The sequence below is a fragment of the Netta rufina genome, assembly GCF_964035555.1.
Source record: "Netta rufina genome assembly, chromosome: 6".
In the NCBI taxonomy this organism is placed as follows: Eukaryota; Metazoa; Chordata; class Aves; order Anseriformes; family Anatidae; genus Netta; species Netta rufina.
Window position 1 is genome coordinate 6,143,982 of NC_140129.1, and position 144,179 is coordinate 6,288,160.

General features: G+C 38.7%; 4 protein-coding genes across 4 annotated transcripts; 1 reads left to right on the forward strand and 3 right to left on the reverse strand.

The window, feature by feature from the left end:
* Positions 1-8,813: 8,813 nt before the first annotated feature.
* On the forward strand, positions 8,814-16,000 carry ZSWIM2 (zinc finger SWIM-type containing 2; the record flags this gene model as incomplete). Its single annotated transcript, XM_084289398.1, has 7 exons — positions 8,814-8,961; positions 10,956-11,172; positions 11,454-11,705; positions 11,961-12,045; positions 13,114-13,232; positions 14,373-14,526; positions 15,239-16,000. The coding sequence occupies 7 exons, from the start codon at positions 8,814-8,816 to the stop codon at positions 15,998-16,000; spliced, it is 1,737 nt and encodes a 578-aa protein (XP_084145524.1).
* Positions 16,001-23,389: 7,389 nt separating this feature from the next.
* On the reverse strand, positions 23,390-50,923 carry FAM171B (family with sequence similarity 171 member B). The gene is made up of 8 exons (XM_084288934.1): positions 50,844-50,923; positions 32,197-32,430; positions 31,409-31,501; positions 30,862-31,020; positions 28,886-29,053; positions 26,208-26,324; positions 25,269-25,392; positions 23,390-24,956 (listed from the first exon to the last, which is right to left on the reverse strand). The coding sequence occupies exons 2-8, from the start codon at positions 32,417-32,419 to the stop codon at positions 23,621-23,623; spliced, it is 2,220 nt and encodes a 739-aa protein (XP_084145060.1). The 5' UTR covers positions 32,420-32,430; positions 50,844-50,923; the 3' UTR covers positions 23,390-23,620.
* Positions 50,924-54,827: 3,904 nt separating this feature from the next.
* On the reverse strand, positions 54,828-99,526 carry ITGAV (integrin subunit alpha V). The gene is made up of 30 exons (XM_084289289.1): positions 99,285-99,526; positions 97,170-97,297; positions 85,113-85,204; positions 84,403-84,517; positions 82,898-82,959; positions 81,362-81,407; positions 79,775-79,900; positions 78,492-78,536; positions 78,245-78,288; positions 78,088-78,144; positions 77,623-77,675; positions 76,995-77,197; positions 74,396-74,587; positions 74,244-74,289; positions 73,528-73,629; positions 72,621-72,679; positions 71,511-71,665; positions 69,889-70,026; positions 69,131-69,198; positions 68,553-68,700; positions 67,950-68,042; positions 67,103-67,182; positions 65,692-65,772; positions 64,569-64,674; positions 63,548-63,706; positions 62,642-62,755; positions 61,496-61,609; positions 61,299-61,406; positions 60,180-60,302; positions 54,828-59,800 (listed from the first exon to the last, which is right to left on the reverse strand). The coding sequence occupies exons 1-30, from the start codon at positions 99,464-99,466 to the stop codon at positions 59,705-59,707; spliced, it is 3,135 nt and encodes a 1,044-aa protein (XP_084145415.1). The 5' UTR covers positions 99,467-99,526; the 3' UTR covers positions 54,828-59,704.
* Positions 99,527-107,906: 8,380 nt separating this feature from the next.
* On the reverse strand, positions 107,907-118,281 carry ZC3H15 (zinc finger CCCH-type containing 15). Its single transcript, XM_084289674.1, has 10 exons — positions 118,073-118,281; positions 116,860-116,961; positions 115,203-115,314; positions 114,165-114,317; positions 112,977-113,068; positions 112,111-112,293; positions 111,278-111,424; positions 110,991-111,095; positions 110,581-110,707; positions 107,907-109,853 (listed from the first exon to the last, which is right to left on the reverse strand). The coding sequence occupies exons 1-10, from the start codon at positions 118,148-118,150 to the stop codon at positions 109,660-109,662; spliced, it is 1,293 nt and encodes a 430-aa protein (XP_084145800.1). The 5' UTR covers positions 118,151-118,281; the 3' UTR covers positions 107,907-109,659.
* Positions 118,282-144,179: the final 25,898 nt, after the last annotated feature.

Consider the following 144,179-nt stretch of genomic DNA (forward strand, 5'->3'; position numbering starts at 1 on the left):
ATAAATACACATACAATTATGAGTCAGGGAAGAATCCCTTCAAATCGCTGTCTCCTTGTGAAATATACCATCTTCTGAAACAGAGTAGAACATCCTGTTTCTGTAATTATCAATAAAACATATTTAACCGGTTGAATTTCCAGACACGTTACTAACATGCTGGTAGTCTCAGAAGTGACGAAAGATAGTCCTACCCCAGATGTGTGAATTACTGGGCTGCTTCTTCTCAACACCCACCCACCTATCACAGAATCACAGAATTTCTAGGTTGGAAGAGACCTCAAGATCATCGAGTCCAACCTCTGACCTAATAGTACAAAGTACACCTGTATAGTACAAAGAAATAATTTAATCATGGTAACAATTGCATAGAGAGTAAACAGAACAAAAATAAAACATATGCTATTTAGTGGCTTTGGCATAGTTATCAAAGGAAAAAAATGAGATTCTTGGGAGCTGTTGACAAGTAGACTGTGATAATCCTTACATTGACTATCAGGATGAATTGTGCCCTTTGGAACTAATCTACCCTGAAGCTTTCTGAAACACCTGCTGTATAATACCAAAGAAACCCAGCATAAGTAAATGGTTTTCATTAAATGTTACTTCAATATAAAGATTTCAATCACTTCGCTCTAATCATAATTTCAATTTTGATTCCCTTCAAGATACATTTAAAAAAGCTTACATACAAGCACAACAGATCATCAAGCTGTTTCTAATTAAAGTCATAAATAATCAAAAAGATGCAATCTAAGGATGCCAAAAGTGTGTTCAAGAGAAAAAAAAACACCACCACTACAACAGAAATAATGATCTCAGATTTAAAAACATTACAGTTCACATCGTAATACTGTCCATAAAATTAAACAATGGAAAAATAATAGTAAAAAATAAGACCGGAAAGAAATATCCTAAATACCACACAGCATGTATCAAACGCCTATTGAAAATCCCAAGGACTGACACAGGGGCCAAGACTGATTAAGATCATCAGTGATAACCCAAAGGGCAGGACAAAGCACATCCTCAGTTAAGATTAAGGGATTGAAGCACCTGTCATATGAGTAGAGGCTGAGAAAGCTGGGACTGCACAAATGGATTTGAAGCTAAACAAATACCTGAGTGGGGATGGGAGGGAGACCTTGTCAGACTTTCCTTGGTGGTGCACACAAAAGGCAACAAGAACAGACTGAAATACAGGCAATCCCATTTAACCATAAGATTATTTTTTTTCTGTGAGAGTAGTCAAATAGGTTTCCCAGAGAGACTGTAGATGCTCCATCCTGAAAGATACTCAAAACCCAACTGGACAACCTCCTGGAGTCCACCCTGCTTTGAGCAAGGGAGTTGCCATAGATGATCTTCGATGCTCCTTCCAACCTCAACCACTCTCTGGTTCCGTGAAACTCACAAATACTCTGCCTTATGCACTGTACACTTACCAAATATTTCAACTATTTTGATGATATTTATGCCATAGTGGTTGACTACACCTATTTTAATGACAGCTTTATCACTTTCACAATATTAAGAAGAAAAACAAACAAACAAACAAACAAACAAAAACACTTGAAATCCTTAAAGCTCAACTAAAAATTGGCAGCCAGCAACATTTATATTGCCCTCTTATGCCCATCCCAAAATGGATAGTTAGGAAAATTCAGAGACATCAGATGTGTTTGGAAATCTTTTTTCTTCAGAGCATCTCCAATGCTTCCAATTTGCAGGTATATATAGTTAGGAGCTTCACTGTAGGTTACAGAGATAAGCAATTCAAACTTTTGAGGAGTACTGAATGATTGAAGTCTGCAGTAATGTTACAGACCATTATATCAATCCGTGTGAAATTGTTCAAGCACTATCACTCATTTCTGGAGTAAAACAGTAGAGACTGACAGGATACTGACTATGTAGATATGTAAGGAAGTGACTCTGAAGGGGAACAGCAATAGTTACTTGCCACTATGGACCATTTCTCATAGATGTTGAATGCAAAATCAAGCAAATACTGCTTATTACCTTTATTCTCCAGCCAAGGGCAGTGATCTAAGGGAATGTTTAAACCCAGTAGGCTTTAAGGACAGCCACTGACCCCAACTAGTGCTGTCCCTCAGGTTAAATGAAAAGTTTTACCATGGCCTCTAAACTTCAGTTGCTGCAAAACTAGTTTCCTGTTCTTGGTATCCTCTGCTTGACAGACTGGCAGAATAGGAATTCAGAAGTTTAGTTTTAAAGTCCTAACATAGTCTTATCTACTAATCCATCCCGTTTTCACAAGACTTTGATATCTGCTTACTTTGCAGATAGGATTCCAAAGTGCCAGCCCACAGGCACTGGGTGCTGTATCTGTGCTTCTGGATGGCTAGAGCTGAAGTGCTGGTTTCACATTTAAATTAATCTAGAGATCTCAGTAGATAACGTGGCCCTTTTAAGGCCCTTCTGAAAGTATAGTAAGCTCTAAGTGTCTCTACTGGAAGTGTGAAAACAAAGATATAACAAGTAGAGAGAGTGATGGGACATTGCAGTAGGACAGTTCACTGAGGAAGTACTGCACTCACTTTATTCTCCATTCCTCACTTTTTTCATGAAGGTGTGAGCAGTAGGCCTAGCTCTACTTCTGTAGCCCTCTCTTCCCACAGATATCCTTTGTAGCGTGTTATTTGTGGTGCAGCCTACAACTTCCAGGTAGCAGCTCTCCATTGCAGCAGAGCCTCAGCTAACTGGTCCTTGGAGACGGGAGTTGGAACTCAGTGTGCCTGCCCTGATTTGTTCTGTGCTGAGCAAAGGCCAGAGGATGGGAACTCACATAATGTGTTGGGAAGACTTTCCTGAAGCAGTAAACAATGTACCGGAAGCAGAAGACAAGCTGCGAATGGATCCAAATTTAGCACTAACAAACAGTTCCAAAATACTGCTTATCAGTGATAAAAATATAAAGTTCCTATTAAGCTGATTTAGTATTCCAAAGTTACAGAGGAATGGAAAACTCACTTTTACCAATACTAAAATGATGCCAGCACTGACAGTATTACATGATATGAGCTTGCTGACATATTGTGTACCATTTTCATCTTGATATGCAGCACACTGTATGTTAAATAAGAGAAATCTAGAACATTTTTTTTAGGCAAATAGCATCCTCTTTGTTAAGTGGCAACATCAAATTTTATCTGTTAAAATGAATTTTTGTGTTCCTTATCAACTAATCCCATTGCAGCTTTGCTTTTTACTGAATAACTATTCTTTTAACATTATGCCCCAACTCAGGATATGCCTCCTGTAAAAGGGTATAGATGGATACCTACACTTTGGCAGTAGTATTATAAAACTAATCAACAATAAGTAACCACCTTACCCTGATACTGAACCATACAGTATTGTTGGATTATAATATTATTAGCCAGATTCTACCTTAGCAGAGCTCCATCAGCTTTTAACTAACCTTATGTTCTTCCTGTATTTGTACTTTGTTGAACACAAGCAGGCTCACAGCTTCCTGTGTGATGGTGATAACATATGTCTGACTTTGTTGTTGGCAGCTGGACTGAAGAGGAAGACAATGCCCTTTGACCTGTGAAAAGTGGTATAAAGCTTATCAGATCCTCTCCAGATATCACTGAAGGAAATGGGCTGGAAGAGCTGTCCCCACATAGGAAATATATATAAAAACCTGTCAGTGCTAATTTTTTTGTAATGCCATAAAAAATGTACTTTTGCAAAAAAATAAAAAATAAAAAAGCTGCGGGACAATGTCATTTGTGCAAACTGATCTGAAGTAAAAGTGGAGAGGAAACATTATATCCCACACATTAAAATTAGGTTCGCATTACTTGAAATGACTCAGTTAGTAGTATCAAGACTACTTCACTTTACAGTGCCAAAATAAATTTCTCATAGTCATTATTTCTCTGCTCCAATTCTGAAATAGACCTTTAAAGGTCACATATTGTATCAAACATTATACACAACTTTTCCCACTAAACAGTTCATTCAGGGGTTTTGTTTATCTTCAAGGCCTTCTAAATTAACTGTAGTAAAGTACAATTATAACCAAATTCCTCCTTCTGAGGTACTCAGTCTGCAGATCTGACAGCACCAGTTAAACAGTCATTTTTCAATATTTCCACTGACATAACAGGGAACATTTCTAGTCATTTCAACAGGGGTTGGATGCAAGAAGAGAATAAGTAAATAAATAAATCTCATCCTTCATCCCCATGTTAGGTAACCACAAGAAAAACAAAACAAAAATAAAACAAACTCTGCAGTTGTCAGATGAGGTCTCAGCAACTTTAGCACAAAATTTTTCATGGATATAATTTCACTTTGCATTGGCTTTGTTACATTTACACCACCATTAATACCCAGCAGCATGTAATAAAGCTTTGTGTTCCACGCTCAGCACCCTAATCCTATTAAACAATGGTACGTTAAGAATAGTTAAATCATTTGGTAGTCAGGAAATCACACTGGGTATCATACCAATGGTGTCAATATTTAAGAATGTAAGTAAGAGTAAATATTATTCCCATAGTACTTAAAAAAAAGAGAGATTGTTGGCAAGCTGAACATGCAATGTTCCACTGCTAATCTGTCTCAGTTTATCAAGGCTGTGCTCCATTCCAGTATCTGTCAGAAACAAGCTTCATATTTCTGGTGGAGAGGAAGAGGGGAAGTAGGTTTTTCTGATTTGTGTCCCCCTCCCCTTCCCCTTACATTCATAGTTTCTGATATTTCTGCTATTATGTGGAAAGAATGCAGCTAGCTGAGCTGCCAGATATTGGTGCCTATGTTGGTTTACCCAGAATCTACTCTTTGGTGCCAGGAGATCACTGAAATCAGTGTTCTATTGAAAAAATCATTGCCTATGGTAATTAGGGAAGTAGAAACTAGCTGATCAGTACTCCACTGTGTCATTACCAGTATATAGTGAGAGAACTGAATAAACGCATCACTGACAATATTTAGTGAGATAACTTAATATAGAATGAGGTAACCGAACTCCCCCTTCCTATGAGGGAGAGTCATTCCAAATAGACAAGGGAGGGAAGGGAAGAGAAGAAAGGAAATGTTAATGATAGAAAACTGAGGCACAAAGAGGTTTTGCTCAATGTCACTCAGGAAATCTTCAAAAGAGCCAGGATTGTTAGATTCTCTTCAGTCGTGGTCTACCACAAGGTCACCCTACTTTTTGAGTCTTAAAATAGTTTTTTTTTGTTTTGTTTTGTCTTGCTTTACCACTAATTTAATATCTCTGACAGGAAACATCTGATTTCAGGATTTGCAGGATAGTTCATACATCTAATAACTCTCTTTGATTCCCAGAATCTTTGATCCCTTTTTTCCCATCAAGTTTTCATTCCTTCTGTTGATGCTGTTGTTGTTGCTGTTGTTTTGGTTTGGTTTTGGTGTTGTTTTTAAGCAAAGAGCTTTTTTTTTGAATAAAATTTCTTTCTGTCTTGCTTCACCGTATTTAGAGGTTCCTGGAATACAGCGATTGTAATACATGCTTCAGAAATAGATACAATTCATTCTTAGCCAAGGCAGGTAGTGGGATCATCTGTCACACAGGAAAAGAAATATCCATCTTGTGAATTTTATGGGCCTAAGCACAAGGTAGGCGTGCATTTATTGAACAGAACCAAGGCATATAAAAGTGAATACCTAACCCCTAGGCAGGCACAAAAACACTGTTCTCTTCAGAAATGAGAATGTCAGTACTTCACAGGGTGTTTCAGTGGAATGGAAGGGGAGTGGTGGAGGCATTCTCCATTCTTTGTGTCCAAGTGCTGCAGGTAGATGGAAAAGATGACAAAAATCTCCTTGGAAAAGAAAAAAATAAACCATTTAATTTGCGGTTAGGATGCTTACCTTAAATAAGAAATGTGTAAGGTCACATATCTTTCTTCCACTTATTTGTTGCTTGGTTAATGAGTATTTAATAAAAAGATTATATAAAGTTGTGAACTGTAAGTTACACAGATCAGTATGCCAACAAGCAAGATAAAAAGATACCCTCTTGCTCTCTGGCCCACTAAAGTCTTGACTTAAAACATCACAATTTCAACAAGACAGAGCAGAGCACCCTTTTCTTTTTGATTTCAGCTAGCTTCAATTCTGGATATCAGACACTTGCTATGCGTGTAGGAAAACCCAGATTTGACTTTCTAAAGAGATGAGAATTGAAATTGTCTTTAATTTTCCCTCAGCTTGGAGTTCAATTCAGAACTGGCCTCTAGCAGTATTCAAAACTGCATGACATTAAGGGGGAAATAAATCTCTATTGTCTGGACATATCTTGGTAACAGTTCGGAGAGATGAAGACGGATGATGCCACGCATTTGTACCTCTTATAAAGTCAACAAAACTCTCAAGAAACTTATGTAATGATGTGAGAGATGAAGCTCTCATTGCCTTAAAATACAATAAAACAAAATAAGAGGCACACACTGTCTCAAACAATATTAGAAAAAAATCCCTATTACACAACAGTTATTTCTAAAGACTATTCATACAGTTGGATCCTGCCACATAGCGTGAAGACTGTCACAGTATGAATATGCTATTCAAGATGCTAGGCATGCTGGCCAAGATCTGTACAAACTGATCTGCTTTGAAGATGAAGAAAACGGTGTCATTTTGCCTTTCGTAATGCTTCAAGGAGAAAAGGATTGAAAACACTTGACAGAACAAAAGGTGAATCAGTATCAGATGGGCTCTAGAACAGAAATAGTTCCAAAGACAATCACACCTTGTAAAATCAAAATGTCACACCTAGTGTGGTGACATGGGTTAGTTTGTATCTGCAGATAGAAAGGGTCTGTCACACTGTATATGTAATAACCAATTATAACAATATTCCTCATGTGCTAGAACTCCCTATATCATGACTTGTGAAACCTGTCCAATATACATATATTGTGTCTACCAATCTGTAATATTTACTATAACAGTTTCTTTTCTAAAGTTTGCTGTTTAAACAAGTTCAGCGCCCCCCCCAAAAAAAAAAAAGTCACATTTAGTCACACAAAAAATTTAGTCACACATATTTATATATAATATAAATATATATATATGAAATATTTAGTCACACAAAAATATGTGCATACATTATCACGTGAGTTAGTTACAGGGGTAAAGTTACTGAGAACACCAGTAGATCATGTACAGGCAGCAAAAGGCGTAGCAGGATCTTTAACTGCAACAAGAATTTAAAATTGTATAAACCACAAGACAACGCACTGGGCTTTGCCATTCTTAACATTCCTCTTTCCACAGGTAAGGTACAGCTGTTAATGGTATGACATCTTAAGGTTATTGAAAATGAAAAAAAAAAAAAAAAAAAAAAAGTTTGGTTGGTTGGTTGTTAATCTCCTACAATGTCATTCAGGAGAGATGATGTAAGGTAAGGATAAAGATAAAGAGATGATGGCAGGTAAGGATAAAGAAAAGATGTGAACAAGATGATCCAGAAGATTTCACAAGAAGTCTGTGACATCTGGCCAAAAAGTGCACGCAGGATTTACTAAGAAACACTACACCGTCTTCGTCACTTGACCTTCTTCCAGCTCCCTACCCTTGAACCCTGACATGCTGGTATAGGGGCTTGTGAATTAGTTAAAAGAATAAGGTCTGATGGTTATTTTACACATTTCTTAGTTCAATTGTGTGGTTTTGTGTTTGTTGTTGTTTATTTTTTAAAAGCAAGGTCTCAGCCTTTGATTTGGAGTTCTGACCACATGCACTTCCAGACCCCATTTCCTACTTACCCCTTCAGCCCTTCTGGTTTGACTTGTCCACTTGAGCTCACTCATCACTCTTTTGACCAACCTGAGTGGCTGCATCATGTCAGTACCCCAAGTCACCCTGTAGTCTTCCCTGTATCCTTCACACCACTCACACCAGTTCTTTCTGTACCAGGTTCCCTGGCTGCTTCCTTCTCCAAGCTAACATTCAATAAAGAAAAACAAAACACAACAAAACAACATTTCCTAAGCTTCTCACCTCTGCACTGATTTGGATCGGGGTCCTGCAGCTAGATGAGGTTTTCTTCATAGACACTTTCCTCCACCGCCTGGCGTGAGGGCAGGCTCTGTTCTGAGGTGGCGCAGCCTTCCCCTAACCTCGTATCGCCTCCATGGCCCCCCGCTGCCTCTGCCTGCCCTCCTGGGACCTCTCCAGGCCCTGCTGCTTCCCGGCGGGGCTTTAGTCACTTCTGAAATAAAAAGGCACTTCAGCAAAGCCTCCCACATGATAAAAGCATCCTCTGATGTCTTTACCAAACATCGAGTTGGTCCCCTGTTACTCCATGTGTTTTACATTCTGGGGAAAAACTATGCAATCGTTATCAAAAGAATTGTAACTATCAGCTGTTTGAAGAATTGATACAAATATTTAAAGGAAAGTGGAAACAAACAGAAGAGTGATTTTTTATTTATTTATTTATTTATTTTTGGAAAGCCTATAGGGACCGTGACACAACCGAAAAACCCGCCCCTTTCTGCGGTAAATGTTTTCGGAGCCATTCCCCCCTCACGAGAAGCACGTGAGATAAACCGGGGGGGATTCCAACCACGTCAAAACAGAACCGGCGAGTACCAAAAGACAGGATGCTGCTACCACTGACGGACAGCACGAAGAGCAGCCGGTACTGCAAGGAACGCCGCCGCTTCACAGCCCCAGCCCCGCGACACCTGCGGGCAGCCGGCGGCTCCGGGGTCGCCTCACGAAATGGCGGCCGAGCCGCCGCCGCCTGAGGGCCGTTGGCGGCGGTTGCGGCCGTTGTGGAGGCGCGCGGCGGCCGCGCGGCCATGGCGGGGCGGCGGCAGGAGGCGGGCGCGGCGCTGAGGCGGCGGCAGGAGCGGGCGCTGCGCGGCACCATGCGCGTCGTCAGGGAGCTGGGGCCCGCCGCCTTCCTGCTGCAGGAGGACGGCCGCCGCGGGCCGCCGCTGAGGGTGGGTGGGGGGGTTGTGGGGCGTGTGGGGACACACGCACGGCTTGGTCCGGGTGTGGGGTGAGGCGGCCGTGGCGGCTGCTGGGCGGTGTCCTTGCAGGTGCTGCTCGGAGCGCCGCACTCGTGCAGCTGCGGCACCGCCCGGGCGGGAGCGGGGCTCTGCGAGCACCTCTGCTGGTGAGGGGGCGCGGCCGGAGGGGAGGGGACGGGACGGGGCGGGGGGACAAAGATAAGGCTGGTATCAGCCACTGGCACATCCCAGAGATGGGGACCAGGAGGGGAGAGACGGGTCCTAAGCACCTCACAGCCCCAGGAAGGAATGGCAAAACAGCAAAGCAGGGAAGGGACAGGGATATATACTCAGAATGGGACTAACCCTTGTATTTTAAACATGGATTTCCACCAATTTATATGTATTTAGCTGAATTTGCCACAGCAAGATGACTCACTGTCTCACATCACACACACTACGTGCTCCGTGAAGCCCTGAGATTCTTACAAAGCTGCTCCAATTACATTCCAAAGCTGAACTAACAACTAACTTGATATTGATGTTCTTACGTAGCAGATACTTTGGTTATAAATTGCAGGATTCTTCTGAAAAAATACCGATTACCGAGAGATCATGAATGTAAGTATTTGCATCACTTTTATGGGTTGCAGGTAGAGTTTACTAATTTTAAATGGATGAAGCATTGTCCTCAAGTTTCAGTCTTGTTCTTCCTCCTCTCCCACCTCCACTTAAAAAAGAAAAAAAAAAATAGCACTCTTGCATATAGCACATTTTCCCATTTGTTTCCCTTTTCCCCGATACAGAAAACTTACATTACTTCACTGACTACAGCTGCAGGCTCAGGAAAAATAAAAATACAGAATAGCTAATCAGTTGCAACAATGTCAGAGAGAAGGAAGAAAGAACTTAGAAAAACACCTTGTATCAAAGTTAATCCAGTATTCTCCAGACACTCTTAGAGAGCAGCCACTGACATACTTGGTACTTTCCCTAGTCAGAAAGTAGCTACAGAAGTACAGCTCATCTTTTATACCAAAAAAGCTGTAACAACTTCTCTAGGTTACTCCACCATTTCTACTTTTGCAGCATCTAAACTGTAGTATTTGCTGCATGCTGTAAATGTCAAAAAGATTTTGTAATCCTTTACTCGTTTTGCTATTTATCGCTTTCTGTCACCCAAATCACAAAGCTTTCCAATACAGACAGTATAAACTGCATGTTAAGAAGCAGGTTCTCAAGTACTTTCTTAGACTTCCTTTTCTAGGACTTGAGTAACTCCAGTAACTTCAATATTCTACAAAATTATTGGTGTAAAGATCTCTTCTCATGTAGTAACCATAACAAAACAGCTAAATACAAACCAACTTTAAAGAATGGCCACTATTCCAAAAGATACTTTAAAAAATATATATATATTTATATATATACATATGAAATCAACCATCTCATACATAGTCAGAAACTGGTTTGTATATTTCTATCTGAACTATATTTGTTAGAAGATTTACTCTGAGGCATAGGCAACAATTTCAGTAGACAGTTGGATTTCATCTTAACTCAGAAAACTTCACACCTAGTTTCTGGCTGAGGAATTATAGTGGCATGTGGTATCAGAACTATATCCAGACTGTGTTTCAGAGAACAGAGTGATTTGCCAAAACTGCCTGTTTGCAGAGGAATGCCTTACCTTGTATCACTTCCCCCTCGCAAAAATAAGGAAACTTCAAGGAGAGAGCCCTTCAGTGTTTTACTGAAATGTCAGTATTTTGTTGAGATAAGCCTCTTGAATAAAATTGCATAGACAATATTGTAAACATTTTCTGTACAAGCTGTAAAAAAAAACAATTTAGATCATTTTGTAATATATACAATATGTTTCATCCCCCACAGAGAAGGTCCCCACTGCATTTTATAGATGGAAAACTATTAAAAGAGCTAAGTAGAGAGTTCTGTCAGAAAATCTAAAGCCGTGTTTACTTTTGCTAGATGCTTGTAAGTCGGGTCTTCTCGAAAGAGAAATTGAGGAGATACTTGAGCGATTGCATCAGAAACCAACACAAAATGCAAAACAAACTCTCCTCTCACAAACACCACATGAAGAGAATGACAGATGCATTCATCAGAAAGAAATTGACAAAGAGGATGTTTGTCCCATTTGTCAGGAGGAGTTACTAAAGAAAATGCTTCCCATCACTTACTGCAGGTTAAGTGCACCATTTATTCTTTGTCTTACTATATATATATATACATATATAATTATAGAAAAGGTGTTTCAAGATCTACTAATACTGTTACCATCAATACACAATTAAGAGTATCTGATTGTTTTTGTAGCCCTTTTCCAATCTTAAAAATTTAGCAATCATAGGAGTTGAACTGTGGGTAGAGAACGAGGAAGAGAAAAGGAAGAGTGCTTAGTATTGCTATGTGATTTTTCTAATATGCTTATAAAAGATGACAGAAATAGCTATTTGTTTTCTGCAGATACAGCTGTGGTAACAACGTACACATAAAATGCATGAAAATTTGGGCTGATCACCAAGATGAAACTGAGAAAGATTCTGTAGTGAAATGCCCACTCTGCAGGGAAAAATTTGCACCTCTAAAGCTCATTCTAGAAGAATTTAGAAACTCTAATCAACTTGTGACTGCAACAGAGAAAGCAAGACTGGATATGCACCTCGGAATCCCTTGCAATAACTGCAGAGTATTTCCAATTGTGGGAAAGTGCTACAAGTATGTACTTTTAAATCCAGATTTTGACAGTGTTTTGTCTTTGAGTATCTCTCTTAGCTCACTGCTTATTCCTCTGTCTTTATTATAAGAAGTGACTTCATCTACAGTGTAGAGAGCCCATCTCCAAGCAGTGCTGTATGTATTTGGGATTGGCCTTTTCCGAATCATAAATTTACCTACTACTTTATCAATGCGTTGACTGTTTGCTGTGCTAACTCCTTGTTCTGTTGATGTGGTTTTGTTTTTTCCTTTTAGGTGCACGGAGTGTGCTGACTATCACCTATGCCATGAATGTTTCATTAGTTTCTGCCATTCTCCACATGTTTTTCTTTTTAGACAGGTATCAAACAGGTTTTCTTTGTTGTATCCTATGCTGACCTTTGTAATATTAATTGATTTTGTTTCCCCTTATGCAAATCATGCAGACACTGCATTAAATTTACTTTGCTACAAGCTAAGTGGCTACAGAAAGATACTAAACTAAGAAGAAAAAAAAAAAAAACAAAAACAAAAACCACCTTAATCTATGAGCTTAGTTGCCCTCTGCCTGTAAACGTTGCATAATGGCACCCTTATATAGGCAGCTGCAAATGCATCCTAGCTCATTCAGCCTACCTTTCCAGTTCCTCTATGTAAATAACCCCTTACAGCTGCCAATGTAATGAAAAAAGAAAAAAAAGCCATAGGAACCAACGTTAAATGAGAAGATTTTGGAGAGGCTTTGAGCTCTGCTTGTCCAGGGCAGAAGCACAATGAATCAGCACTAGAGATCTCCCTAATTAAATTTAACTGTGCCTTATTAAATTCTCAGTTGTATTACCCACAACACCAGTCACCTTCTGTAAGAGGCATACCTGAGACAATTACAGGCTGGTGGCAGTTTGTCAGCATGTTTTCTCCAAATGAGTGCTACAAGATTGTTGCTCAGAGTCCAGGAATAGAACAAGAGTACAAAGCCCTCAAAAATAACTATCAGTGATAATGTATATATGCAGTTCTACAAATAGTGGATTTGGGGTATAGAAGAGGCAGCTATGTAGCATCAGAGCAGTGAAAAATTAGTCATATTACCAGAACAACCATAATTGGATATCCTCACACCTTAAAAGTCATTTTTGCTGCCAATTTGTCTTAGGTTTTCCAGAAAAAACAGTTCTTCAGGTTTGCCATTCACAAAAGACAAACATTAAGAATGTCTCCAAGTTCTAGCTGAAGTAAATCTTTTCTGTTCCAGCCTTTGCAAAGGTCTGAGTAAGAGGTTTCACTTAAGACAGCTAATTTTATTTGCCACACCAAAAATAGTTAGGGAACATATTTGTTGTACAACTTATTCTTAGCCGTTCTTTGTGTTGCTTATAGGTGTTTATATCTTGAGTTCAATTTGTCTCAATCCTTTTGCATGTTACAGAAGAGAAATAAGAAATGGAGAGCTCTTGAACAGCCTTCAGAATTATCAGCCCAAGGAGGAACATATAAAAGCTTTAACCCAGCAAATAATTCTGAAGAAAAGCTATTATATCTTCAGAAGTAAGAACTTGTCCTTTTCTCTGCTATTTAGTACGACAAACACAAAACATATTCAGTAACACTTTCTTTAACTGGATCTAAAACAATTTTAACAAGCAATAAATGTTTTAGTAAGAACATTCTTCTAATACTTCTAATGAAGCAACAAGTTGCTTTAGCATTGTTAAAATTATATACATGGTGAATGAAGTAATTCTTTTCATGTAGCTTAGAAAGTCACAGCACAATACTAACAAAAATTACATTCTAAAAGTGAAAATATCCCTTGTTCAATAGTATTTTTCAAAGTGCCTTCAATTTTTCACTCAACAAACTGGGATAACAAATACAATGAACAAAATTCAACTGACAGCTTTATCATACAAAAACAAAACATGATACAGAGAAACAAAAGTTTTTGGTTATCTCTGTATCTGTTATCTCAACGCACAAGACTCTCATTAGAAAAACAGCATAACCTGATGTAGGTACTGCATGCATAGAAGATTAACATTTTAAAAACTTGATAATTCTAGGATCATCTCAGAAATGAATCAGTATTACCCAAAGAAAACATTTCTGATATTCTGATATTATAAACAACTGTTCCAGGTAGTAGTAGTTCTACACCAAGTGTCACACCTTAGAAGATGATGTTCTTATCCTTATCTTATGCTTTTATCAAAAATATAGAAGTAAAAGCTACTGAAAAGGATTACCTGTTGAGATATTTATTCAGACATTATTTACTTCCCATTCAAAACTAGAACCACTACAGGATTAAGTTTAGAGCCTGATACCACAATTTCAAGCTGAATGTAGTTTTGCATAAGAATATTTGGGTTATGAATTCTGAGCTTAGATTTCAAAAGCTCGTAACTCATAGCTTTTGTTCAGGAAAATTGATGTAGAAATTGTTGCATGAAATCCAATGGTTTACATTATGCAACTACTCAGGCTAAGTGAACATACTAGTTGGTGTCCTGAGAGATCCAAGTGTCTGACTTGCACAGCAGCTCTGGTTTAGCACACTGGTTAGACTATCTTAATTATTAAAGGTATTATTACGGAGAAGCCTTTGTCAAAGCCAATTTATCATTCTGAAGTATTCACCTTTAGTAGCTATTTTTCTTAATTCACTGTTGTTTTGTTTTGTTTTAGGACTACTTGTACCCCAAAGAACATTGTGAAGTCTTTACCTGCTATTTTAGTTAGCAAACACAGTACTTTACTTGCCCCAGGTATTCAATGTAGACTCTGTTTGAAGAGCTTTCATCTTGGTCAGTATGTAAGACTCCTGCCATGTAATCACAAGGTAAGAGGTTAAAACAAGTGCCTTTAATATTAAGACCAAAATCTTCACATAACCTGTTAACTTGTAGCATGCCAGATTGTGCAGTTGACACTGATGTTATCCATAGCTACATAATTTGGAAGTATATAGGACCCAGCCAGCCTTTAAATTTCACTTTTGTTAGTTTGTACCAGCAGCCTTAAGCAAGCCCACAGAAGATAGCCCTTTTCAGATTTACCTTGTTCTAGTTTGCCTGATCAGAAGTATTTTCTTTCATTGATAACCAGATAGGAGTAATGTAAATCCAAACGTGCAGTCTCAGTAAGTACTACTGCCCTTTAGCCCAGACTTGACATGGAACACAGTCAAAAGGGGAATTAAAGAGAAAGCTACTAAGGATCAGTGCTGATTCCCCATTTTAATGAGCATGTGTAATCTTATTCTGTGACAGTAACTTCATTGTTGGAGCACCTTAAGAACTGTGATCTAAACACCCAGTTTGTAGCAGCCTGTAATTTTTTAATTAGCTTCCTTTAGCCTGATAGTGCCCCAAACTTAGAGTGCATTCATTCTGTATATCAGCAGCATAGCACCCAGTGAAGTTCCTCTTGGTTTGCATTCAGGGCACTTGAAGGAATGTCTTCTTAGAATCACTGCTACATTGATTAGCCCATATTTAGTTAATATGATATTATATATAATATTATGAAAGAGGTGACCTTTGTCTTTTAAGTTTCATAGGGAATGTATTGACTGTTGGCTACTACACCGAAAAAACACATGTCCTATTGATGAATACGTTATATACAATCCCCTCACTTGGAAGGATACACCAGCCAAACAGGAGAACTTCCCAGCAGGTTCTCATACAAGTGTTAAAAGACTTGTAAAAGAAGGGAAACTGGAAATGTGTGTCTCTGGAAGTCGATTTTATCTCAAGCAAGGATCATCTGCACATACATCAGGAAGTTCTGAAAGTAGCTTCAAAAAGCTTCCTAATACCAGTGTGCCAGAAACTCAAAAGGATTTAAGAAGTTTTAGCGACTTCCATCTAGGTAATTCTGATCCTAACAGCAGCAGAACTCTATGCAATTTTTCTAGGCACGGTAAGGATATTTCTCTAAGCTCTTGTGAAGCAGCATTTTCTGTGAAGTCCAGCACTATTAGGAAGGCTGACATTCATAATGCTTTCAGAAGCCCACACCTGATTGACTGCAGCAAAACAAGGAAAGTATTTCCTATTAGAAAAGATGACTGTGATAATTCCACAAATGAAAGATACCCCAGGGAGCTGAATTTGAAAATCAATTTGTGTGCAACAAGCCATTCTTCAAAAAAAGGTAGTAAAGATATTGGAAACACCATCCACCAACAAAGGCTCCTAACAAAGCGACTGCCTAAAGATAACCATCTTAACTTTAAACAAACAAAAACAGATTTATTATTGGAAGGAATTCCACTGCATGCCAGCTCACGATTTCCTTGTTTTAAATAACACAGCTGTATTTTTATTTCTATAATCCATACACAGGATTTCTTAGAGACCAAGACACAAGTTAATAAGTGAATAATCCCATGGCATGAACTGCAGATACTACAAAAACTAACCCACTGCTGTTGAGTGCTGCAAGAAATGTTTGCCTTAGATCACCTCAAACACAGGAACTCATCTGGCTGGTGTAGACACGTTTCAGAAAATAGCTACATACTTGTAAAATTGTCACCATTTCTTATTTGCAAGTTTTTAACCTTCAGTCAAGTAAATTACTCAAAAGAAATGTAAAATGTAGAGAGCTTTTATATTCTTAAAGACCAATTAGATCATTCTTAAAGACCAATTAGATCAAAGTTCCTATTTAGAGGTGTAACGAAGCCAGACTGATTTTAATATTATTGCTGAGTCATATCAAATCTGCTGTTTTCAGCGTGCAATAATAAAAGCAAGATGAGCAAGAAACTATATATGTGTCAGGTACATTCTGTATGATCTGCTGTCACTTACTAATAATTAATTCCTCAGAAGAGGAGCTAAGCCTTGAATTAGCATATAGGAACCACAGCTATTTTCAACTGTGTATAGGTGGCCAAGCCAAAGAACTACCAAGTATAACAATTATTTCACAAATGGCAATATAATAAATTTTAATTAACATGGCAGGAGAACCTTTGCAAAGTGCTTGCCTGTAGTCTTGTAGGGTTTCTGAACAATGATGAAATTCATGAAACATGGTTTTTGTGAAGTTTAGAAAAGAGTAAAGCTTGAGAAATACTATCATTAGATAAAATTAAAAACAGGACATTATACCCTGGAGTTCCACTTAAGCTCTTCTGTATCACAGAATCGTCCTGTTCTTCTACCTGGATTCTACTCAGATAATCTACTTTGAGATTTGTAGTTGGAATTGACATCTGTCTTCTGCGTTGTGCAGACATGCAGAAATCTTTTATTTTTCCCTCAGAGCCACACAAAATGTCTAAATGGAAGAGTGGAGAAGAAAGATTATGAGCAAGAGCAAAACCTGAAATAATATTCTTGTTCTCTGAGTACCCCTTTCCAATTAAGCAAAATCAATTTACACTGTAATCTTAATTGCACTATCCAAGGAACAGTAATCAGATTTAACATGGATATAGAAGCCTTTCTTAACTAGAAATGGGACAGAGAATATGACTGAATTAGAATTGGTAAACTTCTAAGGGCAATAACAGTCTTTTATCATTGGAATTATGGCGATGCGAAATACAGTCTTTTAGTGTTATTTAGAAAAGAAGTGTTACATGAGACAAATACATTCCTACACAATGTATTATTTCAAAGACATTCAAATCAGTGGTTTGCAGGGACAGGACGAGGAGTAATGGTCACAAGATAGAGCACAGGAAGTTCCGCACCAACACGCGAAAGCACTTCTTCACAGTGAGGGTGATGGAGCACTGGGACAGGCTGCCCAGGGAGGCTGTGGAGTCTCCTTCTCTGGAGATATTCAAGGCCCATCCGGACGCCTACCTGGGCAGCCTGCTCTAAGGAACCTGCTCTGGCAGAGGGGTTGGGCCCTATGATCTTTTGAGGTCCCTTCCAACCCCTTCAATTCTGTGATTCTGTGAAATGAAAGTTAAGGGACTGATGACTTTTTAAAACTATTTTATTATATTGCATAAACTATGACATTTTACAAATCTTAGTTACATTTTTAGCAACAGACACACTGATACCGTAACAGAGATGAAAATACACCTCTGACAAAATATAAAAAGGTAGAAATACTTAAAACCTGGATGCTGAATATCAAGAGTGTTTTAAATGAACTATTCCTGCTCTTGAGCGTTTCTGAAAAAGACCGCCACAGTAATGAAGTTTCTGTTGATTGTAAGGCTCCAACATGCAAGGTGGTGACCACAGCCGGTGTCATCAGCTCACCTACGTTTCAGCACCTCAGTAATGGTTTATGATCTCCATGCTCTAGTGTGCACGAAAAAGTTTTTACACAGTAGCAAGATGATGTAAAAACGGTATTGGACTGAAGTGCAACAAGTGCCTCAAAGGAACTGAATCAGTTAAATGGAAGAAAAAAGTACCACTGCACTTTTGGGGAGGCGCAAATATAGAAATGTAGATCAAAGAAATTGTAAATTGTAGATTGAAGAAATTATAGAAATAAACTGACAAAAAAAAGTTACGTTTGGTAAAATCACTTTTAAGCTGAGTGCTAATGCTAGAAATTATAAATACAGCTTTCACCCACCAGTCTTAAAATAATGTGAAGTCATTTTTTTTTTCTTTTAAATAAGCATAACACAAAAAGACTGCTTTTAAATTAAAACAAAGCTCAAATTAAAAATCTCTTAACCAACCTTTCATATGAATTCTTTATCAGAAATGTACCGGCTCACAATTAGAAGTGTGGCACCATTTAGTGAGAAGTCTATAAAAGAAGGCTCATTTTTAACTCTGTAGGCCTACCGTTGTGTTTTGCATATGTATGATTCCACCAAATCTTAAACAAAGAGAAGCTTGGGTTATGTACACAATACAAGTTACGCCCCAAAATGAGATACAAATTGGTTCTAGAAAACAAAAATTAAATACATAAGTCCGTATAGTTTCTGCTTCTACTGGCAACAATGGTTAGCAGCTAAAAAAGGATTTTTATTATAATAATAATTTGTACATATAAACATATATTAATTTCATTTCTGGAGTTAAAATTCCAGTCTCATACCTGTAAATCCAGTAACTTCAAGATGCTTACTCTTGACTTACGAAGTTGAATTGGATCCCATATGCGGATTTTTAAAAGATACTACTAATCAGATTGCTAAAGATATACTTCTTTAATTTCTTTTCAAACATAAAATACAAAAGAGACAGGGTGTACAATCATCATCATCATCATGCAGGAGTCAGTATTCCAACATAAAAACACTATATCTGCCTTTGAAAATACTATAAAAGCTACAGAATTGCAAGTATGAATTAGTTGGTTTTCATGGTTGGTTTTTTTTTGGCTAACAGAAAAAAAATTACCTGTGCTTTTCCAATAGTCAGGTGTTCCACTGATAAAATAAGTCTGATGAAAGACAAAGGCACTTCAGCAGCCTAACTTACCTTCAGATTTTCCTAATATGCAATGTTTCATATGCAGTAATAGGCAACGGATGTAGCTTACTGCGTTTTAATTCATACACTGTTATGAGTAATGTTGTTAACCTGTTTTGCATTTTAACTAATAACAAGAGTTTCAAATGCTGTCCAATCATTTCATCCTCTTTGGTACAAACTACTGCTCAAAAACAAAGCATACCACTAAACATTTTCATTCCTGCATATTGGATTATTTTTGTGCATCACCTCTAGCTCTGCATTGGTAAATAATGTTTCTAATCATCAAATCAGTTGTGCTTTCAGGTTTTTAAGATATCAAACTTATAAAACTGCCATTTTCTGGCAGTAGTATGAAGATTTTTCCTGTTAAACTAACGGAATTTTTAAGCATTCCCCCCCAAACTTTTTTTTTTTAATACCTGACATTTGATAACAATATGAAAATTACTATCAGTTACCTTATTCTAGGGAACATATCCAGTCTGACGCACATATATATTATTTCATCTGATCACCTGCATTATTATACATCGAAGTACAGATTTGTGCCACATAAATTAATCTGCAGAAGCAGGCCTTCGCTAACTCCATTAACCACCTCATTGAAAACAGGTGACACCTGGAACTGGTATACCCATGTGCAAGAAGAATCTCAACATCATGATAATGTTTTGTCTTTTCCACCTATGTGCGTATCTATGTACAGTATCTGGAATTAAAATTGTTTGGAACACAGTGTAGTCAAACTTCTTTTTTTTTTTTTTAAAAAAAAAAGGATGAGAAAAAAAGAATTCCAGTCACTAAGAGGTAATACAGGTTTCTAGTGCATAAATTCCAACATACAACTGGAACATGAAGACTCAGACAATATATTCTGTAAATACTGAATATAAATATGAAGAATTCTAAGTATTTTAGAATATATAGCATTTAAAATCCAAGATTTAATGCTCATGATAGGGCCAAGGAAGAACTCCCTGTCACTGTGTGCTTAGGGGCATTAGCGATTCTCACACATTTACCTTCCCATATACAGCTATGGGAATAATATCTCTACAGACTAGCTTCCCATATTCTGACACAGAAAACAAATTATATATTTATTTTGCATATAAAACTAGACTTTGGAAAAGCCTTCTAAAGTGTCACCAGCAGCATAAAACATTATGTGATAAATGCTAGCAAGTTACACACATAAAAGTCGGTACGTGGAATCTACAAAGCAAGGAAAGATAGCTGGTGCTTGCACGGCATGGATAGAAGCAACAGCTAAAAACAGCTTAGAAATGGTTTTATCAGAACTGCAGCATGTACACTCCAGAGAAAAATTTGAATACTCTACTAAAATAAACACTCATACTCTCATTAGCAAGAGAAGGGCAACAGTCTAGTAGAGATGGCAACCCACAAGGAAGATGTTAATAGGAGGTGTCCTACATGGGGGTGCTATGGCTACTCCACAGCCTCTAAGGACATGTATTTACATACAGCTAAATCATCTCTATTGAAGATGAGAATATACAGATCATTATTTCAGAAAGAAATTTGTCTTGCTTCCTACTACCAAAAAAGTCGAGCAGCAAGAAACTCTTTCAAGAACATGTTCACCTCTGACTTGCTTTGCTGCCTAGAAGCTGAAGTGCATCGCTTACACGTGGTCTCTGAAGAGGCCATTCTGTATGCCCATTATCTGTATGTCCAAGTTAAAACTGTGACTAGATCTAGACAACCAAAAAGCTCATTTAGACTTGATGGTTTAAAAACAAACTCCACTTTTCGCTCATGACCCACTGGCATAGCAGACAAGAACCTGCACCAAATCAGTACAACTTTTGGTACCGTTCTTTTAAAATCTCGTACTCATACATACTTGTGTTGATCTTTTCAACATTTCCAAGCCTTTTTCTTTGGTGCCCAGATACCTACTCTGATGCAGAACAGGAACGCTGGAGTGCAAAATTTAATTCCTCTGAACTCACATGAATAAAGCCATTTACTGTTGTCTTTATCTTTTGATGATTTTAGGTAAGTTTAAGGAATTGGGTGGTCTTCATATCTACAATGAAAAAATGCATTAAGAACAACAAAAAATCTGCTATATATTTAATTTACCAGAGTTGAACAAAGTTAAATATAGAGACATCTCATTTGAATTTCAACAACTTGAAATTAACAGAAGATCCCTGACAATGATTTCAACAGAATGTACGATGCTATCTCTTTGAAAAGGAACTCATCAGCACTGATGCAGCTCTAAGGAAGGTATTACTGAACCTTGAAAGCTAAAGCTTTCAAATCAAGTGTGCACCTATATGAAAATATAGATCTGAAGATATATAATGGATAATTAAAAGTATGTAAACAAAGGAAAGGATGAGAACATCACCACTTTGGGCTAGAAAGTTAGTCATACACCAAATCCAGTGAAACTGAATACAGGAGAATATGAATTGTAAAAAATTATTTGGTATAAGAAAGGTGAATTACAGTTACCTAGAGAAAGTACAAAAGGCATGCTAATATGGCAAGCAATCTTAACATCTAAAGTAGATGAATGGCACCATTAAACCTAAGTCTTCTGGCCAAACAAAATCACAGATACCAGAAAAAAGTTGGACTAATGTACGGCTATTACCTTTCTGGTTACCCTATGTATTCTTCTAAAAACAACACCAGACAACCAACAATCCCAAAAGAAGAGACACAGCTCACAGCACAGTTTCCTGAGTCAATGCTCCCAGAAGCCCAGCCACACAGGACAGTTCCTGACCCTGAGCATCACGCTGCCACATCCTGACTGCAAGGTTGGGATGGATCTTCATATGTACCACCACCTTTCACTCCCTGTTTTTCCTGTAGAAAGAAATCCTGAAGCACAGGCACAGGAAAAAAAATCAGGGTGTACTTCAGCAACAGTAACAGGTAACTGGCAGGGGAATCAGAACTACAAGACAGACAACTCAGTGCACCTCACCTCACAATTCACATACAGGCATAGTATGCTTGGGTCTCAGTATTGAACCTAAACGACTACAAACTAAGGGAAATATCGTTATAAAGCTTTTTTAGGATGATTTGTAATCAAACTGCCAAAGCCAAAATGCTGAAACTTATTTCATCAGGGAAGCATCTTGAAAGCCATGGAAAGACATCCTATACACCATACAAAGCACATTGAGTTGTTGTGTATGCTTTTCTGTTAGCCAAAGCTGAAACTATCACTTTGACAAAGATGAACATAAAAATAAAGAATATTCCAATGGCCTTTTCCTTCCTCTATACATATCATAGTTACATTTCATGCATTCATGACTTTTGGTACGTTTAACTCTAAGATGAGTCATAAGTAGTATTCATATTGCATTACAGACCAAATTTTAAAGTCTGCTTCTCATGCTCATAAAAACCCCAACTTTTGAAAGCCTGCTTAGCCCCTCTACGATGCACAACCTGGGACAAAAGTAGCTCAGACTAGCAGAATGTAGGCACATAAGCCTCCAATTATCATCTTTTTTTTTTTTTTTTTTTTTTTTTTTAAATCATAAAATAAAAAGCAACAGCTTTCCCATTAAAAGGAACTATTACAAAGGTATAACTTGTCCAAACTTACTTCCTTTTTCATTATGGGCCGAACTCTTAACATACACCTGCAGGAATTCAAGACAGTTTTGGAGCAAAACTGGTTCAACAGTAGGAAAGAAGAGATTTTAACTGATAAATGAAGCCAAAACAAGCCACTAGGATCAGCAGCTTCAAATGCTAACAGAACCAGTCCTGTTCTGCTGAGGTGGACGCTTCCTAGCAGATGCCAATCTTCAACATCCACAGCTTGTATCAAAAAGGACTATAACAGATGGGCAACATCTTAAGACAGCAGAGACCATGAACTGCAGTGGCCACACAGCTTGTACATGTCCCCCTGCTGGCACTGCTGTTTGGAATGGTAACATTTTGCACACAGATGGACACAGAGAAAGGGCAGTGATGCTATAGAGCTCCGGTGATAAATCCAACAGAGCTCTTGTGCTGGTGTCACGGGACTACATGATGAAGCGTTGAACATTATACAAAGTAGCAACAGATCCCTAGAAAAGTTCACATAGAAAATACTGTACAGATGGTCACATTTATTAGGAACAAGGCTGAGGAATGGCTTTAACCACTCTGCCAATGCATTAGCAACAAGTAAAAAACAAAAGTTGTGCCTACATTTCTCGCTGTGCATTCTGAGAGGTGCATCCAAGAATGACAGACTAATTAAAACGTGGGCCTTCCCTATACTGCCATCAAAATTAAGAACTGGAGAGCTTTAATTTGTCTTTCCCTGTAATCAATTCATATTGAATATCAATTGCCCAGTTGAAGTAACTCAAACTGTACATTAAAAAAAATTAACTTTTCTTGATACTAGAAAACAACATTTCCCTTGTAAACCCAACACTGCAGAATTACGCAAGCAGCCAAGAGGTCAACAACCAGCAGGGAGAGCAACAGCACAAAGCACGTTGTGTTCTAATTTATAGGAATAAGTGGCCTCTCCTCTCTTTTCTTCCAAATATTTGTTTTGCTATCTCTTTTGGTCATAGGTGGTCTCTCCCTTTTCTTAGGTGAAGGGATACTGGATTCCTGACTTCCTGACACAGTTTTTCTTCTTAGACCTTCTTCATCGTGATGTTCCATGACTGGCCCATTCCCGCCATCCAAAATGTGCCTCACAGCCTGGTCCTCTGGAGTGCACACAGTGGTCCCACTTTCACTGCTACTCAGATCCAGATCTTCCAAGTAAAGGATCTTTGAGTGTGGCATATTTTTAATGAAAGTTTTTTCTCTCTCCAGTTTCCTACTAGGATGATGCTCGTTCATGTCCACACCAGAGTCCAGACTGGTATCATTACTCTCTGTTTTTCTGCCCTTTTTCAGATCTATAAAGGAATGCCTCACTTGAGCTATTGGCTTTCCGTCCAGGGACACAAACCACGCTCGAGGGTGCGGAGATGGCTTTCCTTTAGAGAGCTCCAGTAATGTTTGTTCTGAGATGCCTTGAAGTTCAGATGAAAACGGAGTCATTACAACTGCTTCATTCAGTGTCCCAGGAACAGAGACAGATTCCAGTAAGCTGTTAGTGTACCGGCCCCAGCTTGACGTTTGAGAAGGTAAGCCTTGTTCACCATCTAACGTGCTTTTTTCATCTCTGCAGACAGAAGGCTGTGGATGAGAGTGCACTGGCATTTTCGGTAATGTCTGCATGTAACCGTCTCGATTCACGGGCTCCATCATGGGGTTATATACTAACTGCCCTTTCCTTGGCAAAGTTGCTGATTTAGCAGCATGCAATTGTTCTGGGGAATGGAAAAGGTCAGCAGTTTGAAGAATAGCAATAGGTTGATTGTAAATATGCATTAGATGTTCTGGGATATGGGAAAGCCCATACATCTCCTCTTGCAGTGTAAGATACCTGTTTTGGTCTTGAATGTCCCTGGGAGCCTGGGAAATAGCACTGTTGCTATGCTTTGGCTGCTGTAAGTGTCTGACTCCAGCGTTAGGCTCCAATGAATGGGATGAATTCATTGACTGACCAGTTTGACAGGCTGACTGATAAGAAGCATCCTCGTTGTAGATTTTAAAGTTGTCTCTTGATTTTCCATCTTCTGTGTCTATGGATATCCTTCTCTGAGGACTGTATGAAGAGATCTTCGGTGGATATAACTGAGACTTATCCTCTAACTTTAAAGATCCCTTGGTTGTATTGATGTGATTTATGTGAGTTGTTGATGTTGTCTGGTCTTTTTTCACAACATCCAGTTTCGTTGTATTTTTTTCCTTCTTTTGTGTCCGACCACATTTATCCCTAAGCAAAAGAAATGCAAAGTGACTGCAGAGCATGCTAGGAAATACTAACTTCACTGCCATAGTTGAACATTAGATGTTGGTTAAGAAGTTACTAGTCACAAACTTAAAATGAAGTTCTGTAATCACCAAAAAAAAAAAAAAAAAAGGCTATATATATATTCAACCTTAGTGTATAGAGCAAACAAATTGAAAAAACATTCCTAACTTATTTTAAGTTATGTTAAGAAAACCAGTCTCAATATCAGGAAACTGTTTATCAACTTTAAATTACATTCACACTGAACTTATTAAAGCCTCTCTTTTTGCTTACCTGCAGTAACAAAGAAGAACAGCAAAAAATCCAATGATAATGATAACAGTACCTCCCAATATGGCTGTAAGGAACACTGTGTGATAAGCTGTTATGTCCTTGGAAACCGCACTAATTATGGATTCTAGATTTTCAGACAGAAAACCAGACAAGAATTAGTCTTCAAAACCAAGTAATTCTGCTTGATAGGCAGAGCTGAAACTAACAGGTCACATTCTACTTCTCCAGTCATTTTGTGTTCCTATAGCACTATGTTCATCTCTTCTCTTCACCTTGCTATTCCAGCAGACTAGAAAATACATAAACAGTAGTTACAATATAATGGATCTTCTAAGATTCATTTCAAATACTATAGACTTACCATGACATCTACTCAATGCCAGCCAAATGACATTTGTATCCACACCAACTTAGAAACATCATTTACATTTTCCATTTAGTACTTCTGTTAGAAAGTGCTTTTTAGTGTTTTTTAATCTTGACATCACATTTCTCCTGTAAGAAGCTCTCAGTATCAATCCTCAAGATCCAGATGTGCAACAAGCCCACATAAAACAGGTTCCACTGGGACTTTCTACCTATGCCCAACTTTCTTGCATTTCTTTGTCATACATGATCTTCAACAGTAAGGGACATAAGCCCACTGATTTTTAAGTTGCCATACTCACAGTTCCCTTGAAGGGTTCTTCCAAGAGACAGCAATACTATAAACACCAACCTACTAATGCTGCTCTGGGAAAGTCCAGGATGTATTCAAAGTTCTAGGAAACACTTACATGCATGAAGGCTCACTATCAGACTTCAAACAAGCAAAAGTTATCCAACTGTTGAAATCTTATGTCATTTTCCCTTGCTACTGTTAAACAAAACAATCTGACATCCTGATGATACATTGGTACTGGGGTCATTCAGTACTTTCTTTTACAGTTGTTGCAATACCTCTTGTTCCAGGCAGTGGAGCTGCTATCCAATACCCTAATTGTTGAGCAGTGTATGTCCATACTAATTGACCATTTGTTTCCTTTACCATTCCTAGACCACGGCTTACCCAAGCACCTGAAAAAGACAAAATATTGCACATGCCATGCAGTATTCCTCTGGATCTAAAATCATCAGCAATCTAACTATGATCAAAAATAGAAGTTTACAGGAAAAATTAAGCTTCTGTCCTACGTACCATGTGTTAGACAGCTTTAGCTAAACATGCAAACTTTCTCTTGATATTTTCAATGAAAATATCCCTGTGTGAACACTGACTTTGAAACAAAAGTAGCAAAATCAATTACTTCAATTAATTTCATAATACATCTTTTAAATTAGTAAATGCTTTGCATAGATATGCCTGTAAATGATTTGGGGAAAAAAAATCCTATTATATGAGCTTAAGCACGTATTAAGGCCAAGCCCCAAAATGAACAGGCAGGTAATTTAAACATATGAACAGAAGTTTAACATTAGCTCATACCACTTAGTGGGAAAGCAACATAATCTAATAAGCTACAATGGGATAAACAATGCTTGTCGTGAATGTTCCCTTTCCTCCTTCCTCCCCCAAGACAAGAACAGTTTGATTAGACCAAGAAAGGTCTATTGTTAGGCCACAAATTCCACACCATCTGGGAGGCAATGCAAAACACAAGTCTTATGGTATGCCAGCTTCTATAGTTAATAAAGTATGTATGCAGTAGAAGAGACAGAATTAAACCATGTATTATTTGAATACATTTATTATGCACCACCTGACATGGAAGCACTGATTCTTTATGACAAATTACCCAAGGACTTCAGAGTTCAAAAGTACATCTCAACATTTGCTGAGGACATCTTGCATGCAAGATGCTCCATGCCAGAACCTATTATTCAGTGTGGTGGTACCTCTCCATGCAGCTCAAATGGGGCCCTACTGCTGCTCATGGGTGCTCTCCAGTGTGTGCTTGAGAGTGGAGGTATTCAGCTCCTTCAGTTACCAGAGCTCTGATTAAGGAATACCTTGTTAGTATTCAGTTATCTGAGAAATAAGTCATATTTTGTACGTCAGACCAAAGGTAAAATAAAGGTATTTTAAAACAAACATGCAGAACAATGAATGCAGTTTGCAAAACCCCACTGTAGAGGAGACATGAGGAAGCAGAATAAAGTGGTAGCTGAAGTTTTGCCTGAAAGATCTCTCTCCTTGCTCCCAGCCCTTCCTGTTCTTTCCTCACCAAGCAGCAGTGAGGTTCCATAAGAACATGACACTTTAGTCAGTGCCCATCACAAACAATTCACCTTTACAGAACCTCTACCAGAGAACAACCCCAAAGGTGAAAAGACAACTATTATTATTTTTTCTTCTTTTTGGGTTAGTACATTACACTCTTGCTCTACCCCCAAGGACAACATGCCCAAGCAGGCACATCAAGTAGGCTCCTCAACACCCACATATGCAACTTACACAGGTTTATTTCTCATCTACCCTGGTGCTGAAACACAACGCTTCATCAGCTGTTTGTTTTAATAGCACTGTTGACCTAGTTTTATTAGTTTTGTAAGTTAAAACAGCTCAGCATAGGTACAGATGACCACAGGAGCTGGAAAAGGTAGTTGCAGCAACAAGAAGAACAAGGAATTAAATCCCCTAATGCTATTTTACCATCACAGATTATGACTTACTTTGATAAAGAATGCTGTCTTTAATCACCACTTCCCTTTCTGAAGTCTTCTAGGTGTCTAGACAGATTTCATCTTTATGCCAAAACTTACTCAATATGTCATTTTTAATTAGCATGTTCTCATTTCAAATCAGTATTCTTTGGTTGTTCCTAATTAATATAATAATTTTATTTCTCAAATGTGTAAACAAGAATTCTTTACAGTAGGTATCCCTTTCTCTACTTCCAGTTATTAACAGCTTTTTACTTCGGTAAGGGGTAAGACTATCTTACTTCTTCACTCACATATTTCAAGATGAAAGTGCGATGGGAAGCATAAGGTGCAAGGTACATACATGAGTACACTAACACACATCTAACACAGGACATTGAAGTGAAATAAGTGTATGCAGCTTATTACTCTTGACTAAAATTAGACATGAAGGGATGACAAAAGAGGTTTACAATATCTAATCCCCAGCCTCCCATGCATACTTGAAGAACTTTCTGATAACCCTTTGATAACTCTTACCTCCCCACATCATTTCACTTTTTGAATTGTTTTTGTCAACATAAAAACTGGAAAAAATGTTAATTTTGAGAACTATACCCTAGAAAACAAAGCATTCGTGTATTCAGTTCTGTTTTGCTGTCCTTTAAAAAGGCACAGAAATTCCAGGCTTTAAGTTTGACACCTTACAAAATCTATGTTCCTTGAATGCTTAGTCTCCATGAAATCAAACATCAGTTACACTGTGGATTTGTTCAACAGGAATGCTAGTACATTTTACCAAGGCTTTTGGAACTAATGGAAGTGGGCCTGTCCCATTGAACAACTCAAGCTGGCCAATCAAACAAGCAACACAGACCCCCTAACAGAATTCACAACAGCTTACCACCACCACCCATACACTGGTGCAGTCAATGCTTCACAACAAAATAGCATGCACCCAGAACTATAAAAAAAGAAAAAAATAGCCTACTTACCACTTTTCATATCAAATGTCCATGCAGGTATAGCATCTCCTGATTTTACAGTATTTGTAGGAAGAGGAAGTGTAATCTGAATAGGACCATTTACTTTCAGCTCTTTCCCAGCCAAAAGAACATTTACACATATTGCAGCAAGAGGAGTCAATTCGATGCTTTTGAAACCTGAATTTGAGAAATATCTTGTCTGTAATTCTCTATTCACAGTGTACTTTTAAAAAAATACATTTAAAATTAAGAAACTATCCTTATACTGAGAGGCAAGCACTCATCTGCACCAAGCTACACAGTTCTGTCACTAACTTGGACAAGCAAAATGAGTATTTCTAGCATTTTATATCTTGTACACTCATTACTCTACCAAATCTGAGAAAGGAACATACTTCTGACAGAGATTCAGCACTGACTGTAAAACCAATGATTAGGCAAAACTTGGCTTGGGGTTGAAGAAAGAAACGTTTATCACGTACTTTGATTTCAAAGTAGCTAGTCAATATGAAAGTATATGATGAAAGACTAATTTTTTCATCATTGCAATATATGCAGCATTGAATCCAACTGAAGATATTTTGCAAACACATAACTGCTACATTTCTCCTCTTAATCAGTCCTCTTAATGAACTTTCCTGTAAGGATTAATTATAACTGCCAAATTAGAGAGTTAACTGAATAGTTAATCTTGAAGCTTGTCAAAGCACTCAAAGCCAACTGCATATACAAAGCTTACAGTGCAGCTTTTAAGTTTTTTCCTTTGTTTTCCTTGCATTTGCAATTATTTCAGAGTCCACAATATGACAAGATATTGAAAAAAAAAAAAACTGAATCAGTAAGTACTAGAATACCATTAAATCTGTGCAAGCTGTTAGAAGCTGCTTGTGAGAAAACTCCTGGCGCATCAGATATCAATTAGCTTCCACCTGCCCTAAAAGGAAGCCTATTCCTTTAGGAGCATATGAATAATTTAGAACACACGCCAGACAGACTGAAAGAAAAACCAATGAAGAGAAACACTGCTTATTCTCTTATGCTTTAAATTTTAAGAGGTGAAATATAGATGAGAACAGTTTTAAAATAGTCAAGTCGATATCAAGTATATGTGATGATTATAATTCAATGAAAATTACAGAAGAGTTGATTGAAATACATCCACTAGTAGCTTCCTCATGCATTGCAATTAAATTAAGAGCCTCATGGCTTCAGGCCCACTGGGAATAGAAAGAAAAGAACAAAAGAGACATGGAATTGTATACCATACAATCTGCCAGAGATTACTGTATTCATGTAAATAAGGAATAGCGAATAGAATGACAAATGCTGCAAGATCCAACTGCATCTCAGCGGAGTTACAATGACTAATGAAATCACTTACTGCTTCTCCTGTGAAACAGGAATCACAGAAAGCATTGCAGCTGTGCTCTGTATACATACAGACTACTTGGTCTCAGACAGGTTTACATAGATCAACTGTCTATGAGCCAAAATATAGCTTCCATGCCATCTATATGCTAGGAGTAAAGCTCCAACAGCAAAGCCATAGAGTTCTAGTCAAAATGCAGAAAAGCATTGCTGAAGTCAGCTGCTGCAGTTTGACTGACTTTTTTTAGGCTCCCTGAATTCACACACTGGCCATACCTGTATTTTAATGTGTTTATTAGACTAGTGATGCAGTCTCATGAAATCCTAAACTTCTTGAAATGAAAGTAATACAGAAGCCTAATTATTGTGCATTAGAACCCCACAGCTGTGCTTCAGCACTACGTAGAACTATGGATACATATATATATATATATATTTATATTTATTTATATATATATATATATTTATATATATAAAGCAGAATGAAGGAGTCTTTCTGTGTAGTCACATATTATACTCTCATACTACATGGAGCAAGTTAAAGGGTAAAATGACTTCTCAGATGCAATATATTAAAAAAAATGTATTTAAGAATTTAAATAACATATTTACTATACCTGATTTATTTAGAAGTATTCCTGTTGTATAGAGAAAACTGTCCACTTTCAAAAACTGCTCTGGCACTGTCAGATAAGCTGTAACATTTGTAACATGGTGATTTGTTGGAAGTTTTATTAAAGATTTTTGAAACTGAACACTTGGTTGAGATTTGGCATCTGCAAGAGAGTAATATTTTGTCTTAACAATGGCAAAAAACACAACCACTGTTTTTATTACTGCCTAGAAATCCAATCAGCACAGCTATCTGTTTTCCCCCACTTTCTCCAAGGTTGTGTATTTCTAGTCCAGCATCTGTCACAAACATACAGTTAAACAAGTAACTGAAATTTTGACCTTGCGTAGATGGGCAATATCTACCTCTTCTTGTGGAAAATAGTGCTCAAGTAGTTTCTGCCTAAGTGGCTTCTATTTCCACAGAAGATCAACAAACGTTGACAAATAACCCTTTACAGAGAATATGAAGATGCTGATTTTGTTTTGTGTTTTTAACAGATTGTTATCACACAAGGTAGACATTTTTTGGTCCATATACAATTAACTTACCAGACAATTTTCCAGTAATTAGAACAGTATCTTCAAACAGCCATATATTTGCTTGACTTTGTGGGAATAATGAAAGTGTCACAGACGAGTATACTGTGGAAAGTGATAATAACTGTTACACTGTGCAACTGAAAGAAAAATCCCATAAGCTCTCTGATTCTGAAAGAATAGGGAATAGAGCGGTTAAAAAAAAGAGTACATGAAGACTGGATAAATAAATGACTTCTGTTGTCCAGAGCAGAAATTTTGTTGGTTAGACCAGATGGCATATGCTGTATGTTTGCTAATGTTGTGCATTTTCTATGGCATACAAGTGGCTAGCGTTATTAAGAGACCACCTTTTTTTTGTTGTTGTTGTTATTTTCTTAACCTTTTTTAAGAAACTTTTAAAAAGGAAAACTTGTGAGGAAATGCTGCTTAAAAGAAGATGTAAGGACTCAAAGCATTAACACTCCAGGAATCAATGGAGAAAAGATGATTTTTGTCAGAAACAAAAATATATCATCAGCCCTTTGTTGAGTTTAAGTAAACAATTGCTCAGAATATACCTGCAAAATTGCAATATAACCTACTTAGAGTTAGCAAGGGCTATTTTCAGTTTTACAATAGTATGAATTATTGACAAACCTATCAGGTCATTCACCCTTACATCTGTATTGACAGGCATCACCTCCCTTGACTGGCTTCAGCCATTTTCAGTTGACACTAAGCACACAGACTGCTAAGAGAAAGAAATTTAATTACCAATAGACACAGTTTAATAATAGGACTATAAGAGGCTTACGTACTTGGCATCCTCCCAGTCTTCCAAGGCAAAGGTGTTAACATGTAGCCATCCTTGTATGATACGATAGTTAAGCTTAATCCTAATTTGTAGGGAACTTTTATTAATACTGCTCCGTTGTTTCCAGTAAGAGTAGAATTTGTCTTTGTGTAGTTAACAAACACTTCCACAACTGCTTGTCCCAGGTACTGGTGACTGATGATGTCATTTACTTGAACCTTTAGCATAAACACAGATCCTAGTAAAAAAAGGAAAAAGGAAGGTCATGACATATTGTAACTAAGTTCTCATTCCATTACTTATTGCAAATCACCGAAATTACTGGTTTTCAAACTTTGTCACGATCTGGTAATAAAACCTAACAAAACCGGGAAACACTAAAGACCTAGCTGATGCATTCTAATGCTGCAAACGTCAGACTGTTGGTTGCTTTATGCGTGAATAATTAAGTTAAGCTTTTCTTTGCAGAAGTGTGGTGAAAATAGTTTGGAGCCACCAAATGCCATGGACATCCCGCAGGCTTGCCTGCAAGGTGTCCTGGCAATAAACAGCTCTTGCCGATTCTCAGGGGTCGTGTGAGTGCTTCTTTTTGGGGGGAACGGGCTAAAGTTGCACCAGGGGAGGTTTAGGTGGGATGTTAGGAAGAACTTCTTTACTGAAAGGGTTGTGAGGCATTGGAACAGGCTGCCCAGGGAAGTGGTGGAGTCAACATCCCTGGAAGTCTTTAAAAGACGTTTAGATGTAGAGCTTAGGGATATGGTTTAGTGGAGGACTCGTTAGTGTTAGGGCAGAGGTTGGACGGGGTGATCTTGGAGGTCTCTTCCAACCTAGGTGATTCTGTGAAAACTTAGTTTTTTAAACAAATCCTTGAGTTCATGCCTTAGCTGTTCATGCAACATATGGTCAATCTGTCTCACTGTAGGATAAATTCTGGCCAAAGGAAGTTGTACTCATATGACCTTACCACAGAGAAGGAAGCAAAAAACCTCGAGATAGGGCATAAAGATGCTAGAGCATACTCAAGTTAGGAAATATATTACTTGAACATTTAATAACAATAAAATAAGTAAAACCTCCCTAAATCAAGAAGTCATTCTTCCCATTCTGATTTAAAATTTGAAAAATGTAAATGTGACAATATGAGATTGAACATGCCTTCAACACGCCCTGTGATCTCACTCTGACGCTACAGCTGGGCTTGTTACCTAAGTGTAAACCGCAGCTCGGGTCTCACCTTTAGGGATGTACTTTTTCGAAAAGGGATGTACTAATTTGAAAAAAAAAAACAAAACCCACAGAACCTGAAATTTACAGACATAATAGTGGAATAACATATTTCTTTTTACACATGTAAAATGATCATACAATAACCAAATGCATTCATACACTACAACCGTGTTTTAATCCATCTCCCACTGGATTTACCCTTCTCGTCTTGCTTTTGCCTTTCTGTACTGCAGCTCCTAGACAGCACTTCCCTCTTGCTAATTAGTTGGTCTGACATTCCTTTAGGGTACTTTGTGTTTTACAGAGACGATAATTACAGCAAGAGAGCAGTATGCTGAAAACATTAGTCCACTTGGATGATGTTCTTTAGATACACTGAACTACAGTCAATTTCTCTCCCACCTAGATAGGAACTAAACCATTAGGGAAGCTTTTCCCACCAAGCAGGTGCATTAAAGCAAACCAAACTAAGAAGCAATTCTACTGCACTTCCAGGGTGAAATAAAGTTCTTAGCATAAATCAAAGTATTTACAGACCCCTATTAAAATAGGCTATGCCACAAAATATCATCAATTTCCCAATATTTTGATTACGGGCTTCCTACTGTTCAGTACCACTGCGCTGCTACTACACAAATATTTTCATGAGCATTAATTATGAATATGCATTTCTATTTAGGTCAAACGCCAAGCTATGTTTGCTTGAAATTTCTCTGCCTAAAAACACAGTTCAGTTTCACTACGTTGCCTTCCCTGTCACCAGGATTGACACCACATCAAAAATTACTACCACTGACTTTGATTTACATCAGAAGACCTTGAAAAGCTGGCTGTACTCTATCAAAACAGGATGCATGTACAGAAGACATCCAAGTGAGGCCTCTTTGAAATGAGTATTTGCTTATATCTATTGCATGCATGGAGCATGCCATATATTCAAACAAAATGACCTGCACACAGAAGCTACCTTGGCCTCAGTTTATTACTATTTATCACACGTAGCAAAACTCGAACAGCTTGGCCAGCCTGATCCTCTGCAGCACGATAAACTACATCTTCCTGTGCAAGTTAATAGCTGCTTGCAAAGAAAGAAAACTAACGTATTCAAGCATATTTGACAGAATTAAACAAAGATTATAATTTTTCTAAATCTTTTTTAGTCTTGTTTTTCTCATGCAGTGTTTCAAAAAGAAAATTGTTCTTAATCTGTTGTTGATAATGGATTTTTAAATCATCTAATTATTAGAAACATCATCATGTAAGCAAACTATGATTACTCAACAGATTTTTCAAGCCGAAGGCTATTTACAGATATACTAGCAAGATTTCAGGGGTCTCTGAGGCTTAGAAGACAGTTCATTTGCCCTTGTTAATGACTGCTGAAAAGGCCACTAAGTAGGGAAAACAGGCTGTGTACAATGTCCTCATCTTGCTGCCAGGAGCCTTTTGCCACATGGTGCTTAGAAAGAAAAATCAGTAGTATATAATTCATCCTCATACCAGTAGGAATGGATTTTGTTTGCCTGGAATAAACTGGTATTTTTAACAGCTGGATTCAAGTCAGGAAATAAAGATCCTAGAATTAACAGCTGAACTAAGCCACAAAACAGAAAGCCTAGAACACACTCAAAATTCTGGCACTGTCTTTTAATCATTTCGCTCAATGCTTATTTTTCCATTTTCTGCTAATACCCCCCCCCTAAAAAAAGAAAAAAAAAAAAATCAATGAAAACTAAGCTGTGGGGGAATCCCTACATTCTTTCTGCAGCCATTAGCACATGCAAAAATGGTTTCATGAAAGAACATTTCTTTTTCCTCACCTCCTTTGGTGCACTCAAAATGAAAACCCATTTTTCTAGAAGCTTGCGGTTTAAAAAAAAAAAAAAAAAAAAAAAAGGAATGCAGAATCTCTTGGTACCCACAAGTCTTCCTCCTCCCTCAGCCACCTTTCCAGGTTGTTCTGATGGCACCCTCCAGCAGGCCAACTCTAGCAGCCTAGCACAAAGCCAAGCGCCCCTCTGGTCCCAAGGGCTCAGGCTGTGTGCGCTGCTGATGTGACACCGTGATTGAGGTCCACCTTTCCCAACCTGACACCCCTTGACCAACTCCCTTCTCCAGTCAGCTCCCTCAAATGCCTTGCATTTAGCGTGCAAATTTATCAGGCACATTTAATGCCACCGAGTTACTAATGATGCTATTTTAACACTGATGATCTCAGTTCCAAAGAAAATTCTGGTTTGGCATTGGTTCCTCCCCTCCATAAAGATCTTCATGTACACAACCTTGAGGATACTTCTGAGCCTCAAATAAATCCTACCACAGTCCCCATTATATATTTTTAATCTGATAGAACATACTGAACCAAGTACTGCAGACCAAAAAAGGAACTGCTGCTTAACTGTTTCACAAAACCAAAGCTCATAAATTAAATAATTTCCAAAACTCCTGCTGTTTTCTGGTCACTACCACTTGCCACACACAAGTGGGTCAGCTATATCTCTGTATTAAACCGATTTGACAGAATCCCTGCAGTTAAAAAAAAGAGCTCAGCCTGAGCTAATTTGGTTTGTGCTGCCTCCAAGGAATAGAGATTTGTTTCTTGGCAAGAGCACAGGAGGTGCCAGCTTACAAGACATTTAAACGTTTGCTGATAAGTGTTCACACAAACGTAGCTGTTACTTATCTAAAAGGAAACAATGCCTTCTACCCCACTGAACGTGTTTCTGAAATGCCCCAGCCAATAAAGTAACACCTCACTTCCAGCAACATCATCCAGTGCCTGGAGTTTGGCTTCCCATCTCTGTCCTAATTCCGAAACCGTATCACAGCACGGAGCCGAGGAGCTGCTTGGAACTGAAAGCTGGGTACAAAATAAAGCAGTGCAAAAAAAAAAAAAGAAAATCTGTCTTAATGATTTAATGATATTCCTGATGTACCATGTTGTTAACTCCTTACCTGCAGATGTTACCTGGTCACTGGATTTATCCGTGGGGCTCAGCCACCCCAGTGCAGCCCCAGCCCTGCCGCCTTGGGCACGGAGTCAGTGCAGACCACAGCCAGAGACGAGACACAGCCGCTCCTCCACCCCTACACATTTTGAGACCCAGACAAATTGCCTTTTCCTATTTACCACCGATTTCCTACAGGGAGAGAGCTTCCTCACCTCACGGGAGGCCATTGCCCTCCTGGAGCAGCTATCCTCCACTGAAGCAATTACCTTACGGGTTGTAGGGAACAGCAATGGCAGGTAAATTATTCATTAGGTCCTTTCTTAGGAGGAGACTTCTCTTCTTTGCCTAGAGAATGTTTAAACTAACACCAACAAGTCCCCAAAAGGCATATGCTTAAATGTGTGTTATGGAAACTACCTACAGCCTCATGCTCTCAGCTAACCAGAGACGTAAAGTGTGTGATGTGCAATTTGCTTGGCCTTGAATTCCTCAACAGTCATTTTTTTCCCTCTTCTATTTGCATCCCCCCATACTTTTTGGCTTCAGGTAATTAGGGATATGAGAGGTGCACTGATCTGTAAAATTGCTATCACATGTCCTAAGAACATCAGCCTTGGCTATCCCTTGCAACACCACTGAAAAGACTCAGTGAAATAATGTCCACAGTCAACATTCACCTCTGGCTTTAGTAAAAAGGTTACATAAAAACATCCTTTCTGCCCCAAAGACAACTGATACTACTTAAAGTCTCCTTAAAAGCACAATAATGACAGTGGCAAACTACAGTGGCACAGCTATAGGAAGGAGAGGCCTGTTACAGCCTTCAAGCTCATTACAAACCCACACAGATGTTTCATGTGATCCTTAAGCAAAACAGCTGCACAATTCCTCGAATTGTAAAGCAAGCGCGGGCCGCTCCTTGAGAGAGGCTTTGGGAAAAGCAGCTACTGGCGTTTCACTGCCGTGCACCCGTGCTGCTCTACAGTGTTACACTGCAGGGACACACGCACACCGCTTCCAGGCGATGCGGAGACCTCAGTAAAAATAAATTATGAAGAAAAGTGGTGCCCTGAACTAATCAACATCTGCTCCGCTTGAACACGAGCAGCCAATGCCATGCAGGTAGCACCACATAACCTACACTGTGCGGTTCCATACTCCCTGAACAGGAAGATGTATATTGGGAAGAGCATCTTTGGCCAAAAAAAAAAAAAAAAAAAAAAAACGTATGCAGTGGTGCAGAAAACATGACTGATTTCCAAGGACAAAGCAGCAAAACGGGGGCTGGGAAAGTAGGACACCACAGTATTCACACTGCCCTATTTCTGGTCAACCAATTTCCACAGAAGCCATCAACAAAATCCCAATTATGAAGGAGCCAGGCCAGATCCTGAGGGGAACAGCAGTGCCTTTTACACAAAGAAAGGCATTTACATTCATTTTTACAGCAGATGGTTTAACCCATTCTAGTCAAATCTAGATGCTTTCAGCAAATACCGCATATTTAAGAGAGACAGAGAGAAACTAAAAAAAAAAATAATAATAGACTTATTTAAGTGGGGATTTGAAACCCTTAGACTACTTGGGTGAGCTTTTGCTAGTCAAGAAGAAAAATGTGCCGATTAAGGGGTTTTCAAACTTTCTTGTTCATGTCCTTTAAATAATGCTTTTATTTCAGATACAGAGAAATTCCCTGACATCTGCAAGACACGCTGTGATAGGCACATGCAGACCCCAGTGCCCAAGACCTTAAGCATCTGCAAAGCAGTAAGAACAAATGGAAGTTATTTCCTGCGAGTTCATTCATGTCCACACGTGCATTAGCTCAGTGCACACTACAGTATTTAGACATCGCTTCTTCCCACCTTACTAGAACAAGCCAAAAATGCTTCAGAAAACATCTGACTCGGTACCCTGACTTGTCAGGTCCACATGAAGCCCAGGTTGCACCTCCTAAAACTACTAGACAGGTTTGCTTTTAAGAGCTGTACAAGCCGGCAGTGTAGGAGAGCTGTAAATCCAACTGCAATCGCAAACACAACACCTAACCCTCGTCAACCATTCACTGTCCCTATTTCTCCCTGCCTTCCATACCACCCTTTTCTCTGAGGACCTTGGCTCAGTCTCTTTCATCCCATCCTGGGATGATCTCTGGGATGAATCCCCATAATATTTTAGTCCGCGAGAGCAATGATGATAAAAAAAATAATAATAATATATATATATATATATATATATATATATATTGTTACTTCTCTTAAAATGAGTTTTTGCCCATTTCATCAGCTTTAAAAAAAAAATTGACAAACATATTGCATAAAGTCAGACGCATTGGATCAGGACTGCTAGGACTTCAAATGGAGACTACAAATCTCGCAAACTGAAAAACTACATTGCATCATCCAGGGCAAATCAGCCCATGACCTACAGCAAACTTCAAGGCACAAATAAATCAGTAGGTCAAAGAATAATTAGTCTAGTTCAAAACTGACCCAAAAACCAGTTTCATGTTACAATAAAGCTGTCAGACGGCATGGAAAAACTGACCAAATATCGAAATAGTGAAAAAAAAATTAAATACCTTACAGGTAAGAACAAGGCCCACTGCTCTTCTAAAGGGCATTTTACTAACAAAGAATTAAAAGCAACAATCACACCGCTTAAGGAACAGGCTGTTTTCCTCAGTTGTTCCTTCTTCTTTCCAGCAGATGTATTTATAGACTTCGCACCATATCTTCACAGGAGAATTAGCACTGAATTTCATCAATGCTTTTATAAAAAAGTAACTCAAAAAATTCAAGTTACTTTTACACCAACAATTTTGTTTCACTTAGGAATTGGATAATTATTTATTTTCCTTTCACACCAACACATTCCTGTTTTATATTTAGGATGTGCATGTGTATGCATAAACACGAGTCCTGGGCAAACTAAGTGAAAAGAGGCTTAGCTGCTGTTTGGAGGTAGGAGTGTACTTTGTGCGTGTGTTTGGTTTTTCAAAGCAGGAGGGTAAAAAAAATACCATAGCTTTCCAAAGGGAAATGTTGTCCTCAAATACCACTTCAAATTCATGCCTCATTAGTACTTCGCCACTCATTTCCTAAGAGCCTAACAGTCATTAGGTCAGCGCAAATCAATGCTGATTTCCCTACAGCTTTTGGAATCGGTTCCTCCAAATTCAGAAGTAACTAAAAATAAAATGTAAATTTAATCAGGACTAAATCAGATCAGCACTCAACGCTGGCAAACTTGAGCTATCATGTTTTGATAGAGAATATACTTGCCTAGTGTGAGCTAATTCCTCAGAGAACTCGGTTTAGAAATTCCTAGTGATTTATCAAAATGGACATTACATAGCGTCCCAGACATCTACTTGTGTTGAACATGTACAGGTACAGATTGCAGCACAACTGTGAGTTCATATTTAAAAAAAAAAAAAAAAAAAAAAACAACTTACTTCTAACATGCAAGCTTTTAGTGCTTGTAGTAATTTTATTGGAGTTTTTATATATAGTGCAATGGTTTATATAATAGTCAATGACACATGTAATGTTTCTTACTTGATGAAACCCAGTATTTTATTGATTTAAACATCCACGAGCAGACACTGCAAAGAAGCTGTCTGCAATTTGTAAACAAAAAAGTAAGGCATAATAGTAAAATCTTAGAAATAATACCCAAATAAATTTTACCATAATACTGCGCAGCTGTGTTTCAGAAGGTTAACTATTTCAAAATCATGGTCTGGACAGCATTAGTGTTAGAAATCTGTTCTGTTGTGTATATACATTAGTGAAGTCACAGAATCATTTTCAAGATCTATTGAATATATGGACTTTTTTAATCATGAGAAAAAGGAAAACCTCACAGCAGCTGAGTAATACTGCTTTAACTGGCTACCCTTCCAACCAACCTCTCAGACCAAACACGTAAGCATAATATTCATGCCATGGTTGTTGACAAGAACCAAGTATTGATGAAACCAAGGCCCTGGAAAAACTAGAAAATAAAACAGATCATTACAGGCTGCATCTTTTTTGATTACTACTGCATAATCAATAACCACCTTCCCAGAATGATCATGCTTATGAAAACTAGGCAAGAATGTCATCAGGCTAATCCATAAAGCTGCTAACAACTCACTCATTTCTCCAGTGGGAATATATCCCCAAACACTTTCAAGCACACCCATTAAGATATACATTAAATGGAAGAAAAACGAGCATTTTGCTTGATATATTTTTATGGGCTACATGAGCAAGAGCTTGGAAATTCAGACATAAAAGCAGCCACAAAATTTAAATGTGATTTTTTTCCCCTGTATTCATTAAATGCTGTGCTGTACACAGAAGTCAATAAAAAAGCAGTTGTTTTACATGCGTATCATGCACTGCTGTAAGGTACTCATTTGGTAAGTAGCTGAATTTTATTTCCCCCTCCCCCAGCAGATGCCTTCTTCACTCAACTTCCACATAAGAATCCGAATGTTTCACCAGCCAAGACGGCACATTTAAACTCACAGGATACGCAGAGCCAGAATTTTCATATGGCATTTGTTCATACGTTTTGCCATATCAGCACATTGCCATAAAGAACAATAATTTCCATACAGCTCCAAAGTGACACGTGCTAATGATGCTGTGACAATTACAGTTACCGTAGCAGCTCTGCACTTTGATGTGCTGCTGTGCCATTGCATCAGCCAGCCACCCAGCCCCCTTCTCCCTGCTGGGGGCTCACCTTCCTGGAGCAACAGAGATGGGCAATGCTGGGGTCTGCAGGGCTCCACTTGGTTAGGATTCCTTTCTTTATTATAACCAACTAATTCTGCAATCTTAAATAACTGAATTAAATGATTAATGTTCCAATATCAAAATTAAATAAAGCCTACTTTAAATAAAGATAAATTTGTGAGCAGAGGAGATTTAAATGAACAAGCAAATGCTGCTAGTAACTCCCCAAGCATTCACATCAGCACACCTTTGCACATGTACTTCAGAGGCTGCTCTAAGATTTTTCCTCGCAGTTTACTTGGTTGCTAATAGTGAACCTGTAATGCTGTTCTTTCATCTGTAAAGGCTGCCCATGCCATTCCGCCTTGCAGCAGCTGAGGGAGTGAAAAAAAATTGGTATCGAAAATGTACACTTCGTTACACAACATTGGGAAGAAGATACAGAAGGGAAACATCAAAATCTACATAATAACCCACTTCAAATATGCTAACTTGAATACCCAGACTACATTATACACAGTAAAAAATAAAAATCAGCAAGTGCCTACCATGCAACATGAGAACTCTGTGCATTTCCCACTCATGAAATTTGTAATCAACCCTTTGTTATGTAAGAACAGAAAATTAGTCAGCATCATCTCCTTCATGAAATGACATCATGTCTCATCAAGAATTTCTAAGGGTTTGTCAGTCCTACCTCCTGATCTACGCACTTGGACAGAGGAAGAATATTCCAGCAATCCTAGCACGAAACATCAGATTTTAACCGGATGGGTCAGGGACCAGATCCAACCGGTGTAATTTTCAGCGGCTGTTAGTGAGAATTACCTGGTAAAAAAATCTCTGCAAGTTCAAGCATACCATTCATTTGGCAGAAAATGGAAAAAAAAATCAGAGGAAAAAAAAAAAAAAAAAAAAAGCAGTGCCCTCTTCAGACACGTCATTTAATGCCCTAAAGGTTTTAACCTTAAGAGATATGCCTATACCCATAGTGGAATGACATCATCTACAAGCTAATAATTCAAACATCAAAGCATCTTAGTCACCAGTTACCAAGGAAAACTGCTGATGCATTCAATGACATGATTCAGTAACATACTAGTCACTATTTGTTGCTGAAAAAACTTTGCTTCCCCACTAGCTGCAAAATCTAATAGTACTGCTTGAGGAGAAGATATTTTACCTCTGTTATACAAGATATTTAAGCTCTGTTTATCTTTTTCTTCAGGAAAACATCCTTGGTAGGAGCCCCGTGTGTAAAGGCATATATGGAGAAAATGTGGAGTTGGCAGATGAACATTTCCTAAGTGGCTCTAGTCCTGCACAAGTGGGAGAGGAATTCATTAAGGCACTGGTTAGGAGCTGCGTACTGCAGCAACCAAACAAGAGCAGCCAACAAGCCACTCCTTCATATACAAGTTTATAATAAGGCTGAGTTTCATAAAGTGAATTATAAAAACCAATGAATATGATACTAACTTTTAGAAAAATGACTGCAGACCCCACTAAGTCAACTTGAAGATTGCCGATTAGCAACAGCTGTTGGAGATGCACATGCAGTTATCTGCCCAAAGCTGCGACACGAACACCAAGAGTCAAACAAGTTCTCCCATCACAGCACGCGGCCAAATTCCAGTAGGGAGTAATCAGAAAAAACCTCGGCACCATGGAAACCTTCCTAAGATGACAGAAAGATTTTTATTGACACAGAGACTAAAAACTGGGGATTAAACATCGTTTTCTCCCCCAAAACACTCAGACTGATCCAGCACCTGTGATATCGTGCCGGCTTTTGAAAGGCTGACAAAGCTCCAGCTGGACCAGGGGAATAAGAATCCACTTCAGTCTTTCTGTTACATGAAATATTGGGGAGGGGGAAAATAGAGACAGAATCGTACAGGGCTAGATTTCCCACACCGTGCTTATAAAAAGGAACTGGACAAGCGAGAAGAGGCAAACAGACACGACCATCTTCTGCCCAATACCGCACAAAAACCGCGTGGCACTTCACAAGGGCTTTGCTGGGTCTCTGTTTCAGTCCACCTAATTACACAATTTTCTGCATGCCAGTAGTTCATAATCCAAAGAAATTCTCTCCTTCAGCCTAGCGAGACCATAATTTTTCTTCCCTGCTCTCACAAACAAGGGAATAAGCTCCGGTGATATTTATCACAGGGTATTATTTGTGTCATTAGCAGCTCCCATTGTTCCCTACGCATGCTTTACTGCTGTTCAGCATTTACCCAGCATAAAACTACTGATTTACCCTGTTCAGTCACTTAACGAAAAGCTTCAGAAAGAAAAATATTTTCCAGAACAACATTAAAAAGCTTTTTGTAATTCCATTAATGTCCATAACAGTACGAGGGGGCAAGCATCTCCTTCCTCATGTCAGCAAAGTGACCTATATTTTCAAATACCTTGGCAACATTGACTTTTTTTTCCTAGTTTAGCTCACATTAGTGCAAGCAAATCATCACAGGCAAATTATCAACCAGCTTTGCTACCTGATAGAAAAATAATTTAAATGGGAATACTCTAATTAGCCTCATTTGGGAACCTTGCCCATATCAGTCAATAATAACTAATAATTTATCAATTTGGTGTCTTGCCAGATTTTATAACCAAAGAAATATTCATCAAGAGGAAGTAAGCCCGTATTGCATGCTAGTAGTCATTTCAACAGAAGAAAAAAAAAAAAAAAAAAAACAAGCCCCCAGTCAAAAAATCAAGCCAGGAGGTCAGACCACAGAGCTCCCGATAGCCCTACCCGAACACTTCATGATTTCACATCCTCACGGTTAGTTCTAAGGCACAGAAAACACCGAAAGAAAAAAACCCAAACACACACAAAAATAAAGTGGGTGACCCACATTTCAGCTCCTACCCTAGCAGGCTCTGCACGTCTGCCTGAGTGCCTCAGGAGCACGGCATCACCTGACAGGTCGGGGCTCAGGGCTGAACACAAATCCTACGCTTCAGGAAATGGGATGAAAACAACGCATACATTGTGTCAGCTTACTCTAACTCACCCTCAGCAAACAACTGAAGGCTTTTGCTTTCAGCACCATCGGTGTCTCTGCTTGACGAATGACAAGGTTGATGAGACCTGCAAATAAAATATACTACAACACAAAACCCAAAAGCTACATGCACACTCCAGTGGGAAAACTCAACAGCTGCATGCAGGCTAAGAACCAAACAAAAACAGATGACAGAGAAGCAAAGGATTTGTTGACCATAGGAAAATACTTAAGAGGAGGCAGATGAACTATTAATGACCATCTAGAAACCTAAAAAGCTAAATCCCATTCTTTCCTCCCAACTGGGCTGGGTGATAACGGGTCAGTGCCCCAGTTCGCCTGGCTGTGACTCCGCTGTTTTCAGTCAGAGCACTCAGGCGAGCACAGAACCACAGCTCTTACAGCTCTTTTGGGGTGCAGCGGTCACATCAATAGTGCATTTCATCGGGAGCACGCTGGGGAGGTGTTGAAGCATTTCTAGATTCCTCATCGAGCACACAGCTCAATACCTGCCCCACACTCGTACCCTATAACCACTGCACCAGGTTTGATATCGAATAATCGCCCCCCTCCACAGCTACCAAGACACTACTTGCAGATTAACCCACTACAGCTGCCAGGAGCTCAGGTAAAGCCCACATCAAAACCGTCCAAACCTATCAAAAAGGACAAGAAAAAAAAATCAGATGGCAGAGGGCCAACATTTCTTTTTTACCTCCTCCCCCCCAGAGCCACAATTTATTTCCACGTGATCTCAATGCGAGGCCACCACTTGCCTCTTCCACTGGCAGGATCACAACACCTTGGGTACCCAACACTACCAAGGGTAGGTGCAGGATGCTGAAATTAGGAGGGTCACAGGGAAAGCCCAGCAGCAAGATCTGACCCTGTAACCCGTCACCTTCTGATGTCTCATTTTCACACTGAAAAGGGTAAAAATTGTGCCTTGAAGTCTGACTGTTTCTGTCTTTTAGTGAGTGGAAGCTCTTCTCAAGCCCACCTGGTAAAGCTCAATCACAGCCTAGAGGGAAGAGAAAGAAGGACACGAAAGCAAGGGGGGGAGGAATAGGGATAACAAGGGAACCTGACAGGCTCCGTGTCTGCACTTGGCGTGCCTCAGGGGCTGGAGCAGCACAGACAGCAAGGAGCCATGCTCCTGGCCCCGTCAGCCCTAGCAGTCAGCAGGATGGCTCCCAGCAGCCACGTCAGGCAAGAACACGCCTGCATCGCCAGGGTCACGCCACCTGCACGTACAATAAATGGCAGAGCAGCCAGCATTTTCTTTACAAGAACGCCTCGTGCTTACACTCAAAGGACAGCAGAATCGTTTGGAAACCACCAGGTAAAGCAGCTGCCCCAAGTGAGATGGGATGAGGAGGGTTTGTTGGTATCGTCTGCAGATACAGCTGCTGGCACAACTCATGGCACATGGCAGTTTGCTGCTTTCAGACCTCACCTTTCCTCTAAAGCAATTACTGCCTGAAAAGCAAAGCACAAAGTGCAATAACTGCTTCCCAGCCTGCTAGATACAGCTTCTCGTAGACGTGTGGAAGGCGCTGTTTAGGAGCAGCCATTACGTGTGCTGAAATACAGCGGGCAAACCAGGATGCGGTAGGAAGAGCTCCATCGGGTGGTTTCATCCTCGGAGTACGTTAACCTCTGCAGGACAATGGAAACTGCTGATCAAGGCATCTGGGTGCTCTTATGGTACAGCAGACTGCCAGGCCTCTGAATTAGGAATTAAACACCAAGTCAAGATTAACACAGAAGACTCATCTGCTCTCTCACAGCATGCCTCGAATCTCCCATTCATTACAGCACGGTACAGTGAAAATAAAATCATGCAGCTCTCAAGATGACAAAGTAACTCACTTTTTTTTTAATATGCCAAACATTAGGCTTATTCTGAATAAGCTTTGCTCTCAGATCTTCGCCTCAGTCTTCAAACACTTCATCCACTCAGCTAGTTCACAGATAAATCATACCGCGGGTCCCCGGTGACACAGATCGCAGTTGTATTCCAGATTCGTAAACAGCTTTTTTTCAGCCTAACAGCAACTCCATGAATGGTTTTTACACATCAATTGGTCTTTGATGTGTTGTGCGCCAACAGATTATGAGAAGTAATGAAAAACTTGAGCAAAACAAAGAAGTGCAATAACTGCTACCATGCGGTATACAGCTTCCCACCATCACTGGTTGCTCTCACTTTCTGCCACTTCTGCTAGGTGTAACTGCGGGCCCCATTTCTGGGGAATGCAAATCACATTCCTGCCCTTGTTTCTCTTGACTCTCTATAACAAAAGCACCAATCAATCCAAGTTCCTTGAAGTTGGGTTTTCTGAGCTACAGAACACGATGTAACACACTGCAGGTTTTGTTAGCAGCTTGCAACAGAGGAGAGCTGCCTACCTGTTTGGAGCCCCTCAGTACCTTTCTGCTTATATGGCCTCACTTCATTAAAGTTACAAAACGACTTATTTTTTCCATTTGTGCTTGACCATGGAAAACCCCAAACTCCTATTTTTCTTATTTTAGTCACTGAGTGAACTAAGCCATGGAATACATGGACAGAAAAGTGAAATTATCTCTTTTCATGACTCCTTTCTGTCTCAAACGGCAGATGCTTAATCACCTCCCAGTGACCTAACGCCCTTCCTTGTATTTTGTTGCACTACTAAGCTTTAGAGCAGCACAGAAAGCTAAGTCAATTAAGACCATCAGCTCTAATAAATCAGGACAAGTCTTAAGATTCTTTCTCTGCTTTCTCACCTAGCTGAGAAGCCATGATTACAGAGCTCCAAAGCTGAGCAAACTGAAGAGCAAATAAAAAGGCGCTTTCCAAGCTTACTTCAAGGAGGTGCAGTTAGTTGTTGACATTTTACTTGTTGCTTACACAAAACCTTTTTGTTGGGGTGCGCACGTAATAATTCTGTAGTTCCATTTGATGGTGAATTAATCTCCACCAGACCAAAACTTGGCTTAAGTTTCACAAAGGTTCTTTATATAAGCAATACACGTTGATTCCCTGCAAAAGTTTACATTTGATTTATAAGAACTAGTAACGAAACTTACATTTTAAGGATTGTAAACGATCTCCTCCAAGCCCAAATAGAAGACAATTACTGTAAGTTAACCCATATGCCTTGACAAGTTAAAAATAGATCTCACTGACACCAATTACATTCAAATTACCTATCGGATAAGAAAACCACATTGCTGGTTGTATAAAACAACTAAACGCAGTGCTGATCAGAACCGCCTATTTCAGCAGCCTGGACTTTTTGAACAGAAACAGCATCTTATGCAATCAGTCATTAAAGCTGCCCGATTTCCTTCTGTCTAAGAAGGCTACACAAACTCCCATACAACCCTTATCACCTCACCTATTTTATTCGGGTCTCTTTTAGACTGCAGCAAAAACTCTAAAACAGAACTGGGGTTATTCCTGCCTTACGAGTGACTTCAGTGGCAGGACACCCTAGCGTTGTTCCACCAAGCAACAAACCCTTCACACAGCACTACATCATTTAAAGACAACAAACAAACAAACCAAACAGCTGACTGTCACTGATTCAAACCCAGCCTGACAGAACAAGCTATCAAAACCAAATGCTGCTCTGAATACCTAAATACCAGCTACACGTCAACATTTGTCATCAGGAAGAATATTTCGCAGCTAGAAACACTGACAACAAAAGATTACAAAAGCACTAAGACACACACAAGGCTGTGTCAGAAATATTTCTGCTTCAGTATCTCAAATAAAAGGAGGCACAAGAAAGATCTGTCCTCTTTGAATGATCAGAAAGAATAAGACAATATACAAAAGAGCTCAGAAAAACCTGGACTAGAATTCTCTTGTCTAGAACACTGCCTCAAATTCAATAGCAACTCATTATCAGGTGCAGATAATATAGAGAAATGGGCACAGAATCAAGTTGCACAGACAGCATCCAGACACGGTATTCATCTTCGACAGGTACAGCAGCAACCTCTTATTTTCTTCAGGTATCAATCAAAGTAGATTGGCAAAGATCTGTAACAAATACGATGGCAAAGTCTTTTCCTATTTGTGCTGGCACCTCAAAAGTTATGGCAAGCACCCACAGTGCAGATCGTGCAGTTGCCATATCACTAAGTTTCTGTCATATACTTACTATGAAACTTACTTCCAATCTAATTTCAGGTCTCAACATGGAAACAAATGTCCGTCACTAAGACGATGGATGGCATCCTACATGCAGCCTATGCACAGGGCGATAGCATCTACTCGCACAGCGGCTGCTTTTCCAGAGCATTGTTCATTCAGCACACAGCAGACCAGCTATGGAACAGATGCAGTGAGCTATCACTCATGCAATTAGTGGTCTCTCCTCTGTTTATTGCACAGCATCTGCACTATGAAGAGAAGAACAATGAACCACGTCCACAGTATCCTGTGCATCCCAAACATTAACAAATACAACTCCACACTCCTGCAAAGGATGCATGTTGATAAGCATAAGCAAAAAGGAGAAAGGAAAAAAATAAACAAAAGGATCTGCCTGGATGAAAGCCAGCAGTATAATTTAGTGGCTCCTGGAGACCTCAAAGCTGAGTATTTGAAGCTCCCGCTGACTTCGCTTTGATCACTTCTGCACACCAGAGTCCAGATTTCTAAGCTGCCACACAGAAAACAGAAAAATTCAGAAGAAATAATGAGGAACTAAGACAGGTTCTCCACTTTGGCAATCAGCACCTTATCCACAGAGACCTGGCTTTCTCTTCCAGAGTATTTTTTTTCTGAAATTCATAAAAATAGCTACATTCATAAAATAACATGGGTCACCTCCTTGAACTGAGTCCCGCTAGGGCATGTTTTTGCTGCCTCGTCTTTACTATGTTCTTATTTCTCCTGGCAGTGGTAGGCTTGCTGTTGCTTTTAAGACCGAAGAAGCCCAAGATAAACAAAAAAAAAGCTATTAAATGATGTGCAACTACCTTTTCCCTGCTACATTTTCATGTTAGTAGTACAGCCTGCACCCCGAAACAGTTGTACACAGCTGCACAGACTCGAGCTTCTCTTAAATGTTACAGTCATTACACTGGCAGAAGCCTGTTAAGCCAGAAGGGAATTGATCTGTAAAACTGCATAATTAGCTTCGACAGAACACGGACATCGATACATGAATGTCAGATGAGAAAAGGTTGCGAACTCCAATCTCAGCTGTGCACCTTCCCTCTATTAGGAGGTTGAGGTTCCTTCCCCCTTCTACACTGGGGTCACCAACAGCATAAATCCAAATTCAGTCAGCTTCCTCCTCCTCTCCAGGAGCTGCTGCCTGCCTGGAAATTCCCAGCACAGGGCCTGCAGCTGCGGCAGGAGCGGCCTCTTCAGAGCATTCCCCTCAGGGACTGCTCTGCTGCCAGTCTTCTGCTGGAAATGCAACAGCCATTTATCCTGCCTGCCCCTCGGCAGTAAGCCATCAAAAGATCATTTCATGAAAAAAAAACATCATAAATATCTGATAAATACATACCTGGAGTCAGGTCCTTACTTTTTAAGATTTCAAAAGCACCGAGACAACAACAATTACCAATGGCACTTGACTGAAAAGAAATACCACGTGAAATACAGTGGTGTTTAGCAGTTCCTCCGGAATAATGAGTTTCATGATGGTGATTAGTAGGTCTTTTCTGAAGATTAATCAACGTAGGCTTCTTTCAATTTCATATTGAAATTATCAAGATCATTCAGAGAGCCAGCCCACAACCGAAAAACAGCTCCAACCATGTTTAAACCCAACAAACAAATGCTGAGGCTTGGCACAAATGACCATTTTTAACATCCATAAACTAGGACCGATCACGAAAGCTGCGTGCTACACAGCAGCTTCAGGACTTGCATGCAACAAAACCCGTGAAGGATGATAGGAAAATAAGGCAAAGCAACAGGGGCTGGGCACATGGAGCTGCAACAGCAAGCACCAACCGTGCACCAGCAGCGGCCGCGTCGCCTTTGGTACCAACAAGGATTTGGGCAACACTGAACGTGACAAGGTGGCAGAGCTCCTTGAGGCAAAATCAATAGCAAGAAAGACTAAAGAGGATCAATGAATGATAAAAGCTGTTATCTTTTTTGGCCTTTTTTATCTATTTATGAGCAAAGGTTGTGTTCACTGCACAGGTTCGAGGTGCTGACAGTGCTGTTACCGGGGGCTGCTGGTGATTGCTGGTGTGCTCCTCCGAAAACAGGGCAAGAACCAGGAGGAGGAAAAAAACATCAGTTCAACAGGGAAAACTAGAACCAAGCTGCCCATCACATCGCCTTCTTTCAAGTCGTATAGTTAAGACTTTTTGGAAAAAAAAAAAAACACAAGAAAGAAATCAAAAAAATCAATCCAAGGCATTTTTAAGAGGGTCTTGGGGAAATGTAAGCGTGTTTATATTCAACCAGATCCAGCTGCGTGCTTTACGTGTTTAAGAACGCGTAAGTAAAGATGACAATTTACCTCTTTAAGAATTGATTAATTTTTAAATAATGATTTCAGCACAATTCCTGCCCTCACCCCTCGCGCCGCCGGCGCTCCCCCCAAGATGGAGCCCGCTCCCCGCTCCCCGCTGCAGGTGAGGCCCCGGCTCCCCCCGGCACCCCTTTTACCGCCCCCCCCCCCCCACCGTGGCCGCCTCCTCCGCCGAGGCTGCCCCGAATTTGGGAATTTGGGGGCTCGTTACCTGCGGCCGCCGCGGCGGGGGCGCTCCCCGGCAGCGCCGCCCGCTGCTGCAGCTGAGGGCGGGTGGCGGCGGCCAGCAGCAGCAGCAGCAGCAGGGAGCAGGAGGAGGAGGAGGAGAGGTGCCCGCGGGCCCGCGGCATGGCGGCCGGCCCGGGGGCAGCGGAGGCACATCGCGGGGCGAGGCCGAGCCGGCGGCGGAGGCTCCGGCAGCCGGGGCTGAGGCGCCCGCCCCCGCCTCTGCCTCTCTGCGTGCCGGGGAGGGGCTGCTGCGACAGCCTGGGCTGGGCTGGGCTGGGCTGGGCTGGGCTGGGGGCGGCCCTCACGGGGAAGCGGAGGGCTGTGGGGGGCTTTCAAACCCACAATGTGTGATTGCCAGGCTCAGCAGGCGGCCATCTGCATGGGGGTGCTGTGAGGAGCGGCTGAGGGAGCTGGGGGTGCTTGGGCTGCAGAGGAGTCTCCAGGGAGAGCTCAGTGCTCTCTAGAGCCTCCTGATGGGAAGGGGTGGGGAGCTGGGGTTCAGCCTCTTCTCACAGGTAACTGGTGATAGGACCGGAGGGAATGGCCTCAAGTTGTGCCAGGGGTGGTTTAGGTTGGAATTTAGGAGACATTTCCTCTCAAAAAGAACAGCCAGGCACTGGGACGGGTTGCCCAGGGAGGTGGTGGAGTCACCATCCTGGGGGTGTTCAAGGAGAGGTTGGATGTGGTGCTTGGGGACATGGTCTCGTGGGTGACGTTGGTGGTAGGGTGATGGTTGGACCAGGTGAGCTTGGAGGGCTTTTCCAACCTTAATAAGTCTTTGAAATACATCAGGACCACCTAACACTGAATTTCATGCCTGAGGTGTTGAGCAGCCCATGTAATCATGTAATAATGTTGGACAGGACCAAGTCTCCTTCAGCATAAGGGCTTTCAAACCGGCTGATGTTTTCAATGTACTGCTTCAACAGTGAATGTAAAGCCCTTTGAAATGTATAAATCTGCTTTGAGATTAACTTCCCTTTTAATAAAATAAAAATTAGCCAAATAAAATCAATAAAATCTTAATTTTACATAACACCTTAGGCTAAACTGTTGTTTTCAGATCTCAGAAGATTTTTATGCAATGGAAAAAGGAGTGGAACACAATTACAAACTGTTAAAGAGCAAAATTCTTCGTATATTCAAAGGAGTAGCTGTCAGGTTACAGTGCATATTTAACATGGATTTCATAGCAAAACTAAAAAAAATGTATTTTCCTTATCATTTAATGCCATTCTGTACAAGTAGTTAATTCATTAGGATAACAGTGATGTCACATAAATTTGGGATTGTCACTGAAAATACAATTTTGTCGCAGTTGCTGACAGTTTGTTGGAACCTTTGGGGACCGCTGAAAAATGACTGACTTCACCCACTCATGTTTGTTAGGGACAACAGCTGCCATGGGAATTGTGCTGCACTGGGAGACGTACACCTGCCTCAGCTTTAGGTAGGTACTCTTTGCTACTTTTCTTTAGAATAGCTGAATAAGTTGGTCTCCCTTTTCTTCTTCAACACCAAAAAATGCATCCCACAGAAACTTGAATTCTTTTGAACGAATCTTGATTTCAAGTAAACAAGAGGGCACAAAAAGCAGACAAATAAAGCCATCATTTGTCAGATTTGTAACTTTCCTCTAACGACTCACAAGGAGAGATTCTCTCTTGCATTTAGAAAACATTTTTTCAGTGCCTGTTTGCCTAGGCAATATCCTTTCAAACAGCTTCCCATTTCAACCTTTTATCAGGGCTCTGCAAAGAAAAAGGAGCTGCTTCTGAACATCTTCTGTTACAGTTCAGATCAGTTTGGAATCCCCATTATCTTGGGTGTTCAGAAGGAGAAAAGGGATGCAGACAAAGCTAGCAAAATACTTTAAGCAATATACTTCCCTGGTTAATAAATCTCTCTGATGAATAGGCATGTGGTATTGGGAAGCGTAGATCATGTACATGTTCATTTCTAAATGTTTGTTGATATGAGGGGCTCTTAAAAAATATATTGAGTTTATTTGGGGAAAAATGGTTTAGCACATTTGCAGCTACAACATTGTAAGTGAACGATGATGTGAATATGCACAATTACTCGTTTTTAAAATGCTGAACTAAATCTGTTAAATGTGTGTTAAAACGTGTTATTGAAAATGGTTCACAAAAGTAAAGTATGGAAATTAGGCGTTTGCCCTGAATTTAGGTAAATTACTGAGAAGGGACTGCATATCTTAAAGAGTACAAACAATTAACACCCATTTAAGGAAAAAAACAAACAAAAAAAAAATGAAAAACTGTAATCAGGGTTATGTTTTCTTAGCCAAATTTTATTTGAAAAGAGATGAAAACTGATGATGAATGATTTACTTCACCTACCTGAGTATTGATTTGAGGTATATGTCCAGCAGTAACTCTTATCTTTAGAAGTAGCTCAAACACTTTTCAAATTTTGAACAGATTATAGAATACGTGCACATCATTAACCACTGAAGCAATGTAATAAGGCATTTGATAAAATTTCCTCAGGGAAAGGAAAGCTGGTAGAGATGAAATTGGTAATGTAGATATGCAGTTAATACATAAGCATGGTCTGCATGTGATGTTGTAAGAACTTGTGACATCTTTTTTGCTTCTCACATTGGGAAGGCCTGTGTTACTAATGCACTTGGGTCCTGCAAGTTTAGTCTTGGTGTGCTGTACGTGTCTGTGAAGGGGAGTTAATGGTTCAGCACTGAATTGGTAGCTTTGTCAGAAAGATACAATAAAACACAGCTTCTGAAATACCCAGTGTGACTAGAGGCTTCTGCCAGCACTAAACGGAACTCTTTATCTGTTTGAGACAATATTTGAGAAGAGGTTCACATAATTTTTTTTAATCAAGTCTCAGTTTCCACCATGTTCTTAAATTACTTGAACTGGTAATTTAAAAATACAGTCATGTACTAATATTTATTAATGTATTGTCAGTTAGAAACCCAGACAACAAAAGAAAGCATAACTCAAATGGAGGTAACGAAGCTCCATTGATATAAATGACCTTAAGACATGGACCATCCTCTTCTTTAAGGGGGTTATGGCAAGGGGACTTGGAAAAAACTGTTCCCTTGTTGCTGTAATGATACAGCTGTTGTCAGTAATTTCTCAGTAGTGTATTAGTCTGGAACTGCTGAACGGATTTAACAATCACTGTGTTGATAACCAACTGAAGCTATACAAAACTAGACCAGGGTTGGCTGCATTGCATATTGAACAAACACTGAGAATTGTGCTTTGACTACTGCTGTGATGTTTTGTACACAAATTAGGCGTAGCTACTGTAAAGTCACTGGAAGCAGTGAAATAAAAGAAATACCAGATTTTCATGTTCTCAGTGTACCTTCTTTTGTCATTTCCCTTAAGTCAGCAAGTCCTCTACTAGCAATCCAGGAAACTCAGTAGTTTGGAGTTTTTCCACAAGGTTTCACAAACGCAAACATTTTTATTTAAACAAATCAATGCGCAATGGATGGAAAAGGATTGTATGCCTGTATTGTGATGCAAAGTATATACTGTCACCTCACTCACAAAGATGGGTATGACTGTAAAGTAGACTGCAATTCTGAGATAAAATCAGTTGAATAACAGAAGAAAATAAACACCGCTTTGAGAATTTCCCTAACCAAAAGGTAAGTATTGGCCATATTCTACAGTGATGCGGCAGCTATAAAATCCAAACTAATTGCTCAGGGGACATGGAAATTTCTGTAGGAAAGCCATTTTCTTGTGACAAGAGAGAATTTGTGACTAGATTCTCTTTTTTTGTGTGTGTGATTATGAATTCTTTTGACTTGAGGTTAATAGATACTGTTTCAGCTGAGTAGAGCTGTATAGATACGACTGTGAGTAGATAACCATGGTTGCAAATATATATAATGAAACAGTTATAGGCAAGTTGAATATATTTTAAAAAATCTAGGGGGGAAAAAAAGAAGGAAGTCATGTTAGTGAAGAGATGTTTTATTCCAAAATCTAAACATCAAAATCAACTTAATACTTAAAATACATTTTTCAGACAGTTTATCCAATCATAGTATTTTGAAATTGAATACATATGTAGAAAAATTCAACCTAAAAAAAATCAAATTTGAAGTAGGATGAAAAGAATGCATTGAAAAGTAAACCATAGCTCAATAGCTATTTTTTATATCAGTACAAAATTACTGTGCTATAATACCCACACTTTTTGCAAGATTTATAATTTAATAAAAATAAGGTGACTTCAAATGTATATTGCTCTCTTTAAATGTACCTAGGACCTTGGAAATAAGTTCATAGTTATTGAAAACATTCCCATTTGTTACAAATATTTACTACTTAACTAAGAAACCCAAAATGCAGCAGTCTTGTTAGTACGTTAATTTTCTGCTTGTGCAAACAATGTTATACTGATTTAATGCACGAGCAAAAAATCAATGCAAAAAAACTCTAATAGGATGAAATAAAACTTTACATTTTGAACTTACGTGCATCATAGCAAATACCAGTTGCCTGAAAAGATATTTTTTTTAAGGCTTAAATGCTACATTAAATCATTTACTTTGCAAAAGCCAAAGATCAAGTTATTCAATCTTAATGCAGCATATTTGCCGAAGGTCATTGCATGTAATGCTAGATTTCCTGGGTCATCATTTAAAAAAAAATTACAGACTGGTAAGAAGTAGACCAAAATTCTAAATATCATAATCACATGAAACAGTAGTAGCACTACAGACTCAAATCCATTATTGTATAGTCTCTAGTCATGTTTTCCACAGAGAACTTAATCTTGTACCAATTCTCAATAATTCAAGAGTTAGTAATGGATACACTTTAGAATATACATCATGTTTCACCCAATGTGGGTGATCAAAAACTTTCTACGCGCCATTCATTTACCGTGTCATTTTAACACCTTGGTTTTGTTAATGTCCTTAAAAACATTGACCACTGCAAGTCAACAAATGCTACATGGCTTCCTAGACAAACAAAAACAGACGACTTGGCAGTGGACCAGTTCTGATCATGTCTTATTGCACTTGGGCACTAGGAGATAGAGATTCAGTACCAAAGAGTTCAGAGCCCACTCACATCAGTGAGTCAGGAGAGCTCAGCATGTAATCACGCTCCAACATGTGGCACTTATTTGTGGTAGAAGGCCATTGCCAACACTTACAGGTTCTTCCCATCACAGAATTAGGCAAACAAAGAAAAAAACAAACCTCTTTGCTGCAACGCTCAACTGTTAGGCCAACTACTTTTTAGTATGCATTTCTATTTTCCTTTTATAAAATCTTTCTTTTTTTCTTCCTCAGAAACAGTCAGCTGCGTTGAACACAAAGGGTGCAATTCAAAACCAGTTGCAGTGAATGTCAGGTTTGCTGTGATTTCATTAGACTGTGGAATAGGTCTTACTCTAGACCAAAGAGAAAAACAGTAGATTCTCAGCATGGTAGTGCTGCTCCATTACTGTTTGGGAGGGTGTAGGAAAAGTACTGCAGGGCCTATGGATTACCATCAGCAGATCTTAACATTGCAAAAATTTAAGTGCAATACGAATCCTTCAAAGCACCAAGAACATGCTGATTATAGCTGAAATATTTTTAAAACAGCTGTGAGAGTTTAGCTCAGTGACTAATTAGCCATGGACACAAATTTAGGAACATCTAAAAGTCTTTGCTTCGAACATTGCATAAAGGACGGACATATGTAATAAACTTTCTTAAAGTTTCAAAAGCATTATGTGAATCAAAGATCCACGTATGAATCAGAATTTAAATCAGAAAAATGGGACCAGTAAAACAATAAGCTTGATACTAACATTTGACTTTCCAGTAATGTTTAAACCAAAGCCATCTCTATAATTTGGTAGTGTTTCACGAAAGCAATGTAAACCTATAAATTAGGATTCTCTTTATATTTTCTAAATATTGACAAATATAGAACTAGATAATATGCATTTTGTAATATAAATCACCTTTTAATATGCAACATGAGATGCTGCAATAATTGCAAACTGGAAAAGTTATAGAATTTCATATTTCATTATAAAAGATATAGCACTTATAAAATATTTTCATTGGCTAAACAATTACCTAGTTGCTGACTTTATACATATAAAACTATGCTTCTGAAACATAACTCTCAAGAGGACTAAGTCAATTATCTGTTACTGTATTTGTTTTCTGTTGTTTTTTTTTAAACACATGTGGTGTGTATCATATGGCCATCAGTTGACTCAAGGACGTTAAATACGTATTTTTGGAATGAAATTAAAGTTCCTTTAAAAGTTTTAATATCCCTCTGAACTATTTGCTGTAAGAATACATCAACACTTGTAAGCCACTATGAAACTTATAGTGATGCAAGCGTGTACATATATGTTTTCTGTATGCTTCCAGCCAAATCTAGAATGCAAAATGAAAGGTTTCTTGTACCCTCCTTTGGGAGAGCATTCTGTTCAATCTCCCTGAAACACAAGTGTTGCTCTAAACTGAATTTGGGGTGTTTTCTATTTATATTCATTACAGTAACCTGTATACTCCATTTACATATGTTACTTCTCTTTTTTAAAGAAACTGGAAACTAGTGGACATGAGACAAGCTACTATTTGTTTTTATTCTCTAGTAGAATGTAAGACAATAAAAATCACTTAAATAAGAATTCTGTGACTTCAATAAATGGAAGAAACTTTCCATAGCTACAGTAGATGTACCAATAAAATGTACCTCTTTATCCTGAAAAACAGCAAAATGAGTTTCCAGTTGCCACAGAAAAACAAGATGTAGTTAGCACTGACATTAAGAGGGCTACACTATCCCTTCCACGTCAGCTGAAGAAATCTTGACCATGATTTTTTTTTTTAAACTCATCTCCTTATAATGCCTAGACATGCAAGTAGTCTAATAAATTTCAAGTCAACATGGTGTGTACATGTAAGGAAGACACACACATAAGAATTAGAGCTACTGACCTGTCTGGCAGTTTCTTAAACCTCTTAACCTACTGAGATTAAGACTGAGTAGAAGCAATCTTCTTGCACATAGATAATAAATTGACAAGGTGTGAGAACTAGAAGCCTCTGTAAGTGACAAAGTGTGTTTTATACAGTCACATTTTGGGGCCAGGATAAAAGTGTCTCCTGATTCCTTACAGTATTACTAGTAATAATACTAGAAGTAAAGGCAAAAGTAAAACCTGGGCCACACCAAAGACCTTGAAAATTTAGTGAAACCAGAATTTTGCCCTACACTTTTCTCAAACTAATTAAATCTAAACAACTTGTCTAAAATAAAGACATGTAAATGGATAAATATGCAAGCCTAGATCTGATATACAAACTGGTCTCCACAGCCTTTCTGCTGTCTCCCTTAACGACTCAAATACCATCACGGTTCAGTAAGTAAGAATGGACTTAACAGCGAAAGCTATTTGTGAGTTGAACATCTCAGAAAGAATGCAGAAATGAGAGTTGAATCAGACCATTCATTTCAGATAATTCTGGGTTTACTGGGCATTGCAGTATCTATCGGTGAGACGCATCTCAAAAAACACAACACAGGAAACAAAAACAAAACCAAAAGTTTTCATCCTTCTAAGAGCTTGTTTACATAGAAAACCCATTGGAATAGTTATAGCAGGAACCCTTCTTTCTGTATCTGGCTGCATGCAGGGAGTCTATTCTTTTTTGGAGAAGAGGGTAAACAAATCCAATATAAGGCCTCTCTGTACGAGTTTAACTAAGTCCACTCTGAGATGTGTGCAACACAGCGTGGTCGCAAGCCAAATAACCTCCTAATTTACAGTTACATGGCTACTGAAATGCATATAGACAACGTTCTTGTGTGCTCTCGTAAGTACACATAGCTTCATTTTACCCAACCGATACTGAGGGAAGTAAGCTAACAATAATGTAAACCTATGGCTTGAACCCACTCAAGTTTGGTATGTTTATAAACAAGCAATGAAATTAAATACTTAGTGTCTCTACCAGTAATGAAATGTATTGAGCATAATGAAATGTCTTTTGTGCTAGGAAATAAAGACTGAATGAATGAAACGAACCAAGCCAACTCAACCTTCTCTCTTCAAGCTCTTCCACATTGCCAGCTATACTTTGCTTCGTTAGACAAGCTCACTGTTCTCTCAGGGCACGCAAGAGTGGGGCTAAAGTACTGATGCAATCTAGATTGCATCTAGATATATTTGGCTTGATGATAGTATAGTTCAAACAGTCTGTTTTGCTCTATTTTGCAATTGGAGGTGGTCAACCATGAGATGCCAGAATGATTAACAGTTTCTCCAGGATGTATCAGATAACCTGTCACACAGTATTACCTCCATTGTTTTGCCAAAAACTGAAATTCAGCCCAAATAATACACAGACTCAACTTCAAACCCTGTGGAGGTTTGACCTGCGTATACAAGCTATGCTCATTTTTTGTGCTACCAGCTTTCCAGAGCAAGGAAATGAAGTGTAGTGTACTAAAACTCAAATCAACTGAAGCAAAATGTGATCTTGAAGCCAACAGCTTCCCTAGATAGTTGCAACAAATGGAGTCTGTGTAGCAGTTCACGTGAAGTTGGTCTGTGAAACACCCCAGTAAGCAAAATCATAGGACTACGTTTTTCTTAAGGTTTTTCACAAAAAAATCAGTGCAGACATGTTAGATTAATACAAAAAGGAGGATTTAAGTATATTGCTCTTCTTTTGTATGTGCTGATAGCTTGAGACCAGCAGCTTTGCAGTCACGAGTGTTTCTTCCTTAAGGGGAAACCAGTATTTGTAACTAAGATGTAGGCATTTTAAAGTTTCAGAATGTCTCACAGATAAAACTCTGCTTATGCTTCTGATGTTCCTTCCCCGTTCTCATGTGGTTGCAGTTGTTCTCTTTCTTGTTCTTCTTGAGGTGGTCTCACACGTTTGAAAAAGCCCATCTATAATTCAGAGAAAAATGAAGAAATTGCAGTGTGACGGTCAAAATATACACACATCCTTTCTTTTTCTCTCTGCTTCTTGATCAGATTTTAACAACCCATACTTTTTTCTCCTCCCACTTGCTTTTTCCATATTTTTGACCTCCGTAATCAGCAAGTACTAGCTGAAAAAATTAAGCCAAGTATTTCAGCACAACTGCAGACATCATTTTTTATTCAACTTCTTCCTGACAAAGCTGAAATGTTTTCACAGCTATTTAAAAGGTTCACAGATTCAGCTCATTAAGGAAACGGTGTATTTCTGCAAGCTGCTGGTACCGTTTGAAGTAATACAGACTACGAGGGAAACCAACACAAGAATGAACAATGCAGTACTTACCCTGTACATAACAAGCACTAGGACAGCCAAGAGCAATAATCCTGCTAGGACAGCCAAAATTATAACCCACACTGGTACAGGCATAGGCTGCGGTTGAATGCCCCATGTAATATTTGTAGTAACCTAATGGGGAAAAAAGCAATTAAAGACATTTTGCACAGCAGCAGGATGGTAAATTCATTCATGCATTTTAAGTGGTGCTTATCTGGATTCTATAATATTTAAAATCTGTGATTTAAAAGAATTAGAAAGTTTAAATAGTGACATAGAAGCTTCATTGTCCCTAATTTATTAGGATTTTCAGTTGTTTTTTTCTCCAGTCAGTGATACCATAGCAACATGTATTCTATAACGCTTGGTGATTTTCAGTACAACAGTAGGATTTCAGAAGTGTTCGAGAATTAGAGAAAAAATAATAAAAAGTGTTTTTGCTTTTCCTTTCTTTTCACCCTAAATGGGGGAGAGGGAGATTTTTTTTCACCTTCCTCTGGGAAGAAGGATTCAACTCCACAAGGTTTAAGAGATAAAAAAGCAGTTCCTAACAGGCACTGGAAACCATATTCAAAAATGAATAATCATAATCCTTTTTCAGCGTGTTCCCCCCCTTTTCTTTTTTAAAGATCTGTTATACTATACTGCCTACCAAAAACTTAATCTGGCAGCCAAATGGAGTGACCCACACGTTCCCTTCTGTTTCTACCCCGTCTCCTTTCTCTTCAAACCTCTCTAGAGCACAGATGGTCTTTTACTTCCACACACAGCGTATTTGATATAATATAATCAAGGTCCATTATTCAGACTAATGCAGTAGAGTGCAATTTTCAAGTCACATATTTCTCTAGCAACACTGACATTACCAAGAACACTAGGCCTGTTCACCATCACTTCCTTTTTTCATTTTTCAGTTAAATCTTTAAAGCTACAAATATTGTGAACGCTAAAGTGCAAAAAATATTTTTTGTACTTGATTGTGTGCACAACAGTAATTAATTTATGAATAGAGTATCAGATGAAATAAGCATTAAATCAAACCATAAACAGCTATTGAGCAATCTTTCTTTTTTCATTAATTTTGAAATAGTTATTTATGTTAACTCACAATGGATGTAAATGACTTACCACCGTAGAATTGTGGATATCTTCAAAGGAAAGATTCTTATAAGGGAACTCTATAACATTGAATGAAGCAGATGATTTGAGAGAATAGGAGTGATTCTGATTTTCTTTCTGGATAAGAAAAACAAAGTTAGTGTTGTATGTGGATATAAAATCACTTATGTTTCAGAGACAGGGCCATACTACACACAGTCACTCACATTCATGAAAGTTTGGGTCCAAAGGCGTGACTTCAAATACAATATTGCACTCTTTCCCCTCTCCAGGTGGCCAACTTGGCAGACTATCTTTAAACAATCAGCATTCCCGCAGCCCTGCGCGTAAAAATAAGGAAGGATATTGGAAAATATTTGAAAATTTAATGGCCTTACTGGATTCATACGTGTACTTTATTATTCTATTAACTAGGCAAAGCAACATAAGCTATTTAAGTACGCTAAATAAAACCCAATATTAAATAACTACTTGAAATATTCCATTAGTCTGCATTCAGAGAAGTGCTATGTAAGCCATTTCTAGGTTTTTGGAGCCCAAAGATGAAACTACTGGCAGTAGCTTTATCTATGTAGATATTAAAAAAATATCTGTAGCGTGGAGGACAGTTTCTGATCAATTCGTGTTATCACCCTCCACATGTTTTTGATGGGAAAACTCATGGGAATTAATGCATCTAACAAAATACACGTTGTTGGATTCAACAGAAGACTTCAAACATGACTGACTGACCTAACCTATAAGCAATATTTAGAACGTCAGAAGTTTAGGCAGCATTTCTCGATCACATTTCCATTAAAATCCGTAAGATAACATTGATGCAACCCCATCAGTATTTCAAGAAGAAAGCAGAGCTAAATAAGGCTTCGTTTCATAACCGTGATTTTAGCTACGCTACAGCTTAAATCTCTGCGTAGTTTAAGTACATCTGCTAACTACAACTCTTAACAGCAAAGATGATGCAGCACTCACCCGCATCTGTTTTATCAATGCTATAAGCATTGATTTCCAAATTGAGGGAACAGAGCTATATAGAAGACTAACACTGAATGAAGTCTAACACTGAATGAAGTGGTCAATTTGACCTTGGTTTTTAAGGACATAAAACTTAGCAGCACAAAACTGCAGGCACATGCCTCATTGGATGACTACCCTGAGGAAAACATATGCATTGGGGAGGGGGGGGGAAAAAAACAACACCCAAACAACAGCTCCAGAGCATGATTTTTTGTCTCTTACCCTTTACAGAACAAGCTCTAACCCATTTTCTGAAATGATTCTGTGTCTCGTGGATCTATACCTCTCCCTTAAAAACCCAGCATCCTATGGACATACCAATGTTGAAAGCTTACCAAAGTGTGCACATCCCCTTCAATGGCAGTTACGTCCCTTCGACCGATGCGGTGATCACGATTATCTTCCCTGCTAAGCGTTTCATTCTTGTCATCATCCTTAGAAGTCGAAATCTAGGATACATCAAGGAAACACAAATAAGTCATTTTTAACTTTGAAGTTCACAGATTTCTCTAGGTAAGTTACAAGGGTCAAGAAAACATAGAACTTCAGAGGTTTCCCTCTTTCTATCCTAGTTAAGATCTGCAGTTCTTCAGACTCTGGTTTCAACCACAGCTGTAATTAAAACATTACTCCTGCCCTTTTCTTGATCACTGGTGCAAATTTCTACTAAGAACTATCACAGAGCCTCAAGTATCTTAATTTCTCTTCAACTCAAAACTTTTTCTTGTTTAGATAGAACATAAAAGTACTCTTAGATTGCAGTGAAAAATCTGATATTGCAATATTTTAAGTATTTTACCTCAACGCTTCAGATTTTTAACTCTGAGAAACTGGTGGGACTTTTGGCCTAGGATAATTAAGTTCGTAACAGAAAAAAATAAAGCAATGTTCTTGCAGGCAATAAAAACCTAGGAAATTCACATCAACAGCCCTGATGTTTTTAGAATGTTTTTAAAACCACGTTCAACATAATTCCATTGCTTTGGACTTAAAACTCATGGTTTTCAAGAATAAACAGAAAAAAAAAGTATACATTTGGGTTGACAATCTGTTGTCTACCTTTTATTTCACTTCTATACATTGACAAGTACCACCAAACAGTGGAGTCTTGCTCCTCAGCAACAGATGAAAACCTAACTCGGCATGTCAAAAGTTCTCAGAGATTTGGGTGTTTTTAAGAGTTTTTCCAAACAAACAAACGTACTTCATTCCACTCAAGCAAAAAGAAAAGCCCCACTTACCTTAATTTTCAGTGGATTGATCTCCATATCAGAAGTGCAGTTCATGGGACCATCAATTTCATACTGAACAATATACAACAGTGTGTAGTTTTTATATTTGTAAGGCCACTGCAGAGTCATCATCACCTTGCTGAAAGCGCTTGGGCCATTATTTCTCAGCTGATTATGAAAATAAAACACATGTAATAAACCTTCTTGGTTAATGCACACACAGCAGTTAGTTTATACTTAATTCATAAATAATACTGACATGAAGACCCTTACCCTCAACAGCTTGACATGAAAACGCTAACTAAACTGCAGTCCCCCAGCAGGCAAAACTTAAAATTATTTCTGTAATTTGATAAAAAATTCTTCCAAGAAAAGCTCTATGGCACGATTTATTTTTTTTTTTTTTGGCCCTGATGAAATGTAGTTTTTGTTGCCTGTTACATGAATCACAGCCACTGTGCACATTTCATCCGAGACACTCTGAGTGCAGATACTCATGCCCATCAGTTTCTTCAGATAAATGGTCTCTTATAAGTTATAGAGCAACTTCAAATAGTTATTCACACAGCTCTCAGTTTTGTTTAATTAAACAAGCTAGATTAAAGCTGTGATCATTATTTAAGGAAGTTTTAAATACTTAAAATTTTTCACGGCAGAAGTCTTTCACCATAATGATTCAGAACAATTGGAATACTAATAGGGATACTGAATAATTTACAACCATCAGTCATTTTCTGAGTTCAAGGTACTTCATATATTTTAGCTAGATTTCAAAGGGCTAAAAAAATCTTACAGACAGTAAAATGTGTAATCATGTATAAAAAAAAAGTCTTGTACTTGTCCACTGCTGTTACACTAATTGCAGGCATTCTGACCCTTCTTACACATATCAATTATTGACCCAGCATAATAAGGTCTTTATTTTGTTCTTGCATAGAAACAAAGAATTTATTCTAGCAAAAAGAGACACCAAAGAGTTCTTTCTCTTTATCACCGAACTGTGTCCCTGAAATCAGTAGTAATGGCATACCTCATAGATATGCTGAACGAGAGGCCCTATATCATCTTCTGTTTCTGGATTCTCCTTGGGCTGCCAATTTGCAATAGGAAGGAATATGTGATCAGGAGACGACACACTAAACAGTGGAGCAAACAAGTAGTTACAATCAAGTGTGAAACATTAAATGAATTTCTCTATAACATCTCAAAAAATTCAGGTGCCTAAAACCTGCAATTTTTCATTCTCTGTATTTAAAATAAACTGAAAAAGCAGAGGATGAGTGGCTTGCATATTAAATGTTTGATTTTCTTCTCTATGTGAAAAAATGGAACGTGTAGTTAGTGTCATTTTTTCCTGTCCTAAACTTCAAATTCTCCCTACAACATTTAGTAAAGTATTAGAAGAATTAAGATCTATACATGTCACCAAGAAAACATGGTGTGAAATGTTCCACTAATGGAATACTGATGGATGTAGAGACTCATCAGTACTCATAAGAATAATTCAACATGCACTGAAAAGAGTGAAGCTAGCAATAATGCTTTTCAGTGATTCTCCACCTCTGCTCCCCCAAATACTAATAAAATTAGCCCACAATAATGAATATAATGAAAATTTAATAACGTGATGACTCGGAAAGCTGAGTTAACTGGCTAAGCAAGAGGACTGTATAGCTTTTAGTTATGAATTATGTATTTATATTAAGTAGGCAATGGAGGTAATGAAGTCATTACAATATTAATATTATGCTTAAGACTGAAGAAGGTGAAGCAAGCTTATCTTTATAGAAAGCTTCTGAACCTTGGTTTTAGAAAAGCTTTGTGGAAGAAGGAAGTGATCTAGAGAAATGTCTAACCGTAAAAATGAGGTGTGATCCCCCCTTTCCCCAAAATAAACTGAGAAAACTTATTTTCCCAAAAATAACTGAGAAAAGAAGCCAAACACCCATTTTTTGGAATTCATTTTGTAATTATGTAAGGTTTGGAAGTCCAAAGAGTGGCTAGAAAACCATTCTTTTTTATGCTAAAACAATTATGTATGGCTTCCCGAAAACTAACATAGGCAGTCCTGGAAGTTTATTAAATTCTAAAGAAACAAACAGACAAAGCTTACTTGAGGTAAAAAAAAGATGTATTAAAGTATCAGTGCATACCCTCTAATTTCAACAGCTGCTGAAATGGCAAGATCAGCTTGGTAGAATGCTACTGGACTTAGGTTGTCATACAGATTGGAACTGAAAAAAGAAGTTAATTTCTTAAATGAAGTGAATTGAATATTCAAAAAATTTCAAACAATTGCATGCAACATCAGAACATGACTCACGAGTCACTGTAGAAAAAATATATGCTAAAAACTAAAAAGCACATTCCAGCGAGGTCTTTCTTTCACACACACCAGTCCCACACTCAGCACAGGGAGAAGTTAATAAAGGAAACAAAGCTTGCTCTGACTCTGCTCCTTAGCTGCCATGCCTAAGAAAATGCTGAGTAACATCAACTGTGTAGCCAGCAAAGCCTAAAGCTCCTCTTCAGGACACCTGCTTTGCCTAGAGACTTGGCCTTGACCTAGTCCCACAGCAGAAAAGTGTGCCCGAGCTACTTTTGCCTACCCCTCTGCCACCGGCACAGCTTACTAGATGATGGAGAAGAGGGAGAAAATCGAATAGACAGCTGTGTGAGATCAAAGAGATTGAATGCTGCCATGGCCTTTGATCAGTATGGCAAACCACTGTATCATTAAAATAGAATGTATCATTAAAATAGAATGCCAGGCTTACAGTTATTTAATTCTTGTAGATGAAAAATGCATGTGCATGAGAATAATTTATTTGCAACATAGGAAAAATGAAACCCTTAAATGGTGGAGGAAAAAGGTTTCAATCACATCTCCAAATCCTAAGTATTTCCAGTAAACACACACTCATATTTATATCTCACATTTATATGAAAGTTCTTATAATTAAAAGGACATTGCTGTTCTGTTCAATTTTTTTTAGACTCTCCTTATGCTGGCTACAGTACAGCACATAAAATGGTCCACTGCATATTGCATCTGCTAATGTCATGACATGAATTGCCTCTTCTAGAAGCCTTAGACCTCTCATTCTCAACATATGTAAAATTTGAAATTCTCTTTTTCCATCAGAAAGAATTTAGTGTCCAAACATTAGTTTTATAACAGGGCTAGAATCCAAAACAAAAATTATTCTGTGGCACCACACAACTACTAGGAGAGCACAACAGCATGCAGGTACAAAAACACAAGATCTGTCTTGAAACACTTTAAATGTTTTTGTTCCTCATTATTAAACCATCAATATGTCACCTGTGCCATTACATGTTTAAGAAGTAGCAAAAGAAACTACATTCAAATAGGAAACTGTTTTCCTACCTTGTCCCTAGATTTTAAAAGCATAAATCATAGAAGAATGTCTGTGTTTTTTAAAACATTACCAGGCAAAAAAACATAGATTTAATCCAGAGTGAACCTAGAGCTGCTCAGTTCAGTCTATATACCTCGCACACGATCTACCGGGTGACATGCATATTCACAGATTACCATACCTTCGTATTTGCAAGTCAAACTTCACGGAGGTGTCCATTTCAGACTGCTGGTGCACGCTGAAGCGCAGGCCAGCTAATAGCTTCAGAAAAAAAATCACCATGGTTCAGTGGAAGCACAATAAAATGCAAGATAAAAGCTTCTTAATACTTTTATATTACAGTGAAATTGCTTGAGGCATGTGGTCATCTGGAGTACACATACAGAATTGCCAAATAAAATTGGGTGGTTCATCACAGCAGTAAACGAACCCTTCTCTACAGATTACAGCTGATGCATCACTGCCATAAACTAGAACTATATAGTGTACATCATGCTTGCCCCCTTGCTTCAGCCATTTTTAGGTAAAACTGAGCCTCCATGTGTGTTGCAAAAATCACTGTAGTCTAAACAACAAGGCATAGTTTAACAGTTCAAAATTCACAAGTTCACAACATCTGTTGTAAGTCAGTGCACGACAGTTGCTTCAATGCTTTAGAAGTAGCATTTATTATTCATCTGCGAAGATGCCTCTTAGAATAAAACACTGTCAAAGTGTTTCTAGCTGTGACTGATTTTTACTCTATTTCCTCAGAAAACTAGACCTATTATGTGATATCTTAATATCTGCTAGGTCCCACTAAGTTTTTGATTTCATCTAGTTTCAGCTACACTTGATATAAGTGCAGAGGTTTCAGATAGACAAAACCCTCAAATTTCACAAAGCTAGACAGAAGCACTATTACTTTTCCATTAAGAGAAAGGTGTATTATGAACTAGCTCTTTATTATATACTTTAAAAAGTCAGTATCAGATAAATCTAAAGACAAACCCATGAGGGACTGAAACACCTGTTGGACCAAACCTTACCTTAGTTCCTGCTTTCATGGGATTTCCCAGGTCACAAACCACCATGCGAGTTTGATTCTCAGTTTTAAATGCACATGACAGTCTTGCTAAAGCCTGCAAAAAAAATAAGAAGAAATATTACCAAATGTCTTTCTTTACCTTTTGACATCAGCATGAAATTCTGGAGAAGAGCATTAGGTATGCCACATTAACTTTAATCCAACTTCTAAGTCCTAACATAATCACTAAACCAACTTAATAAAATCTGAATATTGAAGTCTGCATGGAGACATATTTCTGGTATGAGACATGTTCTTTCAAGGTTATCAAAGAAAAAATTCATCACTCTTATGTTGGGTAGCACTGATGATTTCTGTGACATAAAGCACTTGATTCTTTAAAACATACATCAAGAAGCACTGACAATCAGACAAGGGTTAAAACTCTCTTCAGGAAATATGGATCGCAGGGCCAAATAACATGAAGATTGACTAGCTTAGCTCCTCTGAGACCTCTTGTTGAGTATCAGATTTTGTGTACATCCACAAAGCAAGAGTCATTTCATAACTGATAAGCCACATTAGAAAGGTCTCGAGTGGCCGAGGCAAAAAGCAGCAATTTTACCTCATTGTTACGAACAACACCAATGAAGTCTGCCTGGGGAGGAACAATGACAAAGAGTTCTGCTTCATAGGCTCCTTCCCCTTGATTCTGAGCATTGACGATTAGTGTCAAGGGATTGTCATCACCAATATAGATCTTCTTCTGATCGCTGAAAAAAAAAACCGTTTAAAAATGAGTTCTGCATTCAGGTTGCTACGTATATTGCATTTAACTAACTCAAAGCAATGAGGCATTCAGAAATTGCGTGAAGGCATTAGAGAAATCCAGAGGCAGTACACATGCTTCAAGAATATCAAGAGAGCACTGCACTGTATTTAAAAAACATGACTATAATCACCAACAAAAAATGGAGCAAATACTACATATATGCTGTTTTATGAGATAATTTTTTAAATAAAATCTGCAATAAACCATAAAACCCAACACTTTTTTTTTTTTTTGACAGAGAGCAAACAATTAGTAACAACTATTATTTTAATTTTTATTAATTTAACAACAGCATTGCAAGCTCTCAAACTTTATAAATCAAGTGGGGACATTAGCTTTTCCTACGCCACTTTTCTCATATAATTAGTTACCTTTCTACTGAAACCTCCAGCTTCGGTTTGCAGATATTATCATCACCACAATCCAGCAGAATATGTGCCTACGCAAAAATCAAAAGCATCTTGGTTTAATAATTCCTGCATCTCTTCTACCACACATTTCCAATAATGTTGTTTCAACACTGAATCAAAAAGCCTGCCACAATCCTGAATGTTCCTGGCAGATCCAGGACTAATGCTAAGTGTCTTCATCCTCTTCCCTTACTTTGAATAATCTGTTTGTCTTGGGCTGTATCTCCATTATCCTCTTTCCAAAGAGGTGTAAAATCTTTATACAAAAGGGTAGAAACCCAAAAAACTGTCACCTTATGGGAGCTATAAACTGATAAAACACAGAGCAGCACAGTATGTGGAATGGATGAAATACTCCAACACTTCAAGGATAACATCTCCAGTACTGCTATTAACTTACGTTCTTTAGAATACTGTTACACTGTCTGGGTGAAAAAAGAAATCCAGTGCTAAAGAATAACACTGTCTGGGTAAAAAAAAAAAAAAAAAAAAAAAGTCCAATGCTAAGGTATAGTGTGTCAAAATTTGCCACAGAGAAAAGGAAAAAAAGAGAAAAGAAACATACAAGTCCAATCAGAAGTTCCACAACCCAGAGACTAAAGCCTATATGCGTATTTTTGTATCCTCATTTTTCAGAAGTGCTAGGATGAATGTAGTAAGTGTTGAATGCTGAAAATACATTCTGTGTTCTCACATCACAGATCGTGTCAGAAATGTACCTGTCTGCTCATGTTAGCAGGAGTGAATTGGTTGAGGATAGGATGCAATCCTGTTGCATCTGCAGCTGTCTTGTAATCCAGGCGATATTCCATAAAAATAGTAATGGGAGTTAGTTTGTCTCTAAATTCAGATTCATCCTGAGGAAACCAAAGATTTGAATTACAATTAAAGCATGTAAATAAAACAAAGTATCCCTAGTTAAGTCATCCCAGCAACAATATTGGCCAGTACTTTTGTTTATTGGTCTTACTTCCTTCTGCTAGGAAGGAAAAAGCCAAAGCATTAAAATATGTGAGCTCTGTTCAGACTAGAGAATCTCAGAGAACCTGCAATATTAACTCATTATATGGGCAATTTTGGTATTAACATGCCTGTTTTACAAGTGTAAAACTAGAGCATACAGAAGGATTAAGTCAAAGCTCAGCAGCAAGGGGCTTAGAGCCTGTACAATGCCACTCTTTTCTATCAGACAAAACATCTGAGGGATGTTTAGCAGCATACAAAGATATTCAGCTTCGGGCTTCGTAAAAATGTTCTTTTGCACACATTCTTTTTGGATTTGTTGATTTTCATACTTTGCAAATCATTCCATTTATTAAGTTCTGATCTGGTCTTTCAGAGTATTTACAAATTCTCTTCGTTTTACGTTAGCCGCCTATTTTATCAGTGTAAACTCTGCTTCATTATTGTTTCCAAAAATACTGAAAAGTACTGAACCTAGAACAGTTTATTACAGGACCTTACTTTAGAAGCTATCTTCTTTGGACAGAAGCCTAGTGATAACTCTTCCTCATGTTTTCCAATGACTTTTACATCAACGTGAAGGTCATCTTGTATCATCACATCTTGTTGCTTTCCATATGATAATGTCAGGCAGAGGAGTAATAAAGTTTGCCAACACTAAGACCTGTGATGTCTATTTCCACCCATTTCCCTGTCCTCAATGAATCCTTGATGATTACCACTATTTTTCTATTTATTTTTTGTTGTATTTGAGGGACAGAGAGTGTTAAGTATTGTTTACGCTTGATTTGTAAGTACTCAGTGGTAAATCTGGGCTGCATCTAATTTACATAGCTACACTTTCAGCTTTCTTTCCTTTTTTTTTTTTCCAGACTGTGTTTCTCCTACTGGGTCACACATTTTATTGATTTAGCACCCACAGAAATTTGTAGGGGCTGACTGACAAGGAGCCAAGAGTCTTTCAGCCTTCTCTGGTGCCTCTGTTATTTGCTGATCTTTGCTTTTTAGTTGCGGATCCATATTTTTCTTCATTTCTTTTACCTCCAAGATAGAAGCACAAACTCCGCTTATTGACTTCCATGCTTCTTGCAAATCATAAATAATTTTTTGCCTAGACGAGTTCTTCAAGAAGTCAATAACAAAGTTCAAAATTCAATTTCCAGTCCCCTTAAGTGACCAGGACCTTAATCACAACACTATCCATTGTTCATCCTCTGACAGCAGCTATAACCCAGGAGAGACAAATGGGTTTAATAATTCCAGGTTTATCCATCAGGCATAAAATTTCTCTAGCATTTTTCTAAACACGTTTAACACAAGGAATTTTAACAGACAGTGCACCAGAAATGATTTCACTAAAGCATAAATGGAAACTTACCCTCAGAAAAGCATCAAGTTCTTCACAATTCATTTTGCCCCCCTTTGTAATAGTCATATTCTTAGAGTGGCTCGGCTGTTTGCTGTGAAGGAAGAGAGCTCTCCTTATGGCTCCTTTCTGCTTAAGTTTATCCAACAGCAGCTCCACCTGGAAATCTGTCCAATCCAAAGCATTCAGATTAGGGATATTTTGTCCAATTAAACACAGAGCACGTTCACATTGAAATGGGCTTAAAAGCTAATTTCTGCCAGAATAAAACCTTAACACTTGAAGCTTTGTAAAACCTCCAATTGTTTGAATCTAAAACCTTCATTCTCAATACAGTAGCTAAAAAGCACTATTATGGTTTGAAACTGGACTCTGCTCATTCTTTCAAAACTGAAAATAAATTACTGTTTGAGCACCGATACATTTATAATTGCTTTGGAACTGCAAGAAAAAAGCTCATCCACCCCCAGTAAACACTGAAACAATCTTGCCCATAACATTTATATAAATTAACTTTATTGCTAATCTAACATTAGCAAATATTTTAAATATATAACAGCTATTTACATGATTTTTCCCACATCATACCTCCTTTATGGACATCGTACATTTACAGTCATAAGGCAAAATATGATTACAGCAGGCTATCTGCCACACTACAAAAATCTCAGACAACTTAACCTGTTTGAAACAATCTTTCTGATTCTGATCCAGAAAATTTAATCCCTAAATCAGTTACATCAATTAAAGGCTCACAATTTCAACAGAAATATGAAAAGTTTTGTGGCTTGTCTATATTTTTAAGGCCTAACAATGCATGTACTTGAACATTGTTATTTGAAACTCCTTTCTAAGTAAGGCTTGATCTCATTTTTGCAAAAATACAACGGACTTCAAGACTATTTCCACAAAATGTTGAAGCATATGCTTTAAGTCCTAAGTACACTAAAAATTACACTGATTTCAACCAACACAACTTCAGAAGAAAAAAATCTACTGAAGAAAATCCAGTAGATCTTTACGGTTACCAAACTGTTGGGATTGTGCTGTGAAAGAACGGTGATCAGTAATCATGTCTGCAGAGTATAAAAAATCTGAAGTTTTTAAACTAACAAAACTTACTGAGCGAATTAGGGAGCTTTCCTTTGCCATCTGCTTTTAGGCAGAACTTGACTTTGAAGCTGTTTTGGAGGAAAAAAGAACAGTTTATTTCAGTTTACTTCACACACTTGTGTCCCCTTATTTTCTTCTAGAACTCTTCACTTTTTCTCAGTTCAAATGTCTTATGTTTTGAGACTCTAGGTCACTCCCAAGTCGCATTTTCTATTGGTGGAAGAGAAACTGTAACTTATTAATATTAGTAGATAATATTAGTAGACAGCAATGTAAACAATGCAAAGCTTTGGATTCATGATTCATGTAGAAATAGTCACCCATGTAGCAGAGTGTTTACTCCTGCAATCAGAGGCGAGTCATAAACTCGTAAAGCTAAAAGGAACTGCCATACTGAGTTTAAAAGGAAGGCAGCACTAGAAAGGATAAGTGGGTTTGGATAATAGTACAGGAACAAGACACCACTGAACCAAAACCAGTCCACGCCGCAGACCATTCTGCATATGTCTTCCATACGCCCACTCTATTTTTCAACTAGAAAGCCTCCAGATGAAAACATTGCAAAAGTGGTGTAGTCTATTTCTACCTTGGGAAGATCTTACTCTATTCAACACAGACAAGTGGCAATCTCTGCAGGGAGGATGCAACTTCAGAGTCAGTCTAGTGTCTACTGAAGACAATATTGGTCCTCCCACTGTAGTTGAGGAGTTCTTATTTAGTATTGCTTGTTCTTTCAGAACAACAACAACAAAAAAAAACATTGGATTGCCTCCTACCTTTCTTTCCTTCCTTTTTTTTTTTTTTTTTTTTTAACTGGCTGGTTAGATTTCATGAGTCCTTTCAAAATTGGAAGACTATGAAAATAGAAGATGAGAAGTTCCCTCCCCTCAAAGGAAAATGGAGAAACATTGCTTACCAAGAAACTTTTACATCTGACAGCATACAGGCTTTGTTTTCTGGGTTTAGAATGGTTGGATTAACTTCCAGGGCAGCATTCACCCTAATAACTGGTCTGGCCCTACAAAGAAAATACCCTTTTCAACAGCATTCAGCACCACGGTAGACAATACCCTTCCATTGAACTATGAAGTACACACATACACACTTTTAAACATTTATTGGAACTTCAAGAAAAACAAATTATCTTGGAATTGATAAGGAAAAGCAAGAACCTTTGCTGTGCTCTTTTACTACCATTACAGTTTTAACATGGACAGCTAAGGCTAAGTGTTAATGCAAAGCCCTTCCTGTTTTCAGCACAGACAAATAAGGTGTTTTCCCCAAATGAGCAAGCCTTGATGAAGATATTGAGACTACACAATGTAATAGTTACCAACACCCTACACGTCAGAATCTAGAAAACTGTTAGTCAGAAAGCTTTAAACACAGCTTATTTAAATTTTCTCTTAACAACAGATATATTGAGAGGGATAAATAATTAATTGCAGACTGCAGATTTACACAGCGTAAAGAGCAGTGCAGCCTTTTTCCCTTGTTATTTCCAGTAGTCTGAAAGGTGGATCAGCAGAATTTCAGGACTTGCCTCTTATCTAGCTTGGTTTTGTAACTAACGGATGCCACTGAGCTTTCCTTCTGCATGCACTTATGTAAAAAGCATAGAGCAATACTCACCTGTACAAAACAGCTGTGTCAACACCAAAGGCTCCAACAATCAAGTCTGGGAAGAAAGGACAAAAACTTCATGTTAGAATTTATTTTTAAATCTATCTTGTTAGTCAGTGGAACTATTAAGTTCATCTAAAGTGATATGCAGAGCCAAGGACCTGGATATCCATTTTTGTCCACATCTGTGGCTCCTTTCAGCGAGTACCCAAAGCTGGGTGGCATAGTGCGAGCAGCCCACTGCCCTTCAAGAATTTGAGACGGGACTGCGTTCAAACCAGTTGCTCTTCCATTGTAGATATAGACAAGTCCTCTCTTGTCCTCTCCACCATACGGTGCAGCAACTGCAATATCTGCAAGCCAAAAGAACAACCTTCAACATCTCCCGACACAGACATAGGAACATATTTGTGCAATATTTATCTATAATTTCTAATATTACAGTTTCAATGCGTGTCAGTAAGGACAAAGCACGGTCAGACTTTAAAGTTCAAACTACTCATTTAAAATTAAATGCAAATATTCCCTAAAAACTATGAATGTTTAACAAGAACATGTCATAAATTTCTATGGAAAAGGAACAGTTCTGCGAACACTTCTGCACTTTTCTGATTTACAAACCATATGGATTTGGGATCCTTTTGAATTTATGAAACGCCCAGAATTAGTCAATGCTGGAGACAAATCACAGAACAAAGTGGGCCTGTCTGCCCATTTCATTAACACACTCATGCTCCTCGAAAGGGTGTGACATTTTAACATATGCAAAAGATTCTGAAATCAGCCTAAAGCAATGTTAAATATTGAATTCCAGCCTACCACGATCATGGCTTGGCAACACATTTTATGGAGAAGCTTCAGTTACTGCAATTATGCTATCTCTTCAGTTTAATAAATTAAAGAGCTCTTATCAATGAATAATAAACAGTAGTAAAAATGCTAAATTGGACTCTGTACAGGAAACACTACCTCTAAAGACAGCTTTAAAAGTGTACAGGTCATCTAAATTTAAGATATCCCCAGCAGGTTCAAAGACTTCCTTAACAACAAAGTGTTTAAATATTAAACAAGATACAGAAAGGTAATTAAATTATTCCCTCTTCTCTTAAGTTGGAAAAAGGTGCATGAAAAAAAAAAAAAAAACACTCAAAAAATTACCATTTTGTGTTTTGGCTCATCTTTACCATCTTTATGAAAACAGTAGAAATTTCAATCCATCTTACTGAGACAAAAAAGTACTTTCATTAACACTACCAAAATGAAACAGTCCAAGAAATTAAAAAGACTTAATGACAAAATAATTAATCTTACAAGGAAGATTTAGCTACAATTTTCTCACCTACATTATATTTCAGATTCAAATAGGATTGAATAAAAACATCATTTGGATAATCTGATCAAGTGACTAGAATTTTTGGCTACTCCTATAACCTTTCCAATATCTTCCATAAATAGGTGCCATGATATCTCATGTTCACACTAATTCTATATACAATTAGTAACTAAAAAAATAAATCTAAATATTAACCTCATCAGAACAAATGGCATAAAGCGTTTACAACTACAACATATACATCATATTCAAACCAGCACTTTACAAAAATAGGGTCTAGAAAAAGGGACTCTCAATTTATGATATTCACAGATGGCCCAAAATCAAATTTTACCTGTTAATGAGTAAGCCACTTATCCACTTAATATTGTTTAATGGATAAGTCACTGGAACAAATTATATTGCTTTATAGATCTTAAAGGGTTTTAAAGCATGACTATTTTACAGATAGAATGAGATATCTCCAAGACAACAAAAGAAAAGCGAAGATTAAGATAAAATGCCTGCGATTTCATTAAAAAAAATCAATTACAGCTACTAGGGAATTTATAATATTAACCTACTATAATTTTTGATCATTCAGAAGATGCTCAACTTACAATCAGAACGGAAAAAAATAAACTGTAAGGATTTTCTTGTGAAACTCAAATTCCCACCACTCTTCAAGAAACACTGGATTATGACTTGCAAAGCATGTTCTCCCTACAATTCCTTCAAGTCTCTGACCCAGAATTATACAATTCTTGGCTGTTACACTGCTGCCCATTCCTAAGTGAAAGGAACAAGAAGCAGTAGCCAAGGGCTTGGGAATCTACAGCTTCAGTTGCATCAGATTCAGACTTCTCATCCAAAGACTTACTCAAGAAGTTGGTATAGTTCACTATAGCTGTTACAAAACATTTTCAACAGACTTTTTTCAAAGTAGCAGTAATAAAAAAGAAATAACTAGTCTTTTCTCTGGAAAATCTCTTCTATCAGACTATTTTCACCAACTGTACTGTCAAAGCAAACAAATCTTTTTTAATCCTGGTCATCTTTGTGTTTCTAAAGAAGAAGATTGTCTTTAAACAACATAAACAGGAAAATTATTTTGAGGATATCAGTCCTCACAAGTCACAATGGAAAATCAGATATTTAATCAAGATGTCTACTGTACTTATCACATAGGAAGTAAAACACTGATTAAAATAACAGCTAAAATAATCCATGCTGTAGTTTAAATGGTATAGTCTCTGCTCGATGCATACATGTAACTCCTGTTAGCATTCTTGGGAGTAGCATACAAGCATCGAAAGGAGTCTAGACCTTCATGTCCAACATTCACTCATGGTTAGAACACTTAATGTTTGTTTGCAGAATCCACACTCCATGTGCTGTCTACATTTAGTCTATAAACTGAGAACATTGATCAATAATTGATATCCTACCATTGAAGCCATCCTGATCTAGATCACCCAGTGGGGCAATTGCACTGCTGAATCTTGCAAATATCTCAAACCCATTCAGCTTTGTGATCTGAAACCCTCCAGAGGCTCGCTGAAGACAAATGGAAACTTGGCCGACCTCCTGAAGTTTCCCATCAGAACCTCGATCCATAAAAAGAGGGGCTCCGATAAACAAATCTGTATAACTGGACCAGAGAAGGACAAGGTTCTTCAATAACCATATCGAAGTCTGGTTTCATTCTCTCAAATATCCATTAGCAGGACTAACTCAGCACTCAAGTCAATACTAAGGTAAAAGTTCCCCATCTTTAAATTGCAACAGAAGCTAAATATTTATGACAAAGAAAGCACAAATATAGCAGAACTTAATGCTTTTAAATGATGATTTTTTTTTTTATATGAATACACACATAGTTTCATGAGTAAATATCAGAAACCATCTACACTTGTTAAAATGTTACAGGCTAGCAAAGAAGTTGATTATACATGTTAAACATTATACATGTTTAACTAGATAAACAAAACAGAAATGTATATTAGAGGAAAGGTTTTTTTTTTTTTAATTGTTTTTCAATAAAATGGCAAGGGTGAGAAAAGGGATCCCACTTACTTGTCCCCATTGATATCTGTGGCAGCCACCGAATACCCAAAATAGGCAGCCATCTGAAAAACAAAATTCAAAACAAATTTATGAGTTGTATTGGTATAAACTCTTCAGTGAGTTTACACAAAACTGTACAAAAAAGATGTTAGGGAGAGAATGACATATACTGCAAAAACGGTTATTTTCATTTCTCTTCTTTACCCTATGAGAAGGTAAAAGGCTCAGATACCTTCTGCATTCTCCCTCCTCCTTCCCAGTTATCCACATGGGCAGCATTTACTCCATTCAAATAAAGTTGCTTTTCAAAGTAATACCATCAAACCAGAACTCACAGAGCTTATATTCTTTGGATTCCTATAAACTTGATTAACTTTTCCCATGTACTTCAGCTAATACGATACAGAACTTGACGCAGTCTACTACCCCAATATAACCTTCCTGCCACCTCCTGCACCACATGAAGGTACATACCTGCTCTCCAGTGAAGTTGTACATGGAAGACATGTTTTTCCCATTGTAGATGGACACCTGCATGTGAGAAAATACTCATTATAGCATACCAACAATGGTAATTGTGATTCTGTAATCTTTTCATTTATTACAAAGTCAAATGTTTCAAATTTCCTACCATGCCCAGTGTTCTTGCTGCTCTTGGGACTCCTGACACGAAGTCTGAAATACAAAGCAAGACACCCAGGTAACATCCAGGTTCCAGAGCAGAAAGTCTTTGCTTGGACAGGGTAGCTCAGTCCCAGTGCTTTATACATTTTCCTATGCACTTGATCATTTGTTCTGTACAATTTATTTGAAAGACCTGCCCAACCTATTACCATGATTTATTTATTTATTTATTTTAACTGAAACAAGGATCTTACCTTCTATTCCATCACCGCTGAAGTCTCCAACAGCCACCGAATAACCTGATCAACAGACAGAATTAGTAAATCACTTCAGGAACCTTTTAAAGCCTTTTATCTGTCTAAACTCTTCATAGGTCTCAGCCCTCTCATTTCATCTTAAAATCACACTAATTATCACAAAGCTTCTGTTTGAATTTCATGTTCCTTGTTCTCCAGCTACCACAGTAGTGAGTTGCTAGTCCACTTGAGATTCAGAAAAAATCTACAACTGATGTTACTCACTGAAAAAAAGGGTCTTTCAAAATAAAGAGCACCTCTGCTTCCAAGAGATTCAGCTTTTAGGAACAGGTTGTCTAGGGATTACACAAACAGCTTCCCAGCTGTGGTTAGCAATTGTGGGATGACAAACCAATTTGCATACAGCCATGCAAGTTTTAATTAGAAACACAATTAGGTTTTCTGTGTTTGGATACTCTTTCTACTTTCTGTCTGGAATGTGGAAGTGCCGTGACTTCTACATGCAGCAACAAAAGCATACATTTTACTTACTTGCTCTCTGCTAAATTTATTAACCACGTACATATCTAAATAGATTTTTTTGAAATAAAAACAGGGGCTTGTTCATCACTAAGCCCTGCAGTCAGAAACAATGCTTAGCTTAGAGCTAAAACAAGCTTAAAGTTTAGTGAGCAAGAAGCCACGTTAACCCTAGATTCCATGCTTTTCCATATGGTTAGTCCTGTTCTTGAAAATCTTAATCTACATACCTAACCATTGGTATCAAGAGAAATAATATTCACAGAAAATGAACTCTTTAAAATTATCTTAGGATTTTAGAGTAGGTTCTTAGAGTAGGTCCCTGGAAAATGTCATGGTCCACCCTTGCTTTTTTCTGAAACCACTGAGACAAGTATAAGGCTAAATGGCAATTTCCTAGCTGTCTAAGAAAGTCTTTTTATTAGTTTTACTCCCAATCATGATTATTTCCCATATTTATTTTGGTAGATGATTTAGAAACAGCTGCTTTTCTAAAATTAATAGCTATGTGAGTGATTTATCATGTAAAAATCATACCTGATGATTTATACTAGGCCTGAATTACAGAGAAAATTTTTTTGAAATATTCCCATTTCTTCTGTCATCATCTGGTTTTTGAATCAGGCTTACGGCAAGATAACTAAGCATTGGTCACACAAATTACTGCATTTTCAGCTCTTTAGTTATCTGTCAAACGTTAAAAATAGCAGAAGAGGGTTTTTCAAGTACAGACAGGTTTTCTTCCTTTTCAAGTTACGCACCCAGATAACTGTCATCAAAAGCAGCGCTAGCAGGTCTGGTTGCTAATTGGTCATCGTATTTTGTACTGTAGACTTTGGAGTCATATTTAGCCACAATTTCTGTCACTCGGTCAGAAATAAGTTGGCCTAAAGAGAAAGAAAACAGCTGAAGCAAACAGGAAAATGCACATGCACTCATTCAGTAAAAAAAGACATTTACAGAATGCTTGCCTCTAAAGCAACAACTTCATAATACTGACCAGAAAAGAACCAAAAGCAGCAGTACGAGAAAGGATAAAAGTGGCAGTTGGGATCCTGCTTCAGCAAAGTTTTATGCACATATCTAATCACAAGCACATGAACAGTTCTCACTGAAAATAGGCACGGCTCCTACATGGAAGCTGGGACTTGAATGGGACTGCTCGGTTAGGTAACAGTAAGCATAAGCTTATGCTGAGTCAATCCTTGTCTAAATATAATAATTTGAAAGCATAATAAAGCAGACAAGATAATAAGCACGGCATATTATATTCCTGCCTTCTCCCTGTTTTCATTTCACTAGCCACTAGATGGTGACTTCACGACATTATTTCTTTGAGTTTAAACCACAAAACGCGTTTTTTTCAAAAGAGCACTGAGTTCACATGCATATTCCCCAGACGCTTATGAAGCATAGGGGCAACAAGTCTAGCATACCACAATACAGAATAAAAGCTTGGGGTGAAAAATTAGTTTTTATACGTATGCTGTTACCATCTTCTATTCGGAGCTGAGATTTTTTTGTGTGTAGTAACAGAAGAGAATAAGTTTGTTTCAGCAGATGAGCTAGCACTTGTGCCCAAAAGTAGTAAAATCACTCTAAAACCAACCGATATTATCCTGTATTTCAGTTGATTTTCAATCATTCCATTTTGTTCAGAGTTTGAAACACACAATCTTTCATAAAGCATTGGTATTTACATGGAAAAAAAAAAAAACAAGCCAGGCAACAGAGCTTGGCAGCTGTTCTGGTTGTAGCAGCACCATCTCAACTGACAGGTATGGGTAAACATTGAATGATCCTGCAAACACACAGTGAAGTCCATGTTACCAAAATGTATAGGCAATGTTCTGTGGAAACAGAGCAGTGCAGTAAAAGGTAAGATGTGCGCCGTAGCACAAACAGATCAGTCAAACAAATGCAATACATCTTGGCCTTGAAATGAAAATAATAGTTTTCTTTGCAGGCTACGTTTCTCATTGAAAATACATACTTGATACGTGTATAAGAAAATACAAAAGTAGTAGGTTTAGAAAAAAGCAGCAAAGCATCCTAAAATAAATGTATCCAGCTAGTGCAAACGCAAATTCTGCGTTCTCAGGAAAATGCCTTTAAAATTGTCATGGAGCTATTTAAAAGGCAAAAGACATCTATACAGTTACTACTTCAGCTTTAATCTGTGGTTCCCATGATTCAGGAGATACTTTGACAGATGAGCAAAATCATTTTTGTTAGTTTTCTTACTAACAGAGTTGACAGTGTTTGGAGGAAAGTGAACACAAAGAAATAAAAAGATGAAGAGAATTAATGAGGTCAGCCTCCTCTGCAACACCAAGAATATATCTTACCTTGCCAGTAAAAACTTCCAGGTCCTCCAAGTAGCACTCTGTCTCCCTTGGGAGAAAGAAAAAAGGAAAAGGGGAATCTTCACATCAAGACATTATGTTTTTGAAGGAATGACTGAACCTAGTTAGAAATGTATCTTGTAAAATGCTAAGATAAGAAAAAATACCTCTTCTGTGACTTGCTTCTCTATGCCACCCATCTAAAATTATCAGCAGAATTTTGCTTTTATTTGAGTAGACCCTTCTACCCACATTATCTAAGACAACAGAAAACAGGAGGTAACATTAAGAATCCCACAAAACACTAACATGTTTTATGGTCAAGACACAAAACTAGTTTCATCTTTTGTCTTGCCTGTTTCTACAACTTATCGTTAGAAAGGCTTAATTCAGAAAAGCTGTGATGTAATTCCCCCAACTCCACATTCCTCGGTACAACTGCAATCCACAAACCCTTTTCTGAAACTCAAACCACATTAGCTACCCCAGTGCTGGGAACTGGCTCCATAAGGACTTACTCAATCCGGCGGCTGAAATCATAGGGTTTGCTGCATAATTAAGTCATTTATCCTGGTTTAATCTAAAAGCTCCCATATTCGTCACTCAGAACAATCTAGGTCAGAGATATGGAGATACCAGGCTTGCCCATTCGGCTAGGGAGTTGGATTAGAGCCCAGCATTTGTTTTAACACGAACTAGAGTCTGCACTGTAATCCTGAAGGGTTTTCAGGGGGTTCAGGAGAAATACCAAACACTTGCAGTCCTGTACTGCCCTTTCTACAGTTCTCCTGAGGAAAAGCAAGGGTGTCCTCAGGCAAAGAGTGGAGGGATATGACCCAATTATAAGGTGTGAAGAACCCGAAAGATTGCCACATCACAAATAGGTCTTAACATGCCCAGAAGATGCTGAACAAGTTCATTGTACAGTGTAAAAAACTATAGTTAGTTCTCAGAGTTATGCACTGTTTTATTCTGACTGGATTTTAAAAGTAATTGTGAATTTAAAAAAAACTATAAAAAGGAGGAAGAACATACACTAGAACAAACATAAAAACAACAAAGAAGAAAGTTAAATTCTCACATCAGATGAGAAAAACAAAGCCTTGTTCACAAGAGCATTGTTTCCTAATTCACTTTAGCAGTAAGTTATTTTTCCTGAGCAAATAAAATTAGCCATACACCAAACCTTTAAAAATAAGCTCTCGAAAAACCTGAACACTACAGTTTATTTCACTTCAGGACTAGCTGCAGCAGAGGCTTATGGCATAAGGCTGAAAAAGTAGATTATTTGCTTATGGCACGATTCCTACAAGAGGTAGAAGCACGCTGTTGTGAAGATGTAAAGAGAAACAGTTACACTACCAGCCTGTTTGCTTGGCTTTCTGTTTTTAAATTTAGAAGGAGTTTGTTCTGTATCCCCCAGGAATGGTGCTTTACATTAAGTTCCATAGCATCTGTGCATGTAAGTGTTCTGTGTCGGAGTGATTGGTAACCTGCAACTGTTTGCTGACTCACAGGAATTAAGTAACAATCACATACCTTTGTAAAGTCAATGCTAAATCCACCTTGACAAAATCCCTGTCCATCTGCATCGATAGTGGCTACAAAAGGATGAAAGAAGAACAAATCAGATAAATATTATCAGTAGTATATCAGATGGTTCTGGGGATTCTTTCCAATGTATCTTCCTACGGTAACTTCGCACTCTTGACCTTGAAATGTGTAGTTTTCCTTTCTCCTAAATCAGTATTTTCTCTGTATCAACAACTCACAAGCAAATACCTGAAGAACTTCAGGGCTGGCCTATTATATATTCTAACCTTAATGTAAGTTCCAGCCTATTACAGTCAAAGTAATCCTCAACTCTGTATTCCTTTGGGATTTAATCTTCAAATATCAGGGAAAAAGTATTTGAAACTTTTATCCAGGACATAAAGTATCAGTGGATAAGGTTTGCTCCTCTTATGGAATAAAATTGGAAACATACATAACCATAAGTTATTTGAAGTACTGCCTTAAAAAAAAAAAAAAAAAAAAGCATACCTGGACAAAAAATAAAAAACCACATCCATACATACTGAGACTTATCCCAGCAAGAATTTCCTAGGCTGAGTTAATCTCATGATTATACAGCTCCAAAACAGCAATGTTGAGACATCCTGATCTAGACACGTGACTAATTCATGTTCATACATTCTTATTAACCTCTTTTTATGTTGGACCACACTGGATTTCAGTCCTGCTGTTCACCAATGACTTGGGGCAAAATAAGGACAAACAGATCTTAGTACATCTTAGTTGATCTTAAGTTCAACCTTAAAACTTGCACATTTAATAATATAAGAAAAGGTTATAAGCCTACAAACAGTCTATGCCAATTACATGGTACGGATGCAAAGCATTTGGAAAATAAGACTCAAAGTTCAAAACCGAATATAATTAAGGCAATGTGTCACCATGTACATACGTATACATGGAAATCAGAACCTGCCTGTGCAGTATCTTATGTACGTGGCCTTTGTCTTGGAGCTACTTGAGCAACTGAGGATCTGAAGATTCTAGAGCTGCTCTTCAAAAACTTGACTTCCCATGTAGCTTTTCCAAGTGTCAGATATTTTGTACTAACATTACGCTATTCAGACAGCTCTGAAGAGCATCAACTAAAATATAGTAACAATTCCTGCTTACTGCACTTATTGAAGAGAAACACAGACATCTTGACATGTCCAAAAGAAAAAAAAAAAAGGCACAGTTTAGATGCATTATTCCTGAAGCAGTCAATAAAAAGGTTTGGGTCTTCAAGTTCCAGTGATACGGGGGTCAAAGATTATCCTCTAGCCTACAGTAGAGAAAACAAGGTCTGGACCCTGAACACCAACTTGAGGAGAACCAAGATGTCTCCATCTAGCCTGGTTTATTTGGAATGGCTATGAAGCTATACATGAAAGGGGGAAATACTTGTAAAACATCACACTTGAAATGTACACGAAATGTAACACGAGAGAAATTCCAAGCAGAAGCACAAGGAAGTGCTCTTCACTTACTTGACCTGCAGGGTGCATATTCCACAGATTTAGATCCATCAAACAAATAACAAGTCCCTACAGGCTCTCGCTCTTGTTTTGTTTCAGTTCTCCAGTGATACAATGGGGCACAGGCCTACGGAAGATGACGTGACAGTGAGAAAAACTCCTCTTCCAAATGCTGGGGGGTATGGACTAATACAATGGAATTGCAGTTTTTCTACAGAATAGTAACCAAAAAAGTTTTGACAGATATACAACGTGTTATCAGAGATTAATACCACCACCACCCAGGCAGAAGTGTTTGTATTTTTAGAAACAGCTGACTTAAGGCAAAAACCTTAGAAATAATATTTTCTTAAAGCACCATTTGTGGTGCTTTAAGAAAATATTAAGAATTTAATATTTAATTAACTCATTAATTAAATATTAATATTAAATATTTAACTTAATGAGTTAATTAAATATTAATAAATTAATATTTAATTAACTCATTAAGAATTTAAAAGACACTTAAACTTCAAACTAATTCTACTTTCCTCAAAAAAAAAAAAATACTACAACATTTGTTTATGAAAAGTTTAGGAGAAGGCTGGCCAATAAATTCTGAAAAAGGCAGATCAAGCTCATTTGTGAAGGATTGTTTAAATTCTGAGTTATCCAGATCTTTCCACTATTTGTTGGCTGCAACATACCAGTACTAAGGCATCTGAAAGGCATCAAAAACGTACCAGAATTTTGTCATTTTTGGATCTCACGGAGGCTCCAAACCACTGATGAGACTTAAATTCCAGCGGATCATCAGGAGCAAAATCTCTGTTGCCTAAAAATAAAATGAGAAAGCAGCATAATTTCATGGGAAACTGTACAGTAAGAATAAAAAAAGCTAAGTCATGGGTTTTGACGCACACAGAAAAGCAGAAAACAGCAACATTGAAGGACATCAGCCTTTTACAGAAACAGGCTTTAAAAGTGATTTATTGTTACTTATTTTTACATCTATGGCCAAAGGCAGCTATTTTTATACACGAAGCATTTTTACAACAGTGATTTGTTGCAAGAGCACAACATTTACAGCATCTTTGACAGGAACACAGTGAGTATCTCATACTTGAAATATTTGATTTTCAAGTCAGATTACAGCACAGCTCAAGAACCAGAGCCAAAACCAAGTGAGGCTAACGCTTCTAGAGGAAATATTGCCCTGATGAAGTTATGTGAATTTCACCATTGGCTGGAGTCAGGACAGAAATTCATCTGCTATTCTCTCAAGTGTTAACATTTCTCTTCTGAATGTTTCTGCAGCACACAAAGCATGGCAACTGGCACTCTTACAAGTTACGAGTAAAATTATAGGTTCTTCAGCAACAAAAAAGGGTCAAGAGTTGAAAGAGTTGGTCTGTATGTTAACCACTCCTCGATGATGTTTGGTAGAAGCAACTCCATGAGTGGTCCTTCGTGCAGTTGTCAATGTTAGAAGTCCCTAAATCATCGCATAATTCCTATGTGCTTTCATTGGAACAAAAGGAACTTGGCCATCCTCATGAGAAAATTAATGTAACGCTTGGGAAATTTGTTTACATGGTTCCTAAATTGCTGGTTTGCAGTGCCTAGAGCCAAAGGAGTTAATGAGGTCACCAACCACACATCACTTCCGCAGGCTGTGGGGGAATCCCAAAGCCCAACCTTGTTATCAATCAGCACTTCTGCTGCTCCAGACCTGCAAACACTTGAACCAACATTTCCTTCTTTGTCATGCACCTCATAAAACATGTCCCATCTCGAGAGACGGCGGTACTTCCATGAGGAAAATCCCACAAAAAGGGCACAAAAAAAGTGAGTCTAATCTTCAGTCAGCCAAAACAAGCGAGGATCTGGACTAGTCCCATTTTGCTCTAACAGGAGAGCTATGTAGAAGTCAAGGCCAAGTGCACAGCATCAGGGAACTATTGTGCTTTTTCTGATTTCAATGGCAATGATCATCTATTTAAAGAAAAAAAAAAGCCTTCCTCCTGTCATCCCCTCTGTCACTCTCTCACTGAACAGGTGCTCAGGACATGGAGGGCTGGATGACTGAGTATATCTGCACAGATTTATGTACATCGCATGCTGTCACCCTGTGCACAGCCAGAAACAGAGTTTGGAGGTCTGCATGCCACCTTCTTATAGAAAACCAAAGACAGAGTGAGATATTTTCAGATAGGGAGTGTCTCAAGCACATTTTTGCTGTGGCACTACCACCTTCAGGTCACATAGCCAGAACACAAACCCTCCAAAAAAAATAGGCAGCTCGATCAGGTACCAAGCCAGCTGACTGCAGAGGGAGGGGAGTGGTGCTGACCTGCTGGGGAGAAAGCAGGGACACATGGCCAGGGCTGAGAACTAAATCCCTTCTGGCAGCGCTGTGGACTTAAATTGGCTTTTTTTTTCTGATTATAACACCACACCCAAGGTTACACAGCCTAGAAAGACAGATTTGGCTTCTACCCTCTGTTTGTCCAGCTACTCTCGAATACAGTTTTACTTGCCAAACAAAGCTGTAACGCTTTGAACAATATAAATCTTACCAGGAGTAGTCACAGCGTGGCATTTTACATCCTTTTCTGCCATTGGATATGTATACAATGATATATATCTATGATTCAAATGGAGGGTGGCGTAGCAGTTTTATAGGGTAAAGCAGAATCCTGTCCTAAATCCCGTAGAAGCGTATGGTACATAGAGACTTGCAATTTATGTTTAAAACAGCAGCCAGCATGTAGAAGTAATGGTCTTGCTGGAATAACAGATAAGCAACCGTACAGCACTGCCAGCAATCTGACTTCATCACAGACATTAAGGAAATTATCTCCTTCAAGTTTCAGCCGAATGCATCAGCTGAGACAGCACAAGGTGATAAAAAAAGCCAGACTAATGCTTAATGGTGCCATCCATCCCTCGTCTATGCTGACTACACCGCAGAAGGGGGGAAGCAGTTGTCCAGCCAGCACACGCTGCCAGAACAGCCGCTCTGCCTCTTCCAGCACATTCCTGAGCTGCAGCAGCTCCAGGTGCTGCCCACATACAGGAACGCAGCAATGCCCAGGACGGCAGCTACAAAGACTTCTTCCTCTTCAGGCTTTCAGCGACAAAATCGTCCTTTCTACAGTTTTGGAGAAGTCCCAGTTCAGCACTGAATTAAGAATAATATTAGGAATCTGTCTTCAATTTTAATATGCAAGCATCTAGGCTTCAAGATCTAGTCAGAAGCTGCCATTTATCAAGCTAAAAGCCTTCAAACCAGAAAACAAACAAACATGACCCCAAGTTAATTAAGTTCCAAGTGTCATGACTTCATAAACTGGCATCGTGGTTTCTCAAAGCCTAAATAACAAACCTAAAATTTGCATGCTTAAAAACCAACAACAAGCGTAGTAAAACCTGCTCCATCACACGACTTCACTCATGTCAGTGCAGGTGCAGACAACAAAGCAACATCTGCTTCAAGGATAAGATGCCTTACACGGGGTTTATCCTCTATTCCGAGCTTCATCAGGTTCTCTGAAGCTAAGGGGGTTGTTGTGGACGGGGGTTGCTGTCCAGCTCAAGGCTGGTGGTAACACAGAAGTGTGAGAACACACAGAAAAATGGACCAGAAAATTATTTTGGAGACAGACTTTTCATAAAAACTGTAAACATTAAAAATGCAGGCCAAGTCTAATAGTAACTCTCCACTAAAGAAGTTACCTTCATTTACCCACCCACCTCCCTTCAAAATTCCCCACAGGAAAAAAACGGGGAAATAGATTATAAGCCTCTTCCTCAGCTTCCAAAGAAAAACCAATTTTGCGAGGAAACCTGGAAAACACCCTGTCAAAAATCCCCTTCCATTAAATGAGAAACCATTTGGGTTTCTGTTCCTCACGAGGGAAAACAAAGATCAGTTACACGTGAGCCCTCTATGGAGCAAATCGGAGTTCAATAAGGTGTTGTAGCTTGACTTATTTAAAATGACACGGGGAAGTTACGGGACTGACTTTGGCATTTGTGTTTTAGTAGGAATAAAGAGCCTGGTTTCGTTATTATTTTATTGTGGTACAACTTCTCGGTGATAAGATAAAAAGAGAAAACCCTCCCCCTATATCTTTTAAAAGCAGTACCTGCATGAAATGAAGCAAGCTAATACGGGAAGGATTTAAACATGGCTTGGATTTATAAATCGAAGCCAACGTTGTGAGATACAGTACAGTCACAGCCTTACTGCTGTGACAGCTCCTACAGCCACTGCTGCTTTTCCTGTATTTCTCAATTGCTCCAGGCTATCTCAGGAATACCCTGTAAGTGCCTTCACACCAGTGCTACACACTTTAGAGACACATTCAAATGAATACATGGAGGTGAAGCAAATTAGGTTCTAACTACATTTACTCAAAAAACAACTCGTAAAGCTCTACAATGCTGTTTGGCAGATTAAAACACAGCCACTCTGGGGCCACTACTTGCTGGGTCACGGATTCCAGCAGCGTGTCACCTGCCCCTGGGGTATTAGCTGGCGTCTGCAAAGACAGCCTATGCTGTGGTTTTTCCTGTGCTCCCTCTCACTGAAGTAGACCTCACATGATGATTTTACATAACTTTGTCATCAGGGAAAAAGGGCTGACACGCCAAGCCAACACTGCTTTGTCTCACAAAGTACTTCCCAGGTGGGGTGATGGGGTTATAAACATCAGGAAGAGAATTGCCTTAAAAATCCTTTACCCAGGCGCGTTGGTGGACCAGTGTCACTTGACTGCACTATGTGGGGTTAAACATTATACCTGGAAACTAATGGAGAGGGATGCTAACTGCCAATAAAGGGGAAAGAAAGTCTAAATCACCTCCCAAATCAAACTGAAAAGATCAAAGGCTTTTTTGATGTGTATTTTCTTTTGGCTATCAGCTTTATGTGGCTGGTGCCTTCTATTTTTAACACATTATCAGCTACAGAAACAATGGTATTGCTACAAAGTGACTGGCATCATGACTAACCTGTAGCCTGCCTGTTTGTACAGTTACAAGAAAACTGGGCTCCTTTACCCCTGCTGGAGTGCCAGGCTGAACTGAGACAATCATGAGCCAAAAGGAAGGGAATAAAGGAAGCCTGGTTTGGTGTCGTCATGCTATGAACACTTAAGTTGTAAAAATTTAAGTAGACACGTAATTCACACCATTTCTTTTAAAATAAACCTCTTCACAGTACCAAAGTAAACGGTATGGCCAGTTCTAGGTAAAGGGAAGCATCATGCAGCTAACCAGAAGAAAGACAACCTCATCAAACATACAAAAGCACTGTTTGCGTGAACAAGAATTTGACCTAGTATAAAGCTGGTCCTTCCACCTACAGTCTCAGAGACCTCGACCTTCGTTAGAGGCAAGAACGAGCGAGTACAGGGCTACCTTCCCTTGAAAGTCCCCAGGCTGTGAGGCAGCCGATGACTCACCTTGGTTTAGCAATCCTGTTTTGCCAGTGACTCAGGGATCAGGGGAATACAGAGCTTCCCACTGCTCCCCTTCCTCCTCCCGACCTACGAATCCTGTTTCTCTCTTTGGGTGGAGCTGGAACGACTGGGCCTTTTCCCTTTGCCTAATATAACTAAGAGCTTTTTTTTTTTTTTTTTCCAGCTAGTCATGCAGTTGAGATCCAGCTACCCCCACACAGAGCCAACAGGCTTCATGCAGGAGTCTACCTAATCACAAAAGCATGAGCATTTTTCCACTGTCAGCTCTAACAACAAGAGGAGGAGGTTTTATACGTTTTACCTCCCTCTTTTGTATTCAGAGCAGTACCCAAAGCCCAAGGCAGACTTCAGTTATCCCAGCACATGATAAGGAGAACAACCAAACTTCAATGGGACTGAGGTAATGACAGCTTCAGCGAGATAAAAATCAGTCCATTCTACTACAGATGAATGAATAGTCTTCATAAGATTTATTGTTTTGTTGTTGACTAAATCAAAACTGAAATCCCCATCCTGATTGCACCCAAATACTGATAAACCTATCAGCTGCAAATAAAAGAGTACTTGGTTAAAGCATGCTGCTTGAACAGAACGCTGACCTCCCCTCCAATTCTTTATTCTTTTCCACTTATTCCACAGGTGGAAAAGATGGGAGTTATGAACAGCTGACACGTTTACACAGATGATCAGATCTCCAAATGCAAGCTCACGACACCCACGCAAGTCACAACTTCCCAACATCAGCAGATCTTGCACTGTGCAATGCCACGGAATAAAGCTGCACGGCACAGTTAAAATATCCACTTCAAACTAAATAGGTCACAGATAGACAGAGCCATGCCAAACTGGTGGTTTAGGCTTCCAAACAAAGACTGCTATTGTCTGCAATCACCCACTCAGGGATGGAGGGGAAAAAAACAAAACCCTTAGAAGCGTAAGGAGGAATAGAGGGAGGTTTTTATTAGTGTTTTCCTTTTCAAAATCTGCTTTCCTGTCTTTTAGCACAGATCAAAATAACCGGTCTTAAAGGAATTTCATCCAGAAATGATGAAGAACAAGTCATTCAGTTAAAATGACTCCGGTGTCCCAAAACAAGGGAAGGTAGGCTGGGGACGAACACTGCAGCTGTCAAAGTCAAAAACTGCACACAGCCAGAGGCTACATCGAATTATTTTTCCAAAGCAATAAAAACATCACACAGAGCCGAACAGGATTTGACTGCTGGAGATGCTCTTAGCTTTTAGTATTCAGCCATTTCAGTCAGTTTCCCCAGTCCTGAATGTTGCTATCTAACACCGCAGCAGGGAAAGCTTCTCACTAAAAGGACCGAAAATTTCACAGCGCATCGATCTGTTACACCAGGCACATCCCAAGAGCACAGCAATACATGAGCTGAGCAACCAGATCTTCCTCTGCAAAAAAACAAAATCTGTTCAAGAAATCTGCAACTCATTAGCATCGAAGTTCAAAGTTGTTTTATGAGCATATTTTCCTTTGTAACAGTTAGTCCAACTGTCTGCATTTCATCAGATTACCCCGCGTGCAGAAGCTCTTGCAGCAGGCTGAACACTGCACTTCTCGATGCTGCCATCACAAGCTGCACTTCCAAGCACCCCATACCAGAGCTTGTACACAGCCCACTGAAAGTTTTGATTAAAAACCAGCAACATCACCAAGCCGTGCTGTTAGTATTTGATCATAAGTCACGGGGAGCACGAAGGGACGCTGCTGCTAGCGAGCCACTTCCCGGTATTCCTGGCTGATGGAGAGCTAGGGCCCAAAGATGGAGAGTAAAATCACGTTGTAAAGAAGACTGCTTCCTTTTGGAAAACAAGCACATGGGGAACTCATTTGGTTTACATTAATTTGCTCCATATTTCTCACACGTGTACAGTCTGATTAACTCTGACTGCTTACATGAGCCTCTGAAGAATTTCTTATGTCAGAATGAACCAGCAGCGTGCGCCCGCTCTCTGAAATCCTACGGCAAAAGAATCCCAGAGCTGTTCAGGTTGGAGGGGACCTTAAAGCCCACCAAAGCCCCATCCAGCCTGGCCTTGGACACTGCCAAGGATGGGGCAGCCACAGCTGCTCTGGGCAGCCTGGGCCAGCGTCTCCCTCATAATAAAGAATTTCTTCTTGATGCCTCATCTAAATTTACCCTCTTTGTACTTATCGGGATGTCAGACATCAGCTAGTTTTATGCACCCCGCTATTCCACGTATTCCAAACTGTAAAATATATAAATAAAAGGAAAGAAAAGACAATGACCTACTGATATTCCTAAAAACCACAGCTGACTGGGTGATCTCCCTGGTTCTGCTGTCTGGATCAGTAAGCTTTTGATCCACCTCTTGCAAAAGAAAAAAAAAAAATTATTTTTGTATACTAAAATGGAGAACTGTAGAAAATTAGTATAACTTATAGAAAAACCTTTAACTTTTCAAGAATCTATTCCCTGAGCAAACTTTTGGAAATACTTTGCGTAACGTGGCAGTATCTGTGCAAGCTTTGCTATGCTCGTCACTGAAGACTGTGCAGGGAGAGAAGGGAGGGTGAAGAGGTGTGTCTTTAAAACAAGCCTTTTGGGACCTCCGTCTCAGAACTGATCAGAAACAGAAAATGGGCTGCTATATTAAGTGCATTCCTTTTACAGCATACCGCAAAGAGTGTGTTTTTCCTGGAAAAAAAACGCTAAGTAAAAAGGCAAACGAAGCCAACCACTCAGTTAAGACACTGCTAAGGTTTCTAAGAGAGGAACCACCTCTCCAGTCAGCGCTATACAGACAACAGTACCCACAGAACAAACAGGCTTACAGATCCTGCAACATAATTCAATCACATCTTTTAGCATCTCAGCTAAATAGAAGTAAAAAAAAAAAAAAAAAAAAAAAAAAAAAAAAAAAAAGCAAAAAACCACCCACACCCATGCTTGTAAAGGCAAGATGTAAGAGCAATTTTCCCACTTGCAGACCCAGATTCTTTCTTTATAAGCTTGATACATTTCCCTATAGCTATGGATTTAAATAAATAAATAAATGTTGAGTCACCAAATTAACTCACGTGAAGGGTGTATACAAATCAAGACAAAGATTTATCCACCTTGACCTGTAAGTTCAGGGTTTTTTTTGAGTAATTTGATGTGAAATGTAAGGCATCTTGCAAAGGAAAGGATTTAATAATGCTGTTTGGCAGACAGCACGTCACACCATCTCCAACATAAGCTTCCCCTGGCTGCTTAAGCTGAAGCAATAACCCTCCTACACATTCTGAAACTCTGAAAGTGGACTGAGACAGAGGGAAAAAATCCCAACTATTTTACATAACAATTCAGTTGAAACTGTGGTAAAGCTGTGGCAAATGTAATAAGTCAGGATGTACAAGAACACAAGCACGAGGACCTTCAGTTTTATGTCAGCGGCACGTTTAACTACTGAATTCACAAGACAAACGGGAACAAGGCAAGGAAGTTCAGTGCTTATGTACTGCTATTCAGCAAGAGCTCCTTCTATCAATAGTTTGGGGAGAGAACCTGTTGGAGTAGCAGACACGAGCACTGCTTCTTACTTCAGTTCTGCAGCAGGCCAACAAAATTGTGCATGTGAGGAAGTTTGCTCGCGTGGCTGGTTTCTTTTCGACTTTACCCTTTATGTGCTCCTAAGAGGAAAAGCCTGCCTGAAGTATTTGTCAAACGGTCTGTGAAAGCCTTTCCAAAAAAAATTGCTCATGTTCTGGCCATGTACACACAGGCACACGCAGTGCAGCTATAGGCACCCCCGAATACGAGGGCATTTTCTACCACATATGTTTGTTATGCAATTTTCACATAGTCATAACGATGTTAAATCAAAGCCAACTGATGTCAGTACTAAAACTCCGAGAAGCCCCACAGTGAAGCATCTTTACATTTGGGAAGTGTTAATGTGCGATATAAACATTTTGCCTTCCAAAGCCACCATGTATACCAGAACGTCAAAAGCAATTAGTGTAACATGCACGCAGAAACACGCACGCAGGCACACATGGAGAATATTCCTCAGTGTGTTTTCCACACAAGTGTAACCAGCATGCAGGGGGGACCTGGGACACCTAGGAGAAGGTGAGAGCACCCCTTCCCCTTGCAAACATGCTGCTGCTTTAAATGAGAAAACCTCCTGTGTAGGAACCATGAAATAAATTATTTCTGTCTAGGACTTTAAAATTGTAACATGTTTCAATGAGCTTTGTGTTACACCCATATATGTATATGAACAGTACCCATACATGTCTATGCACACATTTTCAGCACAGGAGATGTGGGTTCCACAGAGGGATTCCTATCAGGAGCACCCAGCTATCCCTCCCAGAAGAGCCCAGCTGTCATGCACAGGAAGGAAGGAAGGAAGCAGACAGCAAATTCGGTAGGAGCGGGCCCTCCCAGCCCGATGACATTTTGCTCTCCTCTGTGGGTGAGAGCAAGTGCAATTCAGCAGCAGTGCCAGCAGAAGGTAAGTGAACTTGGAGCACTTTCCTATGCTCCTCAAGGTGAGCATAAAGCAGCGAGCACCTCTCTTTGGGTGCATAACACAATGCACACCAACCAAGAGTAAGCCACTTGTAAGCAACCAAGTGGCTACGCATAACAATATCTAAGCCAAAAGCAAGTGTTGGAAAATAAACCCATTTTGATGCAGTCACTGCTGCACAGCTGAGCTCAGCGTGGCCTGGATATGGATGGAGAAGAAAAAAGGACTCAAGGCTGGAGGAAAACCTAACTGAAAATATGGAATATGTCTAAGAAAAGCAAATAATAAAGGGAAGAAAAAACACCCTGCTTTGATTGACCTCTGTAATACCCTACTCCTGTACTTATGTGTGGCACAACCGCCGGGCAAAGGGGCACAGAAGAGCTCGGGCAGCAAGATTCGCCCATTCCTCCATCCCCTGGCCACAATTCAGGGCACGGAGCCACAGCCCCTTCCTTGCCCGAAGGCTGTACACTAGGCAGTAGCTTTGACTGGTATGGGACACTGAGGGGCAAGATCAGGACCATGCCTTCCAGGGGGCAGCTCACAGCCTGCAGCTCCACGTACAGCTGGGCAGCCGCAGGCAGGTCGCAGATCCACAGGAAGCCAGAAGTAAGAGCATTTTCATTCCCAGAGGTCAGATTTCCCACCAGCCTTGAACGATTGGAACAGAACCCCAAAGAAACCCAGCAGAGAAGGTGTGTTACTTCTGCCATTAACATAAGAGCTAAATAAGCTTGAAAATACATCTGCTTTGTATTGGCAGGGCTAAGCAGAATGCCTGCAGTTACCAACCCAAACGCACAAATGTTGACGTAGTGGATTGACAAGCCCCAATTCTTGCAGAAATTGCATTTAGCCATCTAAAAAAAAAAAACCCTTCCTGTTAGCAGTACAGATCAGCAGTCAAATCATCTGCTCCCCATTTCCTGTGAAGGGCATCACAAGCCTTCCCTAATCCCCATCGCTGCCCTGCATCGGGGCAGGCAGGAACTGGGGACTGCACCGTGCTGGCAGTAAGATGCAGTCACCCTAACGCAGGGAATCAGCTATTGTATTATGCACAAAGAAAAAGACATTTTATTTTGTTTCAGCGTGTTGATTATTTTATTATGCTGAAATACAATGCCCCCTTTCACCCAGAGAATAATTGACAAATACATTATTTCCCACTCCACTACCACAAAGCTGGAACGTGTTTAAATGTGCCTGGCAGAAATCCTCTTTAGCCACTATGGCCTGCTAGCTTTGCTGTTGAATTTCAAGTGATTTACATGCCCAATTACTTTAAGGGCAAATGGTAAGCAAAATGCTGTCTGTTTGCCCAGTAGCATATACCTTAAACACAGACACAAAGCAAAGCGATGTTGCCTTTGTGTCTATTTACTGCACTTGGCATATTGAGAAGTGCCTTGCAAATGTTCACAGCACAAACAGATACAATACATGCTCTGCGATTCTCATCTGAAGATGTATCTAACCAAGAGGCTCATCATTTCCCACAGAAGGTTTTTTAGCTATTATATTAGTGGTGAATATTACAGATATCAAGACTACTGTTAGATAAAAAGCGTATTGGTGAAAAGATTAAGCCCAAACCTCCAAAATGAAACCCAAAAAAAAATTAAAAGCCATTTTCTGCTGTCTTACACTGATGCGGACGAAATGGCATGCTTCTGCAGCTTACTGGAGATCTGTCTCCACTAATCTGGCAGAAAGGTTTCAGTAGGATGATGTAGAGGCTGACAGTGACTTCAGTTTGACACATATCCTTACATACTTCTTTTTTTGGGCAAGAGAATCAGTAAGAGTTGTCAGAGCTCTGAAGCCTGCACGTATTTTTCTGAACACCAACAGCGTTTTGTGGTATACCTCAATGATGGGACTGGAACGAGACTCTCCACCGTGTCCTACCTAATTTACAAAGGCTGAATAAACGTAACAGCCTTCAGACTACCGAGTCAAAATACCAGCAGAGGCAGAAATGAATTATAACCAGCCAGACCTTAAAGCACAGGTGTTTCCTCCACCATACCATACCATGCGGGTCTTGCTAATCCACTCCCAGGACACGCACAGTTCTTTCCACTGGCCTGAACCCGGCTGTGGAGAAGAGGATTCAGCCCTGAGTGGCACGAGCAGAAAAACTCATGCAGTGCACTCACACATGACCTGCTGCAGCTTGTGGAAATCACTGTGTGTACCGGAGCGTGAAGGTGGAGTGAAATGGTGCCTGTCAGCATCGCCGCTGCTCGGCTTCAACACACGTAAGAAATGGACAGCAATGCCTGACCAGAGGCATCAGCAACGTCACAAATGTTATCAAGATACATCCAAGAGACAAAAATTTCAAAAGGTGTTTTCGCTGTGGTTTTAGGCTGATACTCCCAGTTTCGGATGAAACTTCTAAATATTTCTGCATTCACCACCTCTGCTGATATGAAAAAGGACCCTTACTTGTATGCTATGTTGTTATGGGCATGTCATTCCCCTCAAGGTTTTATTGGCAAGCAGGTTGCTAAATGCTTTAAGACTCCTGGCCAGTACAGAGAAGAAATGGAAATAACTCCTCAGGTTGAAACAGAAGACGTGTGTTTGCTCAGGCTTTCAGCACCTACCACATACAACAGTTCTCAAAGCCAGAGGAGAAGAGCAACAAAACGAAGTCTTGACCTGTTGCCAGTCCCAAAACCACTGCATTCAAACTGACCATCAGGAATCACCGCGTCCACCCGAATCCCTGCTGTGCTGCCACAAGACTAGAGCACAGAAACCTCTCTTTCCCCTCAAGTGAACAGCTTGTTACCTGTGGAGTCAAATATTATGGGCTGGCAATTCCTGTTTGAGTCCCAGTTGCACCTGAGCACCTGGCCTCCTTCTACAACGTTGTGCTGGGTGGTGTTCGCCTTCGGAGCTCCCACCAGAAGAGATATCCTGGGGTAAAAAGAGGAAATAAAAGTTTCAAAACTTAAGGCAGGACATTGCTACTTTATAACACTCAAAGAGTTAATGAAGCAAAGGTCTTATCCATTCAAATCTAAGCCTGCCGAAAACTATTTTGAGTTTCACAGCAGTTCTGTGAGTTTCAAGTCCTGCCTGGCTCCCTCTTTTCTGCAAACAAAAGTAGGCGAAAAAACTGACTGAAGAGGCAAAAAGATGATGACAAGTGAATTAAAATATTCTGACCTGCTTAGAATCAAGTTTAAAATGAGATAAATGCCTTTTATTTCCTTCTTTTTCCCTTTCAAAAATGTGCACTTATGCTTCAGAATTGGAAGTCGTGTATTGCTGCAATCTACAGAAGTCACTGTCTGACATCATTTCTGGTTCAGTTTGTATGTAAGAGTAATTCATGGAAGTCAGACAAAAATATTCAGTGATATATACACAAAACAGCAGTGCTTCTGAGCTCAGGAAGTATTAAGTGGTGAGTCAGCCTCCCATTAGCAAACACTCCTCTAAAAGCAGTCACCAAGCACCCAAGTTACTGCCAACCTCAGGTTTGCGCATTAATGAATCTTTACTGAAATTCTTTACACAGTCATTGTTGTGTTTTTTTTTTTTTTTTTTTTTTTTTTTTTTTTTACACAGCTGTGACATTTTATACATCTCTGCTTAAATAAATAACTGAAGTGCATTCTGAGCGGGAACCGCTAAGAGATTAGGCTTTTGCAGGTGGTAAAATTCAGAAGCTGCCAAATTCAGAAACAGCCCGACTACAAAGCCAGACCAAAGAAGGCTGTTAACATCTTCCAGGAACTCCGACAGCTGAAACACACTTGACTGATCAGCACTTTCCTTAAAAAGTCACTTTGACATATAGGCAAAGAAGAAGTAAAGATGAAAAACCTAAAATACTTCCTCTTAGCAGAATCTGCGCCGCTGCTGCCATTTAGACTGTTTAACACAGGGCACAGCTTGTGGAAGCAAGTCTTCCCAGCCCATTTCAGATAGCACAGTTGGTTGGTTTGGGAATTGGCTGAGCTGAACAAGCTGCTTGGAGACATCTACAGGTAGACGGATCCAGGCTTAGACAACTCATTCTGGTTGTGATGGGCATCCTCCAGATGTGAGCAAAAAGCTATGTTTTTTCTCCTTAGCATGTAAATACTACCTATAAACATGCAGTGCCTTACCAAAGCTCAACTCATAAGAACACCAACACACAAGATTAGTTTTCAACTGCGTTTAATTTCTAGAACCTTAAAAATTTCCTGGTACGGACCTGGGTAGGAAAGCTAGTCTTTGGGGCAAGCTATTTGTTTCCCCGAGCTGCCATCCACAAGCTCTCTCAATTCCAAGAACATAAATGTGAAATGCTTTTAATGAATATAAAACCTTCTCTCTGGGCATAACAGAAATGCTTAAAAATAAACACCATAGTGCCAAGTAAAGAAACACATCAATTATTATAATTACTATCTATTACACGGGTACCAGCTTGCCTCCCACTTCGTCCTTGGTGCACCAGCTTTGACGAGACCCTAGATGAAATATTTGCTTTTAAGAAGAAGATATTATTACGTTAACCTTTATAATTGAATTATAAAGGTTAAATTAATACAAAGAAGTCTTTAACCTGCATACTTCAGGGAAGATGGGCACAGAGGGGAGGTTTTTATGCCCACGGGACCGCACCAGCTGCGCTCCGACACCGCTCACACAGGGCACACACGGGGTGCTTCTTCCCTGCTGCTTTTTACTAACATTAAGCAAAGAGAAGGCGATAACTAAACTTTTGCTGGAGCAACACATGGAGTTGTTCCTTCTCCCTCACCGCCTGAAACCCTTCGGACTCCAAGCCACGAAACCAACCGAAGGAGCGCCCCAAAAAGCCCCGGCAGCTGCACGGGGAGCCCGGGCAGCGCCTCCCGAGAGCCGGGGGGATCCCGGCGGGGCGAGGAAGGGGCCGCGCACTTACGAGGAGGGGTCGGGGGCGAAGAAATCCACGGCGAAGCCGAAGTAGCTGCCCTGCGCGCCCGAGTAGACGGCCGGCCGCTCCGCGTCCAGGTTGAAGGCGGCGCTGCCGGCGGCCAGCGCGCAGCCCAGCAGCAGCAGCCGCGGCCCGGACCCGGCCCCACACCCGCTCCCAGCCCCGGCCATGGCCCCGGGGCGCTGCCCCAGCTCGGCTCGGCTCGGATCGGCCCGGCCCGGCCCCACAGCAGCGGTGGCGGCAGAGGGGCGGGCCCCGCGCCCAGTTCCCCTTCCTCCCGGCGGCGGGGAGGGGCTCACGACAGGGGCGGGGGCACGGGGAGAGCCGGCCCCACAGCGCCCCGGGCCTCGGGGCCGTGGGCATGGGGTCCGTGGGGGGCTATAGGGGCTTATAGGGGGGTTATAGGGGCTATAGGGGGTTATAGGGGCCGATTCAGGTGTTTCTGTGCCACAAACATGCTGTGACTTAACGCGCAGTAAGTGCTTGGCACAGCCGGGAGGAGCCCAGGTAACCCCATGCTCCAGCCCCTGCTTCCCAGCACCAAGCCTTATCAGTAACTCCTTAATTAAGCCAACCGGGAAGCAATAATTCTTTTCCAGACCGGAGAGTTCCTAAACCCGGACTTGATACTCATGGCTAATTTTCCTGAGAGCTCCCAAATGCAGACGGTAACAAACCAAAGAAGTGAAGGGTACTCTGTGCGTGCCAGCAGCTCAGGCTACAGGTGGTTTGGGGTAGGCTGCTGTTAGGGTATTAGGGCTGCTCGGTACATTTCAGCCCCTAAGGGCTGCTAAGTGAAGGGCCAGAGGCTGGTTCCGCAGTGCCCTGCCAGCCGTGCTGACACATCCCTGGGGATATCGTCTCGGGACAGCTTCCTCCCAAGGGGACTGCGCTTCCACCCCGAGCTATCTCACCCTCCACTACGGAAAGCATCTCCTGCTGCAGGCCAGACGGGCGAGCGATGCTGTGGTGTGCACTGAGTTACGATGTCGGACAGAACGCCAGCCCCACGCGGACTTTGTTATTAACTTAGAGCAGGAACCACCCGTTCATTGAGGATGTGATTTTCCTTGCTAGCCTGTCTGGTTTTCAGTATGAGTAACACGTAGATAAACAACAGCTACTGGGATCGTATCACACAATGCAAGCACATGAATTATATGCATCTCTGTTTACTCTCCTGGTATCTCTAGTTTATGATTTGCAGTCTACTAAAGTTATTCAGTGGTGAAAATTAACCACTACGAAATGGGCAGAAGAACAGAGGCAGCAATCTGCTGATCTTGTTAGTTAGTTTTTACATATGCAACCATCTGTTAACACAGCTGAACAAATCTTTGCTTGATGCAAGACGTTTTAGGAGGACAAGCACCGTTTTAAAAAATTATTCCTTAGTCTTTAGCCTGCAATATGGACAGAGTACGTCAGAATTTTTTTCCTTTGCAATGCTATCTTTCCACCTTATGACATTACAGTCACCAGCGAGAAATGGAAAAAGTCCTATACTTTAGTAGAAATTATCAATGTGCAAGCCACAAAGGTCCTGCTTAAAAGGCTTGGCAAGATGTGATACCTCCCGTGGTCTTCCCAAAAAAATAATTTTGTGGCCAAGAAGGCCAACGGCCCTCCGTACAAGAAGGACATCAAGGCCCTGGAGCATGTCCAGAGAAGGGCTATGAGGCTGGTGGAGCACAAGTCCTGTGAGGAGTGGCTGAGGGAGCTGGGGGTGTTTGGTCTGGAGAAGAGGAGGCTCAGGGGAGACCTTACTGATAAACTTCCTAAAAGAAGGGGTGAGGAGCTGGGGCTCAGCCTCTTCTCACAGGTAACTAGCGATAGGACTGGAGGGAATGGCCTCAAGTTGTGCCAGGGGAGGTTCAGGTTGGAAATTAGAGGAAAATTAGAGGAAAATTCTCCAGAAAGAGCGGTCAAGCATTGAAATGAGTTACCCAGGGAGGTGGTGGAGTCACTGTCCCTGAGGATGTTCAAGGAAAGGTTGGACGTGGCTCTTAGGGACAAGGTTCAGTGGGTGACATTGGTAGTAGGGTGAGGGTTGGACCAGATGATCTTGGAGGGCTTTTCCAACTGTAATGATTCTTTATTGATTTTATGTCCTGCACGTAAGTATGAAGCTTCAGCCTCTTAGTCAATCCAATGCTTTACAGTAGGAATGGTATTAATGTCTGGAGCACAGCAAGGATTACCACCAATTTGTTCATAGATACCTCTATAAGGCACCTTCAACCAGGGGACAGTTTCTGCACATGCTTTGCTCTTGTGCCATTCAGCCACTCCAACTCAGAGTGGCTTAAATTTCCTGAACAGGGCTTTAAGAAGTAACTCAGTTTCTAAACAAACAGAAGAAAGCAAGCCAAACTTGACAAAAAGATGGACTGCCTTTGTTATTTTGTTTTGGGCATTTGGTGCTTTTTTTATTTTTGTTTAATATTCAGATGAATATTAGTTTTCTTGAAATGCCATGAAACCTGCCAAGCACAAAAGCTCTGCGGGGTGAGGAGCACAGCAAAACCACTGCAGGATGTTGCAATCCGGAGTTGCTTCAGTCCCACCAGCAATGCACCAGACCAGCAAATCCTCACTCAGTGGTGACGCAAAAGCTGTCCTTAGCCAGAGGCTTGAAGGCAGATTTTTCTTTGGGTCAATGAGGGTATAACCATGATTGTAAAAGCAGCATCTAGCTGGAGAATGACTCTCAGCAGAGAAATAGAAATCTTCCAGTTAGAAAGGAAGTGAGTCGTACCATTTTTTTTCTTCTCATGCGCTCAGCACTGATAACAATATTACCTCAGTGTTAGTCAGTGGCTCCTCCAAGCCCCTGTTGTGTTTCACAGGACGCTGGTTACTCACCAGGACCTTTTATGCGGTGGGATTTCATACCACCAAATTCAGAGAGAGCTCTGCTTGATTTACAAAGGGATTCAAATTTCTTCTGTCTGACAGAAGCGGGCATCGTAAATAGCATCTCTTTTGCAGTTTTTGTTTTACAGAGCACTTCTGCAGATCCAACAAACTCAGCTTACCCTGATGTTGCTCTCTAACACCCCCAAAGATTTTAATATATTTTTAAACAGCATTTTTATTGTAGAGAAAAGGATCATCAGGAAGTAATGTAGTAATGTACAAACTGGTAGGGAAAAGTCCACCCTTCTGTACAATTTTCCATATGCAATCTCAGTGAAAATGTCTTTATGGTATCTGTGCATGTCTGAGATGTAGCAGGGACAAACCAAGTTAAATACAGCCCCACAGCATTCAGGGATAGGAGCACAGGGAAAGCCAGGGGCCTTCAGCATCAGTGAGGCACCTTCAGCTAAGCCCCCTGGCAGAGATGGGGCTCTCTCGCCTCTTCCACCAGGATGGGTCCCAGCAACACTTCCTAGAAGGGGACGAGGGAATTTTCTTCTCTAGAGAGTTTAACAAAATTGGCTTTCTACTTCTAGACCAGAAAAAGAGAACAGACAAGCAGAAATACCAAAGTCGCAGGCTTTCTTTGCTCTATCATCCTGCGTGTAACACACACATTACATATAGAGGATGTTTCTGTATTCCTGCTGCTCCTGCACCTGTCAAAGGGCTGTAGTCGCATTGCATTTATGTAGCTCACTGCATGAAGAAACTTGGGCTCCCTGTGCTGGGTACTGCTGCCACGACAGCTTCTGTATGGGCCGATGCCATTATCGGATCACAACTGCACTTCTCCCGCATCCCCCCTTCTGTTTTGATCCTGGGGGGGCTGGTAAGTAAGCAGCAGTCACAAGAGTGCTAATATTACACTCAAATAAACAAGCAGTGATCTCTACCATCTTTTCACCATGCTCTCCTCCAGTTTTTTGTAGCTGCTTTTTTTCTTTCCAGATAATGTGAATTGCATACTGTATCTTATTAACTTTACTGTACTTCTTTACATTTACCAAATGCAACTATCAGCCAGAAAAACAAAACAAAACAAAACAAAGGTATAGAACACGTTACTAGAACCTACACTCAGTTTTTACTTAGAAAGCGACTATATCTGGCAGAAATACTTTTGAAACTGTCTTCTGCTAGGAGCACAGAGAAACAGAGCACTTCCCAGCAGCCCTGATCTATAGGCGTAGAAGACAGGGGTCTCTTTCTATAAATTTCCATTTATGGAGAATTTCCAGAAGATGAGGCATTTTCCAGTTTTCTGACATTCTTGCCTGCCTCTGCTTATACAGAAGTACTGGAGGTCACTGCTTCCTGTTACAGAGATATTGCCATTCCTGTCCTTAGCGTACATAATCTTATGTTTAGTAAAAGTGCGACAGTTTATGTACAACTTTTTCTTCCTATTCCATAGTTCTAGAGAATTTTTCACACATTTCATTATTATTTTTTGTCATGGATTTCTGAAGTGACTTAGTAAAGCTCTATCTCAAAGAGTGGCCATTTTTGCTTCTGCATTAGCTCTTCCAGAAACAATGCCACATCTTGTCTTGAACCATCAGTCCTCTAGTGCTTCTGTACTTCACAGGCACTTCTACATCCTTGCCAAAGGATTTGGAACAAAACCAAGTTTAGAACTTCTGAAAAATTCCTTAGTTAGCAATGAGGGAAAAAAAAATATATATCTTCAGACTTCTCAGTGCTTAGCAATGACTTCATGTTTTGCATGTGTTGAGGGAGTATATAGCAAAATAATAACATGCAGAACAAAGAGATCGGAAGGCAGTGAAGAAATTAAAGCTGAGTTCCTTTCTAGCTGATATGGAAAGGTGTATTATGACAGGGTAATATTTCAGAAATGCTCTAATTAAATTGTTTTTTTTTTTTTTCTGAATATTCTTTTACACTCAAATACAAAAGCACTAAAGGATAGTAGTAAGATAAACTGATCTATAAAAAGATATTTCCCTCTCTCTCAAACAAAAAGAGTGTTAAGTGCTTGAACTCAGGCATGATAATGCAGCTCAACCATCAGCTCTAGCCTCTAGACTTCAGAAAACATTTCACCATCTTACACAATGCCTCAAAGCTCAAACTTCCTCTTTCCTCTCCGAAGCAAACCCAAAGAACAAAATCACCCTTCTCCCAAAGCAAAACAAGAACCCACACTCAGCCTCATGCCAAAAACCATTGTATTTTGATCACCTACACCCAAGAAATATCATCCTGTCTGGAATCAATATTAAAACCAAAGGATACCATTGTTTACAAAATATCATACTGGTGACTATATTTCTGCTGCGTTAGAAAAAAAAAAAAACGTGTTTAAGTGAAAAAATAAAGCTAAAAATAACAGATCAACACAGAATCAAGTCTCTAGGGATTCTAACATTTATTTTTATTTTGTTTTAAGTTGCTACTGTTTGCTTTGAGTACATTACCCTTCAATTGCCAGGATTTCGTTCCTAAAGGCTCCTAGCTGGGTAGTGGTGGCGAAAGAATTTCTGGAATGTAAATTTTCTTTCTGCTTCTATCAAAAGACGTCTGCCCATTACAGCTGACAAGTTCCTAGCGATAGAACATGCAAACACTTCTATGCTGTAAAGAATAAAGAGCACATTTAAAAGATTTTCCCTTTTTTTACCATGTATGGGTTCTTGTTTCACTTCTTCCTGCTTCCCATACGTGCAAAGAATGTGCATCCATCTATTTATAGCAAATATTCTGTCAAACTAACTTGGTGTTTCCTGTGTGGAAAACACTGGGGGACATGAAACGTAGAATTGCTATTTACAGAACCCAGACTTTCTGTATTGACAGCAAGAAGGTTGAAGAGACCAGCATAGGGCCGATACTACTGAGAAAAAGCAGTTTTTGACACCCACTAACTTCCTAGTCAAGAAAAAAGGTGACAAAAGTAAGGTAACCACGATTAAATCAACTCCTTTTGATCACTTTGACTCATCTGACACGTTTACCACGATCACGTCTTCGCTGTGTCCCTTCTGACCCCTCTCTCCGCTCGTAAACCAAGCCCCGGGGCTGCCCCAGCAGAGCACACCGCTGGGCGCTGCGGAGCCTTGGAGGCCGCCTGCTCTCACACAGCCAGCTGGCTCGCACAGCAGGCCCACCAAGAGAGGTCAGTCAGCAAAGCTTCTGGGAGAAGGAAGAGAAGACACAAAAGAAGGTGGTGAAGAGGGCAGATTAAAAGTTTCCTGGCTAGAAATGTCACTATCATCTCGTTTGTGCCTGAGACTTTTAGGAGGCATTAAACTGAAACTATGGATCTCTAAATGGCCATCAAATCACCATTAAAACAACAACAACAAAAAAGATTTTGTCTACTGTTCTCTAACCATGACACCTACTTAAATATTAAATGTTTCCAGGATTAGTAGAAAACTGATAGAGAGCTTATGATGGACTTGTATTATCTTGCAGACACCCAAGTACAGTAAAGTCCTCGAGACAATCTTTACATGCAGCACCCAGAGCACAACAGTGACAGCCCCAGGGTCAGGACGTAAACTAAGGAATTAAGCAGAAGTGGAGATCAAACATGAACAGGACAAAAGTTCTCCTGGAACAGCAAACCTGTTATTTTTTATTAGGTTACTAATAAAAGGTTTTCTACAACTACAAAAAATGCTCTAAAAAGGTATCACACACTAACAATACAGCTTCATTCCAACATGGATCCAGTGATGTAGCACTGGTAGGGCAGATTTCCCTCATGGCTTACCATACAAAGATCAAGATTTTGCCTTGTGAACTTAGTTCTAGAACAACTTGCTCATCTTTGCCCTTCAGGAATGTTTTGCATCTTCCCGTGTGCTTTTATAGCAATTTAACAATTTCTAAAAGGCAACTTGTAATACACGGTTTTCCATTCTATCTTCCTCGAATTTAGGAGCTCATCTCGTATTTTTAAGTCTGAGTACACTTTCATGCCATCCTTTCTTGAGTGTATTACACTGCTGAAGTTTTTAATCACAAATGTAAAATAAAGATAACTGAAGTTCCTTTCTACAAAACACAACTGGAATGCTGGTACTTACGATCAAAAGAAGTGATTATTTTCACCATTCATTTCAATAGTGTGCTCTGAAGGAACCCATTGTGTTCAAATATTAGGGCTGTAACATCATAAATGAATAAAACATCTTGGCCTTATTGCTAACACCAGCAACAGCCACTCTCTGTAAAAAGACAGAGCATCTATTGAAAGGCAAAAAACTACAAGTGACAGATCTAAGCCAAGGTCACTTCTAAGTCTCTAATACCAGCATGTGGGAAAAGGGAAAGGTGATTTGCAGATATCACTACAAAAAGCACTTAATGGGATTATAGAGACATGAAACACATCTGGTCCATAACCAAGAGCAAAGACTATTTGCTTCATTAAGGATTTTGCTGATTAAGGCCCATTTGTAGCAAAAACTTGAGCACCATGAAGAGGTAGAGTTTCTAATTCTGTATTAAAAAAAAAAAAATGTTGCTAGCTTGGAAACACAGTAAGAAGTTGGTGTTCTTCAGAACTGAAATACTCAAATTGGCATTCTAAGAGATGCTAAAGATGTATAGAGATTCAAGGGGGAGAAGAGGGCACATACTGTAAAGAGAGAGCCACAAAGTACAACTGGGTTGAGGAAATCGTCTAGACAGAAAAAGGAGACTATGTATGACGAGTACTGCTGAGAAGTGCATGGGCTCGCCCTGTTCTTGTCTCCTTCTAGTCCACGTGCCTGCTTTTTGGAGTGATAAGCAGTCTCCCTGTCTGATACAGTACCAGTGCTGTTAAAAGTTTCTTGCTATTCCTTTGGCTTCCCAGGTCCCACTTTTCCAGTGATCTTACTCTTATTGATGTTATTCAGGGGGTATTTCTCCTGAGATATTTAGGTGAATATATATATATATATACGAGCTATATTTACATATGAGCAATTTCATTCTCTCAACTTAGGACTGTAATAATTTCACTGTGAGGTAAACTAAGATCTAACCTTGTAAGATTTTTGCTTTAGTCAATCACCCCTAGAGTTTCAGCAAGTTATTCCAAAGCAACACACGGAATAACAAACACTGCTCATGAAGCTTCCAAGTATGGTTTTTGCAAGATAAGCAAGTATAAAAATATGTAAATTTGCATAGCTTATTATAGTAGTGTGATTTTGTTTTTCTATTTAAGGCACATAAACATTACAAAATAGCTTGAAATCAGCATTCAAGATATCTGATGTATACTTCGGCACTCATTCTACGCATCTGACTAAAGAATTGCAAAAGTATTCATAAAATACACTGATGTGCATGTGCAAGTTCTTGCTATATTATCTATTCGGGAAATGAAAACCATCTAATATTTACAGTACTGAGTCACCACAAAATGTACCACTGCTTCATCCAAAGTTCATCAACATCCCCCCCCCGCCCCATAAAAAATAGTTGAGGACTGTTGTCCAGTAAGAAATATTAACATGCAATGTCTCCTGCCCATGAAAGTAACTTTTTCTTCAACTCATGGATATTCAGCGTATTTAAATAGTATCAAAGGCCACTCTGTCCTAACATTTAGCACAATTATGAAGACCTAAGATTTTTAGATCAGTGAAATGGATCAGCATTACAGAAATCACTATTACACACAAAATAACAGCCTCCAAGACAAAAGTCATTTTTGTCCGTAATGATGATTAAATCACTTTTATTCCCATTTAAAATATACAACTTTGAAAAATTACGCATCATACATTCAAACATGAATTGCATTCTTAAGTGTCCTGATATCCAGCTGTCCTGTCGCTGGCCAGTGTAATACAATAATCTCTCAACACTTTACTTTTGGCCACGAGAGAAAATTCTCCAGAAATAAACATTTATTATCTGATATTGCAGCTTCTCCTTAAACACTTAGAATTAAAAGTCAATTCCAGTAGGTCTCTGCTTCCTAAACACTGCTTCGTGTTCCTGTAAGAAAAAAAAAGTCCACAAAGATTCCTAAAAGGGCAAAAAAAAAAAAGGTCAGCTATTTTAGAAATAGCATTAATAAGAGTTGATTCAGCAGTGTCAAAAATAACCATTAAAGCTAGTATTCCCAATCAAAAGCGGTTCAAGTAAGCTCACTAACAATGCCATGAACTTTAACAGTCTTTAGGAAGTAACTTGAAACCTTTAGAAAAACATTGATACAAACGGTATCATTAGAACAGCAGTACTCTTATAGACACTTAGTACCATGGCAATGAGGCATAACCCACAGCCCGCTTGAAAAAGCACTGCTACAGGAAAGTCCTTATGGTAAGGTTTTGATAAATTTTCAAAGGGCATATTGACTTATTTAAACCTTAGTAACTGCTCCCTGCAGGGTATGCAATGAAATCCACTGCTCCACTTTGAGGTGAGTGTTATTACTGCACAATTTGGTGTTACTTATAACACCAATGATCTGACAGGCATTTGTTAGACCATAACCTCCCTGCTCTGCAGTGCTCCCAGTCTTAGCTAACATACAAACTCAGCAGGGAAAGCACGAGCTGGAAACAGCAGCAAGTGTCGTACGGTGTATTAAAACTGTTAATGGACAGGTAGGAGAGCAGAACAGGAGGAGGGAAAAAAGTCACTGTTTTTAAATCTGTAAATTTGCTCAATTTTACAGGCTGCACAAAGTGTAGAAAAAAATCTAATTGCAATTAGCCCGAATTTAACTTAAGCCAACATCTGCATTACTGTATCAGGACTGGAGAGAAAGTGTTTATCAGTGTATTAAAAAAATGAAGTTAACAGTTTGCTGTAATATCCTCACTTAAGAGAAAACCAACACGGGTCATTTAAAGTTGATAATTTTTATTTACAGTTTTGTTGGCAAAAGGCAGTGGGAAAGTTTAAAACATTTTAAACAGAGGACACTGTATCACTGTACAGTATGATGTATCAGTTCACAATCCGTATCCTCAGGATCCAGCTGATCAAATAAAGCTTATCAGAACTTCAAGAAGCATATCTGCATCAGCTCCATTAGTATACTGCCTAAAAATACTTCAGGCAGTTTCTAAATCAACACAATCGCCATTTAAAATGAAGTTCTGGTAAAGAACGTTCCCTTTGATTTCATACTGTACCTGGTATCAACGTGCCCACTTACACTTGCACACTGGCAAAGCAGTTACGCTTCCTACTTTTAGTTGAAATATACCAGCTCATTTTCTGTGAATTCAGCTGTCAGGTAATTACAAACTACTCTGAATATTTTACTGTGATAATAGTCAAGATTGGAGTAGATGAGATTGAAGGAAAATACTCCTGGTATATCACATGCCCCTCAGAATCAGCTGGGTAACCATAAACATCCTGTTTAAGAATTCTATTCAAAAAGGAGAAAAAAATGTAGTCAGTTTTCACTTTGTCACATAGATTTTAATCCGCACTTGAGCTTTTTAATTCATTCTTCTAAATCAAGAGTGTTTAGTTCTTCTTCTAGTTCATCCAAGTCCTCGCCAGTAAAAAGATTTTCATCAACTGGAACTGCATCAATTACTCCATTTTCCAACTCCCCATCTCCATCATTATCTTCCTCTAAATCGTTTTGCTCACTGATGTTTATCTCACCGCCAGAAGCTTCACTTAATTTATTATCTGAAAATAATGAAAATATTGATTTTACACATGACAATGTCAAAAATTTCTTAATCACTAGTCCACAATCCTACTGAAGAGGCTCTGAAATTTTTGAAATTGTCACTTCTTTATATAGTTTCAATTTACATATGCGAACTTCTATAGGCTAAACTGCATGTATCCAATTAATACACAGGCTTGGATCATTAATTAGAACGGGCTTAAAAAAACACAAACTCAAGTACTAACTACTACTATTGAAACTGAGTCAAACAATGAGTTACTCCCACCTGCACTTTAAAGACTCAGGTTAAACCTTAAAAATTGGGGTATGCATTCCACAAGCACAGAACGATAAAGTCTTTACTTGAAGGAATTACAAGTTAATCTAAGATAGGTAGAAAAATATTAAGAGAAGCTTGGATTTTTTGATATTATTCATTTGGCTGTTTACTAAATTTAAAGATGGGGGAATTGCCCAAATGAACAGGTGTTGCATGGATTTTCTTAAAGTGGTCAAACACACTACCTTTTATTTAAAGTTGAATTTCAGAAAAATTTGAAGCGTATAGCATTTGCTAGAAGCAATACCTTCAGTAACGACAAACGCCATGATGATATTTTTTTAAATTAATAAAATAACAAATGATGCTTTTTGGAGAATCAAGAACTCATTTCTACCTGCTTTTTGGGAGGCATTTAACAATTCATTCCCTTAGAAGCGACGCCTAAATAATGAACTTACCGTCTTTTTCTATTGAAGTGTATGTGCTGAATCGCTCAGGACTAGCCACAGTAATACCAGTCTCATCAACAGCCTTCGGGACATACAGGCTCAAATCCACATCGTTTATGCACACAGGATCTTCCATCTGAAAAGTACACCAAGATGCTCTCTATAAATGATGCTTCCACAGAAATTCTAATTTCAGCAGTTTTTCTACATGTTTTTTTCATCTTCCTTTTTGACACCAGAACTGAGAAAAATATATTCTGTAGCAGTGTTCAATTGTGAACCCAGCACATTAATTGCACGGTAAGAGCTGCACTCTCAAATTAAATTTTACTAAGCTCTCCAAAAAAAACTTACAAAGCTTGCATGTAAATTGCGATATTGTAACTTGAAATATTATTTGAGTTGCCCATGTTCTTTACCTCATCATCTTCTCCTGTTCCTTGAGTATAGCGGGTATCATCTGCTTCTTCATCATCTGCATCAACCAACTCTGGTCGGAACTCAAATACTTCACGTCCACTAATCTAGTAACAGAAAGAAATCTAATTTGTCACTTCACAGAATTCTAAATGCCATTAAAGAAAATGAAAGAAAAACAAAAACAAAAACAACAACAACAAAAAAAAACAATTCCAAGGCAGCTACCTTAATGCAAAACTCATTTACTCTTTCTTTTTATATTAAAGAATTGAAGTGTAGAACGTACCACCAATGCTTTGCCAGCTTTGAAGTCTGCTTTCCTCCTTTCCATATCTTGCTCAGCCTTATCAATTTTTTCTTGTCTTTTTCTTCTCTTCCATGCAATGAAACACTCTAAAGTGATTTTGGTAACATTTGGTCCTAAGGCAGCACGCTGTCAAGTAAAAAGACTGATTAATGGTAGAAATTGTTTCCAAAGGCTATATATTAAAGATTTAATTACTCTTTTCCAGAATCTAATTAAAAACATTTCTTTCTAGTTCCTTTTGCACTCCTACCACTGTTAAACACGCCCCATCAACATAAAGTTTGACTCCACGCACGATTTTCCAGTTAGTGAGATGAGCTGACATGAAAGCTAACACGAAAAGCGTAGGAGGAAAGAAACCAACGGCATTAGTTTAGGTTCTCCTCAAACTGACACTGTCAGGCAACGGTGCCAGAAGCAGAGCTGAAAAGTCTTTAGGAGGCCCCGTTCTTAGTGTTGCTTCCTCATGATTGAGTTATGCGACAACCAAGGAAGCAGTGAACTGAGGACGAGGAAGGCCCATAGAAGCAGTTGTAACAGATAAAAAGAGGAAAAAGCAAGAAAGAGAAAGCCCCTAAAACAGGATTAGGGATATCCACCCTAACAGTAAATATTCAGACCTAATTTCGAAAATTACTTACTGAAACAGAAACCATGAATTAATTGCTATGTATCCCTCCCCCTAGCTCATAGAGCCTCTAAAACCATTTTATACTTTTCAATTATTCATTAGGAAGTTATTTACAATTTTATCTGTTTTCATTATACTGAAAAGAAAACACCACCAACAGGTACCTTGTTGACAACTTTACCTCTTTTTCTATTAGATCTTCTAAGGAAATTTCGTCTTGCTTTTCCTCCTTCTTTTTGTCTTTTTTTAATACAAAACCTGGAGGGAGCGCATGGCGATACATACAATTGTCTCCGCCACCCGGACAGACCCAAAACCATCCATATTTGTTGTTTTCAATAGCATCAAGAAAGTATTTGCAGACCTGCATAAAACAAAGGTTACTAGCACTGCATTCTCTTTCAGCCCCATTTACACTAGTATAGCATAAGTACAGTAAATCAGCCATGTGTGCTCAAAACTGAAGATAAGAAACGTGTGAAATGCACTGCTATTAAAAAAGGGTAGACAAAGGAAGTGCAGCTAATTATCTAAAGCTATCAGGTATTCCAATGGCTTTTTTCCCTTTTTATCAATCAATCAGAGAAAGACAGGATGACTCAGAAGACTGACAACTGGGTACTTTGTAAACCGAGCAGCACAGGTAAAAGCATGCTAAAAATCTTTCTATTCCAGCCCACCAATGCCAGTGTACTTTTAATCAAAATAAATGTAACCAATCTCAGATGTTACACGTTCCAGCTCATGATCATGAGGTAAAGATACACCATTCTGGAACTTCCCACAAGCAATTCGTAACACAACCACCAGAATTTAATTTTTTTTGCAAATTTAGGAAGAATCAATAGAATATATAATTATTTGGTATTGAAAATAAGGTGAATAGTCCCAAAAAAACAACAGAAAGGTATCATAGCATTTAGCACACAAACGAAAGAATACTCTTCAAGTAAGAGATCAGGAACTACAAATGACTGAACTAGCTTCTCTCTGCTGCTAAGTAACACATAGTACAACTCAATGAAAAAAAAGGACAAAAAGACATACTATTTGAGTTTTGGGTTTTTTCTTTTCCGCCTCACCATGCTTCTTGTTCACCACCTCTTCTAGCTTCTTTTCATCCCAGTTATCCATTGTATCTAGAACAAGACAACAGGTCATTTCACAAACATGCCAAACACTAAACAGCACCGTCCTGTGGTTTTTCTCCTGAATAGCGGTTTTAATCAGCAATTCTTACATTTTAGTTAATCTACAGAATGGGAGATAAATTCAGACTTCTGTAGCGAACTTGTCAGACTTTCCTGTGATGCTCACAAGACCTTTTCCTCGAAAACCTTAGAAGCTTATCTTTTGACATGCATAAAGTGTGTTTCGGTTAAAAACTAAGAAACATGTCATTCCATATGTACATTATCTGGAAGGGAAAAGGGGAGAGAAGAACAAGATGACAGAATAAAAGAGAAAGCTGGACACTAACGTCCAGAAGAACAGACAACATAACTGAACACTAAACATACCAAATTGTCAGTGGTAAAAGGATGTGCCATCAAAGGAAGCAAGATTATGAACAGTAACAGTAGGATAGTAGCATCTATAGGATCCAATCACACTAATGTAGGATGACAGAAGCTACAATTTACATAGGGTCAGAGACTTCATCTGTGATGGAAAACCAGAATAATTTATTTTAATATAAGATCCCTAACCTTTGCTAAGGGAAAGTAAAACCCAGAGTACTTTGCCAGCAAATAATTTGGGAAAAGGAAGTGAAAACTCAGAAAAAAATCTCAAGCAGCTTGAATTCAAAAACCGCATCCAACTGGCAAACATTAGAAACAGTTCTCTCAGTCAGCTACAGTTGCTCATCACACTTGTTCCTTACGCACTCGCATTTTGGAGAACTTGCACAAAATTACCAACTACAATAAAGATCAAACACCATACAAACTGCTACTTGTATAACATAACGCTTCACACAGCAGGGTTTAAAATACACCAAGACCATTATGTGATACTTTATCAAAAATAACTTCAAAAAAATACTTCTAAGAAAGCTTTTAAAATCATGTTTCACTGTTGTTCTTCCTTTCAAACAGCAGTATGGGTTGCCTTGGTCTTCAGCTAGGTTCTTCAGGATCATATAATGCAACACAACTTGTTTAATCTTAACAATACAATTGCAAAACCAGAACAGCCACCTTTTATCTATCATTTCATAGAAGCATTATATACCTTTCTCAAGGTCTTCATCTCTTGCATCAATGTAGACACTTCGTTTTTCACACTTCCTTTCCAAAGACAAATCATGAGAAAACTTGCACTTGTCTCCTTTAGAGCACTGCCCTTGCTTGAAGAAAGCACAAACTACAGATTTGGGATCAGCACCTGAGTGAAGAAAATTGTCATATTTTAGCGATTTTTATAAGCTAAACACTAATCTGGAGCAAAAGCTACATCTTTAAAATTCTAAGACACAATAGCTAGGATCCCATCTTTAGGATCTGCATAGAATGAAAACACGTTGTTAAACATTAAAGTTATTTCATGTGGAGTTCATCACCTCTCCTTCCTTCAAGCAGATAAACGTGTCATTACAGTTCATACAGTGGGGTATTTGGACTGAATTTCAAAGCTGACATTTGACTATTTAAATAAATGTGGCAGAAGCGTGTGCCTGAACAAACTATTCGCATAGCAGATAGCACTCTATGCAAAATCTTCCCTATACAACAAACTGTTTTTGCCTCTAATACATATTAAAGCATCTTTTCAATGTCAATGTTTCTGTAATATAATCAGTAACATGCTGGAATAAATTACATTAACCTAAACCACACCCATTCAGATCATTTTCTTTCTTTTATAAAGAAATCAGGTGGCTGGTCATGGGCTCCAAAATAAACATGTTGTTACAGTATGAACTGTTCAACCACTAACTACGGTTTTGAAGTAAACACCATCACAATGACGTAATTATTTGACCATCAGGAAGTAAGAAATGAAAGGCAGTAGAAACATATCTACTGGACAAGTATTTACAAGTCCTGTCGATATCAATATAGCCTTCAGTATTCTAAAGATCCAGTAACCCCACAGGAGTTCCTAATAAAATGCCAAGCAGTTACAGACAAAATACTATGTACACTATATAAAGAAATGACCTATCTACTTGGCAGTGAGCCAGCCAGCGAGCTGGCATTTTTAGCAGGTTATTTTACCTGAAGTAGACATATGAAAACAGTACATAAAGGAAGTTTCAGTTACTCATACCTTTGCTAATTTTCTGTGCAGCAACCACAGGCTTGAAGAGTTCATTTAATTCTTGTAGTTCTTTTTTCTTATCTTCTTTCTTTAATTTCTTTTCACTTTCTGTTTGAGCAGCCTACAATGACCCCAATTTGAAATTATTAATAGAAAATTAGAATGCCATTACTCGCTTTACATGAATGGTAAATTAAAATAGCACAGCAAATCATTCTCAATTAGCAAGGGAGGGGAGTGCAGACAGGGAGCCTGTGATTTCTTCGTTTCTCAGAACTCCTGTCCTTTTATGAACGGCGAACGCCATCTACTGGCAGTGACATTTCAAACAGAAAACACTTTAAATAGAATCTGTCAAAGGTCTGGGATGCTGCTACCTCTACTCCACCTTTACCAGCTCGTAAACCAAGTGCAAGATGGACAATGAGGAAAGGAAAAGTTAGCTGCTCTTTTGTGATGCTTTAGCAGTGCAACTAATCTGTCCAGGTACTTCAAGATCCATGCAAAAAGCTTCTCTTTTGTATCCCATGTGCTATTTTATTCTTGTCACGTATACCAGTAGCATGTCCATGGTATTTGTCTGTAGAAGTAGCAAACTACTTTTGGAACACTATTTGTTTAAACCTATATGAACTCAACAAATTAATGTTTCAACAATAAGCAGTAATTTATAAACAAAAACATCTTTTTATTTAATTTTTTTTTGATTCACCCTAGGATTACAGAAGCATGAAGATGAAAATAGTTGTTTTTTTTTTTTTTTTTTTAATCTTGACAGATTTAAATACTGAAAAGTATTTTACAAGATAAGACAGGCATAAACTGTCCTGAAACTAGCTTCTAACATCCACCAGTTAATAGCTAAGAGTATTTGAGGAACAAATTATTTTTGTCTGATTAATTTACATATAGTATTGTTTTAAGTGCTACATGACTTGAGATAGAAATTTCAGGACTGCCTGAATAGTATCTATGCTTTCAAAGTGCCATCACATAATCCTTACCACTTCAAGAATTTTACATCTCATGACATGAGCATCAACATTAAAGTTGCATTTGACATTTATTAGATTATCCTAATGCTATGTAAGGAATTCAACACCAGTTATGACATCATGAGGTTAGCTGACATTATTCTGTAGGCTTATTCATGTAACAGGAAGCTGTTTGAATACCTAGCAGCTAACTTCTCTAGCACTGTAGCAGCAAGACCTGGCTTGCATCCATTGGAGTAATATTTCTGTGAAATCTGTGCTTTCTGACAAAGCAAAACACTGTAACTCAGCCACATCACATTTTACTTCATGATACAAAACAAGAGCAAAGCAGTATAGCAGTGGCTCCAAATTTCAGTTTCTCTGACCAGTTTATCAAGCAGACATGCAATTGTAAGACTTGCGTCCACTTGAAATTACAGTAAGTACTTCCATGGGTAGAACAACAAGCATATGAGAGTTTGTAACTGTTTCAAACTTTACCTCAATGCCCAACTAAATACAAATTATTTTTATTTTTCGTGGTTTGCTATTTCTTAGATTAGGTGAGAATCGAAAAAAAAAAGAGCATTTGAACTTGTTTTCTACTCGAGTATCATGTGACAATCAGTACGTACAGTAAAGATGATTCCACTACCCAGTAGGAAAAATGTTACAGATGCAATGCTTACCTGGCGTGGATTTTGCTGACCAAATTTAACCTGGTGAGTCACAGCCTTGATGAATTTCTGTTGTTTTGCACCTTTTTTGTTCTTTAAGCCAAAGGTTTTGTCCTAAAAGTCAAAAGATGAGCATGAATTATTTAAGACTGACCAACAATTAGAGCAAGTTCAAGTTATTACAAAATAAAATAAAAAAAAAAAAAACAACCCCCCCACAAAAAAAAAAAAACACATAACAAAACCCTTGCCACTCCTCTCAGATTGTTAGTTAAACACAAATTTAGCAACATTTAGCACATCTAGCAACGTGACCAATCCAAGAAACAAGATGGACAGCATTCCCCATTTGTACAATCTTTAAAATTCGCTTTTCCAAAGACAGGACTAAATGCTGCTGCTTTGTGAGCTATTGCTTTTCTCCCCAGATCCAATCACGTCCAAATATTAATGCACGTGCTTGCACGCAGTGTTTTAAGACTCCTCAAGACAAATAGGCAAGATCTTTTTGATTACAAGCTACATCTGGAAAAAAAAACCTGAATAGTCATAAACACTGTCTTTTCCTTCTATCTGCTTGAAACCACCTACTATTTCCCTCTTCAAGTATTCATACATAAATCTTTGATCTTCACGTCATGCAGGTCAACACTGCCGCATTCAACATTTTCCTCTTTTTCCCCAAGTATTTTGTAAGCATTTCATTTTCTTACGGTACTGATTTATTTAAGTGTTTCCCCCACATCCAGTCCAGACGTGTGTTTGCATATCCTAAACTCCGCTGCAATAAGCTGCTGTTTACACTGCCTGAGCCAACTCTTCCTCCACATCTTCAGTTTTATTACTAGAGACAAGTTTCTATACCAAACCTGTTCAAGTTTTCATTAAAAGAAGAAGGATGGCTCTGTTTCACACACGTATCTGAAACAGAAATTGTTTGTAGCTGAAATACCCGCGTTTTAAAACTCTCTGTGCCTTTGATTTGACAGCTTTTTTTTTTCTCCCTTCTCTGGAACAAATAACAGATGTTCACCCAATGATCACAGCGTAGTTCAAACACACCTTTGGAAAGCCTATTAATAAAGAAATGCATTGGGAAAGAATGACCCGACGTAAAAGTAGAATTATCCGACATAAAAGCGAGATTATCCCACACAGCCGGACCCAGCAACGACACCAGAACCCCCCCCCCCCCCCCCGCGGCGCTGTCGGGGCCCGGCCTCACCTCGATGATCTTCTCCTTCTTCTTCTGGTCCGCCTTCTTGCTGCCCCCCGCCGGCTGCTGCTGCTTCTTGGGGGGCATGGCGGGCGGGGAAGGGGGAAGGAAAGGGGAAAGGGAAGGGAAAGAGACCGGGACGGGAGGGACGGGACGGGCCCGGCCGGGACAGCGCCGCCGCCGCCGCCGGGGAGGCCGCACCGGAAAGCGGCGGTGCCGCGGGGCAGGCTGGGAAGGCAGCGCCCGGTGCGTCCCGGCAGGCTGCGCGCCGCCGGGCGGGGAGGCGCCAAGCGGCGCGCTGAGGCGCGGCCGCCATCTTGGGTAGCATCCCGCAGGCTGTGGTGGCGCAGAGAGGGGATGGGGGAAGCCCTCACGCAGCACCCGAGTGCTCGGGGAGGAATGTGTCTTGTGGAGATGAAGCGTGTTGGGCAGGGTGATGGTTTTTGTTGCTCTCTGCCACGTGAAGGAAAATCAAATCGCTGCTCTGGGAGTGCCTTCCCGCTTAGTGCCAGCAGCAGTTTCCGTACTACCAATATGTTAGGCAACCTACAAGCCAGGCAATCACAAGGCAGAGAAAAGAACGCTCTCCCAGTCTACTCCAACTTTCCAGTAACATATAAACCTCAAGTCAGCCGCTCCCCACTTTTCTCTGGAGATTGCCCCCCAAAAAATTGTACTGAATTTCACGATTTTTTGGTGCATTGAAGCCCAGTTGCTAGGGCTTGAAGGGAGAGAATGTGCTACTGTAAAGAGCTTAGTTGGGGCATTAGCTACTCAGTGGAACTCTACTAAATAAACCATCACTTGTAAATAAGGAGTCTGACTGCAGAAGGCAGCCTGCACTTCAGTCAGCCTGCGCCAGGTTTTAGCCTGTAGAACAGTGGCAGCCTGCCTGAGATGAGAAAAGCTTTCAGTTCATCTTACCAAGTGCCAAGGCTGGATTTGGGTTCCTACGAGAATGACACATCTTTCTGTAGAAAGGGTGTAAGAAACCTGAATGAACTCCAAATGAGACAACATGAACATCAAAATAAGACAACAGGCAGTTTTACCAAGAGAGCTGTTCTTACCAGAATTTACACACCCGAAGATCTGCAACAGAAGCCACTCTATTAGTTTAAGAAAGGATCCTGATTTTTCAGACTGCTGAGCTAAATAACTACCAGCTATAATACATGTCACTGCTTGCATGCTCAAAATAATAATAAATAAATAAATAAATAAATAAATGTTATCTTTGCCTCTTCTAATCACTAGATTAGAATTACTGAAGTTGCAAGCTGGGAGATCATTGCTGATGGTTGGGAATTTGAGACTAGTATTTCTGTGCCTTCCCTGCCTTATTGACCTGCAGCCTGTGTGCCCCTGACACGCACTCCATCTGGAGTGCATTGCATACATCTTTTTGTAGTTTTGTGGCCTGGATGCAGACATTTGAAATACATCATACCACTTGAGGTGCAATCACTGTAAACTACCAGAGACAGCAAGATAATTCAGGGTCTTGGTTGTCTGTTTCCAGATGTACTTCTTCATGAAATACATACTTAAAAGGGTTATCCATCTCAGCGTGAATAACAGCATTTTATTTCAAGTTCCTGGAAATTTATGCAACTTGGTTCTAGCTGACATTTGCCATTAAATTTAGAACTAGCTGATGCTCAAATTGTGAGCTAATACAGATCAGTGCTACCTATGACATTTCATTTTAAAAGGTCTTAAACTAACCATAGAGATACCAGTTGAGGTAATTCTAGTTTCTTTTTTTTTTTTTTTCCTTTTTTTTTCTTTTCTTTTTCTGTACCATGACAATTAAGATCCTTACTGGAGTTCTTACTAACACCAATTGCTTTATGAATAATTGAATGAATAACAAATGAATAACTGAATTTAAAATGTTTATGTGTAGCTCAAGCACCAATTTTACTTTTCAAATTATTGTTTCACCATGTTATGTGTGCATTTTCCACAAATAAAAATGTAAGCTAAATTTAATGCATTGTACTGTTCTTTCCAGTGAAATAAAAATGTTACCATGTACTTACGCTAAATGAGAAAGTAAAGTGAGCATGAACTTACAAAAGCGCAGTCAAAGAAATACAGTTGGCATTTGGTTCTGAACAAGGAGCAATTTTCACTAGCATCAGAAAATCTTGATGCTTCTCATCTTTAGGTATTGCTTTTGTGTTTGAATAATTCATCCCCCAGTAACATTTATGACCCACTTGTTTTCACAGTTGTACTAAAATAATATTTTGGCCCTCTACACCTTTGCCTGATTGTCTTGAACCCCAGTAACAGGTTCAAAGTTGCCATAAAGAGACTGAAAAAGACAACATGTACATAGCATATTCTTCCAAGCTATTCTCTCTTAGTCCAAGCAGAAATAGCGAATTGTCATCAGCTCAGTTCAAGCTACCTTACATATCACAGAATGGTTAAGGTTGGAAGAGACCACTCGACATCTTCTGGTACCACCCTCCTATTCAAGCAAGGACACCTATGGCAAGTTGCCCAGAACCACGTCCAGAAAGCTTTGGAAGATCTCAAAAGACAGACTCCACCTCTCTAGGCAACCTGTTGTCCTGGTTTCAGTTAGGACAGAGTTAATTTTCTTCCTAGTAGCTGGTAGGGCGCTATGTTTTGGCTTAGGATGAGAAGAGCGCTGATAACACGCTGATGTTTTAATGGTTGCAGAGCAGTGCTTACACCAAGCCAAGGACTTCTCAGCTTCTCACTCTGTCCTTCCTGCCAGTGGGCAGGCTGGGGGTGCAGCAAGAGCTGGGAGGGGACAGACCCAGGACAGCTGACCCAAACTGGCCAAAGGGGTGGGCATTCCATCCCATCTGGGGTCATGCTGAACAATATATAGGGGTGGCTAGCCTGGGGGGAGGAGGGCTGGACTGCTCGGGGTTAGGCTGGGCATCGGTCAGCAGGTGGTGAGCAATTGCATTGTGCATCACTTCTTTGTACACATTATTAGTAGTAGTACTATTATCATTATTGTTATTATTGTTGTTGTTATTATTTTTCTGTCTTAATAAACTGTCTTTATCTCAACTCACAGGCTTCACTTTCCCATTTCTCTCCTCCATACCAGAGAGGGAGGAGGGAGGGTGAGTGAACGGCTGTGTGGTGTTTAGCTGCTGGCCGGGTTAAACCACAACATCTGTGTCAGTGCTCTTTCAGGGACATAGTAAATAACTGCCTCCCAATATTTAGACAGAACCTCTTGTATTTCAGTTTGTGCCTCTTATCCTTCCATTGGTCACCACCAAAACAAGCCTGGCTCCATTTTCTTTGCTCCCCTCCCTCCCCCTGACTATTTATAAGAACTCCTCTTCTCCGTGTTGAGCAGTGCCACCTCTTCCAGCATCACAATGAAAGTGAAATACTTCAGTCTCTTGATCATCTCACTGGCCTTCCAGTGGACTCTTTCCAGTATGTCCAGGTCTGTCTTATGCCATGCTGTGCTGTCCCTCCAACAGATACTGGGGCACTGCAAATCACCTATGGGGACCAGGGCTTGTGAACATGTGGCTGCGCTTATGGGGCTATATAGGGTTTCACCTGCTGGGTTTTCTTGGTAAGAGGGCCCGCAGCAGACTACCACGTTATCATCACCGATCTATGTTCTCTCAAACCCTAACCCATAGACTCTCAGTCAAGTCTTCATCCAACACCAGGCAAAGTCCACAAGCGCCAACTCTTCGCCGACAAAAAGACCAACATTCCCTCTTTGTCTTCTCAGCCTATCCTTCCTTAAATGTCTGAATCCTAATATTCCATTAATCAAAGACAGCCCCTATAACCATACTATTCAAACAACAATGTAAAGATATACCTATAAAACACTACTCTCCCCCTTAACAGAACATTTTTATAAGAACAAGTGTAACTTAATTGGTTACTTAAGTTACTTAATTTAATTGGTTAATTAAGTGGGGGGGTGTTATGGGTAATGGTAAAAGCCACCTGGATAGCATTATTTACTGGTCTCGGAGGGAGAGAAAAGTGCTGTATATACTTTTTCTGAGCAACTGATAAATCTCCTGTAATTCCTGTCAGGGTAGTATTGAAAAGTGAGTTCTGTTATAGTTTTTTGCTTTTTTGTTTGCTTATTTATTGTATCTATACTGATATATATATTTTGGGGCTTAGTGGTGGTGAAGTATGAGAAAGGCCTGGGGTAAATTTATGTAGGCTTAGGTTAAGGGAAGTTTTTTCTGTTAGTCTGGATTTGTGGGCTGCCTCACACGGTAGGAATAAAAGCTAATGTAAATAGAGCAACGTAAGTGCTGCTTAAAGAGAGTTATTTACCCGTATTAGTGGGGTAAGAACGTTTTAAGCTTGATAAGGGTCAAGAAAGACCTGTTTTAGATGTTCTTGAGGTGACTAACTTACTGCTTACTTGTGCTGTATCTTAATTACACTAGTTTTTCCTATAACTAATTTTATCAGTTATCTTTCAAGGCCTGTGGGTATGAGAAGGTCCTTCAGGCTTTAAGTTATCTTTTAAGGACAAAAAATATTTCTGAAAACATGGCTTAAAAAGAAGGCAATTAACCTAATAAAAAAAAGGGTGGGAAAAAAAAAAAAACATACAACAAAACAATTTTTAGAGTTGTGAAGTCTTTATCTTTTTACTTTTGACATATTAATTGAGAAATTGAAGAGACTTCGGCCTTTAAGATGAGTGATTGAAAATTTTAATATTTTGGAAATTCATCCAATATTACATACCCTTAAAGTTGTTTTGCTGTATAATCCAATTGCAAGGATCTTTTTGGAACAAAATAGAGGGAACTTAAAAACATGCTTTTTCCCCTCAGGAAAAAGTAGGAAAGGGAAGAAAGCAAACAGCTTCTAGTAAGTTCTCAACACAACCAAAAAATAAACGGAAGTATGATGAACAGGCAAGCCACAGCCTAGGTACATGTGTGGGGTGAATTTCAGACAAAACCAAGCCCTGTTCTGTCACATATCTGAGGTATTAGACTTGGCTGATGTGAAGAAAAGAAGTTTTGTTTAAGAACGAGGCTGGGCTCAGGGTAGCTGTTGCGCAGCCTGCGGTGTGAGGAGAGGGCCCAGCCGAGATGGACGCCATTGCTGCCCCGCTGTGAGGGAAGGCCAGCCTCTTGCTGCGCGGCTGTTGCTTGGTTTGCCTGTGTGCAGTTTTCTAAAAACAGCATAGAAAAACAAACTTTTGTTTCCTCTGTGGCAGCATCAGTGGATGTTGAAGCCTAAACGCGTTTTCAAGCCTGCAGAGAAATGGTAAAAGTGGTGGGTAGCGGCCATTTTGAGAGAAGGCTCCTCTGCTGGCTGCCTCGTTGATACTTGGATTACTGTTAGATCAGTTGCTGTATTAATCTTAACAACAACAACAACAACAAAAAACCACAACCAACCAAAAATCCCACCACACACACACACACAGAATCCACAAAAAAAAAATAATCTGAGACAGAGTTACCAATTATCTGCTTTTTCAAGAGAAATAATCTCAATCTGTGCTAAAATCTTGTATTATGTTAGATTAACACCTTTCCTTTATAATTACATGATTGATTAATTGGAGACATGAATATACAAAGGAAGGTGAGGGAAACGGCCTAGTTGTGTGTCTAGAAGTTAGCAGAGATCATTGGGAGCCTGTTGTTGCAGGCCTAGCCTTAAATCCTGTTACTCAACAGGATCATGGTATTTCCCGCAGTGAAATTATTTAAAGATGGGAGTTAGAACTTTAGAAAAAAAAATAAAATCTTGTTTCTTTTGGTATTAGTCAGGTGTCGGACTATTTAAGTGAGCTTTGTGTGTTAGAGTACCCTCCTTTCTTTGTCATTAGGCCATCATTATTTATGTTGCAGTGGCAGATAACTAAACACTATAACTATCAAAAATAGTGCTAAATAATTGTTGTAATAGCGTATTGCACTTAATAAATGATTTTTTTTTGTAAAAGATTTTGTTTTAGACCGAAATGAAGTAGATATATTCTCTCAATTGGAATTCAAATAAATGATTTTTTTTTTTTGTAAAAGATTTTGTTTTAGACCTAAATGAAGTAGATATATTCTCTCAATTAGAATTCAGTCCTGTGAAAGCTTGGTGATGGCAGACTTGACCTTGCGCAGGAGTGTGGTTCTGGCTGGGATTGTTCTATAATTGATAACCTTGGTTATTTGCACCTAATTTCTGACACATGCAATATGTTCCTTTAGTTTCAAACAAGAAGTATATAGAAATTCAGTATTATGTTAGTTAATGTTAGCTATCATCTGGTTTTGTCTCTTAAGCCACACAAAAAATGGGAATTTAGTCAATATAGTTCCTTTAAATAGGCTTAAGGTATTTCATTATTTTCACTAAACTATTATGGTCAATAGACTTCTTCACACTTTTTTTTTTTTTTTTTTTTTTTTTTTCCCAAATTGGCACATTCCATAATCCCGTGATGTCTTGTCACAAGTTGAAACCCAGATCATGGTAGGAAGAAGTTACTCCTTAGTTCATCAGACGCTGATTTTAGGGAGCAGTTACCTTATGTTGGCAGTATTAATTGCATTACTAAGCAAAATGCTGTTGGAAGGAACCTGTCTTGTTACAGGAATAGAATATTTTATGTCTACAAGCACATTTGTCTACCTCATAATTGCTGGAAGTTACTCCTAACCTACAGTTAGGCTAATTTCTGCTGATCATGAACTCACAGCTAAGTGCATTTCCAGGGGTAGGAAATGTAGTTGCATTTACTGAGATGTAATTTGTCAGTATGGGATTTTATAAATCTGCATGGCATTCCATTGAAATATTGTCCTAGTATCCACCCCTCCTTTAAATCTGTGTAGCAGTTGTTTTCTCTGTTCTGTCTGCTGGGATGCCCCCTTACCTGCCCCATCAACTGATGCTGTTTGGGTAAATCTGAGAACCCTAAACACCTGCTTAAAATAATGATGCCTTCTGATGCGTGGGGAAAAGAAAGCATTTGTAGAAATAGGCTCTTCCTTAGAATGTCTTTAGAATTCTTAGTGGCTCTCTTCAATTGTTTACCTTGTTATATTCCACAGAGTAGGTAATTGCTTTTAGAAATAATAGGCTTTTAATCCTTTGTCTCCATGAAATGGGAGAAACAAGGATGATAGGGCATCCTGGAAAGCTGCAAGGTTAATATATTGGCCTTTCCCTTGAAAAATGCTGTATGTATTAACAGGTGAAATGTAATTTGCACTTATCTATATAGAAATCTCATTAAACCTTTTTTGAAAGCAAAACTGAGTGCATGCCAGCTTTTAGGAAGAGCTGTGCAGCTCCATGGCTGTATCTTCTGACAACAGTGTGTGTTACACTAACCTTTTATTCACTACTTTCCTTTTTCCTCAGGTAATTGTAGAAGTAATTGAGGAAAAAAAATCTCAAGTTTTCAGAGAAGTTCTGACAGTTTTGATTAAGAGCAGAGTCCTGCACAAAAAAGCATTGTGAGATGAGGCAAAACTTGATATGGAAAAGCAATGAGAAAAATCCACTGGAAACGAATATAGGCAGACCTACACTTTTAATTTGGTGGTGAAAAAGGGGTAAGTCACTATTTCAAGTTTTGTGGTCATGTACTACCTCAATGGTAATTCCAAACACTAGTGAGAAATGACTTGCACCTTGTGCAGAGGTTTTGTTAACTCTCATACACCAGAGACACACTTGCCATACCTGCTGACTTGATCTGGGGGGATGGTGGTAAGAACGGTTCTAAATAATACAAAGTACTATTAGGCATTGCTGCCAGTGGGCCTAGAGCACTAGGAATACAATCCAGGCTACAGCAGAATCACACAGAATCACAGAATTTCTAGGTTGGAAGAGACCTCAAGATCATTGAGTCCAAGAATGAATGCAGCTGTAAGTGAATACGACACACAAAACAAGTTCAAGCTTAAAAAGGACACATAGTTTGAACATCAGTGAGCTCTGTGCCAAGTATGTGAGAATGTTTAACTTAAAGGAATCTGCATAGAAGTGAAGTGGTCTTTCGGCTTCTGCTAGTGCTGGGACCTTGCTTATTCAGTGTTTACTGTAGGTAATGCACAGGAACAGCCATAAGGTGTCAGAATTCCCCCATATTCAAAGTTTATTGACCCAAAAAACTGTAGGTAGCTTGTCCAGTCTCTTACGTTCTACTGCCATTTATGTAATTATGAGGGTTAGCAAGATGCAGGTCGCGTGTCTGAAAAGTCATATCATGGCTGTATGTAAACACAAATAATAAAGAAAGGAGTCATTCAAATTTTAGCTTTAAAGAGGGTCCGTTTGACTTCTTACATGGAAAATGAGGCAATGAGAAAACAAAGTGGGAATTGAACAGAAGAATTTTAAGAGTGCAAAATTCAGAGACAGGTTTGGTAGGAAAGATCCGAAGGGTTATAATCTTGCCCGTTGTAGACCTGCACCTTTCTCACCTGCCATACTCTTAGAACCACTTAACGAACAATCGTGTTCATTATTTATTTAATGAGTAATGGGATATGAAGGGCAGAGGAGATGTCTCTGGCAGTGCCAGCACTGTTTGCTCTGGGGTATCATCAACTCCATGCCTGGAGTAACCCTGCTGTAGCCTGGATTGTTCCACACATGTTTTTCATCATGATACTGCCTAAGTTTTGTGCTCTGGGAATTACACTATAGCCTTTGTCTTACTTCTGCGTATTATCCTAACCAGAGTGGTGTCCTAAATATTCTCTATGGATATTAGGTTTGTTTTTGGGTACTCAGAGCTTGCACTGACAATAGAAGAATTCTGGAAAATTACCTGTATGAAATTCTATATGATGAACTTAAAATTCCCTTATAGCCTGCCCAAGAACATGAATGAAGAAATAATTGAGGTATTCATAATAGTTTTAAAAACACGAATTTTAAGAAAGAAATAGGTTTTATTCTAATGTCCACGTTATAGATGATGTTTGTCAACTGTATACCACAGCTATTTTGAGCACGAATTTAAGACTTCAAAAATCTGATGCTTATAATTATGGTGATCCATTATCAGTGGTATTTGGTTTACCACCATACTAGGTTAATGAGTATTACAGTTAATAATGTCCTTTGATGTTGAAATGAAGGCATTTTAATGAATAACATGGACTTGGAGAACTGAACCTGGATACTAAAGGTTTTGGAAAAAAAAAACAAAAACAAGCTTTTTAAGTTCTACCACGTGGTTTCCTGATTTACAAAGTTGAAATTACTGTCACTTAACCCCCGTATTAAGTGCATTAAGAACTGACTAAGGAGAGATCACAAAAGTAGTTGTCCCTTGAGGAAACATCTGTCCAGGCCAGCAGAGGATTTCTGCTGAATGTTTTCATAGTCAAACTGGAAGTAATTGCAAAACTTCATCCATAAATATTATGGTCAGCACTAAAATACTTGTTTTAAAAACAAACTAGAAGAAATGAGGATGACAAATCTGTTATGTGGAATAATTGCACAACTCAGTGATTTGTGCTAATAATAATAATAATAAAAGTTGACTTAGTCTGGTATCAGGTTTATTTTGGGAAGCAAAACCCTGTGGAAAGGGACCTCCTATGATCACAAGGTAATTTTTGGACATAACTTCCAATTCCACGTGAACACTTGGTGTGATGCTTTTGCAACGAGGACCAAAGTGATGCTGAATGTATAAACAGGGGAATACTTAACTGTAACAGGGAGGAAGCTTGTCTGTATGGTGACATCCCGATTAGACACTCAACTAACTGTGAAAGCATTTTGAAAAAATGGGGAAATTATCATGGGAGTCAAGAGTGAACAGTCATTGAAGGAATGGAAGTATGTCCCTGTGGGGAAGACATCTCCAACAGTGACAAACTTCAAGTTCATTGATTTTGGGATATTTAAAAGAAAAAAAAAGATACTGAATGCATGATGTATTTATTTATGTTCAAGGTATGAAGATATGGTGGAATTCCTAAGCAGAAATGGGACTCGGTACTTTGCGAGGGATGGAAGTTAGAGCTAAAATACAATTTGTATTTGTAACATGAATTCACAGCTGGGGAAACTACATGGAACTTAAAGTAGAGATGTAGTAAACTTAACACTTTTGTTTTCTAGATAGATTTGGATATAATTTGCAAAATTTTTAGTTAGTTGGCATGGAAGTCATTTTGAGTCAGGGTAGAAAGAGGCTAATAATAAACTTAAATGCAAAAAAGGTTGTGCTAATTGGTTTATCTGTCAGAAGCTCAGAGAGTCTTCTATTATTTGAGAGACAGATTTCGTCATAGAGATCATTGGGCTCCTGCAGTAAGCTCCCATACAAGAAGTGCAGACAACAACTCTGATCCCTAACTAGTATAGTTCAGTGGCCTCTTAATCACAAGAATCTGTGTGCCTGGACTACTTTTTGTAGTCATTCCTGCCACTAGTTGTTAATTCAGTGGAAAGAATTTGATAGAGTTACGCTTCTTCTATATTTGTGACAGATCACTTACACTGAGCGCGTTGACAAAGAATTGCTCAGGCAATCGTCCCGAGTTGCTATTCTTAATTGAAGTTTACTGGATTTCTTTTGATGAGGCATTAACATGGTCAGGCACTGTTGATATCTGTGTTGGTGACTTCCATGCTAGACACAAAACTTCCTGTACAAGATTGCTGAAAAAGTATTAAATTATGAAAAGGTTTCAAAATTCTGCAGACTAATTTGTTATTGTAATGCATAAAACATAACATATAATTATATGTATAATTAGTGTATACACACTAGCTGCCAGTATAAATTAATAATTGCCCACAGCAATTAGAATTCGACTGTTCTCACATTGAGACCTGAGGGAGCTCCTGTGTTTGAGCTTATTAGCAGTTATTAAAAATATAATAGGACAACCTTCTTCGATGTATTTTCTTAGTCATTTGCAGCTTTTCTTTAATTTCCTTTTATTTTAAAAAGGATATGACAAATACTAAAATACTTTCTTGCAAGATGTACTGCTTGCAATTAAGTAGAAATTCTTCATTCTTCACTTTACTGCACCTTCTATGCTCCATATCCCTTTTATGGTATAAATGCTAAATGGAGAAAAAAGTGATTTAGCCCTGAATAATACTTTACTTAGACCTTGTATGGCATAAGTGGCTATTAGAAGCACAAGGCAGTGAATAGTAAAGAACATTGGTTTCCCTTTTACTTCTCTCTAATGATTTGAATGACTTCTACTGCATTAAAATATATAATGTACATAGAAGTACTGGAACTATCTTTTTTAGCAGGTCTGTGGATTAAATTTCTGTCATGAAATTCTGAAAAGCTGGATGCTATTTTGTAAAAGTTTTGCTGATTTTGGAAAGAAAAAATCTCGACTGTATTAGAATTTAGGTTGCCTTAAACTTACTGGAGTCAGAGTTCTGTGTATTTCTGACATTCTGGTGTTTTGACTTGGTTGTAAGTAATGGTGTCTGCAAAATTACTTGAAAATGAAAAATGAAACAACATTCTGGGCTCAAGTCTTTGGTGCAATTTGATGAAGTTTGAGCATGTTTTGGTTATCTGAATTGTTTCACCCAGGTCTAATTATTAAGGAGACAAAAGGCATAGCTTGCTTCGTTTTAATTATATCTTTTGTGGAGGTCACTTGATTCCCTCGATCTTAAGTAATGATATGATTTGTACTCTAAAGAACTACATGTATGTGCTGTAGGCTAAGACTGGCGGGTGCTCCTGAAGGTGGCAGTAAATGCCTTTTGTGTAAGTAGAAGAAAGTTCCTGCTAGGTGATGGTACAGTTCCCGTCTCCTTGATTGTCTCAGTAGAATGATTTCAGTAATTGTTGGAATAATGTAAACTGAGTTTGAAGATGTATGTATGGGCACGTTGTAAATATTTCAAGAAATGTTTGCCTGAATCTTTATGAATCTTTCTCTTTCACTAGATATTTATAGTGATACGTATTTATATAATGAAAGAGAAAGGTATTTATCTCTTAAGGTGATTTCTATTTATCTAGCTTAAGTTCCAGTTAAGTAGCTACAGGATGAGGACAGCTAAGAAATGGCTATAATAAAAACGCTAACATCTGAGGATATGACAACACTATTTCTTATGTGCAGCCCAGTTTTGAGAGAGATGAATTCATCTGCCAGTGCTTTACAACAGAAGGTAGTGGGGAGATGGGTATTGTATGAATAGCAACTTGGGGTACAGAAAGCTGAAGTAGCTGGTGCATTGTCATCCAGCAGGCTAATGGATGAGCCTACAACATCCACCCCCTTCCCCTCAAAAAAAAGTCCCCATCTCAGTCTAATATGTACTGACTATGGCAACTCTACCTTTAAAAGAACACCATTTAGTTGATTTAGGACATGTGCAAAGTGACTGTTTGTTTATGCATTCTCCCTTATCTTTGTAAAAGGGAGCTCTGTATTTCCTGAAGAAACTGCTACTGCCGAGTTTAAAATAAGCTTGGTATGCTTTACGTGTTGTGTGATGTATTTTTGAATCTGTTGTGAACAGGGCTTTGAGAGGTCTGTCTAATTGTGGGCTAGTCCTATTGTTAGAGCAGTAGCACAGTTGTGATCTAAAACTGTGCCAGGAATGACTTACGAGAATTTCAGTGTCATAAATGGCATCTGAAATAGATATCATAGATATTAAGACTTTTCACTTTTGAACAAAGAAAAATATTAAACTGAATTATCTACAGGAAGGTCAAGATCAGTCTCGGTTCTTAACAGAAAAACAAGGTGAAGTGTTTGCTTGATCTTAGCAATATTGTAGTCATGCTTCAGTCTAAGAACCTAAACAGTGTTTTCAGTGACAGAGATGTGCTTTCATATTAATATGCTGTGATCTCTTTACCATTATATCTACGTAAGATGAAACTACTTGTATTTTGTAGCTGATAAAAAAAAAAAAAATCACATAAAGGAGGGTGTATAAACGTCATTTAGTTGGATATACTACTGAACCAAGTTACCTATCACCATTGTTGACAGGCTATTTTAACAATATGACTTCAGTGATTTAAGGTCAAAGTGTTACTTGTTTTGCTTTCTGCATGTGTTCTACAGGTTAAAGAGATCAACTTTACTTTGTGTGTTGCAACTACGTAAATCTGCTTGTGTGTATTAATATGCACACCTATATTCTGAACTGCTGGAAAATAAAGGGAATATACATGCTTAGTGCTTTTATACTTCTTGTTAGCAGTTTTTCGTGTGCCTGTATCTAAATGCTGGAATAAGCCACTGGTCTCATTTTTAAATGTGTTCTACCTGTAACCATTTGTGAGGACTGGTGTATTTGAGAGTGCAGCTCAGAGTAACAAGCTGGCCAGTAGCCACCTTACAAAGCTAGTTACGTTGTCTATTAAGTTCACTTAGCACGATGAGAACTTTCATTTTCAAACAGTAAGCTTTAACTGACTCTTCTTTATCTCAATATTTAAATAAAATAAATCAATAGGTCTAAAACTGGTCCTATTCAAGTAGTCCTAAAGTGCAACGGGCAGATCAATGTCTGACGGTAAATTAGCATTGCAATAGAGCCCACTTAGAGTAGTGTTATTGAAAATGAGTGGGGGCATATCTGTATTTCCCTTCTTCGGGTTTACATAAAATTAAGTAAAACAGATAATGGAGTGTGAGATGTTATGCTGAAATCAGCTCTGATGCTCATCTCCAAATTGATGAGGATCCATCCCTTTTTCCCTTAATAAAGAAAAAGAAAATAGTGTTGGTAGGGAAATGTCCAAAGAGTAATGAAGAGATTCATATGAAGCTGTCTGCACAAAGCAAAGGGTGGTTTTAGGTTTGGTTTTGATTTTTATTAGGTGGGACTTGGTTTAGTTGCAAGATGAACCATGGTCAATTGAAAGTGACAAGGAGAGGGAGTTCAAAAGACTCTTGATGCAGGTGAATTAAAGGGCATTCTTGGGAAAACTTTCATCTTAAGAGATCTTAAAGGAGAGGATTTGCAGTAGTATGTCAATCTGTAGTATTTGATGCTTTATTATTTCAGAAATACTACTGTTTTCAACCTAGACTAGTTAAGTTTGTTATCTGGAAAATCTGCCATGCCTTCCTGACTAAGTCGAGTGTAGACCAGGTGTCTCACCCTTCTAGTGGCGTTTTCGGGAGTACAGAAGAACTTCTGAGGAAACTTAGGAAAAATTGCTGTGTTGCTAGAAAATCTGAGCCAAAAGAATTTATACCGTTGAAATCTGCTCCTGGCGTGCATGTCTTGAAGCACAAAGCCACAGACAGCTTCCAAACTGGAGAACCTTAGGAAACCGAGTTTGTATTGTTTTTAATGTTTGGATGTTGTTACACCAATATATGTTCTTTTAGGCAGCTTAGTCATGAAATGCAACCCAAAAAGCCTGACGTGAGTATTACCCACCATAACTAAATACTCTTTAGAAGAAAATTCAGTAGGTCCTGTTTTACTGTGGAGTTGAGCAGGTGTAATTTGAGGCATTGCCATTTGAAAGTGTTTATTTTTTTTCTGCTTTTTGAAACAGGGTAGCATAATACTGGGCTGTTTAAAAAAAAAAAAAAAAGTGTTACGTATAATAAACCTAAATCTTTTCTCATTTGCCCAGCCAGTACTGTCAAACGTCCAGTTTTACACTGCAATAAGAAACTTCTGTAATTAAATGTTTTCTGTGACTAGGAATTCTTTAATTACATTAGATTCAATGAGTTCATGCAGTTATTCCAATGGAACTTTATATATGGAGTCCATTTGTAAACTGCATGTCATCAAAAATGCCTTGATCTGTGGCACGACGGAATGGAAGTAATACAGAGCAGGTAGCTGCTTTGATACTATTTCTAATTTGGTTGCTGGTTTTCTTGTTGCTGCTGCTACCTGGTTGTATGGGCAAGAATACAGTGCTGATTGTTCTTTTCAAAGAAATGTGGGTTGCTTGTTATCTTACTAGAAGTCAGAGGCATCTTGTGGACTTAGGGATGCGTGCAAGTGTTATCTGTTACGTTTTTACCTAATAACACTGACATGTTCCTTGTAGGTGACTGAATCTGCAGTGGTGTATACACAGGGATTGTAATTTACTCATTGGGGTGGAAAACTCCTAGAATGTGTTTATTACTTCATTAGCACCGACTTTGAGCAGTTGTCCCTTGTCTAGGAATTGAACTTCACACAATTATCCAATCTGAAATTGTGGCTTTTCTTTTATTTACTTCAAATATAGAATGGCATGACTTTTCTCCTTCCATTGTGCCAATCTGTTGGAAAGGAACTTCAAAGGCTGATAGGGCAAGGCCAGCAGTTCATGCAAATGTTGCTTTCTAAACCATTTTCTTTTTTCCTGTCATTTATGTTATGTCGAAAAAGACTATCTCATTTCATACCACTTCTCATTTGGCTCATGAAAATTATCCTTAAGAAAGAAAAATAATGTAAATAATAGTTTGATCCAGTGTGACGCTGGAGTAGAATTTCCCATGTGTCTACTGAAGTCAACTGCTAGGTGTAAGTATAGAAGGACATCGCTATTTAGGAAAATACTTAAGCATGCCTATATCTTTTCAATACAGTTTCTGAAACAAATTTAAAATAATAGAATTTAGTTATGTGTTCTCAAGTTCTTCAGAATAAGCATGGGCTAATAAGCTTTGGTTCCTCAATCAGCCAACTATATACAGTCTGCATAAACGAGTCTGTAAGGATATGGATGCTGCTTCTGCTACTTAAATTAAGATGGCCATTCAGGTGTTACATGTCGTGATCACCTCAAACTCCAACGTTTCTTAAAAGGAGGGTCATCAGCTGAGAAGAAAAACTTCTATAAGTTATATTAGAAGAACTCCTTATATATAGAAGAACAACTTCTATAATTTTCTTAGGTTGGGGAGGGATGGGGAATTGTGTGCATTATGCAGCAGTGAGCATAGCACAATAGTTTATCATTTAAATCTCATATAGAAATCATTTTATTTCTAGATTAACTAGCAGGCATTGTGAGTAATATAACTTAAAATTGATTTCATTTATCAGTCTAACCAGAAAGTATTAACTGTCAGACTGATGTATAGCATCTAATCAAAGGAAGAACACCCAATTTGAGATTAATATCATTAACATTTCAGTGTTTCATATGACAATAAATCCTCAATGCATCCTAAATTCTTTGATATTCCAGTGCAACAATAATCCTCCAAGGGATTTATTATGATAATTTTTAATGTGCTTTTCTTCTCAAAGGTTGTTTGAAAAGCAAATTATGACTATTATGAATGCTGGCATTACAACTTAAAGTTCTAAACTATAACACCATTTTGATGTTATAAATTGTTTCACATTATGATCAAAAGGAAAGAAAGCTGAAGCAGTATCCAGGGCTGGAGACTTCTTATTTTAATGAACAATTTCCAACCTCTGCGTTGTGGATATGCGCTTTTTTTTTTTTTTCATTTAGTGTAGATTAACTCTTCTGTTGTTAGCTATCTGTACTTGAAACCATTGATTTGGTGCAAAGTTTACTAGCTTTTGATGCTTCTCTGCTCTTAAAGGCACACTGCATCCCTGTTTTTGGGAGGTTTGCAGGTCCAATTTCAGCACCAAAGTCATTGATTTTGTGCAAAGTAGGTAATTCAGTAAGAACAAAGGACAAAGATGTAGAAGGGCTATCTTGTTCTCTTGCAGAAATGGAGGAATATCAAGCATTTTCCCTGCTTAGCTCTAGTCATTTTTACTATGTTCTCAATTAGTCTAAAATCCTATGTGTACTATATAGGGGAAAAACACTCATAGTAGAGCTGCTCCTGATAACCTCATCTGCTCAAGTGCATGGTATAGTGCCAGATTTGACATGAATTTATAGTAACTGTTTCTTGCCACTTAAACTTCTGGAAGCCACAGTTCAAGTCTGTATAGCAATTGTTTTCCTAGTAAAATTATTTTGCTGTGAATCTAGAGCAGAAGGAATTACACCTCTTGTTTTCATAGTGTTTTAAAATATTCATAAATTGTTCTCATATTTAATTTTCCATTGAAATTTCTTTGAGTTTTGAGAACAGAAAGGTTGTCAAAGAAAAGTTGATAGGTAGTAGCATCTGTACCGAGGCAAGACCATTCTAAATTCTCTTACCTTCAATCTGTCTTGATCTCTTTTCATATCTTGCTTTAGTTAAGCGAGTGTTTCATGAAGATCCACTTAGTCTTTGTTTAGTTTAGCCATCATGAATCTGAAACAGGTGAAGGCAGAAACATTAAGCTTTGGCTGCTTGTGAGCAGCTGAAGGATGCCCAAGGGCTGTATTCAACTTGGTGCTGATGTAGTCAGCTACCACAAATCTACAAGTCCCTTGGCACAACACATTCATACTTCTTACGCATATATCAATGTACAGATGGTCAAGTCATGGGGAGGTATTACAGAGGGAATAAAAGAAGGCTTTTATTAGCCCAATTTTTTTCCCCGTTAAATATATTAATGTGCTGTATCCTACGATCACTCAAACTTGAATAGAACAGTTCTCCTGTGGTCTTTTGCTCTAATCTCTTAATGATTTTTACTACAGCAGAATAAAAAGCAGCAGTACGTATGCCCTTCAATGTGTCTTAGGTTTCCATAGTTTACTGCACAGATGAAGCAGCTGGTAAAGCAGGATGTGATCCACGAAGGTCACTTTCAATTCCGCAAGTTCTCCCCCACTGCCTTTGGAACCATCTTGTTGGTCAAAATCAAACTGAAGGTGTGAAATAGATATAAAGGGGACAGTGGAAGTCAGTGCATCTTTAAAATCAGTTACTGTTGAAATACAGCATTTAAACAAATAAGCAAAGTTAATAATTCCCACTAATACGTTTTATTTAAACCATGCTCTTCTGTCGCTGCAGTTCTCATTGCCAGGTTGATCTGGATAATGTTGAATTTGTGTTCTTTTGAGGGAAGTGGCAAAGAAAAATCACAAAAACACCTTGGTTTTTGAAGACAAGATCCGAAGGTACTGCAAAGATACAGAGGAGTTAAGAAAACACACACTCCCATTTTGAAGGTGCTGGTTGAAGAAGAAAGGCTCTCTTGTACTTTTTAAAACAAGTTCTCTGATAATGATTTTGTTAAAACTCACTCTTGGTTTCTTGTTTTCCGAAGATATCTGGGATAGTAACTTTAAAGCAAATAAATATTAGAAGAGCAGTGGAAGACAGTAAGAAGTTCAATAACTAGAAAATTAAATGTAAGAAAAATATTGATTTAATGCCAAGGCAATAATGACAACAGAAAGATCATAACTAGAATTAAAAAAGCTTTTGTATTAAATCTATTGTTTTAATTGAGAACTTGATATTTTTCATTCACTGAATGCAGAGTGTTCTCTTATGGGGGCTTCATATGGAGTGAAAGTCTATATGCAGTGAATGATGGAAATGTAAAAAATGAAACCAAACAAAAAACTCAATCATAATTATTTAAAGGATAGTTTTTAACAGGCCTTATTTGGCCAAGTCCTATCAACATACCTATTTTTACAAGTTTCAAGTAATCACAACTCATTCGTGGTGACTTTACTTAATAAACCAAGCTGGTTTTCATTCATTGTTAAGATCAGCTTTTGGCTTACTCTCCTTTCCTCTAATGTTACTCAGTGGGTTCATGTTTATTTGTTGTTGTTCAGAAAATAGCAGTTGAAAATAAGAAGCAACAAAGATAATATTTATTAGCATTTTAAAAGAGCATAGTGAAAAAAGCAAACCAAGCAATTAGATTTAGTAAGTAATGATAACATGCCCAGTATCCACTGGGATTGCAAAGAGTGCCATGTGATTTGTGTAGCATGAGGTGATGTGGGCAAGAACAGAGCTGACGAGCACAGTTGACTTAAGATACTCTGGAAAGAGAAACTGCCATCAGACCTGTCAGAATCTGTAGAGTCATTTAAAGATCCTATTCTGTCATGTTGAAGTGTGTTCAGCGAAGCTGGTAGAAATGAGAAGTCTTTCCTAGCTTGGGCACAGCGCACAGGGAAATGTAATGTGATTTTATTAAAAATCAAAATGCACATTTCCTTTCGGTTTGGACCTATATTGCTAATACTTAAGAAACTAATTTTAACACAAATAAGAGGTGCAGAATTCTAAATATTTAAGTCTAAGCATTTCCACTATATGGGGGATTGGGCTAGGTGATCTTTCAAGGTCCCTTCCAATCCGTAACGTTTTGTGATTTTGTGATTGAGTTTTAATTAATAAATATGCAATATGAATCCCTTGAAATCTGTGTGGAGGCAGTCAGAAAAATTGATAGCCTTTAGAGTAAACCTTAAATACTCACTGGGCCAAAACTAAAATGGCCTGAGACCCATCTTTTCTCTTTCCTAATTACTTCTTTAAAACAAACAAACAAAAAAACTTTTATGAATGACTTGAAAACTAAATTGTAATAGAGTAGATGTGATATAGCAGAATCATGATTCATATTGAGTTAACTGTGATTCATTATTTTAGAAAAGACTCAACCAATAACTTCATCACTTTCTGTAGTGAAACTTTAAAATAGTAGCATTAAAATACTCCACTGACTACACTCACTGCCGTAGTTGGAGCTATAAATGCAAAATGACTTGAAACCTGAAAGAACTTGTGGTAGGCTGTGTAGATAAGCTGGTCTGTAGAGGCTGCTCATCCTGCCTTAATTTTTTCTGAAATCCTTTTGTTACACCGTGGATGACATTAAAAGGGGGAGCAGGAGGGCTTGGCAATCTGTCAGCAATATTTCAGGCCTTCTACAATGTGACAGAAGAAACAGCTGTGAAAAAGCTGTAATGGACTAGGGCTTGTCCAGAAGCGGATTTCATGGCACATCTGTCCTTCTTTGTGTTCTCTCGTGTATCTGTGTTCTTGGTAGAGCACTTACTGTGAAATGATGTTGGTTTCGTGACTGAGAATCACTTCTCCCTTATGTGTGATATTCGTCTTACTCACAGAAGGGGCAGTGGCAAAACTCGTGTTCAGTTCCATGGGAACAAAAAGAGCTGTAAAAAGATGATTCAGTCAAGAAACTTCCATTGTATTTTTTACTTTTTTCTTTCAAGGGTACCTGAGCAGACTCACAATAAGCACTGCATTGAACTCAAATCTGTCTTAAAAATCTCTCCTTTGCTAGAGTATTTTCTACTGAATGCTTTCCATAACAAAGCTAGCACTGCTGCTGCTACCTGTCTGATGTGCTGATAAGTAAGGTCTGCTCCTGTTAGAGATGGCTGGAAATTATAAGCAATACCTGACTTATTTTGTGACTAACAATGGCTATTCTTAACAGATTCAATGTCCTCACAATACCGAGCTGTACTGAAGTACAAAGTACTTCTGAGTAGTATGCATGGGCAACTCCATTCTTGTTTCATTTGTCAAATGGAATGAGCAAATACTTCTGAAAAATAGGTTGGACACCTCTTCTGTCAACAGAAGTGGTGGAATCTTTATGAAGGATAGCAACAAAGCCCACCAATTGTCATGATTGACACGACTAGGCCAAGTGATGTTAGAGATGGGTCAGGAACTGCCTGGTAAATATAATATGCAATACTTTAAAGGTTATGGGAAGAACTGAGGTGTCTGAGCTTCCTAGAGCCATCTGAGATGCCCTGTGATAACCAAAATAACCTCGGTGGCTTGGCAAATATGGCACAAGCTACCCAAATGGCATTCCTTCTGGAGGGGTGAGTGAACACAAGACAGGACGTGCCTGCCACAGCACTAGATGTTTGTGTGCACTTGGACCCTCTTGTGCTGTGTACAGAGGCAGGCAAGTTGTTTTACTAATGATCCCACTCCCTGATCAAAAGAACAAGCGAAGTGGCAGAGAAATTTTCATTTTCCAATCATGTGACAGCACCTTTTATGTTTCCGTGCATGTCCATTCCATTTTATTTTGCTTAAAAACTTGAACAGACTCCACAACTACTTGATTGTCATCTTTTTACCAAATGATTTGAGCTAATCATTGTCAGTTAATACTACTACTAATAATAAAAGGTATAAACAGTGGAAAACAAGAGTTCAACAGTATAGAATTGGATTTGAAAAAAATTGATTGTTTATCACTCATAATTATCAATCAAGGAGATGCTCCACATTTTAAAGTACTCTTAACTCTATGATTAAGAGATATGGGTTAATTATGTTGGGAATTGCTTTCCTGATATTTTTATCCACGTAGTTGAAATGGCAATGTGGTTAAAAAGATAGAGTTCATGCTCAGAAAAGTATAATGAGGAATTTTTATGGGTAAATGAAAATGGATTGGAAACAGACAGAAAAAGTGGCCCAAATCTCCCAACTTAGTTGAGAACATAACTTAGACCTTAGAATATATAGAAATTGAAATGTGTCTGTTCAGATGTCTCTTAACTAAAAGTGCACACAGTGTTTTTGTAAATCAAAAGTGAAATGGCTATTTCAGTAAGGGGCCAAATGCTCAGTTCTTCAAATGCAGAAAATAAGAGTAGGGAAATGTCGCACAAAATCCAATACAGTGGAGAGACATCAGTTCAAGAGCTAAATACACAGAGGCTGAGAGGAGAGCTCAGCAACTTCAAAGCAGACCTAGTACATAAAATCTATTAACGAATTTTGATGTTGACTTGGTGGAAACAGTCAGCACTTTCCATTGACTGCTGGGAAAGCTGAACGGCCTGACATGTTGCTTGGGCTGGGACTAGCAGGTGTGCGTGTTCTTATTTTATCTGTTGGTTAAATATAAAGATGCTAAGCAGACTCTGATGTGTTCTACCAGTGAATAAAGTCAACTTTGTTTCCTTGACTTCAGTTGTACAAAGAAACCCAAACTTGATTTTTTCATATTTAGTAGCAGGCTAGATTCCATTACTTTTTTTTTTTTTTTTTTTGTGGGAGGGGTAGGGGAGGAGTAATTAGGCATTCAGTCACTTGAGCAGTAAACTTTCTTGTGAAGTTCTCTGATCTTACCTACTAAAGATCCATAGGCTATATGCTTTGCCTTGCACCAATTGTTAAGGCAATAATGTTAATCTACATAGCTTCTTAAACCCTGTTTAGCACTTTTCTGGTGTCTAGTTTTTATTAAGTGTATATAGTGATATATTTCTTATGACTATTGCTGGGTAGAAAATAATTTGTTGACAGATGCTTTATTCCAATATGATACTAAAGATTTGAAGCAAGAAATATTGATTGAAAATTACAGTTAATATTGTGTGGATTGCCTTAACGTCATAAACACCATAATCATAATATGACTTTACAGGCTTAAAATATTAACAGACTTAGTGATGATTATTTTTCCACTTTAGTATAGATTGCTTTTAAACTTAAAAGTGGGTTCTTGCTTCAAAGCCATGCTACCTTCTAATTAGTAGCTATTTAAAACAGTTTACTGCTGGAATACGACTAATGAGATACTCAAAATTTACATTTTAAGGGGCAAGTGTTTTCACTTAGCTTTGAAAAATAGCAATCTATTGTATGTGAATGCTTGTGGGATTTTAATTGTTTAGAAGAGAGAGCCTCTAAACAAGTGAGAAGGGTCAGCAACTCAAGACACATATGCCTGCAAAGGGCATATCAAATAGTTCTCTTCCTGTTAAAAGGTGTGAGTATGCCTATGCGTGCACAACATTTCCCATGATAGAAAATGGGATAGTGTTTCTGCCTTGGTTGAGGTACTGTGCAAATCTACTAAAATTGTTTTTGAAAATATCAGAAAGTGTATAGTACACGCTTCAGATCTGTATATTTTTCCTTATCTGCCTATTTGGAAGAAGTTCTCTAGGGTGTGTCTAGATTGCTGATGTGCCAAAGTCACCCATGAAGAGGATTTCAGCATAGCTACAGGTTGTAGACCTGTGCCTTGAGATTGCAAAGAGATTAAAAGAAAGAATATTATCCAATAATGCCTTTTGTAAAGCTGAGCTACCAAGCAGACGTTATCTACATTACTATTATTTATTTTAAGAAGTGAAAAACTCTGCCTTGTAATATACACGTACAAAGGCCAAATATAAACTGTACTGGCTGGATAACAAACTTCTATAACTAACCTTTCCTCAAACTCTTTCAAGATACTTAGAAAAACCCAAATGTCATGAAAATATCTCCGTTATTTAAGGAGGCATGATGCAGCTCCAGTTTACATCAATAGCTCAAGAATTATCTCAGCAATTTTCTTATTGAATTCTGTGAGTATCAAATCTGTTCTGTGCTGAATTACTCAAAAATAATGATATCGACCAATTGCAGGCTGTTGTTTAAACTCTGCCTAATAACTTAAAATGATACTAGTAATAATGTTTTGGATGACTTGTTACCTTTATGTTAAAAAAAAAAAAAATAAAATAATGCATTTTGTGTTTGAGAATGGATACCTTAGTGGAATGCACCTATTTTGTTGGGAACATCTGTAATTTTAAAATAGCCTGGGCAGAGATGGGAAGCATTTGACAAGATCTGTTTACAAAGTTGACAGTATCTTCTATGCATCAGTGATTTCTGCATTGCTATTTCACAGCTTGTACGTCTAATGACAAGAGGGCAGAGTTGCTGATGCTAATAAGGGATTTTTCTCCCTTTGTCTTCAAGGTACAACAAATAAACATTTGAAGAAGATACTTACCATGTAACCTTTTACTTGAAAAAATGTTGTTTGGGATGAAAATGTATTGAGTATCTTCATACTTCAATAATGATTAAAAAGTACATTTTTTTTCACATCCCTGTAGACTCAACAACACATGATGGGTGTTTACATGGATAAATTATAAAAGTTGAGGTTTCAGGTTTGTGAAGTAATTTTATTGGATGTATCATAGAATAGGGTTTTCACGGAGTATCAGGCTTCATTCTTGAGCAGTAATCTTGCTAGGCGATCAAAATCCTAGAGGGGATTTCACGCAGATGAGAGTTATTTAACAGACAAGAAGCCTACTAAACACCAAAAGAGAGAAAATAACGTTTACAAGAAATCGGTCAGTTGGTTTATCAAACCAGTAACTGATGTAAAATTGTCAGTGGAATACAAAAGTGACTATAGCTGTGAGGAGTAAATTTGCATATAGGTCATACATTACTTCCACATTTACACTAATCAAAAATGTGCTCTATTTTCTTAGGTTATGTTTCAGGAGGTTTTCCATATATGTGAACAAATGATCCAGAAATTCTATGTGTGAATAGGATTGTGTTGATGAATTCCTTTGGGCATTTAAGTAAAAGTATTATTTTTTTTTTATATATAGGAGGGTATCTTGCAAATTTCCTGGATGAGTGGCATGAAGTTCTGTAGTCGTTGTTTGATGACTTTATCAACCATAGCATACAGCTACTATGATCATAAATAGTGAACACTTTCATTTTTGCATTTTTTTTGAATGCAAAGCAGGGTAAAGCTTATACAGAATTTAGATTGTATATATTTTAATATTTTTTGGACTTCATAACAGAATTCCTGCAATTGATATTTGATGGTTATGCAGAATAACCACTATTTCTGATTGCCTAAAACGACAAAAGAAGGCCTGCCAGTTGTTTTTTTTTTCTGCACAAAGGTCATGCAGACCTTCTGTGAACGCTGGTCAGCATTCATTAAATAAATAGACAGATCATGGTTAAACACAAAGAAATGTTATTTAAGTGTGTAAATACACATGCAAATATATAGAATGCTTTGGCTTTTCCGACAACTTTTTCTGGTTCTACGGATGACAGATAGTACAGGTAAGTATTTTTCCAGAAGATAGATGTTGTGAGAAGACAGGAGCCATGTAAAACTGCACTTCTATTTCCTTTTGAAACATAGATAATCCTGTATTATAGACTTTGTATGTAGATAACAGAACTTGTCCTTTAGAATCTACAGTGACTAATTTCTACATAACTCAATATTACAAGAAAACCAAATATACTATGGCTCAAATATACTCTATGGAAATAGCTGTTTCTTGGCTGTTCAGCCATGCTTGTTGACCAACTTGCTTGGACCAAAACCTCAGGTTTGCTTCCTAGGCAGTTTTCATTGAAATCTACATTTGTTTTTCTCTCTCTCATGAAATGTATGAGTAGACTGGCTCCAGAATATAACCAGATTGCAGTTAGTTAACTGTTTTTTCTACTTGAAATGCACACAGATGATTATAGCATTGTATGAAGGAGGATTTTAAATAAATCCTCACTTGGAATCTACTTGGAATCTCTCAAACCTTTCTACTACCTGTCTAAGTGCTACTTTCAGTTTCCTCTGCTCCTGTACTGGGATCCCTAGGTAGCAACCACTATAACTGGGATCATGTTTGGACTCCAGCAAGGAGGTGAAATCCTTGTGTGACAGTAAGTACGACCGTGCATAAAATATTGAGCAGTTCTTCTCTTTGCTTAGGTAACATATCTGGACTGAGAATTGTAGTGAGGTTGGTGTAGAAATGATAGGAGAATAAATGAGATTTTGTCTCTTACCCATAATTTGTTTTATGAAAAAAAAATGGAGTGAAGGTTTTCAATGAAGGAAAAATATCAGAGCTGACAAACACCAAGTATACAAAACACTTGATCTAATTCATATTTTGTTTTTGCAAAAATGTATGAAAGATTTGGGACATGATATACACTGGAAATGAGTGCTAGATCTTTATATTTCTTTACTCATCCTCACCCTTTGCCCAATAAGGTGTGCTTTCTAAAACTTGACGCAGTAAGATAAAGATATTGTCCTGTTTTTAGGAGCTGATAGCTTTCTGCTTTTTGTTGGCGGCTGTCATTGTATTGTGTGCCTGAGTGCAATAATAACACTGTGCTCATTCTCTCCTTACTGCTGAGGTAAAGCTGGACACCACTGGTCACATTAAAAACTACACAAAACAAAGTTTCTGAAATCTCTCCTGAACATGCATAAAATAGCATTACAAGTAACTTCTTTTACTGTCAGGGGACAACTTCTGTTTCTTCATTTACTATTTGAGTTTTGGTTCTGAAGAAGTCTGTTTTTAATCTTCTAAGTTATTGACTGTAAATTTTGTTTTTAATGAATTGAATGCCAGTTGAGTAATGATATTTAGTACAGCTACAGGCTTATTTTCATTCTTGTTTTGTTTTTAAAGTGAATTAAGATCAGTAAGCAGAGAAAA

Bases quoted from the DNA above. Each gene is read 5' to 3' on its own strand.
- FAM171B (XM_084288934.1), bottom strand. From the start codon at position 32,419: ATGCTAAAGGTTCAAGTAAATGACATCATCAGTCACCAGTACCTGGGA. The intron at 31,021-31,408 runs GTAAGTTAATTG...ACTCTCTTGCAG, and splicing joins AATTACTGGAAAATTGTCTG to ATGCCAAATCTCAACCAAGT. The intron at 29,054-30,861 runs GTATAGTAAATA...TCTCAAATTCAG, and splicing joins AATACTTCTAAATAAATCAG to GTTTCAAAAGCATCGAATTG.
- ITGAV (XM_084289289.1), bottom strand. From the start codon at position 99,466: ATGGCCGGGGCTGGGAGCGGGTGTGGGGCCGGGTCCGGGCCGCGGCTG. The intron at 71,666-72,620 runs GTAAGTTTTGTT...TGGATTGGACAG, and splicing joins AAAGCTCCCTAATTCGCTCA to ATTTCCAGGTGGAGCTGCTG. The intron at 70,027-71,510 runs GTAAGTTTCCAT...TGGTTTCCTCAG, and splicing joins AACTTGATGCTTTTCTGAGG to GATGAATCTGAATTTAGAGA.
- ZC3H15 (XM_084289674.1), bottom strand. From the start codon at position 118,150: ATGCCCCCCAAGAAGCAGCAGCAGCCGGCGGGGGGCAGCAAGAAGGCG. The intron at 116,962-118,072 runs GTGAGGCCGGGC...TTTGACTTTTAG, and splicing joins AGAAGGAGAAGATCATCGAG to GACAAAACCTTTGGCTTAAA. The intron at 115,315-116,859 runs GTAAGCATTGCA...GGGTCATTGTAG, and splicing joins GTCAGCAAAATCCACGCCAG to GCTGCTCAAACAGAAAGTGA.